Here is a 144179-nt window from a genome sequence, read left to right on the forward strand (position 1 = left end):
GTAAAGCCAGAAAATAACAGGCTGATTTGGAACTCCTTCACTATAACAAATCAGCACTCTAAAAGCTCCACTCTAGGAGACATACAGGAGTTCAAGCAGCATATTACTCTGTATAAACACCTTTTTACTACATTCTGACAGCTTTTGACAAATGTAACACCGAGCAAAATCATTTGCAATGGCTGCATCTGCCTTTTTAGAATCCATGATGAGAAACGCAAAGACCGGTTATTTATTTAAAAGTCAAGTCTATGTTCAGCAGATTTTGTGAAGTGTGAACAGTGAAATCACTTCAGTGCCATCTTTTTCGGTGTCTAAGTGGAATGCAAGGAGTTTCTAATTTCCTAACCTGTACGTTTGGTATTTTAGCTTATTCTTGAAGAATATTTAGCAAGTAACTTTTGGTAACAAACCCTTGTGTATTAATTCACAGCATCCTGTCTGAAATGAGAATGTGCTGGCTTGTTTTGCCTGGGTAACGTTACATCCTGACGGTTTAACAGTGCTCAGGATCACTTCAATGGTTAACTACTTCAATCAATGCAAGTGTTTCAATATTTATTCTAAACTCACTATTTGACTGAACATTTCTTCCCATGATACCTCCAGACAGAACTTCTTAGGTTCTCCTGGCGCTGTAAAAAATATTTGCACTGGTTGACCAGCTCTAGGGGTCAATGTGTGAAATTACTGAGAGTCAGTTACAGGGAGAAAAACAACGGGTTCACTCTTCCAGGCTTTGACATAAAGCTAAGCATAGAGATGTCTCTGGTAAAGACAATGAGTCACATTTTCATGAACCACCTGTCTTTCTCTGTGTAATGTCTGAACTGATCAGTGTCTGACAAGCAACCATTACTAGAAATAAAAACTTCAGGCTCTTTGAAATCAGGTTGCTGAAAGATGGAAGTAACAGAGCTTTTATACAGGCTACAGTGTTTACCTAGTTCTTTTGCTTATTTCCCTTTTCCTATCATTTTCAAAATGTACCTTAAACTACAAGAAAGAAATCATATTATCTGATCTAATATCCTCAGTCAAGTTGCTTTTATCAATACAACAACAGAATTATCTCCGTTATTTGATAATTTAATCATATTGACCTCCTTTCCCTCTGCTTTGTGCCAAGGACTCTAGCATTTAAGAGTTTGCATGAATATATAGATGCCTGTGTCTCTTATGCGACATTTCCCAGCTTCAGGGGCTATACCTGTGTGAGAAGATTCCTTATTATCTTTCCCAGGAAACTATCATCTCCTTCACAGCCTTAAAATGTTTTGTGAGGCTGAATTCCTGAGCGTACTGCTGGCATCATCCCTTGCATTTCATACTGTCTGCAGGAAAAAAACCCCAAAACTATACCTCCTGGCAGGCAGAAAGACAAACCCTTATTCATTACTGACTGTTGGTGGATGAGAAATTCAACATGACCCTGAGATGTGTGCTTGCAGCCCAGAAAGCCAATCGCATCCTGGGCTGCATCAAAAGAATCATGGCCAGCACATTGAAGGAGGTGATTCTGCCCCTCTATTCCGCTCTTGTGAGAATCCACCTGGAGTACCATGTTCAGCTCTGGGGCCCCCAGTACAAGAAAGACATGGGCCTGTTGGAGCGTGTCCAGAGGAGGGCCACAAAGATGATCAGAGGGCTGGAGCACCTCTCCTATGAAGATAGACTGAGGGAGTCGGGATTGTTCAGCCTGGAGAAGAGAAGGCTCTGGGGATACCTTAGAGCAGCCTTCCAGTACTTAAAGAGGGCCTACAGGAAAGGTGGGGAGGGACTCTTTAGTGATAGGGCAAGGGGTAATGGTTTCACACAGAAAGAGGGGAGATTTAGATTGGACATAAGGAAGAAATTTTTTATGATGAGGGTGGTGAGACACTGGACAAAGTTGCTTGAAGAAGTTGCGGCTGCCCCCTCCCTAGCAGTGCTCAAAGCCAGGTTGGATGGGGCTTTGAGCAACCTGGTCTGGTGGGAGGTGTCCCTGCCCATGGCAGGAGGGGTTGGAACTAGATGATCCTTGAGTTCTCTTCCGACCCAAACCATTCTGTGATTCTATGATTATCTCCCAAGTCAGCATGTTTGCCTCTGCAGTCTGCTCTTCCATATCTTTCACAGCTCTAACTGCAGTGAATAGGAACTGTTTCTACTTTACCTGAGAGCAGAAAGTAGTATTTTACTGATTTGTTTCAACATTTTTTTTTTTACTTTCTTGAAAGGATGAAAGCCTTTCTAATCGCCTGGGTTTTGATCCTGTAGTAAAAATCACACATGTTACAGGACAGATAAGAAAAAGCCTTAAGTTTAATGTGGAGGAAAGAAAGCTGGCTAGTGGGTAGAACATGGGACTGGAAGGCAGGAGGTTTGGGACATATTCCTATCGTTACTATTTGTTTTTACATGATCATTGACAAAGTCATTTAACCTCTATGTCTCAAGATCCCCTATAAACTGAATTAAAAAATAACATTTCTCTATTCTAGGAGGATACTGCATGGAGTGAGGCCTAATTAAAGCTGGTTAAGTGTTTTGAGATCCTTGGATAAAAGGTGCTATAAAAAGTTTCAAATATTAATTGCTTCATGCTCCCTAGTAGATTTTAAGTCACACATCTCTTTGAATCTTCGATCTCTATTAAACAAAGATTGCTAACAGTGTGGAATCCTGCAGGTTTTGGCTTTTTAATTTCAGAGACAGATGTCTTGTGAGATTGAGCCATCCTTGCTTATGAACTAACCTAAAGTCTTAGCTAATATCTTCAGACTTCTAAAATAATGCAGGAAAACAACATACTGCTAACCCACTTTCTTTCATAATTTCCTGCATGTTCTTCTGGCTTTCTGTATTAAGTCCACCATCTTAGAATATATGCTTTTTCCCAGGAGACTTACATCTAATCTAACATAGGAGGGGTATTTTTTTGGTTTTGTTTCTGTTTTTCCCCCCTCATTCGAGTCAAAAGAATTGTCAGGAGGAGATGAAGGAGTGTGTACTGTGAAAATCTTCTACTTCTCAGCTTGCCAATCTATGGAATATGCTCCACAAAATGGTGGTACTTGAATCAGTACAGTCCTGCATGAATCCTGATCACTCAGGTAGTTTCTTCTAAGGTTACACAATCACCTCTTCTTTCGTTAGTTTTTCCTCCTATAGGGTTGCAATGGGCAAAACACTCAACAGACACTGATCCAAAAACTGCGTTATTTCCCTTCTCGTTAAAAGAATGCTCCCATTTCTTGCAACTCTAGCAAAACCTGGCTTATTTTATTTTTAAGAGAGCCAAGAAATCTACAGATTATCACCTTACCTTTAACTTCCTAGACTCTGTTGGAAGGTATTTGGTTAATCACTATATTGCTTTGAGGTGAACGAACTACTACTTTTCAAATACAATCCAAACACACCTTTAAAAAACCTGAACATTCTGGCATTGTGCCATATTCGCGTCGTCTTAGACTGACAACAGTAGGGATATTTTTAATACATAACACATGTCCAAGAACAGTTAGCTTCACTATCACTTGGCAAAAAATTTCCACTGAAATATGCAGAAGTCCAGTTTTCTTCAGGTTGAATTACAATTCTTTGATAAGCCAGGTTTGTGTGATTAAACATGAAGCTGGTAAAAAGCAGAAGGTACAAGAAACGTCTTTGAAAAATAGGTGGAACGATACTGATGCTTAGTTTTGAACCCAGCATTGATACTGTCAGCCCTCTTTGTTTTCCTGAACACAATTTATATTCACGTTTGTGCTGAAATATTCCACAGGGTCATGCAGTGTTGCTTTAACATGTATCTGTTATCTTCTCCACTAACCCAAACTAAAGAAATACAACTTGCACTTAGTGCAGGTATAAGGCAAGTGTAACACTTCACCAGTTGGCAAATGACGATGTGCAATGCCAAAGCCAGAAAGAGCTTCCCAGTTTCATCTAAACAGCTGCAATGGTACTGCAAGGGAGCAGCAAAGAGTCAAATTCCAAGCAAATTTTTGTGTAAAATGGACTTCTACAGGAGATTCTGGACTGGAGAAAGAGACTGTTCATCACCATATATCCATACGGCCACGTCAGAAAAACAGCAATGATGATGAATGTAACTTTTCTAAAATAAAACATGATTTTAAAACATTTTCAGGGATAAACTATACCTTACACAGCAGCAAAGGCAGGATTAATCACTTCCCCTTGACCTGGGGTCTGCTGTAAAATAGGAACCAGCTTGTAATATTAAGCATTGGTGAGAGCTCCCAGCCTCTTCCCTAGGTTGTTTTTACCTCTTTATTTATTGAAAATGGTCCAGCTGCGGCTAGAGTGTCTCTATTCAATATTTATTATTGTTTAACCCATAATGAAATGGGAATGCTTAAAGCATTTTTGATCAATGGAATCAGTCCTGAAAGGCTTTCAGGTATGGCTGACTGTGACTTCTGCAGCATGAATCTCTACTTTTAACTCCACTCTCCGATCCTTTGCAACTCAAGAAAATGTTTTCTGAAAGGATATTTGAATTTTTATTTTCTTTGACAGTACTACTGCTAGTTTGAGTCATCAGACAGTGAAAGACCAGAACATGATACATATGCAATCTTGGAACTGCCGTTAGCTAATGTAATGGTAATATTTTCAAGGCTAGCAGTCCTATTTCAGTGTTTTATTTCAAGCTGTTTCCAGTAATTACATAGTAGAGCACCTGTGCTGGATGAGCATCAGGGGTATTAAGGCCAGAAATTTCACAGACAAAAAGAACACTTATTTTTATCTTAAATTGATTTTTTTTTTTTTTATTTAAACATTCCAGCAGAACAGTCAACACTCAAATTTGTGAGTTTGTTATGGCATGAGAAGCAGAAAATTAAAAGGTGACTGTACAGCAGCAGTTCTAATTGGCATTATTCAAGCTGGTGAAGTACAGATAAAGAGCACAAAATGGAAAAGCTGGAGCTCAGTTCAAAAGAGCCCTTTTCAAAGAGGTTTCAGATTCTACTAGTTACACAGAAAAAGACTATTATAACTACTTATATTTCTATACAGTTGAGATATACAGAGAAATGTGTCATGACTTCTGCGTGCTCATGGACTTTTGAAAAGCCTTTCACACGGTCCCCCACAACAGCCTTCTCTCTAAGTTGGAGAGATATGGGTTCGATGGGTAGACTGTTCAGTGAGTAAGGAATTGGTTGGACGGTTGCATCCAGAGAATGGTGGTCAACGGTTCGATGTCCAGATGGAAAACGGTGACAAGTGGTGTCCCTCAGTGGTCCGTACTGGGACCAGTGTTGTTTAGTATCTTCATTAATGATATTGACAGTGGCATTGAGTGCACCCTCAGCAAGTTTGCTGATGACACCAAGCTGGGTGGTGCAGTTGGTATGCCAGAGGGATGGGATGCCATCCAGAGGGACCTGGACAGGCTGGAGAGGTGGGCCAGGTGAACCTCATAAGGTTCAACAAGGCCAAGTGCAGGGTCCTGCATCTGGGCAGGAGAAAGTGCTGGTATCAATACAGGCTGGGAGAAGACATGCTAGAGAGTAGCCTTGTGGAAAAAGAGTTGAGGGTACTGCTGGATGAAAAGCTGGACATGAGCCATCAATGCGTCATTGCAGCCCAGAAGGCCAATTGCATCCTGGGCTGTGTCAGAAGTGTGGTCAGCAGATTGAGAGAGGTGATTCTGCCCCTTTACTCTGCCCTGGTGAGACCCCACCTGCAGTACTGTCCAGAGGAGGGCCACAAAAATGATCAGAGGGCTGGAGCAGCTCCCCTATGAAGACAAGCTGAGAGAGTTGGGGTTGTTCAGGCTGGAGAAGATAAGGCTCCATGGGGACCTTAGAGTGCTTTCCAATACCTGAAAGGGGCCTATAAGAAGGCAGGGGAAGAACTATTCACAAGGATTTGTAGCGATAGGACAAGGGGTAATGATTTTAGATTTAGATTGGACATTAAGAAAAAGTTCTTTAATATGAGGGTGGTGCATCACTGGACAGGTTGCCCAGAGAGACAGTGGAAGCCCCATCCCTGGAGACATTCAAGGCTGGGCTTGATGCGGCTCTGAGCATCCTGATCTGATTAGAGATGTCCCTGACTATTGTAGGCAGGTTGAACTAGATGACCTTTAGAGGTCCCCTCCAACCCGATACATTCTATGATCTGTCAATTCATACACCTAACAGTGAGGCACATAAACAACATGACTATTTACCAAAGAGATTATGATTCCTAGTGTTTGGAAACAGAGCTACTACTTCTTGTAATTGATCTATCCAGTTCATAATAATTTTGTTTCTTGTATATCCCAAGCAATATCATGCCCACTCAGTACAGCTGCTGTGTATGTTCATCACAGCTATTTTGTGGTACATTCAGAAACCTTTGGATGCCCGGTATGGCAATGGTTTTCTGCTAAAAGCATCATTCTACAACCTAAATCGGTAGATATGGCTTTAAGCTACACCAGGGGAGGTCCAGGCTGGATATTAGGAAGAATTTCTTTACTGAAAGGGTTGTCAGGCATTGGAAGAGCCTACCCAGGGAGGTGATGGAGTCACCATGCCTGGAGGTGTTTAAGAGGCGGGTAGGTGTTGTACTTAGGGACATAGTTTAGTGGTGTTGATAGAGCTAGGACAAAGGTTGGACTAGATGATCTTGAAGGTCTCTTCCAACTGAAACAGTTCTATGATTCTATGATAAGTATGATAATGTACGGAATATAAAGGCTGTTGGTTTCAGATGGGGTATCTAAGCCACACCATTTTGAAATAAAGAAGGTAACCAGGTATTGTCTTTGTGTTTTCAACATATTAAGAGTGTAGTTTGAGACATCTTTATGATTACAAATGTCAGTCTCCTGCCAGGGATTCAGCTTCCACCGAATGTAAGTTGATACTGTTTACTCCTAATTTAGACAATACAGATTTTACCTGGGGCAAATTGCATTGATTGCCCTCTATAACGTACATTATAGAGGTGAGTCTATCTAGAGCCTCCCTTCCCCTACCCCCTTGTCTACACAACTGTTTCCTTTAAGAATAGCAATTTCACATCTGATAATTTGTGCTCCAGATCCAGGGGCAGCCAGAGATAAACAGGGCTGGGGGAGAGACCCCAGGTGACTTAATCCACACTTCTATCCCTATGAGGATGATTTATACATGGCAGAATTTTCTTCAACTTATACTGTAAGCCCTCCAGTGACTGTCTCCACAACACATCCAAGCAGTTTATTCCAGCACTTTGTTTTTCCAACCTGTCCAGGATTTCTGCTGCTACCTGCCTCGAATCAACTTCGGTTCAAATTCCCTACTGTTTGCTCTCTCCAGGATGATTACAGTGGAGAGAAGAAAGTATCTATTTATTTTTCTAACAGGTTACCATGTATTTGAAGCTCATCAAGCCCCTTTCACCGTAAACCATCTCAAGCATTTCCACCTTTCTTTTAGGTCTCACTCATGAACGTCTCACAGCTTATCATTTGTTTTTCCTCTGAAGTTTATGTCCAGCTGGTCCATAGCTCTCTTGAAATGTCCCAGGATGGACATATCCTGAGGTTGTACTGACACTAAGCAGAGAAGAGCAGAAGGATTATTTCACGTTTTGTAGGCTGTACTTCTATCCACACTGTAAAATGACATTTGTCATTTTTACAGAAACATAGCATTCTTCACTCGTATTCACCTGTGGTGTTTTATAATCCCCTCCTAGGGAGACTGGACACAGAGTTCCCTCTGTAAAATCAGTCACGATTCCCCAAGTGAGCTTAAGTTTTGCCCAGCATGTAAAAACCTGTGCCCTTCAGTGATCAAAGCAGTCAGTGATAACACAGACTTCTGAGAGCAAGTCATACTCTAAACCAAAAGCATTTAAAAGGAAATCTGAAAACCATAGGACAAATTATATGCACACCTATGGTATTAGGTACCTAATTATCTCCCACAGTTGGATCCTAACCTTACTAAAGAAATCCCTCTTCCTTTTTTCTGGCTCCCTTCTCTCAGGGTCTTTAGAGTTCAGTCAGTCTCATCCATTGGATATTAAACAATGTAATTTCTTTTGAAGATTATGTAAAGTAACTTGATGTGTGTACATCGTATGACAGTTTTCCAATCGTACATATCATCTAAGTACACAGACTCACAGACCATTAGAATAAGTTAGGTTGGAAGAGACCTCTGGATGTCTAGTCCAACCCTTGCTCAAAAGCAAGTTTAACTGGATGAGGTTGCTGTGGAACATGACCAGTTGAGTTTTGAACATTGTCTGTGGTAACAAAGGTCCTTCTGCCAAGTAAAGATTTTCATCTCTTCCTCCCGGTACATATCCAGGCAATATGTGAAACAGTGTAAATACATTTCCCAGACATTTTCTCTCTTCCTCATAAAGACTTAACAAAAAAAGACCCATTTGCTTTAACTAGTGACATTTCAAAGTAGCAAGTATTTCAGCCACTGTGGCTAACAGCAAATAAAATGTCCTTTGTGTTTCATCAGTCTCTAGAGCTTGTACCTCTTTATACAGCAATCTGGCAAGCGAAATCTGGTGATTTCACCCGGGTTTCTTTACTTCAAATCCATAAATCTTTGCCTCATTGTCAGATACACACTCCCGAACAACCTGTCAAGTGCAGATTTTACACCCTGATGATGGAAGTAGCAATCAGCAGCGAGGACGGTATTGGAAATGCAAGAGTTAAAGCAACTCCATTAGAAACCAAGTTATATTTTATATTATTTCATTTTTGTTAAGTTTTTTGGAAGAAATAAGTCTTATCAGGCTTAATGGGTTTTAGTCATTCTTAACAGCTACCTAATGAGCTCTCCAATTATGTAAAGAAGAGTAATTCAATTCATACATTACTGTATCTCCTCACAGAAACACAGTTGCTCCTCTTCAGAAACGACCCACTCAAGGTCACACAAAAAACCAGAGGTACTAATAGGACTAGAGCTCAGGTGTTCCTGGCTATTGACCTTATAACTATTCTTTTAAATGGCGTGTGATTTTCTTGATACTCTCTATTTAAACACTTTTGATATCTGACATACATTAGTCAGCTACAAATAAAAACTGCAGTGATGCTTGTAGCCCCACAAGCACACTTTAGCATCAACAACAATCCAAAACCATGACACAGTGACTACAACCAGAACACTCCAAAAAATAAAAACCAGAAAAAGGGTGAAAAAAATGGAAAGAAGCTTTCTGACTCCTGCACGAGCCTATGAAACTGAACTTATTGTATTTCTTATGAAGGAGCACCTATAGATAAAACAGCCTACAAGTCCTCATGATACACAATGGCACAAACAGAAACTGAAAATATTCCTCTCAAGGGAGGGCAGAAACATAATATAGCAACACTGAGGTTAACTGGTAAAGATAAATATTTAAAATAGCCTTTATATTTAGTAAACATCCAAAGGAACATCACATAAACCTTCCTTTGCATAGCTTGACACAAAATCTTGCAAAAGAGAAGAAAGAATATACAAACGGCTTACCAGCAAGGCTATTTGCTAGGTGGATATTTCTTCCAATACTTGTACGATATACTGACTCCAACAGAATCCATATACTATTACCAGGGTCCTATAAAATGATAAGGACAAAAAAAGTGATAATTCTTTGAGGAATATTGTAAATAAGAAATACAAATACAGTATCGTTAAGAAATACTGTATGTTACCAAATTTCATATCTTGTCTACTAGAAGAGTGTAGCTATTATTATCACAAGGTTTTTTAACTAAGATTGCTATTGGGAGAAATGACATTTGAAAATAACACAAGAAGTTACTGACAGGTGGGTAGATTTCGCTTCATCAAAAAACATTAATTAATCTTTATTATAGAAAAAGCATATTCATTATATGAAGTGGATAAAAACTATGTTGTGTCCATCTACTTGAATGTAGAGGTTTTCATGGTGCTGCTCGAAAATCCTATGGCAATCTCACTAGAAAACTCAAAATTATTTAGAAAAAAAACCCAAACCATTATAATCTGTGTTTTTGTGTTGCTCTGCTTTACCTCCTTAAAGCTTAGTCTAAGCTAGTAATTAGAGCCTACTCTGAAGCTGGTGGAGAGAGAGAAGCACCTCTGAGAGCAAACCACGTTGCCTGTGGGGACGCTTCTCTCTTCACACAGGTTGTTTAGGTGGTCGGTTCAGACTGTACTGCCAGCTGGTTAACTTAGACAATATGAATCCCACCCAGGAAGTGTAGGGAAACAAGAAGAACAAACAAATACAAATTAAATTGTCCAATTTTATTTCAACTGTGTTTAGCTGTCTCCCATTTCTGCAATCTGTGACGTGGCAGTGATTCAGGAGGTGAACTCCTCCATGGTTGTGAAGTTCTGCTCTCAGATGAGAGTTCAGGCTTTAAAACAATTAACTCTCCCTGAATGGAAACATGGCTTTAGGATCAGAAAAGTGCTGCAGCTTAGACTTCACACGGCTTTCTCAAGATCTCCACTGAGATGATGAGAGAAGTAAATGGACCAACTTTACGGCTGCTGTTTCAGACTGAAGGATCAGAGTGCACAAACCCCTATCCAAGACTGCTATTTGAATACATTTTTCATTTCTTAAGCATTAGTAGGACACAGAAAGCTCAATGTTTACAAAGAAACTGCAGTATATGCAGGGTACAGCATAAATATTTTACAAGCACGCAGAACCTGCTAAAAAAGATCTCTTGCTTTTACTAATACCTCCTTCGTACCAATAACAACCTTAGCACATGTAACCACTTTATGTAAAAGGAATAATCTTGCCAAATATGAGATGGTTGCTGAGATACAGCCTGATCTGCCCAGAGAAGAACAAATATTACATTTCAATCTGCTTTTAGTGAGTCCCGGAGCATCCTCAGCCTAAACGCTCTTTAAGAATATTCTGCCTCTTAACACACCAATTAAAAGTAGGAAAAGCAGATGGCCAAAATAAATTAGACACACCATACCAGCCCTGCCTCAGATCATCACCATTGGCAGATCTAAGCAGCAGCACCAACCAGTCAGTAGTTAGGAAGAGAAGAATGTGTATTTTTTTCCCTCCATCTCTTTCTGGAACAAAATTAGAGAGGCATTGCAACTGGAGGAGCACGCAGTTTACAGAGCTGAAGAAAGCAGAAATCTGGCCAGGGATACATAAAGTACAAAAAACTTGCAGATAGCGTTTTGATTCCTTGATACTGCAAAAGCTATGAACACTGCAAACTTCCAGTGAAGAAAAGGGCATTCATTCCATGCACTAATTATGGCTGCATGGTATAAAGGCCTTACACATGTGTTTTCCCCATATACATTGCTGAAAAGATCCAGCTATCACCAGGCACTAGAAGATCGAAAGTTGCCAGGTTTTTTAGGTCCGCTAAAGGTAAGCAGAACACCTTGTACAGTTGCTAGGAAGAAATTTGTGTAATGACTTGTGGGAAATCAGAAACAACTGTGCAGCAAGATCATCTGCTACACAAGACCTTATTGCCACAATAGGATCAGAGTAGTCATAGGTTATAATTGCCCATTTCTGAACACCCTGTGTCAGGTAGACTGGCAACCTAGCTTTCAGCATTTGCATTGATGTTTAACATGACATCTGTGCTACTTTTCAAAATGACTCCTAACAATGGTAATTTGGGGGTTTGTTTGTTTGGTTTGGGTTTTGTTGGGGTTTTGTTTATGTGTTTGTTTCTTATGGTGATGGCTCCAGCTCCTCCATGGTGCTGCCATTAATGGGCAGTAATCCTAGACTGAATCACAACATCATGGACTGCACACCTGGGGACACTAGGTCACAGGAGTTGGGTGGGTAACAGCAGACAGGCAAAATTTCTGCTACAAGAGGAATAAAAGACTCAAATACTAAAATGACACTCAATCCCAATAAATCCTCTACAGCATTATCTCACCAAAATGAGGGAACCTGCTTGGAGGAAGCTGGAACTAGCAGAGCAAACCAGTATTTGAAGTCACATTCAAGAAAACTAGTTCAGGACCTTTGAACCAAGGAGTAGAGTAGTATTCAAGTCTTGCCCAGGACTGAATTAAAATGAATGCCTAGAGGGATGTAATCTTTAAAACTACATATTGATCCAGCTTCATGAGCTGAGTAAATAGTTCAGTTCTGCCTTCCCTGAGATACTGCCTCTATTACACCTTAGACATGATCCTTACTCCCTTACCTAAGAAAATGTGAGAGATTATACAGAATAAATTGTGAGAACTAATAAATTTGAGGAATTTCTTTCAGATGAAAAAAAAAGTGCCCTCCTATACTGGCTGGAAAGTGTAAAAAGTCTTACAATCCTTGCATTAAATAGGTGTGCCTCACTTCAGCCATAAGAGCTTGATGAAGCATGTACACAGATGGGAATGTGGAAGATAAAAAAGAAAGGAAGGAAAAGAGTTACAACTGTGAGTGATGGAGCAGACTCACTGCAATGGCGCACGCTGAATTGTTGTCTATGTTCAAGCCAAAAAGGATTTCATTAAGGCAAGAAGTAATTGCAGTCAGCTTTGGATGGAGGAGAAGAAAAGAAGATAAAAAGAAAACAAACTAAGACAGATTTCAAAGTGATGAGGATAGCTCTTTCCTCTCTCCTCCCTGGGACCGTAGGGTAAGGTGTGCATCAAGCACAAACCCAATGGAGTAAGACACACTAAGGCCTTTTCGGGATGTGCTTTTATTAGGTACTCTGTGACATGAATTATGGAATAAAATGGGACGTTAGGGATATGCCACATCCTTTACATTAGAACATTTGAAGCTTTGCTGAGGCAGCTGAACTAACTGACCTGCCTCTATATTTCCAGAAATTAATCACAACAAGCACAGATTTCAGCAACCCAAAATTATTTATTGAAAGCTTTTAGTTTTTCTGGTGTGAAAGCAAGAGTTTGAACTAAGATGTAAATGTACGGTTTCATTGCTGGACCAAAATAAAAGATCCACATCTGCCAAGCTCCAAATGTTATGATTTGCTATATACTTTTAAAAATGAGTTAAGCAAGCTATGAAGAGTACTAAGTCATCTGAACACTGAGTGATCTCTGTCATTGCAGAGCAGTTAAACGTGCAAGTATGCTGGTAAGGTTTTGATTTGTTTTTCATTCTACCTTTTAAATTGAAGCAAATTGCAGGCCACAAATGCACACAAGTTTTCTACCACTGGTTTACATTGTCAGACAGACAGTATTTTATTGCGGCTGGATTTTTTTTTCCCCACTCATACTACTAAAAAGTATAGATACTATATGCTGCATCTAATTCACACAGCTGGATTTCAAATTTAAAAAGTCAGGTATTTTGCAGTTCAGAATTAAGTATCTAACATGTCATGAGCATTATAAGATACCATTTTCAACCTGAATTGCATAATTGGGTAACCCAGTCCTTGCACAACTAGTGGCTATTGTGCTTTGACAGGTCATCTTGAATGTCTTTTATTTGTGATAAATATTCTTGTCAGTGTTTCCATTGTTGCTGGAAAGTTTCCTACCTCATTATATTCTACTTTTCTTGCCAGTCTTACAGCTTTATTCAAAAGAATTAACTTCTGTATATATTATTTTCGTCCCTTGCATTGATGACTGTATTTTCTGGTTGGTCTAGTCTTAACATAGATGGGTTTTTACTTGGGATAAAAATATGTCAAAAACATGTTTGCCAGAGCTTTGGGAAAGTCTTGTATGTGGGAACCTGTGCCACATAGCACAAAAGTATAGATTCATGCAATTCAAGCATTCCCAGATATCCACTTCGGTTAGAAATAACTTTTTATAACATTTGAGCTTTTTCAGGCTTGATCAAATCTAGGGATTACAGAACTGTGGAAATATCATATCATTGCATATAACACCATTTGAATTAGAGTCCTGCTGTGTTAGACATTGCACACAAATTACATCCAGATTGCCCTTTAGCCCTAATTGCTCTCAGTTGTTATTTATAGGTTTAAAAGAAGAGACAATCAGCCATACCAAGTTCTAGTCTTCCTTAATAATTACTTACAGATACATCCCACTGAGAACAAAACCAGCTGCCATTTTCCATTATCTATGACAATCATTCACAAAAGAATAGAAAGCCACCCTCAAAATAGTATCTCTGACCTTCAGAGGAGGTGAAGTTGTGCACCAACAGCTTAAAGTACAAACTAATGTAGCCGACTGGAGTCCAAGAAGGGGAGTTGCTACTAAGCAATAAAACCTCAACTTTTGCTGCGAATTTCAATAGTTACAGCAACATAACTACAAGTAATCTCAAGATTCAGAAACTTTTGCAAGAGGTTAATTGGTTATTTTGCACTGAATTCCCTGGACTTACAGACAGACCTCTACTGAAGATGTCTTGTTTTGTCGTGTGGACAAGAATAGAAGGTAGAGCAGGGTCAAGAAGGTGGACAGATAAGTCTGCATCATGATGTCACTGCTAAAAGAAACATTCTCTATGTCAAGTCACTGCTTGGAAATAAGATTTTGACTGGAACTCAGTTTAGAGTTAGGTAATGTAAATTCCATGGAGATTTTTCTTAAATGAAAAAGTCAACATGTCTCTTCAGAGGGTCTAAAAGGCAGTTCAGTTTACTGGCCAGTAAAGAGTCAGCCCAGTTGCCTTATCATACTACTCCTCTATCTTTAAAGACATAATAGGGTGATCTACCTGGCTTTCAGCTGCTGTTGCTAGAGTATGTCTCTCAGAAATCCTGCATCCTATCTCCCAACATCATGTAAATGGCCTGGATGCACCTGCAGTACCTCTAGAATGGCAGTACACTCCGTTTTTCAGGTCTCTATATCATGCCCTAAATGTCTGTTCTAGGGAGAGCTGAAGAGTTGTTTAGAATCACACAACTGTATTGATTAGAGGTAGGATCCAGATGCTCAGCCGTAGGTAGATATGAGGTGTCCAAGCACATTCAGCTTGGCTTCCAGATGTTGTTCTAGAAGGCTGTAGGCCTTCTGAGCATGTCTTGGATACAGTTAGGTGAGTCGAATGATGCTAGAATATTGGATTCAGGAAACTGAACTGAACTATTGATCTTCTTTGTGTTGGGAGATTAGACATACAGCTCACAAGTAGGCACATGTTTCAGATATATACATATCTAACCATGAAATTAAATCCCACGTGGAGAGCTTGACTCAAGTTTTCCTTAGTAAAACCCCCTAGAGTCAACTGAGAGATTTTAGAGTATCTAATAAACCTACAGATGTGGCAGATACAATATGGGACCTATAGGAAAACATGCTTTTGGCAAGGCAGCTGAGGGCCAAGACATCTCACACAGTCGAGACGTCCTTAGACAACTACATTAAACTTTCATATCTACATCAAAGATGCACCTTAAACCAAAAGAGATGATTTGCACTCTTTGAAAAGTCTTAATTGAAAACAAACAAACAAACAAACCTGAGCTGAAAAAACAAAGAGAAACAGCATATTTACTTTCCCACCAGGAGTCCATAATGACATTTGCTGAAAAGGTACTCTTTTTTGGCAGATTTTAAGCATTTGTAAAACAGAGATTGTCCTGCCTTTCATGATAATGGACAGACTGTATTTCTTCTTCCTGAACCAAGCAAAAAAAATGAAATAAAACCCAAAAAATTGCTGGAACAAATTGAATAAGATGTTGAAGACGCTGCATGTCAAAGAAGTAAGATGACGCAGATCAGAAATCTAGTGCCTCAATGTATGGCGAAACTCCTGATTATGCTGATCTTGCAACTTGGTGAAAGGCTTTCACAGAGAGCCTTAATTTGAAGGAGCATGCTGGATTTGCTGCCTGTCCTGTCTTTGACACCTGGACTGTAATTTATCATCAGTTTTAAAGACATAACAGACATTTATAGTTTTCATCTAGGATGGGGTTACCAATCTCGGGTGTAAAGATGAGTCAGGATATACAGGTGCTGTTGCAATGTATAACACTTTCAAATATTCACAGTGAATAATTAGAGAAGTACAATTTGAAATCAGAAAAATACTCTAAGCACGACAGAGCGAGGCAAAATGTGTGGTCACTGCTCCCCAGTGAGCTGGAACAATCTCTTCTATGACAAAAGCCGAGCTAATGTAGCTTTGAGTAACATTGGAGATACAGCTGATACTTGATAAATCAGGCCTGCTTGCAGAAGATGTCAGTTCTCATTTTCCATTCTGTAACCTTTACATAAAAATAAGTGACATTCTGACTTGTACCAGAATCTCTGATGAAACTGAAAGGCTGTTGAAATAATTACCTGGCAAATCAACATGCGTATATATATAGATAGATCATTCTCCTGCGCCTGCTCACTTAGGCATCTAATTTCTCCTACCCATTTTGTTATTAAATTACACACACGGAAGAGGAAGAAAACAAAGATAGACTAGGAGCACAGCATGAAAACTGTTAGAGCTTTAAAGTGGATGTAATAAAATGAAAACCTGGCCTTGAATTCCCTTCTTCTGCACAACTATCTGTTGTCATTCACATTACTCTAGGGACCCTGGTCACCCGCACTTTGATTCCTCTTCAGATTTTATGGCTAACAAAGGAAATATTAGAATTCTGTGTACTTCAAAATGATTTTATATTTACATCCATTTTGCCTATGTATTACATTAAGTGTGATATGAAGGAGCAGCCACTGTTTAAGGACTCTAACAATAGGTATTTACACGTATTACTTCGATATATCTCACAGAGGGATATTCACAAAGGCTAAGTTAAGACTTGGACAAATAATTTCCCCAGGCTTCTATTACAGTCAGTTCAGGGGAGGGATCCTCCAGAGAGTGATTCAGATTAGGAGACTAACTTTTGTTAGCTTTTCTAACTGTCCCCCATAGAGTATCATTTTATGACTAATTGACATCCTCAGTCAATTCTCTTGCAAACAAACACCTACCTCAAACATACTGACCACATAAAATTGGTCTCTTGCTGGCATTCTCAGTGCTCGTTCACAGTAGCATCCATTCCTTTCAAGTTATTACAATTATATTGCAAAAAAAACACTTTAACACCAGGGTTGCTGTATTAAGCATCACTCAGTGCTTGAATCATCACTGGATCACTCTTCAGCATCACTACATTGAAATGTCAAACCTACTTGTCTAGGGGGCCCACATTTAGAGATCTCTACATCTGATCACAGGCCAGGTTAAGGATGATGCTTCTTGAGCTAACACTACATGGAAGACAAGATCTTAAAAAAAGCTATAGAAAAAAACGGGACTGGACAACTCTAAAAAATAAGCATTTACTTGAATTCACACATCCACGTGGAGATCCACAGAAGTGAGATCCTTGGAAGGGTAAAGAACAACGTATCTGTACTCTGCAAAACCCCTTCACTGTGTTGTTGCTGTTTCTTTATGTGAAAAATAAGTTTTCCTCCTGGAGTTTCTTACAGTGTAGTAAAATGCTCACGAAGACACCTCTGCTAAGACAGCTCAAAGCCTGTTATCTAGTAATGTGAAGAATCATGTATTCATTTCCAGGATTCATCTGTGCTTTAAACAGACAGTCTTGAGCTCCTTGTCAGCAGCTCAGATCTTCTGTACACTGTATAGATTTTATGGGAAAAGCGGGACTGACAAGCTGCATGTGTTGATGTGTCTGGTCACTGTTAATGATTCAGTTATGTGTTACTAACTGGCACTGCTAGTGTCAGTTAACACCACTCTGTTAATGAAAAGTATTTACTGGCTAGTTTCTGATTTACAATAGTTAGAAACCTGTCTCTCATGCAAAGAGAAGGAAAGCCAGCTTCTTATCTTACGTGCTATGTATTTACAAAATGAAATCCAAATTCCTACATTTCTGAAGTTCATACTCATGTCTTTTTTGTCGTTTTGTGTATTGTTTTCCTCTAAATAGACTAAAGCTATGCAGTTTATGTTTGCATCAAAATTAGTCCAAGAGGCCAAATTTAAACTTGGAAGAAATGGCAACATAAAGATTTTAAAGTATTTGAAAATATTAGTAGAAGGAGGAGAATGCCTATGAACACAGTGGAAACTGAACTGAAGCTTTTTGTGATTTGAGAAAATGTTGGCAATTTTATATTTGTCTCTTGGCATCTTTGTATTTTTTAGCATCTCAAAGGCTGAACATGGGAAAAGAACAGAAGAGTGTTATTACAAAATGAGATTATATCCAGCTCATGAAAAAGCGCTTGGGATCCCTGAGCAGGGCAACAGTCAAAAGTCTACAGCAGTGTGGTTTCCAGCTCAAAGGTTCTTTAATCACTGCTCACAAATGCTTGAAATGGCAAAAGTTTTATAATGGTTTAAAACCATAAAGATACCAGGCTTCCTAAAAAGCTTATTTCTAAAAGTTTTCAATCTGAAGATGGATAATTTCTACAGTTAACAAGGAGGGACAGCAGAGACCCTAGAGAGAGATTCATCACACCTAAGTTAGACATCTGCATCTGAGCTAGTCACCCTAGGCTCCCTTTCCAGTCAAGAAGAGTGAACAGCACTGTTACAGAAAGAGACATCTGTCTCTTTTAGGCCCCTTCTTTAAGATGACATGTTTTTCACCCTAAAATCCACTGTTTCTCTTCTTTGATTATAACTGGAGTCCTGTTAACTTGTTCAGATAGTTGATGTTTAAAATCGGATATGGAAATCCTACCTCTGCTCCGTCCAAACCCTTCCACGGTGTCTATGGCGTGCATGTGTACATGGGCTACATTCCTCAGCGTCAGCTGCCACGCTGAGCATACAGTAATATATCACTGAGGTCGAACTTTCTCACAACATTTAAGAAAATGAGTTGAGTTCATTGCAACTGAGTGCTTAATAATAATACTTACCTAAATAAATTAAGTTCATTTTTCTTGTCGTATTTACCTACGGTTCTGATGAATAGACACTTACTGTTAAGTAGCAGGTATATGTCAACATTTATTCCTCAGTGACTACCTTCACATCTATAACTCACAGTGGGGAGATTTTCCCCCTCCCTGTTTTGCATGACCTTGGTCGTTCAGCCCTTTTGAACACATGTGAGTTCTTAAAATGTGTCTTCTTATTATCTCCTGTGCATACTGTTATTCTCCATCTAGACTGCTCACAGTTATATTTATTTTTAAGAAATGCTTTTACATCCAAACTTACATAAGACAAAAAAGATTGTGACTTCTGTACATACCTTCAAGAAATAAGAAAAATGCTCCTTGAAGAAGAATTTGGGAAAAGCATCTTTTGTGATTTACTAGATAGTGACTAAACTAAACAGATTCAGGATATCCCCTCAGCAGAAGATGGCTAGAGGATGGAAAAGTATTTGGTGGAAGCATCAAATATGCATGTTCAGTTCATCCTTTTCTCCTGCACTCTGCTTGCAGCCTCTGCTGGAGAAGGGGCACTGTGTTAGGTGGGCCCAAGTTCTCCAGCTCAGTGCTTCTTAACATAAATTAAAAAGTTGATGATGTACTATGTGAAATGGTGACCAGATAACACATAACAGTCTTGTCAGCTCTAATCAAACTCAGTTCCACAGCTGGAAAACATTAGTGTTATTCGTTGCTCTCTAACATTGCATCAAATGTTCTTCAGGTACATACTTAAACAGCAATTAAACAAAAATAATGGAAGTTCTATACTTTTCTACATAGCCCAGTTCAGACCTGACCTTTTTTAAAATGTTTGTGACTCCACTAAGTGGAATCAATAACCCTAATTAACATTCAATTGTTAAGAAAGTCTAAGTCCTTGCATATTTTATATAGCATCTCTAAAAATTGAGTTAAACTTATCAATTCCCGCATCTACAAAATGGACCTAAAGCAGATTGCTTGTTTCCACCTCCAGGTGAGTATCTAAACTCTCCGTCCTTTCTGAGAGAACTCAGGAGCAAGTAAATTAAGGGAACAGAATGTTTGCATATCAATTGAGCTAAACTAAAAAATGTTATACTCTATTCTTAAACGGAAAGGTTAGGATGGATTCTGGTGGATATTCCTGTAGGAAGAAAAGACCTACTATCTCTTTTACTCTTTCACCGAGACACTGAAAATAAAAAGCGAGTAAAGCTTCTAATTTCTAGTTCCATTGATTCAGTCTTCAGTCTGATAATGTGTATTCATGCAGCATTTTCAACACTAACTTCATTAGTCTTTTTTTTTTTTTTAAAAGATAAGATAGATTAGGAAAAAAGGATGAAGAAAAAAATACAGACTTACTGATCCTGGCCTTGTAATAAAAATCTCAATCATTACTTTCTGCATTAAATCTACGGTTTCCAATTATATCTTTTTTTCCTCAACTGGAAAAAAAGGAAAACATGGCAGGGATTACAATTGAAGACATAACAAAAGTGTCCAGAGCTAAATTCAATTCAGCAATGACTGAAATGGCAGCAGGAAATGAATGTTGATGGTTTCTTCCCTTCATCCTCTGTATTATGAAGGTTTGTATATCTCTCTCACACTCTGGAGAGTCGTTACAAGAACAAACTTAATTCTAGAGTTCCAGATAACTGACGTGAAACCTGTGTTAGAAAGCAAGCTCAGGAGGATAGAAATGTGTCACCTCTTTTGTCTGGTATACTTTGTCTTACACCGGTGATCTTATACTAAACTGTTATTGCAACTTCATTATGTGCAAAAATCTGGGGAGTTTCTGAATAACATACAGGAATGTATTTGACATTTGCCTATTCTTTATAGACTCAAAGTCAAAACAGACCATTAAAATACCTGTCTGATCTCCGGGCAAGCACATGACAAAGAACTTCACTCACTAATTCCTATATCAAATTTATGGCTTCTTTTTGAACTATCACAAACTTAATTGAAGGCTATCCAGTCTCAACTTTTAGACTTCAGGTGGTGAGAAATCCACCATATACCTAGGAAAGATTTTCCATTGCATAATTAACTTTACTCAGTATACGTACCTTGTCTCTGGGTTTATCTAGCATCAGCCTCTACCCACTGAAACTCATTATGACTTTCCAGTAAATTAAAAAGCCATTACCATCAAATGGCTTTCCTCACTTAAGTGCTGGTAGACTATGATGAAATCACCTCTTAAACTCCATTATAAAATAAATTGATTGAGAATTTTTACTATATCTACTTAAAATACATTAACTGCTTGTTGAAGTTATTAGGTAGCAAATATACCGATATGTTCTCTAAAGACTTTCATAAGCTCTCTAGTGCATCATAAACCCAGTATTCACAAATGGTAGTTCTTTCTTGAAACACTGGGTAACACAGAGTGAAAACAGAAATGTGCACTGAAATACTTTCTCACACACCTTGTCACTGTACACAGGGACTTTCTCAGCCTGCAGTACATTTCAGACAAGAGAGGCATGATTTTACGTTCTTCAGCTATAAAATTCTTCCTTTCTTTCTGCCTCCCAAGCTTAAGGGGTTGTTTTCCAAAAGCTCCCAAATGCACCCGTTCTTGGTTTTTTTTTTGAGAATAGAAGCAGTTAAGCTCTTTCAAAGAGTTTTGAAAATCCTGTTCAGGAAATCCATCCTGTGACTCCCTTCCAGCTAGTAATGTTCAATTTTCTGTTAACAAGGGAATTTTCTCTTCTAGTTTATAGATAGGAAACATATCGTGTAAATACTAAAGGTTTGACACATCTATATGTGAAAAGTATGCAACACCCTCACTCTGAAAATTGTTATCCTCTCTTGTTATCCAAAGCAAGACAGATATATAAACCTTTCCAGTTCTTTTCTCTTATGACCTTCAGCAGAATCTCAGTGTTCAACAATTAGCTAAGAGCTACAGTTAGCTTCAAGAAGCCCTATAGACTCCTTCAGCTCTCTCTCAATCCATAAATTGTCGTAAAACTTGTTACTCTGGAATGTCTCCTCCAGCAAGAACATGCTTTAAGAATGAAAAATAGTTGTCACTAGTTTTGAGATCAATTCATGGCAGAAACAACATATTCCAGCTTTGAACGGTATTCAGCTAAGGCTACCCCTTGCTTCCAAAGCCTGCTACTAAAAGTGTTTGCTATACATCTGATTTGGATCAATATGGCTTGGACTGTAAAATTTTTTTATATATCTTTTTATATATCTATAGCAGTATTTTGTGCTACTTTTCGTAAGAAATGAGGGGATCGATATCTCTTTCTCCTTTGTGATGGTATAGCACAATGACGGCTAGCTGACAACAGTCATGGTTTGACTGCTGTTAGCTGTTGCTGAAGATTATAAACCTATAACTCTACAGTTAAAGTTGTACATCTGGACAAGAAATTAATTCTGGGCAATTCTGCCTAACTTCTATGGGTGGGGTTGAGAATGTCAGGTCTGAAAAAAAGGAAAAAAATCTATAATCTGGAATCACTTTAGCACTTTATTATTTTTCAATATGTTTTAAGATGTCTCTGAGATACGAAGCCAGAGTTGCATTAGCCTCTGCCTTGGTTCCAGAGTGAAGGTGGCACAGGGCAGATTTCAGACTGGTGCAGCCATCTCAGGATATGAGGTATCTAGGTCCACAGGTAGACAATAACCTGCTTTTCAATGTGTCGTGCTGTCTTGGCATTTTGATATACATGTAGTTCCTATTCCGTAGGTTTGGATATGTAATAGCTTCAATTCCTCCTTCACATTTCATGGAGATTTCAAAAGTTATACTATGATGTCACAGCTTGACAACATTTCACAGCTAAATGGAGTGAATTACATACAATATACGGGTATATGTGTATCCAAATATTCAGTATGTTCATCTTGTTCCTTATCCTTGCTTTAGATTGGTTTGCTAGGTTATGATGTGAGGAATACATCTATTCATGCAGACATGAGAAGGGTAACACAAATAGTTACTTGTGCTGATTTGACTTGACAATCTCTCTTGCTTCCTTTTTTTTTCAGTGGTTTTTTTTGTTTTTTTTTTTTTTTTTGACTATTTCTCTTGACACAGCTCCAGCTACTTCTCTCAGCTTCTAAGTCCCAAAGCTACCATCTGGCCTGGATCTTGGAAAAGCTGTTCTCAGTGTAGAATCTCCCTTATTTGACACTCCTGCTAAGACTTCTTATACTCTCTACTCCCACTATCCTAGGCACGCTAATAAAAACCAGTAACTATTACTAAATGAAACTGAAGTCAAACTTTTATGGCAGACAAATAATTCACGCCAATGATGCTGAGCAAATTCAAATTCACTTCAAATACTAACAATCTGCTTACTTGGAATAAAACCCCAAAGTTTTTTTTAAAAAAAAAACAGAAACAAACACCAAATCTCACCTCATGTGATTCTGTAGCAGATACTACGGGAAGAAACACCCACTCCTTCATGACACTAAAATACTTGAGCCGAAGTCCTACTTCCTGCTGTTATACTACTAGAGAGAATGACAAAATGACCAACCACTGTTTCCATTTCTTACATGAAACAATAAACCTTATAAATGTTTCTTTCGAATGTTTGTATTTTCATTGTAGCATATCAAAATATCACCCTAGCTTAATTTTTACCATTATTTTAAGAATAGTGAAAGAATCATTACTAAGAATGTAACATACTATACTAGCTGTACCAATTTCCCTGAGGTAAATGCTTTCCAAATCTGATTTGCAATACTCGTGGCCTCATCTTTGATATGTCAAGAGCTAACTGCACGACAGTACAATAGCAAGTAGGGGCAGAGAGCAAGTCACACTAATTCAATTGTGACAGACTGGTTGTAGTATTTTGAAAAAAAGACTCACAAATTGAAACTTCATGGTGAAAATAAGTTTCACAGAATTCTGCAAGAAGAAACCAAATCTAAACACTAACGGTAGCTTGAGGAAACGAATGAGACTCGAATACTTTTTTTTCTCTAGCATTCAATGTCTATTTGTTTCGTTTGATTTTACTCCCCAGTGGTATTCTTTCTATGGCAGAAAATCTACTTTTTTGTTGGAGTTTTTCCATGTTGCTCATCTCTTCTAAATCTCTGTTTCTGCAATATTCAGTATGAGAATAGTGGTCTACTCTACATTTAGAATGGGATAGGACTGGTACATAGAATGGCATAATCTATACCATGCTGCTGCCCATTCCTTTCCTTCTTCATTAAAAAATCTTTTGCTTTTTAACAGCCGCTGCACCTTAAGCAAAAAGTGCTATGCATACATATGCTACGCATAAATACAATATATTAAGCCTGAATTTCTAAATGTAGAGACTTTCATTAGAGATAACAGGCAATAAGGGGAAGAAAAAAAGATCTCAGTTGTGAGGTCCATCTGTTACCTACGGGAATATTAACATTACTTTCCTGTGAAATAATTCCTGGCTGAGATACAGTGTGCAAAACTACAGCATAATCTCTGCTAACTGAGGGTTCATTCTGCTTAGTGTGAAGATGTTTGAAGAAAATCTGACTTTGAATGCTTGGGTGTTAGTGGTCATCTTTTTTCCAGGCTAGACGGGAAGTGTTATTCTGTGGCTATTCTGTCCTTGTCTCCAGTATGTTAATTTCTCATAGACTACAATTCTTATCTTTCTATTAATCTTATTAGGAATAAATTTAATGATAAAAGGGCAGGGTATAAGTCCTAATGTCTAACTGGGATTTCCAAGAGACTGAGTCCTGATCAACACCAACTAACAAATTTGGTTTTTGTGAGATCCTTAGGGCTGGTCACATCTCCAGATAGAACATGGATGTTACGTGGCCTATATTGCACAGAGTTTGACACCCCAACAACTCTATCAATTGAATCAAATCACATTTGTCTTAATGGTTTGTGCTCTGCAGTTCATATATTTGCATGAAAGAGTTTTTGGGAGACTGTTACATAAAACAATCACATTTGCTTGACCACAAGCTTGGAATTACAGCTACCTTTGCTGGGTTAATAACCAGAGGGAAAGTATTCTTGTTGGACCCCTTCTGCAAGCTCCACAACATGTAAGGTTCACCTAATCAAAGGATGCAATGCAAATATCCAGAAACTAGAGCCACCTGAGCATCTGTGCCTATGTGGCATGACGCGATGTGAAGAGGGTCCAGCTGAGTTTTCAAAGTGGGATTACTGTGCTGGTTTTGGCTGGGGTAGAGTTAATTTTCTTCATAGTAGCTAATGTGGGGCTATGGTTTGGATTTGGGACCGAAACAATGTTGATAACACAGAGATGTTTTTGTTTCTGCTGAGCAGTGCTTGCACAGAGCCAAGGCCTTCTCTGCTCCTCACACCACCCCACCAGCGAGTGGGCTGGGGGTGCACAAGGAGTTGGGAGGGGACAGAGCCGGGACAGCTGACCCCAACTGACCAAAGGGGTATCCCATACCATATGACATCATGCTCAGCATATAAAGCTGGGGAAGAAGAAGGAATGGAGTGATGGCATGGAGCCCTGCTTTCCTGGGTATGCTGAACACCTGCCTGCTGATGGGAAGTGGTGAATGAATTCCTTGTTTTGCTTTGCTTGAGTGCATGGCTTTTACTTTACCTATTAAACTGTCTTTATCTCAGCCCAGGCGTCTTCTCACTTTTACCCTTCTGATTCTCTCCCCCTTCCCACCAGGGGGGAGTGAGTGAGCAGCTGTGTGAGGTTTAGTTGCCAGCTGGGGTTAAACCACAACACATACTCAGCCCACTGCTATATCAGAGAAAATAAAATCTTTTGAGAACAGAAGGCATGAAGCCCTGTTATCTTGGTCCCCTCTGAAACTGCTCCTGGGTTAGAAAAATAAGGCTAAAATTGTTCAGCAGATCTTTTTTGAAGATCAGAGTCTCTAGCTGTGAATTTTATATATTTAAATGTATATGTATGTATGCAAAATTAATTAATGTTTCTTAAATTCATTTTTTCTACAGATTACACAAAATAGTACACGATTGTTTTGCATGAGGGCACAATATTACATAGGCTGCAATTTAACAGAGAGACACTATCAGTACGATGTCATATTTCTTTGACAAGCACATACTTTTGCAATGTATTAAAGCAAGGTCAACTCAAACTTTACGTTGCTTTTCCTAGAAAATGCCAAGAGGCAAGAAAGCATAACAAAACATCTCTGTTGATTTTATATCCAGGCTCTCATAAAACAAGAAAAAAAGAGTCTTGCAGATGATTAGAAAGAGAAAAAAATGAAGTTGAGAAGAAAAAAAGAAAGAACTCAGCAATGTGTTGAAAACATTAGCGAAAGGCCAATCAAGTGAAAGACTACTTTGGTGAGGGGGGAATTAAAATTGAACATCAAAAGAAAGAGAAGAAACAAGTAAGTGGTGGCAGATCATAGTAAGAAAACTGAACATATTGCACTTAAGAATTGAGTATAAAAAGTGGGATTCAGAGAAGAGCTTTTGTCCTAAATAATAGTTCATATATACATTCATAGAGGAAACAGTTTTTAATGAGAAATTCCTTTGACTCCTTTCATTAGGAAATGACAGGTTTCATTACAGGAATATTTGGTGATATTTTTTCTTCTCTCCCTCTCTCTGGTAATTCAGCCCAACTCATGTCACATTCCATTTCTGTCTTTGGTGAATTTTCCCACTTATCATAAAAGGAGCAAGACATCAGGTCTTGCTAACAGAAGTAAGTCAACAGGATGGAAGCTGAGAAAAAGGAAGAACATTGCTAATATGGAGGGAAGGAGCACGAAAGAGTTAAGGAAACCACTCAAAAGAAGAAAGAGGAAACCTAACATGCTCAAGGGTTAACAAGCAAGAATTCTGCTCAATTGGGGTTGCTTTGTTTTGTTTTGCTGCAAAGGTTTCTGTTTGCAGAGGACGTGTATGTTAAAATGTATTTCTGTAAAATGTCATTGTTTGATATTTTTACAGAGAAAATGTAAAAGAACTGAAAATATAATTTTTGAGCTGGAAAGAGCCACTGGGGTCAGTGATCAGAGAGTGTAGATATGATAATATAGCAAATAATCTAAGAAGTCAGAGCCAGACTACTATTACTTCTGCATTAAAGACTCAGATATCTGGCAAGCGACATATATATCAAACCAGTACATTGAAATCAATACAGGCTGCTGTACGTGATGAGATCTGGGGTAGTTTTGTTTTGTATTTTTTTTTAATTTTGCTTTGCTATTTTCTTTTTTTTTCCCCTTCTATTCTCTGCACAGGCTTTATCTCACACATTTCCAGGTACAAAAGAGAAAGGTTACCCACAGAGGACCCCATAAAAAAGCTAGCTGATGCTGGCATGGGCACAGGGACTCTGATCACACTGAAGATTTCAACAGAGCAGCTACTGTAAAGGTTAGAAGAATAAGATAGTAGCACTAGTCTGAGGGGTGGGAGGGCTTGTATAAAATTAAAATCACCGTGTATATGGCATTTTGATTTAATCTTTATAAACTGAGTACAGAAAGAAATTTCCAGGCTGAAAGAAAAAGGGAAACTCTACAAGCACTGAAGGAAAAAGACACTAAGAGTGATTCGCAGTGATGTTAATCTGTTTATGATTTTTAATTGAAATATTATTTATAAGGCAATAATAGCTAATGACCACATTTTTTTTCTGTGGAACATGTTGAACTACACAAGACAAAAAGAGTGCCTGCTTTGTCAGCCAGATGCAAATTTGGATGATTTCTCTGTTCCTGATGTAATCCTGATCAATAATAGCTCACTGAATTGCTACAGCATCTACATAGGAAAAAGTGAAAATATCAGGACTACCACTGTGTCTTATGAGGAAAAATAACTAGTTAAGCAATCATTGCAACTGATATTTTACATTGTTTAGTCAATTATAAACCCCATGTCTTATATTTCACAAGTTGGGATTAAAAAGGAAAAAAAGAAAGAAAGAAAGAAAGAAAGAAAAAAAAGTCGCAATACTTAAGTGAATATCCAATAATTTAAAAAAGCATTATCAGAGCTATCTTTCAACCTTTCCCAACTCTTCATCTACCCGCTGGAACGGCAACAGCCCTAACTGGTTAAGTGGCATATCTTTCGCTAAAATAGCAGCGTTTGAACAGTGTTTCAAAAAAGGCTACACAGCTTTTTGGGGGAAACAAATGAATTATGCATCTTAAATATCAACAAATATTTATACAGCTAACAATCTGCAGCTTAAGTGGTCTCTAGAAATTTAAAGAAAGGGCATATTGTAGTACTCCATGATAAACTCAATAATAATTAGAATTCCTACCAGGCTGTTAACTAATGCAGACTTATTAAAGCATATTTTTAGCTGAGCTTATTATGTTCTAATAAAATTTAAAGAAGCATAGCTGAAGGGTAAGAAGTAGCAGCATCTGGTCTATTACCAGTTCTGCATTGTGCTGTGCCATTTAGACTCTGCCCGTGTGTATATTTTTGAAATGCTGAAATGAAGTCCTAGATTGATCCGCTATTACTGCTTTACAGATAGTCTGTGTATAAGCCTCTGCTTTTAAATTCCATGACACAGCTTTTCTGGAGGGACGCAGTCCCAAAAGCAGTAGCCTAAATTATGGACCCAGCTCAATGGAAGTAATGGCACCTAACCCTTGTGGCACCCTGCTCAGAAACCAGCTTCCATCGTGCGTATCCCTGAACATAGCTGTGGCCCTCTCTTTAATGTCCAGGCTCATTACAAGCAGATTTATTTATTTATTTATTTAGTTAGTTAGTTAGTTATTTTACAATTTATTATTTTTTTTTTTTTACATATAACCTTTAAATTCTGGATGACTGATGTCCATTTCATGGCTGGGGATGTCCACTTCTAAATGGAGACGGCACAAACGTTAAATGGAAGATGACTAGTTTTTCAGTTATTGATGTTTATTAAGTGGTATTGGTTGCTCTGAAGGTCAACAAATTTCAAGGCAAAGAAGGATCTGGGCCTTTACATATAATTTGGGGGAATTATTGTTGCAGAAAACCAGTTCTTGAACTCTTTGCAAACATATAAGTCATTTGCATGCTTTCACCTCTCCCTTTACATCTGCTTGCAGGCTGATAGTGTCAGGGAGTCTTGTCAATAGCATATCTAAATTATGATGGGCTTATTCTCATCTCTCTGGGCATCACTGGTGCTTGACAAGGTGTGAGATCTGAGTGCACATCGGCAGTGTGGAGCAGGTTGAGCGCCTCGGACAGTGTCATTCAGACACCTTGAGGAATATCTCCCATGGGTTATTTTGCAGAAATGGTGTTATAATCTGAGAAGTTGTTCCACCAGATTTGATTTCCCTTAGGAATCAGGATGAAACAGAATTTAGTTGACTTCAGGCAACAGCGCAAAAATCTTCAAAGAGTTTTCATGTCAGGATGGCAGAAAGGAACAGCAGTCCTAGTCCTATTTACTGACTATTGCTTGGTTTAGGAAGCAAGGTAACATGAGAAGGAGTCTAGTTACTTTTGGGAAGGCACATGCACGAGAATTGGTTTAATGATTTATGAAGTATTAAAAATAAATAATTTCATTTTTTTCCTTTTATAATGTCAATTCTATTTAATCTATGACACAGCTCTGTTAATGCAGCCCTTTTTCCTGCAATATATTCTCTAGGGATTTCAGTACATGAGCATCCTTTATTACTATGACATTTGCATACAAGAGCAAAAGCGATGGGAAGGGAAGGGAAGGGAAGGGAAGGGAAGGGAAGGGAAGGGAAGGGAAGGGAAGGGAAGGGAAGGGAAGGGAAGGGAAGGGAAGGGAAGGGAAGGGAAGGGAAGGGAAGGGAAGGGAAGGGAAGGGAAGGGAAGGGAAGGGAAGGGAAGGGAAGGGAAGGGAAGGGAAGGGAAGGGAAGGGAAGGGAAGGGAAGGGAAGGGAAGGGAAGGGAAGGGAAGGGAAGGACAGATGAACCAGTCCAACAATCTTCTAAGAAGTTACAACCAGGGATTGAACAGGACATCTCTGAAATGAAGCTGGGAATCCCATTAGTTATGAGAATGACTGCCCATTACAGACTGTTCATAGGGACATAAAACAAGCGGAGAGCCATTTGTCAGTGCAGGGTTAGGATAAAACTTGTTAATCTCTCTTTGTAAGACTGTTTTGAAAGCCTGACCAAGCAGAGCAGCCTAAATAATCATTAATACGTATAAATAAGACCATAGCGTGAACGTGATTCGTATTGTAATGCAACTAATGGGTTCCTATAGACAAGACAATATTTAAGTCAGAAAAAAAAAAATGAGAAGATTATTGATGACTGCCTTTTCTCCAGAGAAATAATTTTCAATGTCTTTTAGTTTTCAGCACCTTGCTCATTCTTCCAGCAGGGATATGGGTCGCCTTATAGTAAAGTTAAGTCTAGTGCCAGTGGGCTTGCTTTTTAATTGCCTTTCACAGGGACTTAAGTAGGAGTGCAAAGATCCCAGGAGACCCCCAAGAGCACAGGATGAAGAGCACTGAGGTAGCGCTGTATGCCCACAGATGATATTAAGAGACCAAACATCTCATATAAGCAATGCAAGAAAGTTTACACGATATCTAGAGTTTCTTAATACCATTACACTGCTACTCAGTGCAAGAAAGTAATTCCACAACCGTTAGCTCTTAAGGGAGAGTACCTCTCCCATGGAGCTCTAGCTTCCCTTTGCTCTTCCTCCTCCTTTGCTGATTTCTCCCCATGCCCACTACTCACTTTCAGTGGTGCATTTTTTCTCAGCAAGCATAGCTGCTAACTGCATAAAACAAGAAACAACTAAATTTTTTTTATTATTTTTAATGTTTATATATTAATGAACAAAATTATTATATTTGTCTTTTTTGTTTTGTGGAAAAGTTGATCTCCGTTTCTATGCGACTACACAAAGCAACAAGTAAAATATATGTGTAATAAATTATTTTGTATTTCTCAAACAAATGTTTATACAGGGTATTTAAAGATTACAGTGTGCTTTATAAATAAGTTCACTGTTAACACTCATATTTTTTATCTATTCTAGGTATTTACTCAACTTCTATAATACCTCAGGGCTGCAAAACCCTTTGAAATACTTATCTTGGCAAGTCTGGAGAAGAAAATAATAATGCTATTATACTTAGCTAACAAAGGAGGATCAGAAACCAAAGATCCTCTGATGTGGATATCTACATCTTCAGTTGCAATTCTGTGCATCTACACCTGTAAGGATGTAGAAGAGTATGTGGGTGTTGATGTTTTCAGGGTATCTGAACATCAGACTATGCATCTCTGAGCTTGAAGGAATTTTCAGAAACTACTGCACTGGTTTAAATGGGTGATGACCATCGATTTCAGAGACCAGAGCTGCTTAAAAAATGCCCACCAAGACTTTCTCTGTAGCTCTGATTTCCTAACAACTTTAGGAAAATCAAGCCCTTTTTGGCTTTTTTAAAGGCTGTTGCAGAAATCTTAGGTTGGACAGTTAACACTGGATTTCTGCTTTCTAGATTACTGGACTGTACCTCCTAGTACAATATTCACTATTGTTTGAATGTGCTTATTTTTCTTTGTCTGAGAGAATTTTAACCAGACTCAGAACTTCAGAGATTCAAAGAACATAATTTCCCCCTGAATGCTAATTAGCTTGATAACTTTGTTTATTTAAAGCTTATTAAGGAACCTGGTAAATTAATACGTAGCATCATAGTATATCTTTCAGGTTTCCTGCAGCTGATTACTTGGAAGGTTGTTTAACAGAGCAGCCGTGGCTGACAGAATGATAGTCTTGTGGGATTTGCAAATTACTGAAAGAGCAGGGGTTTTGCACGAGTTGTATCTGTGGCTCACTGAATTGTGTTAGAAGTAAGGTGTTAATTGTGTCAATAAACATAACCATAGTGCCTTTCACAGGCCCCACGATAGCCACTTTTGCCTCAGCTGGGGTTCTTAAAATGTTCTTAAACTGTGTTTTTCCACAGTTGACTTGTACCACACAGCTAGTACTTCTCCCTGAGTCATGCACCAAGAAAATTGGAACTGCTGGTGAAACATCCACAAGGCCTGCTCTCCACCAGGCATATAAGGAGACTCAAAAGAAAACCAATAAATTATTCCCACAGACCACCAATCAGTAATAAAATGGCATTTTCATCAGTAATAACATGACAGTTTTGCATTCATACAAAACCCAGCTTCACTGGAAATTCATTTGGCTCTATTATTTCTTGTTAAAATATTTTTAAAATTGTAAAACTGGATTCAAATTTACACAGCCTCAGATTTATGATCGGAGGGAAAAGGTAAAGGGATACAGGCAGTTCTCCATGTATGTGAGGTTTTATGAGGAGTTCCTCTTGAAACGAACTCTGAAATACTCTGTGTTTTGCATTATGCTTTTTAGCACTCCATTACAGTTTCAACCACTTCCAAGAAACCCCATAATTAGTTGTATTGAATCAAGGATACATTTCAGAAGAGCTTAGCTTTATATCTTAAGTTTTAGGGAAAGCACTCTAGTAAGTGGAATCTGAATGAAAATACTGTTGGTTGTTGTAGAGAACACTAAATACTTTAAAAGGTCATTTTTCAGTTTCTTATTACACAGCAAGTAACACAAAGTTGGAACAGATTCTATGCAACACACCTCATCATTTTATAGCTGGTTAGATGACACTGACTTGAAACACCTACATAACAACAAGGTTTATAAGCCATTATGCAGAAAAAAATATAATCATTATTAATGGAGTGCTGAATAAGAGCTAAATTCTTCTCAGTCACCAATATGATGCAGGTATCAGATGAAGCAGTCACTGCAATCCTTTCTATTACCTACAGATTCAGTAGTTATTTCTTTTTTTTTTTTTTTTTCCTTTCCTTTTTTTTCCCCCTACTTTAAAAAAGTGTATTGATACTTAGTGTAACTTGGTAATTGTAATTCACAAGAGCTTTTAATTTTATCATTTTTAATTGATGTTTAATCAGCCAGAGTACAGAAGGTAATGTGACCGTCCTGGAGCCCAAAATACTTGCCCATGTCTAATTGGCATGCTTAAGCAAAGCCCTGGCTGCCCCGGTCTAGTGATGACCATGGTCCTTTCTGAGCCTGGAGCTGGCTTCCACAGGTCCCTTCCAACTGTCCCTCCTATGATCCCGGGATGCTGTGACAGGAGTGGAGATGACCCACATTTAAAATCCTGGGGGTTTATGCAGCTGTTTTTGCACTGATTTATGTGTTTTATTTATTTTATAATCCCTCTTCTGTCTATTTGCTGATACTACCCATCAGTAATCACCTACCAGAGAACCCTGTGTCAGTCCTCTCAGCGTGTAAATGCAATAGCTTTTCTGCATGGTTTCTCCCATATCAGAACAAAAAGCAATTAATCTGTTAAAAATACAGTCAACTGAAAAGCAGGTTGGCTATTTTGAGTTCAGCATTATCTTTTTTCCTAATGCTACACAAGTCAGAGTAGGAGTCATGGTTTAATTCTTTCTGGATTACAGTCCAATCAGGACTTGTTTAAATTGCTCCCATGTGGAACAATAATCCATAAACAAAGAGAGAGAGAAGTTGAGCCTGCATTTCAAGGACAACCACCCCTACTTTGAAAACCAAGGTAAAAAAAAAAAAAAAAAAGCTGTTTTCCTTTTATCAGTAGGAAAGCTTGCAACATATGTAAGCAATGCACAACTTGGAGAAAGTTTGCTCAAATGGCGTTACGAATACTACACCGAACCAAAAAGAGAACTGTGGTGGGGTTTTTTCACCTCCTGCTCCCCCTTCTACTGTAAGGAAGGTTTGCAATATATGGTATAATGAAGAACTTAGAAAAAGTCTATTCAAATGGTATTATGCACTAATAGAGAATCCACTTTCTATGCTTACACAGAAATAAACCAGCTGCCTTCACTAGAAATGGATGGGGATTATTGTTATTCTATCTTGATTCAGAAAATCATGACATTTCCCTTATGGTAGATTTTCAAATATATATACTGGAAAAAAAAAAAAGAAAAAAAGAAAAAAACTTTTTTTATTTTTTTTAAAAAAAACGTACACAAAGAAAGTAGAAATTCCCTCGCTTTTCTTCCAAAACCTGTTCCTCAAAGACAGTTATAAAACTGACTCCTCAGTGCAGCCCTGGACACCTGATGATATTTAATATAACAGAAAACATTTGCGTTCTGCTCAAAAAGAGAAGCCATCTCCATGTGGGTTTGAAGACAAATACCAATCAACACACGACAGGCAGAAACAAACACATACTATGCTGTATGCTAATGTGTCCTAATTCCTTCTTCATCTAAAATGATGGATATTCACAAAATCAAAGAAATCTATACTGTTTTTTGATTATGAACATAGGTCTCAGGTTATCGAGAAGTGTGCACCTCAGTGACTTGTGCATTCAGTAAACGGATAGAAAATTAAACGATGAATTTTAAGTTGCTCAGACTATATCCAGTTTGTTCCATTTTATATAATGCTGTAAGTTTACTGCATGTAATAAGCAGCGTATACTGCTCAGTAGTTATTATTTTTCCCTTCAACTGAGTGTCTATGATACTAATTAGCAATTTCTGTGTATTTACATTCTAGCATCCGCTTCAGGTATCAGCGTACAAAATTAGCTCAGAAAAATAAAATAAACCCATCTATAAACTATATGCACCCTGGAAAAACCCGCAGAGGCTGCAAAACTAGATATTATGAGGCATTTAGGTACAACATAATGGAAACTAACACTGCAATTCTGCTCCTGATGAACACTATGGGCATTCTGTCAATGACTTTTGTAAGAATAGGACTTTGCATAAGAAAGACACTATTGTGTGGTCACCCACTACAATCTGCATAAACACACCATAGAAATCAATCTAGTAATGTCTTCATTGAGTTACTTCTCGTTATACTGGAGTATAACCTTTAAATCCAATTTGGGCATAACATTGTTAGAATAATAAATTCAATTCCATGTTAAATATATTTTATTTATTTCTACTTTGAGTTTGCGTACTTTCAACTTCCAGGCACTTGATCCACCTGTAATACTCTTCTGCCGTGAGAAACCTTCCACAGTCTTACATCACAATTATTGTCTTTTAATATGCTCTAGAATACATTTGCTAAAGGGAGATGACTTGGTGTAAATCAGCTCATTTTCCACCTTAAGGCTGATTTTTGATGGCATTATATCTCCCTTTCAACAGCTGGGCAACACAAAGGGATTTTAAGGATAATGACTATCCTTATGGTCTCCCCTACCCAAAGAATATGTTTATTATTTACATAAACTTAGAGAAAATTAACAAGAAATACTGTTTTTCCGTGTTAATTAAACTCTTAGTGGATTTCAGTAGGTAAGCTCGCCCTTCCATCTCCAATATGCCAGAGACTCATTCCCAAGCTAAGGACATCCAGAAAATTAACACTACATGTAGTCATAGGTCTTGGTATAACCCATTCTGTGAAACACCTCACCTAACGTGAGGTATGTGCAGTGGATATAGCTGCATTTGAGCCAGTAACCGCAGACTGCCTTTCCCATCAGCGAGAAAACCAGATCCTGCGAAAGTGCAATTCATCTCTCCTAAAATAGGCATCTGAACTCAGTCAGATGAATTGTGCCCTAAAAGCACCTCCGTTGACTATAAATGGAAGCCGGGGCAATAATCTCAGATGGAGACATCTATAGAGGGGATGAATAGAATTATGTCAGATGAATTCCACCCTCACTGCTTTTGAAGACAAAGATTGGTTTAGGAAAAAAAAATAGCAAAACCCTGGATGCATTTCTTGTGTGGAGAACAGGGATGTTTAATCAAAAGTCCCAGCTACTTGTGGAAACAAATGAAACTCCTGGTTACTCAACAGATCTTGGGAGCGAACTGGACATCTCAGTGTTTGGACAGGGAATTTGTAATGAATGACAGATACAGAAGTGAACTAATAAATAAACTGTTAAAAACCCACAATCCCAAACAAACAACTAATTGACATGTTTTGCAGAAAATAGGTTTTGTCATCATACTTAGATGTTGGTTTTGATGAGGTTAATTGATAGAGAAATATTGCTAATGTGATATATTGGACTTCTACAAGTCATTTGACCTGGTATCATGAGACACCCTGTTTAATAAATTTGAATGACGAAAACTCTGAAAACAATAAAAAACTCGTGACCTATAATATGCTCATTATGTTAAAAACTGCTTAAATTTTAAGTCTGAAAACTTCATTACTAATATGGAATTGTATATGAGTATCTGTATTTCCCCTGGGTTCAACAAAGGAACTTCTTGCTCTGTTATTTGGAATTTTTAAGAATGACTGGGAAAATTATATTCTCACTGAGAAAAAAACTGTTGGTGACATGAGAGGAGAGAGAGAGCGGTTAATGGGAAACAATATAGAGAGTTTGGTTTCAGTGAAACAATATCTATTTCAATATGGCCAAGGGCCATGTATATAAGAATAGAGAATGTAATCTGCAGTAATGGTATGGGTTTGCTAACCTGGGAAATAGTGACTCTAAAAAGTACTTAGGGCCATGGTGGATAATCAACTAATAATGAGATCCCAGGTGACACTGCAGTCAAAAGGAATAATGGATAAAAATACGGAATAGTGGCTAGGAGTTGTGAGATTATAATACATCTGCCTTTGACAATAATGAAACCATTCCTGGAATAATTTGTCTATTTCTGGTACTAGTGAATTAAGAAAGATGATAAAAACCTGGAAAGGATTGAGAGGGGAACATGGGTAGTGACTAAAACCTGGACAGAAATGTGGCATCCTGGAGGCGAGAAGTATTCCATCTTTTCAAGGAGAAAGCTACAGGGTGACATGATGGTGTCTCTAAATATCCCTGTGGACCATAAAAATTGAATCAAGTCCTTTCAATTTAGAATACTAAGGCAAAACAAAACCATTGTTGGAAAGCCAAGGTAACAAATTCAGCAGTAAAAAGGCAAAATTAACAATGAAGAAGATCAATCTATGGAATCACTTTTTAACTTTCATGGTGAAGTTTCCATCATTAGCAACTGTAAAGCCAGGACTGGATGTTTGTATCCTAAGACGCCATACACTTTACTTCCACTCTGGCTATTGTAGTTTAGGTAGGAATTAGTCCATGCTGCTCCTATGATTTGAACTTGTCATAAAATAAGTATGTTCCCTTAAGTCCACCAAAATTTATGACTGGTGTTTATTGATACAGAAGAAAATTAGCTGGCACTTCCAGATTTAATTTGTAAGATTGACTCTCATTGTGAGCAGAAAAATCCTTTGAACTTTTATTATTAAAGACTCCAGTTTACAGCTTATAGATGCTTAAATTAAGATATTATGATTACCTAGAGGTCAGGGTCTCTCAGCTGCAGGCAGTAGATCTCAGGCACGACTTGAACTTATAGACGCTGCTCATATGGAAGACCACATCAAACTGACAACATGGTAGATCCATATATGCTCTTAGCTTGAAGGGCACAAAATTTGAGCAGCTCTGTTTCTGATGCCCTATATTCACACTGAGATGAAACTCTGCCTAGGACTTTTTAAACAAGAATATTAACGTGGAAACTGCTGCGTGGTATTGCCAATGGGCTAGGTTTTGGCACAAACCTCGACAGTCTAGGAAGACACTGAAGCTGGTGACTTTCCTCAGAAAACTGTTATCTCGTTCCCCTTGCTGTACAGATATACCAAGTATCTGTACTTTTAACTAGGACAAACTTGAATGTCTTCTGCTCTTGCCAACTGTGGTGCAGAATCTGTCCCCTTTGTAGGAGTCCACAGTCCACAATGAAGAAAATGACAGCTAATGTAGCTTTGAAGGAGAACACTGCTTCCTTAAGCCACAGCCATTCAGAAAGACCAGGCTGATTTCACAAGATATTTTACTTCTTGCTTGCCACACCAGTGGTTTGTTTCCAATGCCTTCCCCCAGGAGGCTGAGCCTGAATTGCATTCCAGGGGCAATTCAGAAACTAGAAGGCAAGCTGGATCATATTTTTAAAAACTAACATTTAACTTCAATTGTTTCGTCCCACACTACTTTGGAAATTACTCCTCTGTGCAAACTGAATGAGAATGGAAAAGGTTACATTCAGTTGTATATATTAAAAAACCTTGAACTTTAGTTCTAGTTTACCACCTTGTCTTCATCTTAAAAATAGCAATAAAACCAAAACAAACCTTGTCTGCATGCCTGGTTTACATTAGAACCTTACAAGGAAAGTTATAATGTTGTCTGTTGCTCTGCTGAAAAGAAAAATAACCAATTTACTCTTATGTGATTCAGGGGAAAATAGCCTTGAGAAAATGTTATTGATGTAGTGTATTTATGTAGGGTCGCAAGACAAATTATGCCATCAGCAAATAAGGTCAGAGTAGCAGAGTGAATTACTGGCAAAAATAGGTTGCTTGCAAAGGACAAAGGTTGTTTTAACTGCATATAAACCTTGAAGCCAGATGAGAAGAAGTAATAACAGACTCCGTGTGGAGTATAACATTTATTTCAAAGCTCCCCAAAATTCCAAATGATTTTTTGTGCACGACTTCTACCTTTTTAGGAAGGATGAAGAGGGCTGCATGATGGAATATCTGTCTCTGATTATGGGGAGCCAGTTTAAGGGCCTCTTGTGAAGTATGGTGTAGCTGCTTCAGTGAGCAGACTTTGGGCCCTGCTTTCAGAGAGAGGGAAATATTGCACTTAGGGACCTGCTCCTAATGCTTTCTCATACAGTCCTAAAGAAGTTAATGTAGTTTTCTACTACAGGGAAGAAGGAACACATCAATAGATGCTGAACAACCTACTTAACCACAAGTATACACAGGAGTACACTGTATAGAAGAGCACACTATTTAGTTTTTAATGAAGCAGAACTCTGTCTTACGTTCTGGGTACTTTGTGCAATTCCTCATCTGTCTGAAACACGTTTTAACACAGGTTCTGTTTTATCCAGGACTGACAATGACTGCCAGAAACTGGTAATTTATTCCTAGTACACTTTGAGTTTTTCAGTCGCTCATAAAAATGAGTTTTGAAGGTTTATTTCTGGACTGGTTCTGGGCTAGAGAAACTATAGCATCAGTTCTTAAAAAAAAAAAAAAAATCATAGTTATATAGGTTTGATAAATAATCTTTAAATAAAGCAGCATTAAGTCTGTCCACAGTTGTAATTTGCATTACTTGCATTTTTTCAAAGAGCAAGAACATGGCTAGATACATCCTGGGTATTAGCTGCTCTCATGCTATGAATTTCACACTCGTTGGTGTCGATGCAACTTTTTGGAAAACAGAGTGGAGATCATCCCTTTTTTAGGGGTGCCCTAAATGCTGGTATAGAGCAACACACAGGATGAATACACAGCTACAGCCAAAGCCAGGGCTGTATTTGCACCACTGATACTGCCTCAAGACCATCTGCCTGTGGTGAGCATCACCTTGAGAGGACTTATCCTGAAGAAGGTGATTTGGAGTGGCCAAAAGCTGAACTTGGGAATGAGTTATCGTCATCCTTGCAGGTGGTGAAGGACCCCTGGTCAAACTCACTCCTAAACCCATCCCTGACTGGCAGCAAACCCTGTGACTGCATGTGTACAGCTCTTCCACCACACCCAGGCTTGAATCTGGGTGTGCAAAACGCTCTTCTCTTCTCTTCTCAGCATGGTCCCCATGAAATCTTCCCAGGCAACAACCGGGCATTGCTCATGGTCAAGTACAGTCCAAGGACCATTCCTGACAGGCAGTTTGGGTATCAACAGCTGATTTTTAGAGCTGAGGAGACTTGTCTGGACATCACTGGGCTGTGTTTGAAACTGACTGGGGGCAATGGGATGAGCCCTGGCTGGTGACATCGTGATCCATTGTGCCTGAGTGTATCCCTGTGTCTTCTGGCCCCCAGGAGCAACCAACCCTCTTGCCCTCAACTCCTACTGTGGCCATAGGCTCAGTAAGCAGTTTGGAAACATAAACAGCTAACAACTATTCTTTCCAAATAAGAATTTTCCCCTTTGAAATCTTATATATCACTGCTAAAGTAACCTATCATGACAGTAAATACTACAGTATGGTCACTGATGTTAAACAGCTGCTTTCTTGTTCTTTACACTGCTTGTTTTTAGCTTTCCAAAACTTTACTTTACAATATCACCTCTTACTTCCTGGGCATATACAAAATGTCATCACTGTGCTTCTGTGTTCCCAAATGTTACTTGCTGAATAATATGAAAGAACATTGTGTCCTTCGGTTGGTGGTTTAAGGGAAAAAACCTCTGAAATAGATTTCTACAACAAGGAAGTAGAAAAGGACTTTAAACAGTGTGATTGAGAAGAAATTATCTTTTTTACACAGGAGGTAGAGTGCTTAGGTATATATATTTCATAATTATAATACAGGAAATAGACCTGGAGAGTTCTGTTGTGGATCAGCGGTTAAAGTAATAGCTTGCGAGACTGGGTTCCTTGATTGTAATCCTGATCTATCAGCACCTTCTAGGTTAGCAGCACGTAAGCTCTTTTTGGGCCCCATTCCAACATCTTTTAAAGGTGCTTTACGCTGATGTAACTCAATTGATTCTAATGGAGTCACTTTCACTTTATGTCAATGAAAGTGAAATCGGGATATGATTACAGTCTCAGTTAACTCACCTACCAAGCAGACTATCGATCAGGGCTAATGGAGAGTTTAGAGCTGGAATTTTTATTTTCTTTTTATAAAAATACAGCTTTTTGTAATTAAAAAATTGGTAGGAGATATGACATTTCTATTCCTTGAAAGGACATGACTTAAAAAGGAATGTGTTGGACTCTTGGACTGAAAATATGCAACATTTTGATTCCATGGGTCTTCAAACTGCAATCCATGTAATTGCCTACCCTTATTTTGGGTCCATTTTGCTATCAGCCTGGTAGGTTGGACTGATTACACCTCAAACACAGAGCTAAGTGGTGTCAGGCCACTCGGCGCTGTCCTCCATCGCACTGCGTACAGAGGAGCGCTGGAACACGTTCAGTATCTGCTATGTTAATCTTGCGTGGAAGACAGAGTCAACAGGTAACTCAAATTAAAATGCAAATGCAGCTGAAATTAAACACTTTGGGTCAGTTAAACAGAAATTTAATGTTTCAATTCAGTAATGCCAAGCTGTGGCCTTTCAATATGAATTTAATTCTGCAGATCGCAGAAGACAGTAGAAAACAAACCATTTACAGGACACAGAACAAAGTGTCATTTTCTAGAGATCTGTTTCTTAAATCCGCTGCCTAAAAACCAAATCCTTAACACTTTCTTCACTCCATAATTTCCTCAAAAACACACAATCTCACCTTCCACCTGTGATTGCTAGTTTAATGTCTATGTTGTAAAATGCCATCACTTTTGAAAGAGGCGCATGTTGCCTGGCCAGTGAGGACCAGCACCTGATTAACCAGGGGATGCCAAAGACACAGATGACTGCTGAGTTCATGCTGCTTCTCACCAGTATATTAATTGAAATACTTTCTGTAAATCTGAATTAAACTTATAGCGAGTTAAAGTTTCTGAAATCTTTGGCTCTATTAGCCAAAGGATTCAAAACTGCTTTGAGGAGGAGGAAGGAAAGGTGGATGGAGGTGCAGACTGATTTTCTCACTGCACAAGACTTTTCTTCTGAAAACAGGCAAGGAAAAGTGGCAGGAAATCACACATTTACAAACTGCGATTTTTTGAAACTTTCTGTTCCTCGAGAATTCTTTTTGTTTGTTTCAGCCTGCATTTTGAGATGAGAACAATTTTCCTCAAGGCAAAATTTTTAATTTTATTTCCATCTCTAGTGCTTATTTACTTTACAGAAGTCTTTGCAGGCTCAATTTATGTCTAAAAAAAAAAAAAAAAACAACGAAAAAGCTTCAAAAGAGTTAAGCTTGTATTTTATTACAATCTCCACTAAATGTCACTTACCCACATTCACCCTTCTAGCTTTCTTGTCTTCTCCTGGGACCTATTTCTAACATGTTTCTGTCCCCTTTAGGCTGCATGCTTGCTTCAGAAGTGTTACATGTGTTGTGACGGGGAATCTGGTTTTTGTGGAGCAAAAGGCAGGCGAGGTAGGAGGTGGACTTGAACCTTTCAGCCCAGCAGTGGCTGTGCCTCTCCTGCAGCAAGTTGCTATCATGGCTTTGTGTCTGCCCCAGCCTCCAGCATGCTGCAGGGCAGCAGCCTGGCCATGCCAGGGAGAGCCCATCATTGCTGCATAGTGGAGAAACACACTCCCATCAAGGGATATTTCTGCAGGGAATACAAGTTAATAGAGCAGGAAAACCTTCTGCAACATGTGCTGCATTTGACTAGTTTGCAGATCACTGAAATAAAAAGCTGCAATTTTGTCCCTGGACTTAATTGTGTTGATTTTTATCCTTTTAAGTTCTCTAAGCAAGGTGTAGATATTTACATCTCCACCCCAGCTCTAGGAAGAGTTGGAAGCAGTTCAGGTTTCTTTCTTAATGCTAAAGAAGAAAGGACTAACCTACCTATCTTGATGTGAAAAGGGCTCTCTCATTTGCATTCTTAGTTATAAGAACTTGTCATTGTGGTATATAAAAGCACTATTTAATATATTTACTCTCCAGGGAAGCAGATAAGTACTTTATCCCTGTTTTACAGATGGCAAAGGAAAACCAGACAGACTGTAAGCTAGATAGTTAGAAATTTGAATGGCTGATTTTCAGAAAACCGAGCTCAGGTGTCTGCTAAAATTAGCTTTGTTTAGGTTTATTATTATTATCATTATCATTATTATGATGATAATGACTGGACACCTGCTCAAACAGCAGGTTAAATTGTATTAGTCAGTGTCTAAATACACACAAAAAAGAAAATCTCCTTCTGACTACAATGCTTATCACCTCAGGACGAAACAAGAAACCAAAGAGATAGGGACAGTCTGAGGAGCTACAGAGGAATGAGACCCAGAACTACACAATGTTTCCAGCTCAGCATCCTCAACAGGCATCACAGAAATTTTATGAGCTATTTGTGCAATCGATCTGAGATTCCTATTGTATTAAATATATTTATAACTTTATAGATGGATGAATACAAACATAAAGACATACATTATACAATTTCAGAGGTTTGCAAGAAGCTTTTTCCACCCACGAAAAACTCCAGATGAAAAGCACAAAGGTGTGTTTTTGAAACTATGGCACATGACTCATGAGGGTGGACATTTTTAGCTGGTAAATAATAGATGGTGGGCAGATGATAGGTCATGAAGATCCATGAATCTGAAGACTGACAGCTTTGTTTAATGCTATGCAGGAGCAAATGAAGGACGGTCTACAAGGGAAATGAGACTACTAATAAAAAAAACCTTCCAGGAGAAGTCTAAGGGAAGCAACATCCTTAACAAAAGCAGAAGTTATCAGATTGTACCTCAGAACACCAAAAAGGTGGCTATCAAATAATTGAGCTGTGGCATGATGACAGCAGGCAGATTCAACTGACGTGATTGCAAAATGCTGAAAAAGGCCTAGGGGTTGTTGTGGTCACCAGGCTGAGCATGAGTCAGTGTATTTGCGTCAGGAATACAGCAAAACTGCATAATGGACTCCATTAGGGCAGCAAATTAAAAGAAATTAGTATATTCCTTTACTTAGTCCCAGTGGGGCCACACCTGGAATAATGGGTCCAGTTTTGTACTTCCCTAATTCAAGGAGAGAAATCGGGGCAGATGCTGGGAAGATTATTAGTGGCCAGGGCAAGTGACTTATGAGAAGAGTTTGAGAGAACTGGACTTGTTTAGTCTGACAGAGAAGAGATAAAAGAGAGATTCATTAGCAGCCTATAGCTTTTCAAAAGGGATAGGGAAAAAAAAGTAGTTACCCAGGGTGGATATGGAAACCCAATCCTTGGTGGTTTTCTAGATTTGCCTAAAGTCATGGCTGACCTGGTCTGGCATTGATGTCAGTCCCAGTCTGGGTTGGAAGATCAACCAATGACCTCCAGAGGTCTCCTTCGACCAGCACTTCTAGGAAGACAAAGCAGTAGTTGTGTTGCTGCCCGTAGCTCATCTTTTCCAGGGAGCCAGAGAAAGCTGTTTGACCTGGACATCTACATGTATGAACAGTTCTGATCAAGGGCTAAAAATTATGAAAATCATAGGACTGATTTTTATTAAAAGATGCTAAAACATCACTTAATCACATAGCATTCATGTATTGAAAGGATATGTTACTGCTGTGCCACGAAGTCCTGAAGTAATATTACTGTTGAATTGCCTGTCAGGTACAGGTCAAGTCAACAGAGAAAGTGCATGGGCTTTTAAGGAAATGGTACCTACCTAATTACTAAGAATTCCTGACCAGTTCTGTTAGGACCACTATCTATCAATAGAATGTAAAGAGAAGACCATATGTGTTCTGGCACAAGTTTAAAATACTGGAGATTCGCAAAACACCAGTGCAAGGAATTTGGATTTGCATTGAATCAAAGTGGAAGTTTGGGAGATTGAGTAATCATAAGAGCAAACAATGAAGAAGCCTGTTCTTTATATCTGGGAGTTTTAAAACATGATTGAACAGCTTTGTGGGAGATCATATTAATGAAACACTCTGTTAGTGACATATTTACAAGAGAAAATGGACAGGAGGGGCATACAGGAGGACGTCTTGTAGGGTGCGATGATTCCTTCAGGGCTTACGTGTGTGCAAAACCATTAAGGACATGCCTGATAAAACGTACAGCATCAGTTAGCCAGGCAGCCCAATTCAAGATCTCGCTGCTATCTTAGAAGTCCCACTCAGTCACAAAAAATACACAAAGAAAGTGAAAAAGTGGAGCACAGGACTTGAAAATGAAACCTCAAAAATGTGAGAACAATCCTCTGACATAAAGCTGAGATTTGGCTTCCTGCATTACCCAAGTAACATGATGGCCTGTCAGAGATCTCTTTCCCCAGAGACACAGGTTTCAATTTGCACCAAGCTTCCAGAAACAATTCTGTAAAATATTACAAAGTTACTAAATCCTCTGGGGCTGAACCAGGCCCCAGTTTAATTCCCATTGGGTACGGGGCGAAAGAAAGTGATAATTAAAAGAGAATGTGGGAAAGCAATGGACAACTCTTTGAAATGTTGCTTGGTGTTAAGAAAAAAAAGCTGTCTTAATGGCCAAGAAATATATGAAATAATACCAATGATAATACCAGTCTTCACCAGGAGGTACTCTTAAAGGACAGCTCTCATCCAGAATTAAATGGAATGATTTACCTCTAATACCAATTGCCAATGTTAATTAGCACAGTCCTTAAAAATGTGTTCCTTGAAGAACTCCTTTAGATGATGTAACGTGCCAATGTGGTTCAAAGCCCTTATATTTTCATGCTGCAGATTTTTAAAAATGCCGCCCTCTGTTCAGTGCTGGCATTGCTGGGAAGAGTAGGAGCACCGATTTATGCAGGTGCAGTCTCTCTGTAGTGACTAATCAAAGGTTGGTAAGAGGGTAAGGAACAGCCTTTTCAAATAATAATGATAACAGTAATAATAACCGTGGTGGTGATGAGATATGTACTAAGCTACAGAAAGAAGTTCAAGTAATGAAATCTGCCAAAGCAATAATAAAGAAAGTGAAGAAAACTATAGGAACTAGTTGAGGTGTCAAAAACATTTAGGTAACAAACTACTTTTTGCCAAATTTAGGCTCCATGAACAGCTTCTCAATCTTGAACCATTTCTTCATGCAGACAACTGCTGGCTTCAGGAATGTTTATGTATCCATGTGGACATCTATAGACGCTGTATTTATGTGCAGAGGAGTGATGGTAATTTTTGGTAAATTTGATGGTTTTGGGATGAGTCAGTTTTACAGTACTTGTGGTAATGAACTGTGCAAACAGGCAAAAATTTCTCCCACACTTCTTGGATGTGGCAAACTGACTTTGCTAAAGCCTGCACAGTAAGTGGGATGCCACCAGGAAGCACCACACTTGGAATGTGCACACAAACTACACGGTGGATCTCTACATAGTAAGAGCAGATAAAGTTTTAGCTGTCTGGCAGCCTAGCCAGACACCTGCAGTGGATTGCCAGACACCTGCAAAGCCTCAACACATGTAAAAAATGTGATGTTCTTTCAAGTTTGAAATTCATCTCAGTGACAGAAGAGGACTTGCTCATTGACACATGAATGATTGCAGTCTCTATTTGGTTTTTCAGCCCTTGACTTCTGCCCATTTTGTTATTTAAAAATAAAACCAGGAATATTACATAGCAGCCAATTACTGTAAGGCTGCGAGTGCTCAGATACTAGTAGCCTACGGGTACAGAAGCAACTGCAGAGGTACATAATAGTAGGTTTAGTGGCTGAACTCTTATGTATCCCCAAAGGTAGACACAGGTGCAGAGAAAAGCAAGACAGATAGCCAGAGAACAGAGAACCTATTTTATGAGAAGGGACTAAAATGGTTTATTTGCTTAACAAGATGAAGGTAGATATGGGATATGAATGTTCCATACACAAAATATCCTTTCCCCTTCTTGTTCTTTATAATTATTCAGGCAAAATACAATCCTAACACAAATAAACTGGTCACCAACTTCTTTGGAATGGATGCTAGTCAGATATTTATTGGTTCGGGAGCAAGGTGACATAATAGCACTCCAATAAAAAGACTGACGAAGGGAACAGAGTCTAGCCAGGAACTAAGATCTCTAGGAGTAACCATACTGCAAAATCCAAGGCAGCTTTAGGATACAACTTAACCATTGTGGCAGGACATTCTCTTCTGTATTCTGCCAAAATATTTTTAAATCCTGAGATCTCCAAGGAATTACCTTTTCTGGCTTGACATATTCTGGTTCAAGGTTGAGCTAGAGCAGGGAGAGGATCTAGTTTTAAACATAACACCAGAAAGTAGCAAATAGACTATGGGGACCTGCAGAAGGTAGGTAGGCTTAGCTCTGCTGTTGTGTTTTCTTCTATCCCTTCGACCGCTGTCAGATGACCTTACTGGTCTTCTTTCCAAGCCAGTGCCATTTCAAAGTGACTTCATAGCTCTTCATAAGCTCTCCTAGTTCATTCAGAAAATATTTTTTCCAAGTGGCAATGATTATTACTCAACTTTCCAAGTACTTCCCCTTTGGTCTCTTTTGCTTCTGCTGCCTTTTTCTCATTTTTAACATGACACCCAGAACCTCACACTTTCAGGACTTGTTTTTTAGATAAACTTCATTTAGCAGTGCCTAAAGCCTGGAAGCTCTTCAGATCTCACCAGCTGAGATTTCTCTTGGCATTACAACATCCCTTGCTGGCATGCAGTCAATGAACCCTGCTAATATACCATCGATCCTGTCTGGCCCTGGAGAAAGGAGAGTGCCGGGACTTGGCCAGAATACTACTGTGTTTGGCTTATTCCCAACTGGAGCTGTTTAAAACAGTCCCCAGGCTGCTTTAACGTATGCCAAAGACAGCTTGAGAATCAGTGAGCTTACTCCCTGAGCCACCCCATTTCCTGCACCTTCTGTGCCCGATGGTCTCTGGGCACATCAGGCAACAGGGGCCAGGCAGCTCCTCTGATCCACTGCCACTGACAAACTTCAGTACCACCAAAGCTTCCCAGCATACCTATCGCTTTGTCGAGTGGCTAAGCATTACTGCACACATGAGTAGACTGAATTCTACAGGAACTATGACAGAACCTGAGTTGAAACTTTCAGATATACAAACTACCGTCTCTGTACCATTACGCTTTAGAGTGCGGTGAAATAAAACTATACCCTGAACTCTACACACTGTTGGTGCATGTGTATATGAACCATAAACTCCTCTTTCTTCAAATGCATTAATTGTCACTCAGTAATTTCTCTCTTCCTGTGACGAAACAGCGGTATGTGCATTTGTAGAAACATCACCTATTACCTTCTGTAAGTTCCCTGGCTGTTTTTCCAAGTATGAGTTGCTGTGGAATCAGTGGACTAATTCAGCCTGTGGAGTTTAAACCTTGCTCCTTGTTACCTTGGCCCTGTAGATATATCTTAAAAAGGTGCAAAACGAGTGTAAAAAGCTGTTGTTACTGTCTGTGAGCATTTTACACTCCCTGTGCTCTCTCTGCATGGATGTAAGCAATGGCATAAAGCAACAAGGTGTCTTGGCTGAGACTTAACAAGAAGAATCCTTAACAGAATATATTCTAAAGTCATTCACTCCCCTCCACTAAACTTAGGTGATTTATTCCTTAGACCTGCTGAAATCAATATGAAAAGGCTAACTTTAAAATGGAAAAAGTTCTTTTTTCAGACAGTGAGCCATCACCATGACAGTGTCCATTTTCCATGCTCAGCTGAGTCCATACATGCCTGCCTGGCAGCTTCACCGACTTAGCATGGGCAGGGAACGTGCACTTAGCATTGCTGGGAATGTTTATTCTGAACATCATTGCAGGCTATTTTTGCCAAAGAACACAGGAGGGCTTGTTTTTCCTGAAATTCAACCTGCCTCTCTGAACTCAGGGATTAACCTTATTTTGCCAGTGGATTTTGGCAGCCGTGGCTGGTAATTCTGTAGCTTTTGTGGTTTGGGGTTTGTTGGTTTTTTGGTTTTTGTTTTGCTTTGTTTTTAAATAAAACACAACAGTATCTGTCTTGTTACTGTAATTCAGACCTTATCTTATGAAAAAGTCTATTTAAAGGTAGCACCATTGTGTGCTAGAAAATAGTGCTGGAGTCTTGAGAGCTGTCTGGATCTGTGATGTGTTCTCTGTACTCTACAGACTCAGAGTCCAAAAATTCTTCAGGGTATGGACCTTGTCCTCTCCTATTTGATTTTTCGAATACTGTACACACCTATAATGTTAGGAATAAACAATGTCTTTGGGCAAATACCATTCAATATTCAACAAAGACTTTAACTCAAATATCCAGCAACATATCCAAATCTTCTTCTACCAGCCTAATCACCATTAAAGTATCAAACCCCTTGAATAAGCTATTTGTATTATCCATTGAAACAGCAGTAGTATTTTTTAAAACTATTTTTAAAAATTATTTATCAAATTCTGTTTTATTACATATCTATATCAAATTCTGATTTATTACATATCTATGCCTTTATTATGGTTATGTCTTTTTTCTATTAACCTGCTTTTGTTTTTTCCTCATTTCATTCCTCCACCTGTAAGAAACACTTTTGAGCTCTAATCACGGTTTACTTTTGAATCCTTGGGTCAAACATTTGCCTTGCACACACCTTCAACAAAAGTATGCATTGAATGCTCTACATAGTAGCACTTTCCAGAAGGATAAATAAGCTATTGAACAAAAAAAAATAATTACAGAGGTTTAATCAAACACATGAGCATTTGCTTCTTAATGACCTAAGTCCTAATTCAGTGTTGGTTTACATACCACAATCTGCACAAAAAGATTCAAAATAGTTTTACAACGAACAGTCACCTGAAATGGAGGTGTGCAAGCATTTGGGGGTGAGTGCAACACTTTAAAGCCAATTACTAAATAAAATAACGAAGGAGAACATCAACAGAAAACTCTTCCTCTTGTTTGCAGTGAGTGAGCAGCACAGGATAAACTTTTAAGCCAGAACATAAGCAGGCTGCTGAGACTTGACTAGATTCCCCAGCGATTTGAGCCTGTGGTCCTGAAAAGTTTATAACAGGCATTAGAGGACTTGTCAGTTGTCGTTTACTTTCTGTGACAAACAGAAGCCTAACTTAGATCGTGAAAGACACAAATAAAGATAGGAAATTAGTCTGGGAGGAGTCTCGTACTGGCTATTAATCTACATACCATAGAATCATAGAATGGTTTGGGATGGAGAGGACCTTAAAAGCCATCTCGTTCCAACCCCCATGGCACGGGCAGGGACACCTTCCACTACACCAGGTTGCTCCTAGCCCCATCCAACCTGGCCTTGAGCACTGCCAGGGAGGGGGCAGCCACAGCTTCTCTGGGAAACCTGTGCCAGTGCCTCACTACCCTCACAGTAACAAATTTCATCCTAATATCTAATCTAAATCTCCCCTCTTTCAGTTTGAATCTATCACCCCTCATCCCATCACCTCACTCCTTAATACAGTCCCTCCCCATCTTTCCTGTAGGTCCCCTTTAAGTATTGGACTCTCTTTTTGTTATCTGTGCCATCCTTAAATTCCTCGTGAGAGGAGCCACAAGTCAGGATAAGCCTGGCTGTACACATACCTTAACAGACACAGTGCAAACAAAGTCAGGATCTGCGGGGTGAGCAAGAGGAATAATTATGAAATCATACATAAATACATCACTTTTGGTACAAAGGAGTTTCTGCTCTGGGTCAGACCAGTGACTCATTATATCCAGAATGCAGTCTCTGGCAATAGCAGACACACACTGCTTTTGAGGAAAATATAACAAGTCTGTGATAGCAGACTCCCTTTATTCTAACAGCTAAGGCATAAGCTTATGCCTTAAAGCAGAAGTTTTTTATCCAAAAAAAAGGGAGATGTGCACACAACTCAGTCTCGTCCCAGTACACATTCAGAAGGTGGCTAAGGCATGCACCCAGCCTGGGAGGCAAGATTTATATCCAGTCCCAAAGATGTTTTCCTAGCAATGTGTTTCACAGGCTACATATGCTCCTTGTACCACATGCTTTCTTCTGCCTTTTCATTTCATAGTTTGCTTCCTTATTTCTTTTTTTATGTGATAAGATACTTTGAAATGTGTTTTACCTTCCCTGTGCCATTCATTGTTTTATGCTTGCAGCCTGTATTGTACATCTCTGAAAACATATCCTACCAAGCCTTGCCATTTCATGAGTCTTATCTTTTTCACATCCAAGTAAAATTAAAATTTGCTCATACTGTAGTTTTAAATCACAAGCCAGGTGAGGTGGGTGGAAGCTTCCAAGCAGCATAGGAAATAATAAAAAATCGCCTCTTGCAAATAATTAAACATAGCCATGCAATGTGGCTGTGCTTCTTTTCAAATAAAAAGTCCATAGAGAAACGTGCGTTTGTGGGAGTCAGAGTCACTCAATCTATGCCTGGCATTTGATGGATTATCTATTATGCTTATTTGAGTAAAAATGATAAACCATGTATACGAAATCCTTCCAAAACTACTTCTACTTGAACTAGGTAGCAACCAAAAGCTGAAACTGTTCTGTTTTGGCAGCCGTGAAGCCAGAAGACTTGTGAGCAAAAGCCAAGGGACAAGGAACATAAACCATGGAAAGACAGCCATCATCTTACAAAGCCGCTGTTGTGCGCAGGAATACCTTGTGTGGTGAACTGCAGACTGCACAAGCAGCAGTGCCCTGAGTGCCGCAGGCAGGCGTGTGGGCAAGACACAGGCAGCGGTGTGGAATATCGTATTGGGAAAAATAAATGCAGTCTTCAAGTCTTGTGAGGGAGACAGAAGGAATGATTCAGAAGAAAACCCAAATACATACCTTTGTATTTGTCAGGGTCTTTTAAAACAAATAAATAAATACATATAGAATTAAAATGTATAGAAGGAAGCTGGACAAGATAAAGCAGGCTCTCTGCTTCAACTGCTTTATCACACACAACATGCATGTGAGTAAATCAGCAACTGAAAGCTTGGACAAAGATGTGGTTCATATTATAAGAAGCAAAGCACTTCTATTTCAAAAGCCTTACAAAGACAGGCTACGAGGAAGTTATCCTTGGAGGAATGCAGGCTAAAGCTGATTTTCTTTCAAATACTGCATTTTGGGTTTTGGTTATGGCTCCTAAGCTCATTGCTCTTGGCAACTGGGGTCCTCCAAAGGCTTTTGGTACTGGTTTTTAGCCCATCAGAGCCGGATCCCTCAGTCCTCTTTCTGAGCTCCCTGCTGGGAACATCGGTTGTCACCCTCCTTGTTCTCCAATGAAGCTTCAGAGTGGTGGTCTCTGGGACCCTTCCTGAGTCTCTTGCACCACCGCCTCCATGATCAAAATGTTTAGTGCTCACCAGTGACACAAAACAAGACTGCAAGGAGGGTCTCAATCACTTGCATTTTGAGAAGAGGCAAAGGTAAAATAGGTCTTAAAAAAATAAGCCTTATCAGAACACAGTGATTGCTTTCTGGATAGCTACCATGTAGTTTTAAGGACAGTAGCAATGAAAGTACCATCAAGTGCCTCAGAGCCAGGGATTGCTAACTACCAAGGGTTTGGACATAATGAAGTGAATATAAGGCCCTTTTAGACCAGAAACATCATCTCTGTCTGCTGCCAGATAGCCTATCGCCCTTGCAGACTGGGCAGTTACAACAACAATAACACATGCTTTAGATGAGATGCATCACATGTAAGTCCTAAGAATAACACCAATGTGCTCTCTAGATCAGATATTCTTTCACATCAAAATAATAATAGCCTACATTTCATGTGACACATATTGCCATTTCCCTTTTACTAAATTTTAATGTCTCTCCTGAATTGCACTTTCCTTACGACCAAGTCCTAAATTCCTGCCTGAATCTATATGGTTTGTTACTTCACTTCTATAGATTTTCTGCCAGCTTGCTTTTTTTCATTTTACATGATATTCATTTGATGAGTTTCCCATGTTTTAGCCAGTATCAGCAAGCCAGGAACATCAAAACCCACCTCAATTCTTTGCAATATAACAGAACCTTCAACAGATAATGATGAAATATCTCCAAGTAAAACAGAGAGGGAAAGAAGTAAAAATCCCCTTATTTATTCAGAAGCCTCTGGGCCACCCTATCCAAACAGAATTGCTGGCCAAAGCTCACAAGGAGAGAAAGAGCTAAGAAATCTCTCAAGCATTTTCCAAGGTGGACAGGATTCAGGCAGTTTCCTTGAGGGTCTGGGATTCATATGTTTTTCTGAAGGGCTGGTCAAGGCCTCTGCAGGAATTGTCCCTGCCTGTTGCTGATTGTGTCCCTAGATGATTAAATCACTCTGCTGCTTCAGTTGCCTGGGCAGTTTTATAGATGCAGCTGTCAACCCCGATACAGGAAAGGTACCAGCACGCTCAAGCCAAACAATAAGTATACGCTACGGGCCCCGAGGTGCTGAAAAGCACACTCGAACACCATCCTGCAGATGCTCAGCGGATGGCTGAAGAGCTCATTCCCGTGGTCAGAGAGTTCAGCTGAGGCTTTACGAGCAAGAAGCAGGCAGGGTGAGGGGTACCGTCGGTGGAAGGCTCACCTCATCCATCTCCTGCGACAGTGCGCTTCTTTTTTCTTCAAAAAGAAAAGCAAGGTCAAGTTGCAGGGAGTCCTTACGTCACCCTGCTTTTTGGGCTAGCCTTCGCTGGGGTGCACAAGTGGGCTCTGTTTCTGTTGCTCCCGTTCAGACTGCGGGGAAAGACACCCATGCTAGCATCTTTTACATACCGGTACATATTAACGCACAGCACTGTAGCTAAAGTTTTTTTCTGTGCCAAATTGACATGCAAGACTGTATTAGCAGTCAGGGGCAGCAGACAGCTTCCAGATAGTTATTGTTACTTGTTTCTCTCTGCTCAGTGAGATTCTCATGCCAGTGGTCTCTCTGCAGCCTCAGATGTTGCCTGGTTTTCCAGGAACAAGGCATTTTTCATCCTGAATTTCCCTTATCACTGCTGCTCATTCAGCTGCATAATCCTCTCCTGTTTTGCCTTGTACTCTGAACCAGCAACCGACAATCTGCAGCTGGTCCCGGACTAAGCCTTTCTCAAGTATTATCAGGATATTTCTTCTGGCAGCTTGTAAGCATAGGGAAGGGAGAACATGTAGCTTTGCAAATGCTGTGTAACACAGCATCTCAGGCCCAAACCCAGCGCCAATGCTGCAGCAGTGCTCCCCGTCGCTGCTCGCTGGCGGCAGAAGGAGTGAGGGAAGTTTCATGTGATCACAAAGAATCAAATACACTAAATATATATATATAAAAACCGTTATGTTGACAGGTACATAGTAAGCTGGGGAAATTTGTGGTGAAATAGCTTCCTGATAATGGGAGAAAGTCCAAGAAAGATGACGATCTGAGCACTGGCAGGGGGAGTAAGTCATATAAAATTAAATTGGAGCCTCCCGGGATTGAAAGAAGATGCCTATGGTGCATCCAACATTGTTCGTAATGAAATGTCTCAAAAGACACTGGCATAACAACTCTTTTTTTTCTCCTCTCCCTTTCACCTGTTGAAATATTTTGTAAGAAATATTGGCATGTGTTACGCTGATGACAACTGAACAGTGGTCCACTGCTGCAACTGTGGCTGCCACACCGCAATTTGGTACCATAGGAGTATTTGTGCCTGTTTTTATGATGTTTTAGTAGTATATTATGAATAAAGTAAGTTATCCCTATTCCACAGGCGTTGATACATGTGAGAGTTAATAAACAAGACAACAGTATCTCTGGAGTAACAGATTGCCTGTAGTGTAGTTCACAAAAGATTCTCCACCGCTCAGACCCTCCCCGTGGTTTGTACTGCCAAGATTCACCTTCACATGCAGACATTTTAAACTTTGTCTCGTAGGGACGAAAGAAACCCATACTGGGCACAAATGCCAATTTGCTAGAAACCAGATGGTGCCTTTGCACGCTGCTACTGGTAGCCTTAATCCTTAGCAACACATTCTCTCTCTCATAGAGAGGTCAAAAGACGTACACAAGTTCTATGTCTCCACCTTCTTCTGTGAATGCTGGCCAGAGAGCAACCCTGGAGCCAATGAAAATGACAGTGGAAATGTTAGACATTTTGCAAGTTATCCATAACACAAAGACCTTTTCTTGCAGTGAAGTGTCAAAAGCTTAGGGTCTTCGTTTTAAATCCTATCCAAAAGATAAGGAAACATCTTCCCAGAGCAAAGTAGTGCAGATCAGAGATTCAGGGATGAGAAGAAAACTGAAAAAACTGAGACATGATTCTGTATTTTTCATATCACTTGAATTTCAGTTTCTTCCCATTTCTATGCTCTCTTGTTTTGTACAAGTTTGTGCACTGATTTTTTGTTCTTTTCTACTCTACCTATCTTCCTTCCCTTTCAACAAGTAGAGTTAATCACTAAGACTTACAGTTTTATGAGTTTATGACTCCCTGGCAGAGGGGAAGCCATGCAGCAATAAATTCCACAAAAAAAGCCCTAACATGGCTAGTCTTGGTTTTCAGTTGGAAACTGGTCACCACTTTATGAAACCTTTACTTAGCCATCCCACATAGATTACTCCTTTTCCTACTTTCCCTGTACCCAGTTAACGCAGCTTGACCTGCATACAGAGCTTCTTCACAGTATTTATTCCTCTCTTCAGATGTTTCATCTTTGCCTTTCCTGATCACCGACAATTTCTAAACAAGCATTCATTTTCCTCTAGAAATACCTCCCTGGTAAACCCTTCCTCTCTTAGCACAGGAAAAGGAGAGGGCTTTTATCTCTTGACTCCTTAAGCAACCACACATGATGCTTCTTACCTCTGGGAAAGTGCAAAAGCCAAGGTTTGGGGGACCACACTGAAGAAGGTGGTTTGAGCACATCTCAGGGGAGGTGACACACAAGGAAGCTCTTCCAAGTGCTTCTGGCTGTGTGCTAGCCATCAAGGCACAGCAAGGATATCCATTAAGGGGTTTAATGCAGAAGAAACCTTGAGTCCGGTAACAGCTGAAGTGCTTCACACCATTGTATTGCACACATACACACACCCCCCTCCCCAAAACAGTAAGGAAGACATTTCATCTCACTGTTCTGAATAAATGCAAAGAAAAAAAAAAACAGTTTTTTTTTTTTTTTTAATGTAAACACCGACAACAGGACTAGCAATGACTTCTGCATCTAGGATCATCCACTGGGTGGCACAGAGCATTTTGGGAGGTGGAAACAAACATTTGCTTGTAAATTAGCCAGCAGTTGGTGCCCACACGGTCTCAGAGATTTAATGGAAACATATTACAAATATTCCAAAAGGGGTTAATTAACCATTTTATTCAAGGATTACAGAGCTCGAACAAAATACAAACCAGGCTTTAAGTGTGCACAGAACTTCATGGAAATCAGATTTAATTTACTATGGGTTTAGTTTCCTTGCCAGATTAAAAAAAAAAAACAAAACAAAACAAAACCCACAAAGAAAAAAAGCTGAAAAATTCAAGTCAGAAACAGCCTGTTTACAGGCAATAGAGGTAATTACATGGTGTGAATGTAGCCATCCGTATTACAGTGAGAGTAAAACAGACACACAGAACTTTTAAGAAAGAAAACCCTTGAAGTTTTCAACTCAGCCTCCCGAACCTAAGGCAGACAATTTGTCTCCTGGGATGCACATTCTGCTTAAACTCTGTGGGGATCTGAGTGTTAAAATAGCTAGAAATAGGAGAGGGAAAAATTTTCACCATGTAAAAAGACATACGAAGTACCAGAACATATTAAAATCATAAAACAGTCACATACTTAGGGGCTTGAGTGATTCAAACTAATAATTTCATCATTTGTATCCACAGCTCTACGGAAATGTAAGCTATAATCTGTTATTTTGATCCTTCAATATTAATTATAAAAGCTGTTCACAAAAGGAAACAGCAATGCATTATGTATTTTTTTTATGTTGAGATTAAATATTCACATTATTAACCATGTGATGTTATGGTCAATTATATACATGGGGGCAAGGAAAGTAGGGAGAAATCTTAGCACTTGTTCTGTTGTAAAACTCGTTAAGCCAGAAGGTTTGGTACTGTTCCTTTTCACTAATTTGACTTGATCTGCCATGGTGACACTATTCTATTATGTAAATTCTGCACGGGATAATTAACTGTGTACTTTTTTAATAAGGTAGGATACACTTTTCTAAATCATGCTTTAAGTTGCTAGGAGATTTAGAAAGTCGTTTGTTTTTAAACAAAGGTTGAGCAAGGGAATACCATAAGTTCTAGGACTTACAGGCTGTTTGCATAGTGTTGTTATTGTACTGTATATATTGCAGCTCCTATACTGCTGTCTGCATGTAAGAGTATAAAAGAGGAAAACTGCCAGCTATTGCACACATACCCCGCAAGCATTCTGTTTCAAAATCACCCTGTTAATTCACTAAATGAAAACAAATTAAACTTATTATGGAAACTTCTAAGGAAATTTGTTTCTTTCTGGATTCTTCCAACAATAAACAGAAGAAATAAAAATGTATGAAAATTCATGAAATAAACCAACGATATTTACTGAAAATCCCTAGGTAGACGTTTCAGATTGAAAATGTTTTTGAGAGCTGAAAAAACCTATTTTGTTTGTTGCTTGCTTTCCATCACGAAACGTTCTTATTTGCTTGTTTGCTGGTTTATAGAGGGTGTATGTAATCGTTTTGTTGGATTTAGTTTATGTCAGCTGAAGCAAAAAGATTTTTTACTCAGGAACATCCCTGAGTTGTTGTTGTCAAAAATGGTAGTTTTGATACATATAAATGCAATTGTTATATTTTTATCTATGGTTTACCCAAGGATTTCAAGAAGACTTTACATGTATCTCTTAATTAAGCCTTGCAGTGAGTGCTCTTGGGTGACCAGGCAGGCACTATCAGAGGAGTTTTGTGTATGAGGAGCCCGAAGCAGAAGGAAGATAAATCAGACGTGTTCTCCATGGCACAGGCAAGATGACAATCAGGTCTAGTGACCAGCTATCCTGTGGCTTGAAGGCACAGCAGCCTTTTCTAAGTATTTCATTTAGGGAGAGTTGTTTTCCTGACATAGCAAAGCTAGAGAAACCACTGGAGTTCCCAGGCCATTTCTTGCAAAGCCTGTGTTTTAATTAACATTTAGCTAAGGGAACTTGTGCAAGTATTTTTATGGGCATAACTAAAATCCTCCTGCCTGATGACTGATGATATTGCATCCCTCTTCGGCAGATGGATTAAATGGGAGGTATATTGGGATTCAAATGACGATCTTGGCTTCAGAGTGTTAACTGTTTCATACCTAAAACTAAGACTATATCGCTTCATTTCCCACTGTCTTTATTGCAGATAGTAATAGGTGGATATACAGGTTGTTTGTTTGTTTTTTTTTTTGTGGGGAAGTTCTTTAAATGAGTATATAGTGAGAAGAGGTACAACCAAAAACATTGATCCTGTTACATCTGTCTGCTGCAGCCTGTACATCTGAATATAGGATGGATAGTGCTACAGGGACTGGCTTATATTCAAAATTTAATACCAACTCCTCCAAGACTATAATGCTGTTAAGGGATTAAAGCCTAAAAGCTATCTACAAAAGTGGCAGGAAATATTTTTTGTCTGAAGTGTGCAGATTCAGGTTGGTTAGAACGTTTCCAAATTTACTTACCCATTTCTGTAAAAACCTAACAACCTAACTTCATCCAATCTAAAAAGGTCTAAAAAAGCATACATTTTTTTTTTTGCATGCTGTTTTTCAGCATTAAAACAATATGTTTTTACTTTCCAGTGCCAAAAGCTGTTTCATGCCAAAATTCAGTTCAATTTTTTTAAAAAGAGTTTAAAAAAGGGTTAAGAAAGCTTGACATGAAAGGTGATGGGACAGGTCAAACAAAAAGATTTTTTTTTTTTTTTTCTGCCTGAGATGCTTTTTTCTCAAGTTGCTGGAACCACCAATGAACCAAATCCACATTTTTTATACCGAAATCTACTCTACAAAACACATAGTCTGTAAGTATCAAAGGACTGATTCTGGCAAGTTACAGAAGGCATGTAATAGCCCATTGACTTCAGTGGGATTTGACAGCATCCCGTGTCCCACTGGAGGACAGAAGGAGTGAGAGAAAGTTCTCGGGGAGGGGGTCACACATAGACTGGGGTTTATTTTTTTTTTTAACTGACCTAAGGGAAAACTTAATTTTCTGAGAAATCGCTCAGACTGTGACCTTTTAAAATGTACAAAGGATTGTAAAAATATAATATAGGAATCAGTCCTGCAGTAGGAGTTCATGAGGATGAAATAAAAGACTTTTTTAGCTTTGCTTTCTAAACCACTGTATACCATATACAAATTAAATAAAGCATTCACTTCCATCCTATTTCTGTAGTTGTTCCTATCACCGTAAAATTGAGCATCGTCCAGGAATACAACAATAATGAGACTGGCATCTTAATTTTGTCACGACGTTAAATAAAAATTCTGGGATTCATGTCATCTATGTAAGACATGTGTCTCTAGGCTAGTGATCCTAAAGTCAGTAAAAGGAGTTAGCACATTCATGAGACTATTCTTTTAATCAGATGTAGAAATCCTATTAAATGCATCTTTTATTCTGTTAACTGCATTGATGTGATTTACTCAGGTGAAGTCAATGTGAAGCATCACTTATTAATACGTGTCAACTGTAGGAATGTTTTGCCAAGTCAATAAAATTATTGTATTGACGATCAAATCATTCCAACTATGTTTAATCAACAGTATTGTACTCCACGCTGATAAAATAAAATTGTCTGCCTCTGGATAAATAAAGTATACCAGGAGAAGGTTACTCTTGCCAGCAAAACCTGTGGCTGCTGCTGGTGCTTCTGGCACTGCAGTTGTGTCAGTCAGGGATTGAACACCTGTACATCCTTGTCTGACACAACTACGCTGATAGAAATCTGCAGCTCACCACTGACTTGCAATGTAGAAATAACTGCATTAGACGCGCGGTTGCCCCAGGCAGAAGCTGTATCTATTGGTGGATAATTCCCATTGCTGTCTAACGTGGCCTGCTGACCCCAAGTGCTTAGGATCCTGGAGAATTGCCCTGGTTTCTCTGCCCTAAACCCAGGTCCACAACATGGCATTAATAAATACAGACTATTCCTCTACAAAGATGATCACAGTAGTCCCTTTAAATCTACTCAGCTATAAACTTGTTGTACCTGTGCCAAACCCTGCTGTTTAAGGAGATGTAAAAAAAGCACAACTAAAATAATGTAATTGAATTAAATATAGGAAAGAATTAGGTTGAATACATGGGAAAAATTCCTAGCGGTGAGAAGCTGCACATGGGTGTAGAGTTTGAGGCACTGGAGAACTGGGTCCTCAGGTAGAGGAAAATGGAAGAGGGCAAAATAAAGTCAAGTCTAATTAGCTTACAGTGTCACATGGGAAGCAGCCATATGGGTCTGTGCAGCTACAGCTCTTTGAAGTGAATTAATTGCTTTGACCTGGTGCTGATTACAGCTTGTAGAGAAGGTAAGATAAGTCTGTTTTTTGGGGAAGAGGCTTAAGGGAAGAAAATGCTGAACCCTGAAAAACAGGGTGACCACAGGAGTCCTGGGGCAGAGAGGGGCTTGAAATGCAACACATCCTTAAATCCTTAGTTCAAAACATCTTTAATAATTCAGTAATTAGTCTGGACGGTGACATATCATTATCCATTTTCCTACCTCAGTTATCTAACCAACGTTCAGCCATAGCATCCCAATTCAGAACGATGCTATAACTGCTGTGTCATTGAGGACTTAGCTATACACTAGTCTTTACAAACTTCTCACTAAAACAAGCCTTCGTACACCTTTGTAACTCTCTATTTGCTTAAAATAAGTAGACATTGCCTCAGTAACAAAGACTGCCTTGCTTTTATGTAGCGAGGTTTAGCTTATGATATTATTATTACTCTCAGCTCTGCCCAAGATCAATTTGATCAAGCTTCTATCTCTAGGAGGTTCTTCTAAATGAGATGCATATCTTATTTTCCCCAGTGGCAAAATAAATAGGCTTCTCTCAAGTGAAGTTTGGAACAAAGCATCTTGATTGTTTTTGTGAAGTAGGGGAAACCCTGGTGAGTTGGGCCTATCGTACATGCTCTGCTTTGCAACGAAGTGTATTAGCTTCACGACATGAAACCTAATGCTCCCCAGAGGCAGCTGGCTTGGTCACCTGGGGAAATGTAAACATCATTTTATCCCTGTCATTATAACTCTCTTGTTCTTTAAGCAAAATGGAAACGCTCATTGATACTGTTACATTATGTTACCACCAGTTCTTTCTCCAACTTCCCTGGCCAGGCTGAGAATTATGTTAGCTGGGGGGAAAAAACAGAAAAAATCCCTACCCAACAGTTTTCTCACCAAATTTACTCCTTCTCAGTTGGAGTTGTTCTACTGTTGTATCAAGCAGACTCGGGAGTGGATCATACATTGATTGAAACAAGAATTATTATTTAAAAATATGAACAAAACACTGGCAAATTCACTACTGCATCAGAGTATCTGAAACTAGCTTAGTGATTTCCTTTAGAAACTATAAGGAATGTAATGATTCCTATTAGCAGCTGATCAAGGTGAAAAAGCAATTACGAAGAGTTTTCATGGATGTTTTTACAAGGTGCCTGTTTTTTGTCCAGTGAATGAACCCCACTATAAAAGGGTAGATTCACATCAACTTATTGCAAAAGTACGTCTGAGGAGGGAAAAATCTACAATTGAAAAGCTTAAGTTAACACTTGCATATGCTTTCACGCATATTTAAGGCCCAAATTAATTTGAGCACAGCCTAATTCTGTGGCTATTTTTGGTGGATTATAATACAATTTCTCGAAGGGATTGATTGTCCACCTCAAGTGATAAGACTTAGCGTCTCTGTAGTGTTACAGGACTGCCAAAACCTGCTTCTCAGATCCTATTGTCCCCTGATTTCAGCTTAGTTTGGGATCATCCGGCTCAGGAGAGGTTTCTCAATCCAGCTGTGGACCTCTGCTAGTGCAGTTTCATAAAAGTACCTTATTAATAGGTGAGTTTTTGAGGATACCGCTGCAAACAAAGTGTACTTCTCAGTTTACCGTTTCTAGAAAATCATTTACTCAGACACACAAGTTAATAAAAATATCAGCTCAAACTGAATTAAGTTAACCTTCCTTCTCTCCTATATTTTTTCCCTCTTATCTATTTCTACCTTCAGCTCCATGGTGCAGCAAGGCTGTATTCCCCTACTAAGATGCCCAGTGAAGTGAGGTCTGAAATTCAGCGGGGTCCCCAATACTGCTGGCTTAAAAATCCGTGTGTAATTAGTAAACTACAGGCCCAGAGAGGTGAGGGGGCCACTTTCTGCCATGACTGGGAAGTCAGATTTGTTCCACAGTGAAAGCAGAGTGGGCTCACAGGACATGATTCCTGTAGCTGCAGTTAATTAATTCATGTACCCATGTTCCTTAAATCATATTTGTTCCTCTGTTGTAGGCAGGATAATAAAATCTCAAATCAGGATGAGAATGTTTAACAGTTCTCATGGTTTCTTTTATTACTATATGTTGTTGTTGTATTTGTTTTGTTTGGAATTTTTTTACCAGCAATGCTCTATTAAGAATGTCACTTCTGTAAAAGAAAAAAAAAAAGAAAAGCAAAAAAAAAAAAAAGAAAAGCAGAAACTAGAAATGTGTTTGCTTTGGATAAAGGTGGGTTTTTTTGACATTCAAAGAGAATATCTAAATCTTCCATTTGGAGTTAGGTAAAGCAGAAGACGAGACAGCAGTTCATGATTTACAGGCAAGGCAGAGACTTGACATATCCCAGCGCACATGTACCTTCAAAACCTACCTCAAATTTCATGTTCCTATTGTGCGAAAGGTTTATAAACACTGTATTATTTTTTTTTGCCACTAATCTGCCTGCTCCTTGTCCTCTTGAGACTATACTACGCTGTGACATTTTTGAGTTAATTCCCACAGTGTATATTTCTATCACAAAAAACAAAAAAAAAAAAAAAAAAATTTACTTGTTTCTTACTTTTCCAGAAAGGAATAGAATTCTAAGGTTTGGTTTCCAATCCTATAATTCCCATGACTGCTTTTATTTCATCCCCACCTCCTTTTGACAGATCATCCAGAGCTGTTTCCACAGACCTGTTAAGATATATGGAAGACATATTTGAAAATGTTGCGAGTCTCATAGTGAAAATATAGCGCATATTGAAGGCCACGCAATTATAACAGATAAGAGCAACCAACGCCTAAACCAAGCAAGGACTTGGGCCTGCGGAGATACTCTTCAGGACTCAGCTGGTTCCAGCCTTCATCAGGACAAAGTTTGCTGCAATCAATAATGGTGCTGGGAGAGAAAGGGTTGCACAGGATAGGAACTTCATGGCACATCTAGGAGAAGGATGTGGCATCTGTTATCTGGATACTTGTCTGTGCTCTTTCTTAATGGCCGGTTTGGTGTTTGTCAAATCGCTGCAGTGACCGCGGCTACCGTAATGAAGTGGGAACTGCCAGAAAGAAGGACCTGACTTCTTGGGTTGCAAGTCTACGTTTGTGTGGTTGTTATAATCAAATCATAAAGGGGCAATTTATGCAACTCCATGATGTAGCTACCAGCATAGGACTTGAGTTTACAGCTTGTGCGGGTAAACCATCATTGTTACTGACCTGGTTTGACTAACGTATATTCACATTGTCATTCTACTGTTTAATTATGTGTTTTCTGTTGAAATAACACATGTAAACTAGGAAGATATTTCAATGTTATATATAAGGGCACTGTAGAGGGCAAAGACAACTGCAAAATTACAAGTAACCAACCTCACTGAACACTTGCAAGGGGACTGTAGAAGAAGGCCCTCTTATAAATTGCTAAGTAAGAGTTGGAGGTAGCTATTTGTTCCTGCTAAGCACTGTAAAAAAAAAAATGAAGCTTGATTAAACATAGCATAAATGGGGGAAAAAAAGACCTCACTGAGACACACCACCCCAGACATGAATATATCAGTCTTCTCCCTAGGGAAGAAAGCCAATGCTTAAACTTAATGTTCTGCTAGTAATTTAATGGAAAACCACAAAAAAAAGAAAAAAAGAAAAAAAGAAAAAAAAAAAAAAAAGAAAATCCTTTGTGCTATTTAGGGCAAAGAGCCAAGATTTTCTTTAAAAGGAAATATATAACAATTGTAATTCACAAGAAGCTGTTTTTATATACTTGTTCAACACAATGCCTAAAGCAGCCTTCAGTTAAAAATAAAATAAAATAAAATAAATTAAAAGCATCATTAACTGTTTTTAGAGCTTGTTTTCTTCTTTTTTTCTTTTTCTCTGAGAAGGAGCTGCTTCTAACCCTGCAGAAGGGACCTAATCCAGAAACCTCTGATAGAGTGAGAGCCTTCCCACTGACTTCCATTAGGCATCAGGAGGTGGATCAGGTCCTCAAGTCAGTGAATCCAAGAGCATAATCCAGCCATAGCAGCCACCACACAATGAATCCAATCCTGTCAGCTTGGCACCTGTATTTGCTTTTTAAAGCAAATGCATCATAATTAGCAAGAAATTTTCCACTAAACACTAAGGCATACATCAAAACCTCTCTCGGACTTCTGCTGGAATGGATATATTATGTGAAAAAGCCAGCCACCAGTCTGGGTTTAGTGGCATGCAACCTGCTTGATTTGGAAGGAATAATCCAAGCCTTCCATGAAAAAATACTACATAGATTGGAATACTTAATCTGTCTTCCCCTACTCCAATATCTAATAAACAAGGTAACTGATGACCCAAAACTTGAACCTTGGAAGTTACCCTGAACAAAGGAACCTGTTTTTTTCAAACGCCAGCAAAACCATTAAACACTGAGCAGCTTTCAAAGACCATCTCTTTCAACATCCCTTTCTTTAACTGTGTAATTTAAACACAGCGAAAAGCAAAGATGCGGTTGGCTGTTTCTACCAAGTATAGGCAGACAGCTTGTGCAGCACTTTCTTACCTTCCTGGTGGATTCCCACCTGCAACGATAGGGTCTGGCTTCATTAAATTGGAGTGCCAAAGCAAAAAGGACAGAATTCACATAATGAAAAAAACCCTGCACTTCCGTTGGTGAGTGATTTGGACTATCCTTGTTCTCCCTGACACAAATGGAAGAAGAAAATCTCAGATTCAGTGAGAGTAAACAAAACAGCCTTTGTGAAATCTCTGCATCATCAGTCAGCTGCTGTAGTCCATCTCTGTCGGATTTATGTCTGTTATCCACCCTGTGTTCAGAACTGTTATCTCCTTCCCTTTTGGCAAAATTCCAGAGCACAGCAGAGAAAATGCCTTAACAGACAGAGAAAAAAAGATACCCCCTCATCTGTAGGAAGCATTTTTTCTCACTGATAGCACAGAGCTAAGAAAGGGAAACTTTTGTGGAATAAAGCACAAGATTTAGTGGTGAAGGATGAGGAAGAATAAAACCTACTGAGACGACTAGTTTCTTAGTGAGATTTTGTTGAGGTTTTGCTCTTTATTGTTGGTACACACAACTTCTTGTGTTACAAAAGACACAATCCACAGGTACAAATGATTTATGCTGTATACTTAACGGATGAATGGAGCTTTTTATGTATGGACTTTACAGCAATTAATAAAACAACTGTTAGTTAGTTAATGAGCTTTAGTAGCCTCAGACAGTTAACACTCTATGTCCAACATTATTAGATTTGGTTAAGCCTTGATTTTTGCAGTGAAACACAAAAGTGTCTACAAAGAGTACACTCTAGCTTAAATCACAGTGGCTCTAAGATTTTGGAGACTTCAGAAAGCTTTATTTACCATGCAGTTTATTAAACCTGAAGACCAGTTTTATGCCTTCAAGTTTTAAAGTTATGGTTTTGGGTAACCGCAGCAAGCACCTCTTCCTGCCTGCCAGAAGTAGGCAACCCTCACCTCAACCCTCACCTGCTGTGATGGCGTATAGGTTCATGGCACTTGCTTTACTTCTCAGCAGCAGCTAGTTCACACCATGCCCAGAGGAACTGTGGAGTAGAGACCCTGCTGTTTGCCCCATTTCATATTTGTTCTTCAAACTACCTAAACCTTATTGGTGGAGAACAAGTCTTTAAGCCGTCTTCTCCAACCAAAGCCAAAAAAGACTGGTTTTGTTATTATCTAGACACATCACGCTAGGTAAATATCACTAGCCATAAACAGATAATGCATGGTCAAAGGCTCTTTTCACTTACTACAACAGTGAGGGAGATTTGGTTCAACATTAACCAGAGGAGACTTGCTGGCTTCAGGTGTTTCAGCAGGTTGGTGTTTTCTTCAAGTTCTTTGAGATCTGCCCTGATATCTTTGTCTTTCTCACCCTTCCCAGACATTACCCCATTAGTGAAGAGGGATTTTCAGACTCAAGCTCTAGGCTTTAATTTATCAAACTAGAAAAGAGAAAACTTATCCCAAAATATTCCACATTAACCTTTGTGCAACTGGGCAATCAAATGAACCAAGAAGCGGGTTAATTATTATTTTTATTTTTTTTTTCATTTCCTCTCCAGATTGATCTCAGGTTAGAGGTCTGTACCAGGACAGAAAGGGAGAAGACACAGGGCATGGAAAGAACAAGGTTGCACGTGCAATTTTTCTCTGTTTTAACATGATTATGAATCTATAACACACCACTGGAATGACCTACTTGAGTGACTACAGGATCAAATCACACATGTAGGCCATTCAGCAAAACATGTCGTTCTTGCAAGAAAGACAGTAGCTTCAGAATGGACACCTCTTCTGAAGGCTGAAGATGTCACCAAACAGTACTTGCTGGTGCTGTAAAATCCAAACAGAATCTCCTTTTCCTTGCTCCTTTTTCCTGCCACCCATTTGTATCTTGATCCTGAGTATTTGTCTTGGTTATTAATTTTTATAATTTTGTATCATCAGGCTGGGTCTTTTATTTTCTTTTTCATTATGTACATGAACAACTCTGTCAGTTGCTGTGGATGTCTCACAGTATATATTAAAGCCTATTGCAAGGACAGAAAATAACCCCGAAATTTGAGCAGATGTCTGAGAGACTCACCGCTTTTATTGGTAGCTTGAAATAAGACTACAGTTTTTCTTCTTTCTTATTATATATGAATCTACAAAAAAAAAAGCCAATACAACTTTCAGGATGTATGGAAGACAGACTGAGCTCTTCAATTAAAAAACACGGCATGCACTTAGCCATTTTTTAAGTTTCTTGGGGTTTTGCTATGCTGTTTGAAAGCTGCTTTTCAGTTCAGACTGGCAACGACACAGGACCTGGTTATACACTGCCTTGCATTCTCCATAGGTTGCAGGAAACGTTAAATCTCAGATGGCCCACATATGTCTTCAACTCTGCATTTTATGGGTTTAGTAGTTGTTACTGTTGCATTCCCTAGAGTTGCAGCAATAGTTCTGCTCAGTTGGACTCTCAAACCCATGGCTATGCTTTAAATTTAGAGCACTGGGCTGTTGGATGTTGAAGGCAGGATTAGGCAAAGTCCTGAATGAATGTTCCTTTTGCTTTTCACTGAGGCACTCTGCCGTTATTCTTTTGTATTAAAAATGGTCAAACAGTTTTTCTTTGGTGTTTTTGGCCCATGAAACACCAGAACCAGGAATTACAGAGTTATGCAGCCATCCATGAACATGTTTTCTGAGTGTACTAATTTGAGCTGCAAATCACACAAAATTATTCCTCTGCATTTAAAATATTCCTCATATTTAAAAACAATACATTTGGAGGAAAATAAACAAGGCTTTCTTTACTGACTGTGTAAGTAAGTAATTATGAGATAGAAAATATTCTGTGAGGTGAAAGGAAGATGCATCATTTGACATATTTAAGCCTGTTTCAGAGAAAAAGCTAAATACATAGTGTTGCAAAAAAGGCTTTCATCAGAAGTACTAGAGTCTGTATAACAAAGCTTGCTGTTATCTTGTGAGCCTTTATACATAGGTACGATGTGATTCTGATTATTTATTTAGGGCTTCTAGATGCCTTTGTGACAAATAATGATAATAGTAGTCTTGGTCATGCACTATTGAAGCTAATGGTACAGATCCCATTACTGTTAATAGCAAAAAAAGCAGGCTCTCTACTATTTCTATTGCAAAAGTATAAAGAAACCCCTAACTACACAACAGAGTACGTATATCTAAAATTACTTTTAGGAAGAGGTTGGCATGTGATATTTCAAAATCAGTATTTACCATATCATAATTTCTATATTATTCAAGTTTATCTAATTTCAAATGAGTTCATGCTTTACATGTACTTCTGTCCCTAAATAGAAATACTTCTATTTTCTTCCTTGATGATGGATCCAATATAAACATATTTGTCCCAAACAAAAGAAGAAAATTTCTATACAGTCTTAGAAGTCAGTTTTTTCTTCTAGTCTCAAAAAATGTGATCATCAACATTCATTTTATTTGTTCTGAATAAATTATTCAGATCTTATTTACCATATTATTAAATTTTAATTGTTCCATTGCATTTTCTCAAATGTAAACAAACCGGTGTGAGTACAAAACACTGCTTAATTATGGCAGCTTCAATTGCTCAACAAAAGAGACATTTCAGAGAGGAATTTTTATATTGTTTAATTCTTCCCTAAAGGCAAGCTCAGCTTTCTCAAAGATATTGCCTACCAGTTTTATTACTTATCCACAAAGGTAAATTTTCTAAAAAAGATCTTACAAAAGAGAGCCTTTAAACTCTTGATTTTTTTTTCAGTGAAGATAATGGCGTATTAGTAGAATTATCCTTTGTTTAGCACTGCCCAGAAACTTCTATTAAAAGCGATGAGACATCCATGTGAGTCTGTATCAAAAAGAAAGAACACAAAAACCCACAAATGCTGGAACAGGCTAGCTTGCACTGGCTGATGTGGATTTTGACTGGTGTCTCCACTTGTCTCCAAGTGACTCCAGTCACTCCACTGTCTGGGGGTAGAAAACTATGGCTTGCAAATCTCTCTACTTGTTTACAGTGACTGCTGTGGAATAGTCCAGCAGTGTGGGAATAGAAATGATCACCAGGCTTGCAGAGAGACAGAAAATAGCTGTGCTTCGGGTCTAAAAACATGTGCAGACCTCATATGCTCCCTGGTATGAAAACTGAAGTCACAGCACAGTAAGGACTGGCTATAAGACTGGCACTGTACTATAATCCACTCCTGTGCTGGAACAAAGCACAAGCCTCGCAGAAGTTATACTTACAGAGCTTGTTGGAAAGCAAAGCCTTACACAGGTAGCCCCCACCCAGCAAACCAAGCCCACATTTCATCTTAACTCACATAACACACGGTTGTGTGCTTTCCCAGGAGCTTCAGGCAAGCAAGATGGTGCATGGAAGTGGTTTTGCAGATCTGTAAGATGAAGCAATGTTCATTTATTTATTTTTGCATTGCCTCCAGTAACAAAACTCTAATGACTGAGGAGTGAAAGCTGGTCCCAGCTATAAGTCTGTAAAGGAAATCTCTGGCTGCCTCAGTGGGGTCAATCACGTTAGCATGGCACTCTGTAATGGTGGAATGTGAGCCAGCAGAAGTCTGGGTTTGTCTTAGGTGTGTAATTACAGCATGTGCTTTGACAGGTAAGTCCTCTGAAAGCATTAAAACAACAACGAGACCACAGTGGGACTAATTAGTGAGTCATAGACCTAAGTCCGTGTGTTCAAAAAGTTCCTGGACTGCCTTGGACCACAGGAGGAACTGTCACGCAGTTGTCAGTCCTCAGCTCTTGCTGATGTGCCTGTAGAAGTCCTACTTGCATGGACTACCACGACTTAAGGCCCTGGGGTGTCAACAGGTGAGTTGGAATTTTTTTGGTATAAATGTTGGGAAACATGGGGAAAACAGATGAATACTTTGGAGACAGAGCAGGAAAGTTGTTATATACGGAGAAAATGAGCCACATGCTACCGGAACACAGACTCCAAACCCTCTAGTGTGGGTTTTTTGCTTTGTGAGTTATACTTTCATTTCATATGCCACAAATTATGGACAATGAAGCAATGTTTAGCAATATCTAGCAATGATTGTAGAAGGAAGAAAAAAAAGCCAGAAACGCTGTCAGCAAAATCCAGCTGTAATCTTGCAATCACAGCTTCTCAGAAATTGTCTTGCACTATCAGAAAATACATGTGTGGTCTGATCATAGGCAGAATGTTTGTCTGGAATTTCTCTGCTGTTCTCATCTATGGCTAATGTTTATGCCTGCTTTTGCACAGCCTTGGGGGCCCTCTGTCCTACCAAGTGTGCCTTTTTCATGGTAAACTAAAGGACCCTAGCTGTAACCAAGCGGTCTGGTATTCCACTTTACTATTGCTGTGAAATATATTTCTGATACAGAAAATAGACCTGATGTTCAGCAAAAGTTTGTATTCCCTAAATTTGTTGAAGAAATAGCAGAAGACAGCAGATAGGTCTGCTCAACACTCAGACCTCAGTGAATAGGTGCCTGCAATTTTGTGTCATTCTGCTCTGCCTTTGTAACTGTTTGTGCCAGGATCAAACAATAGGAGGTCTGGCCTAGTTTGTCATTTTTGCTTGGACATCTAAGGCCTAGGGGAAGTAAAGTGAGGAATTTAGAAAGCAGGGACCTATGACCATCAGTGGTGTCACTCCTAAAAAAAGGATTGAAGAATGTCCCTGCCCTTTGGCCAGTTCATGATGCTCTACTGATATGCTTAAGTCCCTGGTCCATAAGGGGTGAATATAACTGTAGAAAAGGTTAGTTCAAACACTGGGGAAAAAAAAAAGTCTCCTTTTGCTAGCCAGTGTACCAGAGCTAAACAAGAGGTCTGTACTCTCATTTGAACTTTGAAGCTTCCATATGGTCCTGGGCAATTCAAATTTTTAATGGCAACTTCACAGCTAATAAACGGCTAACAAGCAGAGCTGCCATGTCAGTTGGAAGAGATGAAGACCTCCACTTTTTTTTACAGCTCTAATTACAAGATGTCCAGTACTTTAAAACCCAGATAAGAAATACTAATTTCATCACCACTACCAGTCTGAAGTAATCTAAATAGCTGCTCTGTGTCTGTTGTATTTGCAAATCTGAACATACTGCACGAGGCCATGGGGTTTGAATTGCATCTGAAGAGGAACCCAAACCTGACCTCAGAACTTAACCCCTTTTGTAATTTTATTTTGGAGTCAGGAACAATTCCAAATGCAAATGACATTTCCCTGAAACTTTTCCCAGTCATTTCAATAAGAATGGCCCTAAAATTCAAGTAATAAACATAGCTGCATGACTGCTGCATTTCTGAGGCTCAGTCATTGAAAGAAATCAAAAAGCTAAGATGAAAATAGAGCTTAAAGAATATTGCTTTCCATATATATTTTCCCCCCAAGTATTTTGCTTGGTTTTGGGTAAACTTCATATATTTCATTTCTAATTCAGGTGGAATGGTCTCTTTCATTGCCATAATATTTATTAATTAACATTTTAATGTATCTTTCTTTTTTCAGCATAGATTTTTTTAAAGAAATTTGTGAATATCTAGAAAAAAAATTCCTAATAACTTCCTTCCAAACTTCTCTTTTCAAAGAAATCTCATAGTTGTCAAAAATATTCCCCTGAGCTGCCCACGTGCACCTGCCAGACTGACATTTTTATTTTAAAGCACGCACTTTTAATCCCATGTGCTTGATAGCACTGACCTCAGACCATAATTTATGTTGCTAATAATGCGCTCCTGTAAAAAAAAAAAAAACAAGGTGAGGCTGAAGGGAAGATTTGCTTGTCAGATGCCACGGCAGTGAGCAGAGTTTGACAACAGGGAGCACGGGGTGAAGAGAAAAGAGCTGGCTGTTATTATGTATTATGTTCCTCCATCAAAGGGGGAAAACCAACCAACTCCTGCAGTTTCAACTATTTCCCCTCTAGCCAGGGTGCTTCTCCTTGAACTGTGACACCGAGCTGAGGAGGAATGACATTATTTTGCAGACTGGAAGCTCAACAGGGCAGGGACTGTCTCTTAATTTGTGCTCTTCCAGCACTCAGCACAACGGAGGCTTGATGGAGACTGCAGCCTCGGGACGGTGCAAACAACCATATCGATAACTCTGCAAACTCAGAAAAGCCTGGCTGGAAAGTTTGATTGCTGTGACAGTACCAACCTCTGCTCTGGTAAAAGCCTACTTAAATTCCAACACCACTTCAGCCATCTGGGACAATCCTCCTTGTACGTTGTTATCCAAAGTGTATTTTACGTGACCAAAAAAACCCCACCCCTGCTGTCAAGTATTTCAGCTTTACCACTACCCAACATTTTTATTCTAAACACGCATTTTTAAGAGCAGCTGGGGCTAAGTGACCAGCAAATCTGATTACCATGAGCGTACAATGCCTGACATCCTTTATGCACTTGATTCTTGACTCAACACAGTGGGGGCTAATGGGAGTTGCGAGGCTAATGCCCTGTGTAGCAGGTTGTCGTGGTTTAACCCGGCAGTCAGCTGAGCACCACACAGCCGTTGGCTCACACCCCCCCTGCCCAATGGGAAGGGAGAGGGAGTCGGGAAAAAAAAGGAAAATTTGTGGGTTGAGATAAAGACAGTTTAACAGGACAGAAAAGGAAGTGAAACATCATCATCATCATCATAATGATGAAAGAATTAGAATTTACAAAAAAGGCAATGCACAATGCAATTGCTCACCCAGTGATCAATACCCAGCCAGTCCCTGAGCAGCGGTCCCCTAGCCAGGTTTCCCCCTAATTTATATACTGAGCATGACATCGTATGGTATGGAATATCCTTTGGCCAGTTTGGCTCAGCTGTCCTCTCTGTGTCCTCTCCCAACTTCTTATGCCCTCCCCTGCCCCCCCTCCCCCCCGCCCAGCCTACTTGCTGGCAGGGCAGCGTGAGAAGGTGAAAAATCCTAGACTGAGTATAAGCACTGTTCAGCAACAACTAAAACATCAGTGTGTTATCAACATTATTCTCATCCTAAATCCAAAACACAGTACTGTACCAGACAGATACCAAGAAGATAATTAACTCCACCCCAGCTGAAACCAAGACACAGATTGAGAACGTGGCTCTTAAAATTAACATGGGACACTTTTCGTCTTCGTCAGGCTGCTTTGCTGGCAATGACAGTGATGAGTGGTATGTAATTTCACGAAAGATCAGACCATGGCACAGGTAGAAATCCTGTGACACCAATATAGTCATTCTTAAGGACCTCAGCTGTTGGGGAGAGGACTTGAAGTCTGACTACTTTCTCTGGAAATAAAATGAACATTATCTTAAAAAATTACACTGATTAAGACTAGAGGTGACAGAGAATTACAATAACAAAAGAACTTTTTCCTTTTATTTATCACAAAAAGGATGGCTGTGGGGGTAAAACAATACACTGGGAGCTAGAGGATTTATTCTCTGGGTTTTCCACAGATTATTTTCATAATCTTAAGGATAGCCACACCCTATTGCAGGATCCAGTTAAATTCTTCAGGGAAGGGGTGATCCCTTGTTATGTGTCTGGTACAGTGGCATCCTGGCCCACGAACATATGCTCATATTTTTAATAGCTCCACTGTGAGATCTGTTGTAAGAATGACTCGGTGAGAACATAATGCTTGCACTGTGTGGGAGGTCAGACTAGATAATTTTAATAGGCCCTCCTGAACGTGAAACATATTATCAAACAAAAACAATGATACAGGCAGCAATTATTTTTGTAATGAGAACTGATGGCTGTGTGGACAGCATTGGGCAAAAGCAAATGAGAGCTGGAGACTGGTAGCAGGCTTCTCTAACACTAAGATGAACAAATATTCCTGTAAACAGAATTACTATTGCTAATACTTCAAATTCATGCAGTGTTTTGCAGAGCTGTTACCTCCATTTTGCAGAAGGAACAAGCAGGGAACAGAGGTAAAGTGGTTGCCCAAGACCACACACCAATGCACTGGGTAAAGGCTGCTGGACCACCTCTGTCAAACTGTCTTCCCCCCCTCAGACCTCTTGCAGGTCTGGAATTGCCAAAGTACGTGGCACTGATGAGGTGCCCCCCTCCTGACTCAGTGCTCCCACTCTCTCGACCCTGGGTGACACTCTGGGTACCTCTGACAGTCACTTTCACTCCCATCAGTGCAAACTGGCAGCGAGTCCCTCCGGCTCTGCTGGCCCCATTCCAGGTGTGGGATCTTCTCAGGGCAGGTTGGAGAAAGGGAACTTCACACCACACATGTGATGACCTTTACCTGCAGCTCCACCTCATCTCTGAATGCACTCCTTTGACAAACCCTCTCTCAAAAATTACCAACACTGTACACATTTGGGGGGTGTGAGGGTGTGACTGTGCATGTTTACATGTGAAGAGATAAGAGAATGACTCAAAAATACTTTTTTATTGCCCTAATAGTTTTCTTGCTCTTTCTTCGATCACCTTAATTGAGTTTACACTGCCTTCTTTTGCTTGGAAAGCTTGTTGCTTCTGTGATTTTGGATTATTATTTTTTGCCTTTCATTGGTAGACACACACATCCTCACTGGGTAGTTTTTCACTTACTCTTACTGGCTGCATGAGACCAATTTGCAGATGCTGTGTATGGTGTCTATAAGGCCAAGTGCCAAGTTCCCAGCAGACGTAAATAAAGAGCTGTACCAATTTACATCAGCATATTATCTACAATGACACTAAATTTCTTCTTCCTCCTGTCCCTGATACAGGACGCTCTGTCTACCACATACAGTAACAGTAAAATGCTGGTAAGATTAAAGGCCCATTCTAGTAACCTTTTACAATCTGATTTACTAATTGGGCCATGGGACTCACAAAGCAGTGTGATTCTACCTCAACTACTAATTATCTGGCACTCAAATCCCAAATTAAAGACCTTATGCAGATGATTGGAGTCTTAGGGGGATGTGATTCTCTACTGTCATTCTCAGGAAACAGACTCTTTCATACACTGTATGTACAAAAATGGGAAGAAGATGACAGGAGCAATTTTGCTTCCTTGCTATTAACATTCATGACACCCATGCTATCTGGGAAAAAAAGAAAAGAAAAGAAAAGAAAAAAGTATTATACTACAATAGCGATGTTTTGGCAGTCTGTGAAAAACTGCACTTATAAAGGGCTATTAATAGATTAAGATCATGTCTACTGTACTCCCAACAGTTACCTAAGGATCTTGAAGTGTACTCATAATAATAACAATGCTCAGTAGACAGAGAGTTTTACATCTCCAAAGTACTGTACAAACATTAACTTATTGATCATCAGTGCCACACTGATCTGTCAACATTAATCCAAAACATCTTTTGAAAAAAGACCAACCCTGTATTTCATTTGTTCGGGTGGCAGATCTATGTTGTAAATGGCCTTACACTTTAGAGGTCGACGTCCTTTGTGCTGCAAAATTAAGCTTTACAAGGACCGCCTGTCCTGAATGTTCTGTTTTCTCATTTTGACCTCATGGGAAGAAATATTAGAAAGCAGAACATTTCCTCGGTGGAGTTTTTTGTATTGCGTATGAAGGTATTATTTGTATTTTTTAAATAGAAGAATTCACAGAAATCTGTAGTAAAGACAACTCTGACAAAAATTTATACACTATTTTTTGATAATTCTTGCTTTGCAGATGAACATTCTTCAGCTGTATCCTTAGATGATTGCATTATACAAACAGAACAAAGTTCTTCACTATTTGGTGCCTTTACACCTGCAAAATTAGTTCCCTTTGATTGTGAAAATGAAGTAGATGGAGATAGAAACGTAGAAACATAGAATCATTAGGTTGGAAGAGACGTCTAAGATCATCAATTCCAGCCATCAGCCTGACACCGTCATGCCCACTAAACCATGTCCCAAAGTGCTACATCAACAGTTTTTGAATGTCTCCAGGGATGGTGACTCCACCACTTCCCCAGGTAGGCTTTTCCAATGCCTAACTACTCTTTCAGTAAAGAAATTTTTCCTAATATCTAGTCTAAACCTCCCCTGGCACAACGTGAGGTGGTTTCTTTTCATCCTGTCACTAGTTACTTGGAAAAAGAGACCAACCCCCACCTCACTACAACCTCCTCTCAGGTAGTTGCAGAGAGTGATAAGGTCTCCCCTCAACCTCCTCTTCTCCAGGCTAAACAACCCCAGTTCCTTCAGCTGCTCCTCACCAGACCTGTTCTCCAGACCCTTCACCAGCTTCGTTGCCCTTCTCTGGACACGCTCCAGCACCTCAATGTCCTTCTTGCAGTGAGGGGCCCAAAACCGCACACAGGATTCAAGATGCGGCCTCTCCGGTGCCAAGCACAGGGGCACGATCACCTCCCTACTCCTGCTGGCCACACTATTCAGGCTGTTGGCCTTCTTGGCCACCTGGGCACACTGCTGGCTCATGTTCAGCCGGCTGTTGACCAGCACCCCCAGGTCCTTTTCTGCCGGGCAGGTTTCCAGCCCCTCATCCCCAAGCCTGTAGCGCTGTGTGGGGTTGTTGTGACCCAAGTGCAGGACCCGGTAATTGGCCTTGTTGAACCTCATACAATTGGCCTCAGCCCATCAATCCAGCCTGTCCAGGTCTTCTGCAGAGCCTTCCTACCCTTGAGCGGATCAACACTCCCACCCAATTTAGTGTCATCTGCAAACATGCTAAGGATGCATTCAGTCCCCTCATCCAGATCATTGGCAAAGATATTAAACAAGGCTGGAAAATAGAAAATATATGTTCCTTCTTTTTTTTATGTTTGATGCATCATAATGTCACTTCACTGAGATACCAGAGGGAGACAATTCTCAGTTTGCCTTGTGTCGTTTCTAACATTTAAGTGGTTGTGGAGGTGCCTTTTTAGCACAAGACCAAGCTGTTGTGTTTGTCTCCCCATACCAAAGCTTATGTAAAGGACCACCACAGGAACCATTTGCAGTTGTTGAAAAAGCCTTTTTATCCTAAATAACACAGGAAACAAGCTACAAAGTTTTAGGTACTATTTATGAATGCTGAACTTAGTAACTACTTGTAATACACATACACACGCAATCACATGCAGAGACAGCTATCCCTCCTCTGCAGCCCAAGCTCCACTGAAAGAACAGTATTAACAGAAGGTCAAGCTCTCCAGAGAATTTTAGTTGCTTGTGTCCCTTTAAATAAATATGCATATACAGGTCTTTAATTATGTGACCACATAGTATTTTTCTGAACGACCTGGTCTCACTTGGTCCAGAAATGTGGTGATACAGTGTATTGTTTTCTCTTTCTTGTGCAGTATGTGGCTTTTGTTTTGTTTTGTTTGACTTTATGGTTTGTTTTTTTCCTGAACGCTATCTAGCCAAACTTTTCTGTTCATTTCCATATGGGACTTTCTGTCATTCTAAGTGCTTCAAAATATTAATGAACTGCAGCTGTATTCCAGTGCAGGGTGGAGGGTGAGAAAAGAATAAGATGATTTAAGGTTTCTTGTGCATTTAACTATTGCATGCCTGATTTTGGAAACCTTATTATACTTATGTTTTTAAAGACAATTTTATTATATAGTTTACTAGATTTTCAAGAATGAAATTAGTAAAACCCAAAATCTCATTCCTTGGTGTAGAATTAAAACCTACATGATTCATTGGTAGGATTGGAAACTTTAGTTCCACTTCACTAAGGGATAAGCGCAATAACAGAAAAGCTCATCTTAAGGGGTGGTTGGCACACATTTTGCAAGCCCCATGAAGCTCTGTGCTGCAGATGCGGCTTGCAGAGTTCCCACTGGTGGGATGTGAAAAAGAAGGAGCAACACGTTATTAAACCAACTGCTGATGAGTGTGCAGACTTGGGCTGATAGTACCAAGCACTGACTGATTCCCCATTCAGACACCAGCACTAGTATGAGTGGGTTGGCTGCATGACCAAAAATACCTGCCTTTCTAAACTGCTCTTCATTTTTCCCTGACTATTATAACTCTGTCAATGCAAAGTTATTATTCCAGTCTTTCCTATGCTGCTCCCAGACCTCAAGCCCAGAGTCTCTTTCCTCCCTCCTATTTTCAGGCTTCCAATTTCCTCCTTTCTTATTCAATTTCAATATCTCCTCTTGAATCCTCTTTTTTCCCTCAAGAACTCCAGACTTGCTTTCACGCATTTTTCATTAATGCTAATCCCATACAAATTTTGCTCTCCCAGTCCACCTTATTCCCTCTTGTTTGTTATCCAACCTCAGTTTCCTCACCAACCCCTGGTCCCACAGTGTTGTTATAGCTTTCTCCCGCGTCTCAGCCTCTGCAATGCACAGGGAGTACCAGCCTCCCCTACCTCTCTGTAACACTCTCTATTCTCTCAGTCTACGACTTCCAGGGCTCAGTAGCCTCTTTCTTTGTGCTTTAATTTCCTAAACGATCCTCTTTCCAATCTGTTTTTGAATCAAGTACATACCTCTTCCTTACAGCTTGGCTATCAGTAGAGACAGAGGAAAAGTTCTTCACTTGATTGCAGAGCCTGGATCATAGCAGATTAGGAAAAGATGGAGATGTCCTTAGAGGACTATGTAGTTTACACCTCAAGGGCTGTGGAAATTCAGAGTAAGCTTGCTCTTTGTTATGGGCATGATGAAGAACTCCTCAGACTGAGTCTAGAACTGAAAGCAGTATGGCAGCATCAGCAAGGTGCTGATATGGAAGGTCACTGCCTTGAGCCCCTGCATTGTCTTCATAAGACCACTCTTTCCAACACTCTTTTTCTCCACACCTAACTCAGAACTTGCTTAGATTTCCCCAACACATCACTGAATCACCATGCTCAGATGTGCCCTCGTTGTTCAGAGGAGGATGAGCTACATTACAACAGACCAAGGAATGGTGCTTGGCTCTTGAAAAAATCATATAACTTTTAAAATATTTATTTTAAGTTACATGTAACTTTCAAGCACGTGTTTTGACCACATCTTGCGATGTACTTGCATACTGATGCCACAAAGACAGAAAGGGTGCCCAAAGACTTGGAGTCAGTAAGAATTATTAGGCATCTGATGAAGGCCTTGCTTACCATGTATCCAAATAATCAGCGATATTCAGATAGGCTTCCAAGAGCTCAGCCTCTCCTGTGGAGCACATCTAAACCTCCCAAGTCCGCAGAAATCTCAGGAGAAAGTGAAATTCCCGACAGTCATGTGAATCCCAGCTTCAAGAAATACAAGATGATCTATTTTTTCTAACTCCAGATGGAATCTAAGAGTGAAATGAAATGAAATACTTTCTATTGGAGACTAGGGGTGGCTGTAAGTTTCAAACATCTTGAGAGAGGCTATATTTTATTTAAATATGTATTGTGCCAGTCTGTTGGGAACCTCACTTGCAAACTCTGCTTTGATTCTATGAACTCTCTATATATTTCTACCTTTGTGCTATCTTTTGGTGTATTTGTTAGATGAAATCATACCAAGTCTGTAGCTGAAGGGGAAAATTAATACAGATCTTCTGAAGCCCAGGTCAGATCTCTTTCCATCAGACAGCCTCTTCACACGGTGCCAGTAAAAGCGGATTATTTCTTGAAGTGAAGTCAAAATACAGGTCACTTCAATGAAGCAAAACTAAAACTTTACAGTTTTAGCTTTGAAATCTCTCAGCATTCATAAATGAAATGTATATTATGAAACTATTTTGTTTACAATACCATGCGATCAAAAACAGTTTAGTGAATTTTCACAGAGAACATGCAGCTTCTTTCCTCTTTGTTTTGACTGAGTGCAAAATGCAACAGAAGCACCTTTTTATTTAATGTAGTCTAATGACTGGCTAACGTCAGATTCTGGGATTAAAAAAACTGAAACATCCAAAAACCTGTAGAGAAACAAGTATTTTCCTAGGAAATAGGCTTCCTGCCAGACAGATATTTCTATGCACATAACTGTTGGGTTTAGGGGAAATAAATTCTAGGACATAAAGAAAAAAACACTCTAAGTTTGGATTTTTTTCCTCTGGAAAGCATCTTTCTTTCTCTAAGTACTTAGTATACTCAGTTTTCCAAATTCTTTCAACTAATCCTTCCTTCCTTCCTTCCTTCCTTCCTTCCTTCCTTCCTTCCTTCCTTCCTTGCTTCCATTTGATACACATTTCCCATGGGCAGGTGATTGTAAAGAGCAAATTAGACACAAGTTTGCAGTGGCAGCACAAAATAACCTGGTTAATTTCTGAAAAGTTTACCTTCAGCCTCTAAAGCAGCAGCATTGTGATGCTGAAAATTGCCACACATAAATTCCTATTTGATCTCTACAGCTAATGCAGACACAGGAGCAAATGTATTTTGAATGAGGTTACTTCCAAGCTGCTATAATGGATATTTTATCATGGTTTCCATTGTAGAAAATGCTGAGAATGGAGCACAAGGATGGGACTGGCAGTGCAGAACTGTGTTGTTTATACCCTGTTAAGGAGGGGTGCAAGTTGGCTTTTGTACTGATTTCCTTGAGACTCAAGGCAGGAAACAGATTTCCTTTTTTTGCCTTAATTATTTTTATTTGTAAAATGAGAATGAAAATATTTTTCTGCTTTAAGAGGACAGTTATGAGGGTTAAAACTGAAGATTAAAGACTGAAAAGCTGAGACTGAAGATATGGAAACAAGGAATACCACTACCCTGTCTCAAGCATCTTATTCCACTCTTTACATGTTTGCAAATTACCTTTGATCATTTCAAAGTGCTTATCAACACAGGCTGCACTTTGCACGATGCAATCTTAAGAGATGCTGAGATTTGAAGGCACAGTTCATGGTTGGACTTCCATTGACCACAAGGAGCAACTCTCAGACCTCAGGATCCCACCAAGATCTTTTCCAGTGAACCCAACTGCATGCTCTTTCTGGAATGTGTTTGAAGAGCGCAGCTCTGGTGAACACCAGTTCTGCTAATCTTCTGTGAGGGACTCTGCTGACTTCAACATAAAAACCACTGTGGCTCCTTGTAAAATGTTTGCTATGTTTCAGCTGTTATAGTAACTAAGTAAATCAAATCTCTGTTCTTGGATGCTTTCCCTCTCTCTATCCCAAACTACTCTTTCAACTCGCTATCCCTCAAGGATCCTATTTCAGTGTTAATATTTTATGCATTTAACTATGATAAATAAAGAATATAAACATGGAACACGAATGCATTCCTGAAGGATAAAATAGCACCACGAAACCCCAATTTTGCTTTGATTTTGACAAATAATTTCTTAAGAGAATAAAAGGTGTACCTAAGGAAATGCCTGCCAGTCAAAAGTTTAAATGAAAAACAGAACAAGAAAACAAGCAAAGCTTTAAAGTTCCAACTAACTTTGTAAAAAAGATGCCTTGGGGAAGTGAAAGTAAGACTGGTATGTGTCCATTAAAAGCTGCACATGTAACCTTTGATTTCTTTTTTGCAGAGGACTTCAAGATGATAGGAAGAAGATGTTAAGAAAATGGGATTACATCAGCCATACAGGGACTGGGGGAGAAGTCAGTCACTGGAAACACTTGTCTCATTTTTTTGTGCAAGATGTTTCAAGTGCTCTGAATCTAGTAAATCTGATGCATTAAAAAATCACAAAGTAGTATCCACTGACATATCTGAAAATGTTATTCTGGATGCAAGAGGGTATCCCGTCAGTGTCACATTTCTTGGCAGAGAGATTCTGGAACTATAAAAAAAAAATAAATTGAGAAAAATAAAAGCTGTAGAAAACATCCAAAACACTTTACATACTGGATGGGAAGGAGGGAAGAGACAAATGGTGCAGAAAGGTCTCTGTAGCCTGGTCTCTTTGTTCTCTGTGACCTGACAAAAGCTCTTGGCTGTTTGGTAGAAAACTTCCAGTTCTTTGGAGGCATGATAGAGCCAGACTTTTAATCCAGGTCTAGTGTCAGTGTGAGAAATTAATGCCATCTGATGCTTCACTCTGCCTAGTGCTTGTCTTCCCTCCATCATTTCACTGATGTTCAAGTCTGCTATTTGTCCTCCTGAAGAACGTGAGCAGTGAGTAGTAACAACCAAGCCCCTATTCCAGAGTACGGTGTCATTTCTAGCTTGCCTTAGACCTATTTTAGCAAGGGAGGAAAAAAATCCTGACCCTGAGATATGACTTTTCAATAATAAAGTCCCACCTAGGACTCTGTAACTAATACTAAAGCCGGATGGAGACCTTGCATTTTACATTCTAAATTGGCACAAATGATGCCACTTATAGCACTATGGCAGCCTTCAGCAGGAGGCTTACAAATGCCACTTGTAATTAATAAAAACTCCAATCTCAAATACATTTCACAGTTTGTTCCTGGGGAGAAGTACTTCGCACTTTTTGAACTTCCAGGCTGATGGGCTGAGCACACAATTGGTGCAGTTTCTTTTCAAGGGGATAATCCAGTACACGGCTGAACAAATGACAAACCAGATGCAGAATGAAAGGTACCCCTCGGGGCTCAGAGAACTGGAGAAACAATGGAATCCGCAGGACATTTCTAGTGAATCAGACCCTTGTTCTCCTCCACAAAGGAGAAGGAAAAAAAACATGGTGACACATAAAACATGTGGCAACAAATTGATGGCAACATCTACAAAATGGGAACATGAACTACATGGCATGTGGATAAAAGAGAATGCATCTGCAAAACATGTGAGGAAAATTGTGAATATAATTCTAGCAATTATGATTATAGTGTTGTATACGCTACTGCACTTAATTGCAATTCTCTGTTCTTTTCATGCTATGGAAATGGACTAAATGGACTACAAAATATATCTCAAAAGACAAGCAATCTGTGGCATGAATAGGAACCTCCTTTATCTTAATACAATGAAGCCTACATTTCACAAACATGGCAGCATCTCTGTGATAATTCTTCAGAGCAGAATTTTGATTACAAAATGAACATTGTGAAAAAAATTAGCAGCCTTTATTATTTCATCTGAGAACATGAATAGGATTATTAGGGGTATTAAGAAGAGTGGGGTGTGTGTTTTTTAAAAAGTAGTTTACTTTAGGAGTTACATTAAAATGGTAATCTTTCCTTTTTTAAAAAATCCAACTAAAAGGGAAAGAGGGATGATTTTTAAAAAAACCCCTTCATTTGCATGCCTAGTGCTTTCCTCACTTTTCTTTATTGGAATAAGAAGGTGCTTTTTGTAGTAAACACATACTCAGTTAAAAGTTAAAACAACAGTCATAATCATTAATCTTAAACTGTGAACCAGAACAGTTTGTCTGTGTAGATCTGTGAAATATTTTAATGAATTCTGTTTAGGGACATTGGTCTAGAAGGGACCCCTCGGGGAACTGAATTAATTTGCTGGGGTGTTTTTTTGTATGCCTTTAAAAATGTACACTCATGTTTTGAGTGTTGCTTTCAGGCAGTTCAGATGCTCCACTGAATTAAATGAGCCAGTGCAGTTTTACAAGACCTGAAGAACTAAGCTGTTATACCTATCGATAGGGGGAGTTATATGAAAGCATGGTGTTGGACAGCATAAGGTTTTCAGTGGCACGGATTTGGGACAATGACGTACTTGGAAATAGCAAAGCTATGAGTTACATGATTCTCTGTAAAGACACACTGATAAAGCTCAGCAGTTCATTGCCCCATCATGTATACTGCAAGTCTCATTAATTTTAAAGATTTTTTTTTTTTGGAGTGCTTAAGAGTGCAATGAGTTGCATAACTTCTTTCTAAATAACTTAGGAATCCTGGTTGTGTGTTTGGAGACAAAGACTTTGCAGCTTGGGAAAGCTGCTGGAGGCTGTCAGGGCTGTGCCGTGTGTCTCCAGGGTCAGGAAAAAAGGTGAGCCTGGATGACTCTCATTTGGGTGAGTGAGGGCTGAAGGAGAAAGAGGCTGAATTTGAACCCTGAAACTTGAGCAATGGCAGAATAAACTACAATATTGGTATGACTCTTGGCAAATACAAAGGCTGTGAAAGTAAGTGTGTGTTTGGGGAACGGGAGGAACCAGAAGATGCAAAACTATAAGGTGAGAAGGAAGAAGGCACCAGGAAGTGTCAAAGTTTGGACAGTTTGTTTTATCTAAGGGTCATACCAACCTACTTGACCATACTGGCCATTCTCAGACCTACTACCCAGGAACACTCAAGAGAATAAAGAAACTGCGATGGAGATATGCATATAAATGTGCTTATTATGTCATCTAATCTTAGATTATTTTTTTTTTTTTTCTGCTCAGAAAGGCTTATGAAGGCTGGAGGGAGAATTATTAGTTATCAAGCAAACTTTTCTTCAGGATTCATTGTGAAGCCTTCTACAAAAAGCAGCTTAAACTAGTGGGACTTCACTGAGTTCTGTAGAAGTCTTGTGGGACATTGACAACTGGGATCATGCTCTTTGAAGTACAACATGTAACGGTACCAAAACCAGCAAGGAACAGACAGTGTCCTAACTCTGCTGGAGTATGCTAGGCTTGTGAGCACACATGTTTAGTGATCTACCATTTACAGAATCATAGAACAGTTTCAGATGGAAGAGACTTTCAAGATCATTGAGTCCAACATTTGCCCTAGCTCTACCAACACCACTAAACCATGTCCCTAAGTACAACATTTACCCATCTCTTAAACACCTCCAAGGATGGTGACTCCACCACCTCCCTGGGCAGGCTGTTCCAATGCCTGACAACCCTTTCAGTAAAGAAATTCTTCCCAATATCCAGTCTGAATCTCCCCCGGTGCAGCCTAAGGTCATTTCCCCTTGTTAATAGGGAGAACAGACTGACCCCCGCCTCGCTACAACTTGCTTTCAAGTACTTGTAGAAAGCAATAAGGTCTCCCCTCAGCCTTCTCTTCTCCAGGCTAAACAGCCCCAGATCCCTCAGCCATTCCTCATACGAGACATGCTCCAAATCCTTTACTAGAGCCCACCTCTGTACCCTCTCCACCTCAGTGTCTTTCCTGTAACAAGAGGCCCAAAACTGGACACAGTACTCGAGGTGTGGCCTCAACAAAGCCGAGTACAGGGGAAAGATCACCTCCCTGCTCCTGCTGACAACATTATTCCTGGTACAGGCCTGGATGCCATTGGCCTTCTTGGCCACCTGAGCACACTGCTGGCTCATGTTCAACACATCTGGACAGCTATTCAGTGCCCGTTCAGCAAAAGCTCTGTGTAGGCAGTGTTTGAGTTGGTAAAAATCAGGCTGAAATTATTTCTTAAAAACTTTTCATTATAAATTCAAATTCCAGATTGTCTATAGCTTTCAGCTGGACTTCTCATGATTTACATCATCTACCATAATTCATTGGCAAAATTGGTACTTCTGTATATGACATATGGTAGGAGGAAATTGACCCTTCTGGTTGAATTCAGGCTAATTTAGTCCATTGCAAATGTCCAACATTTACACTGAAGTACTAATTAATATTCAGACTTCCCACATGCCACTTGCTGTTTATTTATTAGCACTTTCTTTAGTTTTTATTTTCCAATGATCTCACCTGTGAGCAAACTGGTCCCTATTGCTGCAGTTCATACAAAAACAAACATCCTTGCTTGAGGTCATCTAGCCCAGCATCTCTTTTACCCCCTACTGCCTTCCACAGAGGCTTTGTCTAGACTTAGAAACACAAGCTAACTGAGATTGATTTATCCTAGTCTGAACAAGCTGTACAGCTCTCAATCTCAAATTTGATCTCTTCCTGTCTGTATTTTCTTGGACTCATCATAAACCTCCCTCTATAATCAAGATACTCGTGTTTCAGTACTGAATATTAGGAATCCAGAACCTACCACACCTTTTCACTGTTTGATTAAATGTGTGTTTCACCAACAATCTGGGAAGGACTTCTCTCCAGAGGCTTTTTCTTTTTGTGCATTTTGTTAATATTTTTTTGGGGGAAGAGAAAATTCTTCCTCTGCAGTACTTGTTCCTTGATAATAAACAGAAGACAGTGTCTTTTTTTTTGTCGTGGACAGTCACATCTAGGAAAAAGCTGACTCCTAAAAAGTTACTTTGAACATATATAATCAGATTACAATAATTTAATTAAAGTCCATTTAGAAACCTAATGTTTATTATTAGCTTGTGTACTTCCTAATTATTTTATAGGCTTTTATTTTTTATGGCAAGGATCCAGTCATTACAAATCTGTGGAACCTGATACATATACAAGCAAAGAAATGCATTTGCAAACTTTGTTTAAAGAGAGCATAACATTTCACAAAAGAGAAAGAATAACTTTGCTTTTAATGATGTAGTGTCTCTCTTCCTTGTTAATACATTAAAAACTACATTACCAATTTTGTAGGGCAAAAGGGGAGAGGGGACTGCACTTAGAAAACGTAGGGCTGTGTAATGTCATCAACGCCAAGAGATTAAGAAATAAAATCAATACATTAGTGTTCACCCAATACACTGTCTTTTCCAATTTTCCTCCTGGACACCAGAAATAGATTTCGATCTCAACCAAACCCTGATCTTGGAAGCGCTATCTTTACCCACAAAGAAAACTAATTTAATTGATTTTGAATGAATCGCAGTTTATAAAACAGGACTCCTGCATGTTAATATTTTTCTAAAGACTTTCTGAGACTACTCTGTGTACTTGATTAGGTAGTATCCTTATGTCTGAATTAAGTTAATTACATAGAATCCTTACAGATACAGTAATGTCAACTAAAAAGGAATCAACCCTGTCAATACAAAACGTTAATTCCATTAGTTCTTATTTTTTAAGAGCTCCTGGTAATTTGATGCCATCCTTGTTCCCTCAGAAATCAGTGGAATTCTTGCAACGATTTTAAGAGACATGAAATGTCAGAAATAAACCTCTTCCACTGTTTTCTGGTTAGGAATTAAAAACAAGTGTAACACATATATAGCTTATATAGCTTTAAATGAGGCTTTTCTAGTCTGAAAGTCAAACACAGGTACCATAAAAATAATGATACTATAGTTACCTGGGGAATTAAACCCAAGGGGTATCAATTTTATTGTAAAGATCATGCTTTTAATCCACCTTTACCTGAGTGCCAGATGGTCAAACCAAAGAATCAATACACTGAGCAGATGGACTTGGTATCTGATTCCCAGTCACTAGAGTTGCTTTAGGTGGAAGGTTACTTCTACATATCAAAGAAACTTATTTGTCCCCAGATGGTGGTAAAATATTGCTTACTCTGCTCTTTCAATGTTAAAGGTTCCCACTTATCTTTCAAAGTTAGGCAGTAGCATTAAGGACTTGATCCGAGGCTCATGGAAGGTAGCCGTTGAGGTTGGTCAGTTTTGGATCAAGCCTTAAAGGTGGGCAATAAAACTTAGGGACAAGAAGTCGTTAAGGTATGCAAGCCAGGTGATTAGGTTCTGCATTGGACATGACACAAGAAACCACAGGACATGACAAAATCCAGTGTGAGAAGTCAGTCAAAGCTTGCAGTGGTGGATGGATTTCATGGTGGTTAAAGAAGAGTTAGGTGAGAGGCAGTCAAACCCCACAAATGCATGGGCAGGGGTGCTGAGGGCTTTTTGGGAAGCAGAGTCTTGTGAGGGCTACCCGGAGTGCTCACATAGCAGCAGTAGTAATTGCAGATAGGGCTGAGATTACATGAATAATCATACCAGAAATATGATATTTGGGTTCAGTGGGGCCAACACAGAGAAACAATTAGATGTGGATTCTTTATTTGCAGAGAGATAAGGGCAGAGAAAAGGTGAATGGAGGAAAAACCAGCACAGAGCAATGGAGAAGCAATGGGATACGAAATGGGGACAAGCTTGAAGCTTGACCGTCTAAAGAGAGGAAAGGACAGGATGGGGCTATCTGTGCTATTGAAGTCCATGTGACATTTTACTGCTTTGGTTTCTGCAGGTGTTGGTCAAGGTATCAAACCCTGTTTGTGTTGATCTGAATGACCAGCTGTGTTCATACCCAATGCGTACATTGGGATTACGCATTCAGCCCCTCTTACAGCTGGACCCCAAAATGGGAAAAGCAGCAGCTTCACATCCAGCAGTCCAGGAGAGGAGGAATCCACAGGTCTCAAAGACCAGCAGATGTGTCTTTCCTTTAACAAAAGTGTCAAAAGTATTTAAAATAATCTTAGTAGATAATATAGGACAATAGAGCTGAAAACAATAGAGCTCTATGAAAAGCAATAAAGCTCCATTAAACCTTGTCCGGGCTTCTACAGACAACCATGCATTAGTTACCAGCTGTACATAACTATTTAGTCAAAGCATCTATTTTAGTGACAATTCCCCATCAAAGGGATAAATGGAAGTATTGTCGTGATGGATTCAACAAGTTTCTCTGTAGATTTCTGTGCATCCAGAGGTTAGAAATGGGTATTGTTCTGAACATAACTCATGCGTTCCCAAAGCTGACACAATCGAACCGGATTCCCAAGTCCCTTCCCCCACCTCATGTGCTCATGTCATTTGCATTAACATACAGTCTAGAAACGAGAGACTATTTGTCTTGATACATAGACAAAAATAAATAAATAAATTAGTAAATATTATCTTTTATATGTATATATATATATATATATAATCTTTATATATATATATTATCTTTTTTATATATATAGCGTGTGTGTGTATGTATATATATATATATATATATATATATATATATACAAACTGGTTTTGGTCAAACCAAAATGCACAGTTTCTTGTCAAGTAGAACATATTTCCTTTGAAAATAACATACAGGCCAACAGAAAACTTTTGATTTAACTGAAAATCATGCTGTTCATTTTAACGCTGTTCGTCCATTTCAAATACTGTCACTATTTTGAAATTGTTAATTTCTAAAACAGATTTCCAATTATGAAAAAAGAATGAAAATATTTGTAATGAATATCAGTCTTTGCAGCTTTTAAAGGTTTTTCTCCTCCTATTTTTGACTATGGTTATGCCCTCAAATTGTGAATCTTGTGAATATAGTCTCAGTCCCTTGCAAATTATCTCTCCCCACTCCCAAATCTCTCCCTAACCTCAGAAAACCACCCTCTGTACCTCCTGTTTGTCTGCAGTTGTCTGCAGGGGAACAAAGAGGAAAGCTACCACGACTGTTGGAGAGTACAGATCATTTGACATCAGGCAGACACTATACGCTGTGCATCACGCTTCGGGGTTTTTATATATAGCAATGAAATTTTACTCCCCAATCCAACTGCTAAACTTGGTCCATGTAATAATTTTGAGTGGGAAGGTTTTGGTAGCAGGAGGGTTACAGGATTGGCTTCTCTGAGAAGCTGCTAGAAGTTTCCCTATGTCCAATATAGCCAATGCCAGCCGACTTGAAGACGGATGCGCCACTGCCCAAGGCCGAGCCCATCAGCGACAGTGGTTTGCGCCTCTGTGATAATGTATTTAAGAAAGAGAAAAAGTTATTGAGCAGCAGTAATTGCAGCAAGTGAGAGGAGTGAGAATATATGAGAGAAACATCCTGCAGACACCCAGGTCAGTGAAGAAGGAGGGGGAGGAGATGCTCCAGGCGCTGGAGCAGCGATTCCCGTGCGGCCTGTGGGGAAGACCACGGTGAGGCAGGCTGTACCTCTGCAGCCCATGGGCGGTGGAGCAGGTGACTGTCTACACCCCGTGGAGGGCCCTCACGCCAGAATAGGTGGATACCTGAAGGAAGCTGTGACCCCGTGGGAAGCCTGCACCGGAGCAGGCTCCTGGCAGGACCTGTGGCCCGTGGAGAGAGAGAAGCCCACGCTGGAGCAGGTTTGCTGCTGGTGACCCCGTGAGGGGGCTCACACTGGAGCAGTCGGTTCCTGAAGGACTGCACCCCATGAAGGAGACCCAGTCTGTTCATGAAGAACTGTGGCCTGTGGGAAAGACGCTGCAGAAGACAGGGAGGACTGCCTGCTGTGAGAGGGACCCCACATTGGAGCAGGGGAAGCGTGTGAGGAGTCCTCCCTTGAGGAGGAAGGAGCAGCAGAGACAGCGTGTGATGAACTGACCCCAACCCCCATTCTCTGTCCCCTTGCGCCACTCAGGGGGAGGAGGGAAAGAATCGGGAACAAAGTTAAGCCCCGGAAAGAAAGGAGGGGGGTGGGGAAGGTGTTTTAAGGTTTGGTTTTATTTCTCATTACTCCTCTCAGTTAATAGGTAATAAATTATATTTTTTCTCAAGTTGAGTCTGTTTTGCCCATGATGGTAAATGCTGACTGATCTCCCTGTCCTCATCTCGACCCATGAGCCTGTCATTGCATTTTTCTCTCCCCTGTCCAGTTGAGGAAGGGGAGTGATAGAGTGCCTTTGGTGGGCACCTGGAATCCAGCCAGGGTCAAACCACCACAGTCCAGCTGTAATTAAATCCAACCTTTTGTTGTTAAAACAGGTCAGGTTTCTGAACTACATCAGCTTCATGGACTGATATTTCTGTTCACTGACCAGGTGTAGACAGGCAGGAACCGCTGTTTCTCTTCATCCTAAGGGACTACTTCAGTTTCATGCAAATATGGCTAGTGAAAGTAAAGGATAAAATAACCTTTTTGACAGAAAAGACTGGAGAAAGTCAATTCTCCTTTGTAAATAAAGGGTAAAGACCAGGTTATCTAGTTCTTTCGAGTGACAGTTTGCATCTATTTCAGGTACATCTGCCAGCAGAGATAATTTTAAATGTGAGCACTTTGCAACTTTGACAGTCATATTAGTTATAAAATACTGGAACAAAACCACAAGAATAGATTGGAAAATCTGAAAGGAAATTGCATCGATCGAGAATGGAAGAAAAATATTTCTTTATTGCAGATGTGTATTTTCTTTGGCTAAATATCCTGTTGAAATTGTCTTAGCTCAGTTGCCAGTGCCCCTTTGTATTAAAAGAGAGGCAATACAGAATTTAAATAGTAAAGATAACTTAATTCTTTTCTAAATGTAAACTACTTTAAAACAGAAATAATGAAGACTTTTCTTCCAAAGAATAGTTGTCTGGGTAGGCAGGGAAGGGACAGGGCAATGTTACAGCTGCATCACTGAGTCGCATCACCTTGCAGATTTACTGCACCACATCATAAGCAGATAGAGGAGAAATGCAAATGGCTTTTTAGGTAAGCAGGTGAGACATGACATTGACCAGACACTTTAAAGATAGTTTACAAAAAGAAAGACGATTAGTATGACCTTCTCCTGACTCTCACGTTATTTATTCTATGACAACAGGTTAATGATTCTCTATGACAACCGCCCCAGATTGGTTCATGACTCCCTTGAAACAACCCCTCTTTCTATGTAATCATTCACTGCATCTCAGATTGGTGTAAGTCCATGAGGCAGGCTTTAGAATAAATATTATAGAAAATTCATTGCTGGTATCTTTATTCCCAGGCAGACCTGACTTCTTGGGATACAGGAGAAGCAGCCATGGGAAGGCGAAGGAGATCAAGAGATGACAGGCAGAGGAAGCAGAGGCAGGGAGGAGAAACAGTGGAGTGACAAATGGAGATATTTATGGTGGCTCTACGGCCTTCTGCTTCAAGGGGTAATTTTCTCTGTGGGTCTGCAAAGTGTCTTTGATGAGACCCAGAGTCAGCCAGGGCTTGGATCTGGGTCTGTCTGCACCTCCTCCTTAGAGAGACGTCGCCCAAAACCACCAAGAAGGCTTGACAAACCTAGAGCTAAGTTTTATAAGGATATAAAGAAGATCCTCGAACTTTGTAAAACAGAGAAGCCACAGCACTTGTTTAATAAAGAAGTAAAAGGTTTCGAAACAAATCCTTTCTCCATCCAGTCTCTCTCATAAGAGAGGCCCCTTTCTTCCCACCTGCCCTCTGCAAGCTCTTAGTTAAGAGACTTCTTGTTCTTTCCATCACTCTGACCCGTGGTTGGTTGTTTGCCCCACTGGTTCCCACTGCTTGCAGCAATCCGTCTCTCTCCCCTTTTGCCTCATTCTGCCCTGCTGCTTTCATGGAAGAAACAGCCTAGCCCTGGTTTAGAAAGCAGCATCCTCCTATCCTGCTTCTCAGCCACTTTTAGTGAAAGGATGTAAAAGACATTAAACACTGACCCCAACGTCCTCTGCTCCTGCCCCCTGGGCTGCAGGGATTCCCAGTAGGGTGCTGGGCAGGTAATGCCTAGGGAGGCATACATATAATCACACGGAAGATATGACACAGGAAACCCCAACCCTTATAGATCAGGGGCTGGAGTCCAGCTGGATACGTTACACAGATAACCTATCGCCAGACACCTATATCCAGGTAACTAAATCCTACCCTTCTGTCTATGATGAAGTAATATGAGTACAGCATTTTCTTTCCCTGCATTTGCTCTAACCAGTTCATTACAGTTGGATAAAAAGAGTTTCAGTACGTGGATTTTATTTTCTTGGTGCTTTGCATATGTTTTTCTGCAGTGTTAACGCATTTTGAGAAACTGTTGTTGCAGAACATTCCCAGAGGTGTGATCATCTCTATGTACTTTAATGTAATAGTTTGCAAGGCAGGAAGGACTTCTCCAATTCTATACCTCCATACTTGTCCATGTGATTTGCAGAGAAGGAACTGTATATATAAATATATTTTAGAAGTAATCTATTAAAAATGGAAGTGGAAATATTAAGTGCAAATAATTTACAAGAGTACACGCATATAAAATCAAATAAGGATTAGAAATCTTTCCTATCATGTCCTGCATCATCTCACACAGTGGAACAAAAGGAAAAGTTTAAAATTTTCACTTTCTGCCGTGAGGTACTAGGCAGTGCTGACTCTCCAGCACCAAGAAGTTTCTTATCACAGGAGCAAAGCCTATTCAGCACCGAATCATGAGAGACAGTTTGATTGTTTGTTCCAATTTGAATACAAACTAAGATCATCATAAAAGATTTTCATCCCTTCCCACACATGGAAAATAACATCCATGGACCAATTTAAACCATTCACTGCTTTGAATATGCCCCAGCCAGAAGGAATTGCTAAATTCATTGTTACGAGGCCAGATTTCCTATCTATCACAGGCTGCAAAATGTCGGAGAATCACAGAGTCACAGAATGTCAGGGGTTGGAAGGGACCTCAAAAGATCATCTAGTCCAACCCCCCTGCCAAAGCAGGACCACCTCGAGTAGATCACACATGTAGAGTAGATCACACATGTCACCTAATGCACTTCTAGATTGTTCTTCTGGTCAGTCAACAAGTAATCAGCATGTTGTTTGGGGCAAATACGATCCAGATACAACCCATTGCATACGAGGAGGGAAGGACACATTTTTCTCCCTCGTCCCTAGCTGAGGTCCAAAGCATGTGATAATACTCTTGCAATGCTGCAAGTACTATAAAACTGGTAAGGAGAGAATTTCCTGGTTTAACCCCCACTCTTAAAGGAAGGTAATCACTGAGGTTGCTCTGAAAGCCTACATTTCTCTGCACACAGTACCATATAAATATGAAAAACCTTAAATGCCCCTCTCAGAACCTCTGTACATGAACAGTCGGCTCTAAGACAAGGACAAAAGTGAGAGTGAACTTTGTGTAACAGGTAAAGCATGACTACAAGTTGCTCGTATGGTGGTACAAAATCCTTATCAGATTTTTGTTTATTTTTTTCATTTCAAGCCTTTCCTCGAAAGAAAAGACACCAGTAACAACACCCAGTTTCACATCACATGAATGAACTGTGTAAAAATAGTTAGAAAGCCATCAGTTCATTTCATATTCATGGGGTGTGCTCTAAGCTTTGAAACAGCTTGGAGGTAGACAGAGGGACTGTAGCTGCCCAGGGTTCAGGGCTTGTGTATAAATATTGAGATTATTATGTTTTAGAGATTCTTCTTCCCACCTTCTCTAAATATGTGCTTCTCATCATTCAGTTCATAAATTTTTTTGTTGATAAGGATGTTGTTACAGTGCTAGATTGGAAAGAGGGGAAAGGATTCAATTGCCTAAATACTGAAGGGGTGTTTTAGACGTGATAGGGTATCCAAAACATCACCATGGAGCTGGTAGATACAACCAGGCATCTTCTGGAACAGCAACCCGAGACCAAATGCGATATCCCAGGGAATTTTCGATAATATTAGACAACGGAGTTTAAGCAACTGAATCCCATCCTGTGGGACATGGGTGAGAAAGGTGCAAAATGTTTTATTGGACACGCCTCAAACACTGCATCGGCTTTCACTAACTGCAAAACTCTCTTTAGCACAAAAAGTAACTTAAATTTTTTGGAAGATATTTGATACTGAAAATAGTTGTTTTTTTTTTTTTTTTCTTTTATTGTCGATAGTCATGTCTGGAAAATGTAGACCGAAATACATTCTTTGTGGAAGGAGACACTCTCCTCCAGGAGGTGAGTCAGTACCTTTAAGATTTAATTTGTCCTCTGAAGGGAGTCAAGGGTGACAATATTACCAAATGAAATGCTGCAGGCAATGCCAACAATGTAGCTGCGTGAATTCAAGACTTAATATTTCACCAAAGGTCATTAAAAAAATAGGATTGGATTTAGCAGGCTAACGCATGCATTTCTTCATCTCAGAGTGAAGATAATTTGAGAGAAAGAAGATAATGTTAGTGCAGGGCTGGAGCACTGTATTCACTGTTGCTTTTGTGCATTTCAGACAAGGTTGCCATATTTCTTCACTTTCAGTTGAAGGAGTTAATTTTGGCCATTGTCTCCTCCCTCCGTTCTTTAAATGTGCCCTGGGAATACCTCAGTAATACCACCAAAGGTACTGGCAGGGCAGGAAGTTCAGTGTACTTTTCTTTCCCCTTCTAATTCTTTTTCTCAGTGGCAAATCTAAAAAAGATATGAGTTTAAAAGAAACTGCTAAATGTCTGGGAATAAAGTACCAGGTACGGCATACAAATGCTTCTCAGAACGGGCATCTGTTTGGCACTTTTACTGAGGTTTTACTTTAATCTTTTTTTAATGTTATTTAACACCTAAGAAAAACTAAATAACTTCTTACATAGTTTTGGATTAACTTCGTAACAGGGATCAAGCCTGTTTATGACACTAGGAGGCAATGTGTTCAGATTTCCCAAACGGTCCTTTTTCAAATAAAAATTCCATTCAGTCTGGCTGCCCCGTGAAAAGGTCATTGTGCACCAGTTTATCAATTTTGTTTTTCAACACACATAATGGCCCAAGTGTCAATGTTACAGCAGAATTACTGCATAGGTACTGTGCAACTGACCTGTATATGCACAGAAAATCCACTGTTACCTTGTTATGTCAGATGGTATTTTCCCATTTTTCCCAGACACAAGATATGATCCTTTCTAAGAGCGGTCTGCAGATATAGTGTACAGATTTAACATGTACTGTTTCTTAGAGACTTATCTTCTGTAGCCCACATGGCATAGTGCAAGGTGCAGCCACAAGCTACTGCATGAGATTTTAATTTGCAGGCAGAAGGGAACAGTGGCATGTGAAGATTAGCAAGTAGTCTCATCATCAATGTGTTGGTAGTTTGGATACAGGGCCATTAAGAACTGAATAACGATGGTGAACCATTTCATTTTAGTCTGTGGTTAGTAACAGCTCACCCGTGTTAAGCGAAGTTTGCATAGACGACTCTGCAGCATGAGATTTTTTTTTGGTTTATCCTGAAACCATCCTGATCAGTAACTGGAAACATTTCCTTGTTCATATTTTCGTTCCCATTGCAGAAATACTAAATGCCCATCTGCAACTTTCCCACAGTATAAACTCACTTAATTACTTCTGAGTAAGAAATCACTATCCTTGGATCTTAATGAGATGTTTTACAGACCACAATTGCAGGGTGTTCATTTCTATAAGGAAGAAAGAAAGCACTGTAAAAAAAGTATAAAATTAGACTTCAAGCATTCTGAACAGTTCGATTTGGGTGATTGAAGATGAAAGACTGAGACTGCTGTCCTCTGTGTATCCATCTGGGGTGCGTCTGCACCTTAGCTGGGCACTGAAGCTCCCTTTTTTGTCACTGGAGAGAGATATTTCTGTGCTGTGATTCACACGACCTTTATTGGCTGTCTGTGATGAGACAAACTGAACCCTCGGAGTGTCCATATGCTGTGAAATGAGCCTAATGTGACCAGTGCAGGTGCAGACACCCACACTCTGAGTGTCTGTATTAGTCATGTGAATCCTTCCCTTTGCAACAACTTAATTCGCTGGTGGCCCTGTTCTTAAATCTGCTATGGGGTCTCTAGTGTCCCAGCTGACCTGACAGTACCATAACAGCTAGATTTGTCTGGGGATAAAGAAGACCAGGTCTTCTCTTTTTTTCTCTTCCTGATCATTTAGTGGCAGATTTGCAATCTCAGTTTTTGCCCTTTATTTTCTCTGGTGCCTTCAGAGGCAGGGACTGTCCCTCCTATTGTTGTCACCTGACAACAAAATTGAGCTGAAGATTTTAAAAATACATTTAGTAAATAAATCCCTAGATTTTTTTTGAATTTTCACTTTCCTGAGGGTAAAGCTCTGGATTCAGAGTCAGGAAATGTGGATTTGTATCCCTCAGGCTTTCTTTTGCCCAACGGGTATTTCATCATAGTGGAAGGAGATGCCCCTGTTTCACTCAGTTCTGCAGTAAGCACATGACAAGTAAAATTAAAGGCTGAAGCCTGAATGCAATGCTGCTTGAATACTGCAATCTGTCTAGGTTCAGATCTTAAAATCAACGCTCAAATCCCTTCTAAATGGTTAGAGACATTGTAAGTTGTCCCAAGAATGCTAGTGATGGCAGAATGACAGTAAAAAGAAAGAATTTTATCCTTTAATTAATTTTATTCTGATTTATAAACTACGTGGCTTAAAAATTCTTATCTTTTATTTTAATTGGAAGTTATTTTGTTATATAAATTTCTGGCAAACAAAAATCAGAAAAAGTAAGGAAAAAAGATAATTTCTTTTAAGGAATTACATAGAAAAATTAAGTTCCTAAACTTTCTCAAAATGGATTTTTTTTTTTTTGTTGAAAACTGGGAATTTTCTGTCTTTAGTTTTTTCATCACAAAATAGCTTTTTGGCATTTTGGTCTTTACACACAGACTGGAATTTTCAGTGGAAACACCTCTGACTACATCTATGCTTAAGATTGTTTGGCATGGCTTTTCATGGTACCAAGTGACAACTGTCGCTTCTGGAAGGCTCAGGGTTCATCTCCACAGCAAAAATCAGGAAAACATCCAAATTACATAACTACGTGGTTGTAAAGTGATTTAAAATAAGCTAAATTATATCCATAAATTATGATTTCCTAATAATATGTGTTTACATTGCTTTGTCAAATCATTAAAAATTAATTCGGAATTAATTTCCCGCATTCTCCTGTGCAAGCAAATTCTTACAGAAAGAGGTGATTGCTCCTCTTTGGGTTGGCATGTACCTAATCTACCTGCCTAGATATTTAGCAGGCACTCATTCGTGACAGATTCAAAACTTTAAAAAGATAGGTGGACAAAAGCAGTGGAGATATGAGATTTGTCTGCCTGTGCTCTGCATAAAAGTAATATCCCAGTGCCCGTCAGAGTACAGTCAGTACTTGCTAAGTCCTACGGAGAGGTAGCATGGTCGTGGGTCACTTCTGCCCATTCTCTAGGCTGCAAAGCATGTAAATGTCATCTAGAGGAACTGGTCCAGGGTCTGTCCTACACTAAGTTTGATCAGACTTTTCACTATTCTCAGTAAGGTCAAAACACATTATAGCCTTAAAACAGTTCACTTTCCCATAGACAATGGGTGGAGGCGTTTATTCCTGTCTGAACCTAGCAGCAGACGCACTATATTAATTCTAACTGGGAGACATATCCACTGGGCCATGCAGGTTTTGTTCTGCCTGTAAACAAGCAGTGCATGTTTGCCTCTGCACTCGGTGTGCTGTAAAACACACACAAGTGAGGGATTTAAGCAAGGGAGAACTGCAGCTAAACGGCAAATAGCCCACAGGTCACAGACAAAGCAGACTTGCTCAGAGAGTGGAAAGGAGGACAAGGAACTGGTGTAAATTCAGCCATAGGCATGGTACAAGAGAAGGCAGAAGGCCAGTGAAAAGGGAAATGCAAGAGCTGAAGTAAGAGATGATGAAAATCTGTACAACCCTGCTGATGTTTTAAAGCAGGTCTGAACAATGCTTTGGGCTTGCACATTTAATAGGACAGTCAATGCTAAAAGAAGTCAAATGAAAGGCACCTTTTTTCAAATGAAACCCACCTTTCCTTCCTTCCTGCTTTCCTGCCTTCCTGCCTTCTATCTTTCCTGCTGTTCTACAGGAAAATTTCACATCTAGGACTCAACCTCTATTAAAACCATAGAAAGGAATATAAGCAGAGGAAAAGACCTGACTCTGCTGATGCACCTTTTTTCCTATGACCACTCCTTTGCAAATTAATAAATACTGGAGGTGACACTGGAAAACAGCATCTGTACTGTTGCACCTGGGAAAGTATAATAATATCTTGCATTTCCTTTTTCTTCCCAGAAGAGACATCTGCCCGCAGAAGGCAGGGCAACATTGCCCTGTTTCTCTAAACAGCCGTGCCTCGCAAGCTGTGAGAGCAACTCAGCGTTTCATGGAGGCTGGTGCAAGCAGTATTTTAACTACTTGTCTTGTGTTCACTGAATGGAGGATGATCGTGTTGGTAAACTGCCTTCTGTGCTACCATTTGTGCTTGCTGAAGGGAGAGACAGTCTTGGTGTTTCTGAGGGCAAGCAGCAAGAACCAGTTTCTCCTGTGTCATAGTTTCTCAGGCAATGTGCAATACACTTTTTTTGGTCATAATAAGTTATACACTTTCCTCACTGTTGAGAAGAAAGAAATCATCGATGGATTGCTTTTCCAGGATTGCCTTTGCAAAGATATATGTAAGTATTGATTTGGAACATCCCAGAGCAGAACGAGGTATACCGTCATCAGGAACGTCTCTTGATTTTCGAGATCCTTGTGTCTATGGCACAAGTGACTGGAGTGCAAGTACATCTGACAGTCTGTCATCACCAGCAAATATCAAGCCAGACCAGCTGGTGAGTAGGGTGAAGTGGTCATGAGCCAGTGGTGTGTGTGTGTAACTGGGAGTGGACAGCTGGAGGACTTAGCTACTGGAGGGACTAGGGGTCCAGGCCAGCTTCTGAAGTGATTGTAGGGTTTGGGAGGTGGCTGAGATAACAACTTGTGTGTGTCTAAAGGGGGCAAGTGGGAAACTGGTGATCCTGGGGCAGCTACCAGGCAGACTGAGTCCACTTGTTGAAGGGATCCACATTGTACCTATCTATACATAAAGTTTTTTTTCTGACTAAAGGACTTTTCTCCTGCTAGAGAACAGAATGAGGCCATTGGTGCTGTTTGCATTCATGTGAATGCTGAGTCTGCCTCATTTCATATGGCCAGGCATGTGCCTATTGGGAACACATGCCCAGCCTCACCCCTGGCTGGACCTGGAGACATGGAGCTGCAGGTGCCTCACCTCTATCAGGCTATTGATTTCATCATCCCCTGACAATATGCACATAAAGTTGGATGAAACAGTCCTTTCAGAGTGCATTTTTCAGATGTTTCTGCCTTGTGATGGACAGGACAGAGTGAGTCTACTGCATTTTCTATGACTTTGACTGAAGCAGCGACGATGTTTCCTACGATGCCTCTCCCTCCTTACATACATGCACTTGCAGGCAGCAGAGCAGAGAGGGAAAGCTAAATATTTTTCAAGCTTTCTGAAACTGGCTTGGGTGCCATGTTCAGTTCTTCTTGGCCTGCTATCCGTTTGCAGCACATCTGAAGATTTTTTACCCTTCATTGGCTTTAGTGATTCCCTGTTCCCTTTGTTCTCTTTCCATATATCATCCAAAGGACCTTCCTCACTCTGGATCAGCTCAGATCTACTGCTTAGTGTCTAATTTCCATTAGCCCACTTCCAGACATGCAAAAGACATTTTTGGAACCCCTATCACATAGCTTCTTTGGCTGATTTGAGCCCTCCAAAATCTTCCACAAAGCTCTACTTTCTTGCAAATCCCTTATGAAGTTCTTTGTCACTGAGCCTGCTGAGAAAAAAAAAAAAAACTCAAGGAATTGGCCATTGCTTATCAGACTGACCAAGAAAGAATATCTTTCCTTGTGTTGTCCTGTCTCTTTGCATGAGACTGTTTCCTCTTGCCTTACACTTTACATACAAGCTCTCGGAGACAGAGACTGTCATTTTAATCTGTATTTTTCAGTGCTTAGCACAATAGTTCATGACGAGTCCTCTAGGCATTACAGTAATATAAACAGCGATAACAAAATAAATACGATGGCTATTCCTAAGGCGTGGCTTGAAAAATACTACCTGGTCATTTCACTTGTCCAGACCTTTGTCCATTCGAGGTCAAACAGGTGAAAGAGCAGAACTTTTCCAGCAAAATCTGTCAACCTTTCCTAACCTAAGTAATTTCTGCAAGTTCTTTTTATTGTTACTTGTCACATTACAGTTCCGCTCAGTTAAAAAATATCGTAGAAGCTACAGTTATTATAGTTATTAACATTTTATGGCCTTGTTATTCATACCTTAAGCTCCTTAAAATGAAGTGGTGCATTTTAAGAGAGCAGCATGTATTTAATTGATTCCACTGTAAAAAGGTTGCCCTACTTCAGTGGTTTCTAATCTTTTTTCCTTGGGTTTTCATTCTATTAATGATGACAATATCAATTTTATCTCTTTAAGAGAAGTGATACAATGCACTTCAAATTCTCTTACTGTGCTGTATATCTGTGCTTGGTTTGGATATTTTTCCATCTTTCATAATCAAACACTGTGGAAATATTTTCAGTGTTCTGAGGTGCCTGTTCAGGCACTTATTTTCCTCCACTTCAGAGCACAACATCATGGGATCATTGGCAGTATAAGTAATCTTGAATTATACACATTTGCTATGGTGTAAGTGCATATCCTTGGAGAGCCACCAGCAAATTGCTGATGTCCATGGGAGAAGTTTATCTCACCGACTTTAGATGCCTGTAGAGTTGATACTTATATCTGCATGGTGACTTCAGAATCTACTTCCAATCACTGTAGAGAAACGGGGCTGTTCACTTGAACAACATTAGTATTATATTGCACCATAAGATCAGTATTCCTCTAGACAGGCCCCTTTTTCTCCCTTGATTGTGTGGGAATCCTATCGTAAAATAGTTGAGGAGACAAGCCATGATCCCAGATAGCTCTTGTGTGGTGGTGGCAACTTCTTTGTTTGCCAAAGATTCTCCTTGTCAAATCTCAAACTCTAAATATTTCCCTTCTGTTTTGTACATCTTCTCTATCAAGAAATAGGGACAACCTTACTCTACGTGCTTATATAGATGCAAGCACAGGGATATTTGTTCACCACCAGGGATTATAATCATTGGAACATAAAATTAAACAATTCTGGTCACTCAGGAGTACTGAAAAACAGCTTCCTTATCTTTTCTGACTGAAAGAACTTCAGACACCTGCATTTGGACAATGTAAGCTTATATTTCTACGAGATCAGGAAGGTCAAAACCAAAGAGAATGAAAAAAACACAGGCAATTGAATTACAGAGCAGTGATAAAGTCAAAGTAGTGTATGTTCACATTATCTTTCCCAGACTGCATGAGTCATTACAATTTTGATACTTCAGTGTCCTGGCAAAGATTGATGGAATAGGAAATAGTCACTCATAAAATCATTGTCATAAAAGAGGGTAATGAGAAAGGAAAGCAGTACAAATGTAAACCACACTCTTCTCTACATCACATACCCATACACCTGGCACATTTCTGCTCCTTTGGCAGCTTCTGCTCTGGAGAGCGCCAGGAGCTGAATGTGGTATGGCTGTTGCCAAACACACTGAACAAGACAGAGGTGTATTGTAACTTACATAGCACAGGCAGCATGCCAGGTCTGTCTGGAAGCTCATGTAACATCTGCCTGTGTGTTTCAGTTAATCTGAAACGCCAAAACAGGCTTAAAGTGTATATATACATATATAAATATTTATTTTTCTATTTTTAAGATTTAAAAAAGGAAAAGTGGAAACAGTTCAAAATTCAGTAATTAATTGTGATGGCACCATAATAAAATAATATACAAGTCTTGCTAGACCACTAATCTGAAAAATCTTAAAGTATTTTCAAATACAGATGAATTATGTTTGCAAGTAGGTGGATTTTTTTTTCTCCTTATTTTATGAACACAGACACGAAAGAAAACAGAGCAAAAAAACCTGCTGTGCCTGAGTTGTGTTACATTTCTAGGCCTGAGATGGGTAACCTGTTGACCTTACTTGCTCAACCCAAGCCAGAGAAAGATCCTTTCGTTCAGTGTGAATAAAACTTACCTAAGTACTATTCTCCTGAGTTTCCTAATCTAGTGAGTAGTCAAAAAAAAACCCAAAAAAACCCCAAAAAACACGAGGGAGGTTATGAAGAACCTAGAGTATTTAGATCACAGAATGATAGAAAAGTTTGGGTTGGAAGGGGCCTTTGAATGCTATCTAGTCCAACACCCCTGCAGTGAGCAGGGGCATCTTTAGCTACATCAGGTTGCTCAAAGCCCCGTCCAACCTGACCTTGAATGTTTCCAGGGATGGGTAACATCCAAGATCTTGTAGCTGTTCTTCTTTTATTATCTCTGCTTATGAAATGAAGCATCTCTATTCTGATATGGTCTTAGTATTGCTGCCTACATGAGATGGCAATGAGAGATTCACAACTGAATGCACTGAGAAGTGTGTGAGAGACACATGCTGACTGTAATTTTTGGCCTCTCTTTGCACCACCTTCTTGGTTATTGCCTGGTGCCTGCAGGTGCAATTCCCGTCAGGTGCGGAGCTCAGCCCTTGGCCAGTGATCGCTGCCAATGCTACTGAACCATCAATAATACGTTTACTCATATTCCCAAAGAAGCCCAGAGGCTCAGGCAGATAGAATCATTAAGGTTGGAAAAGACCTCTAAGATCATCAAGTCCAACCACCAACCCAACACATTATGACCACTAAATAGATAGAACAGATCCAGAATCATAGAATCATAGAATCGTTTATGTTGGAAAAGGCCTTTAAGATTGTTAATCTAGCGTTGTCAAGTCCACCACTAAACTGTAAGCAAATCACAAGTAAATCAGTTGGCAGCTAGAAGCTAGCAGTGGAAGAAGGCCTTCTGAGTGTTCGGTCCTCCATGCTACCTCTCCACCACAGCAAAATTGGTGTCCTTAAAATATTCGTTTTGATGCTGCTGTCCCAAATTCACCGTGAGTGTTGTGTACACCACAGATTGCAGTGCTGCAAAACTGGTGGTAGCTGTTGTGGTAGGAAATCATGAACCCGATTTTATCCAATCAAAAGTCAGGCTTCTATTCCCACCTTGTTGTCTGGGTCCTTTGCTAAAGGTAGTATCTCCCTCTGTGTTACTACTGGCATTAATTCTGGAGATAATCCCTTCCTAATAATGAAATTATTACCACTGCAGTTCTTTCTGCCTGTTTTGGGCTAGCATGAATAGACCTGATTTCTTGCACAGATTATTGAAGGAAAATAGAAGACTAGCTAAGGAATGGCTTGGATTACCAAAGGTAAATAAACTGAAGTCATCTCTGAGAGGTGTCAGTGTTCAGGAGTGTCTTTCCCTCAGCTTAAATGAGAATGTAACCCTATTAATCTTTCCCCATAAAGTGTTCCCCCTGGCTCTCGCATTTCTTCATCTGTTCTTCTTTGCTGTTCTTGATTTGCTCTTTCTCTATGTGAAAAAGTGAATATGGAAGGCCACACTTTTTACTAATATTTGCAAGAAAATTATTTTTTTTTTTTTTTTGCAAATGCTATAGTATAGAACATCATAAGATTGAAACCACAGAATTTTTCTGTACTTTAGTATTTTCTCATGCTCCTTTCTTCCACTGGACTGTGTCCTATACATAAATTACTTTACCGCTCCAAAAACGTGAATCTCCTTTTTTGCTGGTTTCTGCCTATGCTTCTAACACCTGTTGGTCCTTTTTTTCTTTCTACTTCTTTGTTGTAGTTTTCACATTTTTCTACAATACCTGTGAATTTAATCTCTGTTTATCATAATTACTGAAAATATTCATTAAAATGCTGACACACTTTTTGAGAAGCTTGTTTGACACCTGTGCTGTATCCAGTACGTAGTTACTGACTTTGATGTTGACAAATGCAATATTTTTACAATAGTTAATACATTGTATTATTCATACACTTCCAGTTTTTACAGGAAAAGTTAAATAATTTAATATTAGTTTACCATTTGTGCTTTTTCCCTCAAAATAAACAAAATTAAATTATTAACTTCAAATTAAATATTATTATGCGTTCCTTGTTCTTCTGCAAGGGTATTGCATAAGCACATGGGGGTCAAAGAAGAGAGTTGCTAGAAAGAAAAGAAGTGTCTGCCAAATATCGTTGAGCAATGTATTAACATTATTTAAATTCCTTTTAAAGAGCAGTCCTTCCCCCCACAGTTTCTTCTTGACAGGTGTCAGTTGATGAAGAGATGAGTGCGGGGGTGGGTGTTCTTATCTAAAAGGATTTTAAATAATGTTACTGACATTATTTGAATCAAAATTACTGCCTAAGTAATGTTATAAGGAGTTTTGTCTTTTAAAGGGTTTTCAATTATGTTACATTTCTCAGTAGCCCTACGTTTCAAACTCCCTTCCTCCCCGTGTGGGACTTAAGTGTTTGCATTTTCCTGAGGTATAAGACGCCATAATGGCACATGATCGGTCACAGTTATTAACTGAATATTTCACAAATATTGGTATAATGAGACACAAGTGAGCTTCAAGGGTTTGAAGTTCTGACTCAGTTTGCTGTGAACCTCGGGCCGTTCAGCAATTCTGCAGCACTGGAATGACAGGGGTCCTGAGGTGCTGGGTATGAGTGATTGGGTATGCACTGTGCTTTAAGTATAGCTGAAAAACAGCAGAGGAGTTCTAGAAGATAATTAAGCAAACTTAAGAGCACTGTAGTTCTGCTTTGTGCCCTTTCTCCCCCTGTTTTTCTTTCTGATCAATCTAAAAAGAAAAAATAGTGGTTTTCAGCATTTTGGGGTGAATGGCCCTCTTTGAAGTAAAACTAATAGAATGTTTTTTTCCTTAAACTTGCTCTAAAAGTAGGAATAATAAATCCATGATGAATCCATTGAACTTATTTGTGCATATCCTTTGAGATGTCAGCAAAGAGGCTGGCATAGTTTTAGTGGTAGCTGATGTGTTTGAGGAAAAGTTTACATTCGAATAACTGTGCCCAAAACTGGCTGCTGTTGTTGATAAACATGAGAATTGTGCTCTCCTCAATATATTACAAGGAATACTTAACAGGTGAGATGCAGAAACTAAGAATAAGATTTCTGTTAATTCTATGGTCTTGCTCTGCTTATAATTCATTAAAGAGTAGCTCATTGTAGAATAGATAAGGTCTTGTTCCCATAACCTCTGTGAACTGATGTAGCAGTGTTACAGGTGCTTGGAGGAAGATCTCAAGGTAAGTTTAAAACACCTCTTCTAATAAGAGTTTCCAAAATTTCAAATGCTAAGGAATTGCGAGTCTTTCTCAGAAATTATTCATGTCCTGTGTATAGAGGGGAAAACAAGCATTAAATAGTCCTAAACGGAAAAAAATATCAACAGAGTATAGGGTTATCAAATAATACCTATAAACTAACATGCAAAACATGTAGTCATATAACTGTACTGGTTCATCACAGAAAATGGTTAGATGAACATTTGAGAAATATTGGTACACGTAGATGAAACTCCACAAACCAAAACAAAAGCTGAGTAAAATTCTTCCTCAATAATATAAATTCAGAGAACAATAGAAAATGTAGGATAGTTAAAAAGAAAAGTATCCCTAGTAAAGTCTCATCTTCATATAAGTTGGCTCCCTATGGTCAATTTCCTAGATATGTAGAAGAATCCTCAAACCCCTCAAAAAGGAATTCTATTCATGACATAGTTCTTCGTCCTATTTCAAATGAATCAAGGAAGAAAAACAGTCTATTGGTACACTTTCCCTTCCATAAGCTGGATTTCAGGGGGGCTTAGAGATTCTGTTCAGCCTGATTATGTTGTTTGCAGCATCCTGTCTGACTCTATAAACAAATCAAAAATTATTTCTACATGTTTTGCATGACTTAGAGATTTCATTTTTAATACATATGTAAATATTTATCATATAAATGTGGGGAAAAAATGTTCCTAGAGCTGCTGTGATTTTCTATTAGACAACTAACCACCTAGGCAGATAAATACGCTATGATGTGGCCAAGTAAGTAAGGCAGAAAACAAAGCACTAAGCAGATTCTGGCACTTGGGATTTGAAAGGAGCAGACGTAATGCCCATTTTTCTCCTGGTTCTCCAGAAAGGCCCATAAAAGATAAATGTTTCTGGATGATTGAGAATGGTGAGCTGATCACAGTGTGCTCTAAAATGTAGAATTATTCTGGAGAATTTTACTTAACCTATTCAACGTCACTAATAACTATCTACATAGCAACTCATGTTTGTAAGGTTCAGAAATGATGAAAAAGACATGATGTCTGGCTCAAAGCAGAGAAACAAGAATCCTAACAAGAGATGAAGGAAAGTGGGTGGGAGAAAGAAGGTTTATAACAAGTAAGGGTAATTGGGTGGTAATTGCATAAAGATTTCAGCCTTTAAATACCTTTAAACTTGGAATCAGGACAGAAAGAAAAAGAAGAGTAGCTTGAGTTGAGTGCTAAAAAATTACAGCTCTAGAGAAGGCATTTGAAAGCAGGGAGAGTAACCCCCAGCTTAATAGAAAAGACTGAGATACAAAAATGTATATGGAAAAAAGTGGAAAACTTGGGATTGTGAGTTTCTAATGGTCTGCACAGCTCAGTAGGCCAGAAAATTGTCAAAAGACTGCGGTAGAAGATAGGACTTAAGATCTTTAAGTCCTTTCCTTATATCTTTAAGTCCTTCCCTCAAGTCTTTCCCTTGAGGTTGTTCAGCCTGGAGAAGAGAAGGCACTGGGGAGACCTTATTGGAGCCTTTCAGTACTTAAAGGGGACCTATAAGAAAGATGGGGGCAATATTTTTAGCAGAACCTGTTGCAATAGGACAAGGAGGAATGGTTTTGAACTAAAAGAGGGTAGATTTAGACTAGGTATAAGGAAGAACTTTTTTACAATGAGGATGGTGAGACATTAGCACAGGTTGCCAGAGAGGTGGTAGGTGCCTCATCCCTGGAAACCTTCCAGGACAGGTTGGACAGGGCTCTAAGCAAGCTGATCTAGCTAAAGATGTCCCTGCTCACTGCAGGGGGTGGGACTAGATGACCTTTAAAGGTCCCTTCCAACCCAAAATCTTCCACGATTCTATGATTTTCCTCCATTCCACTGCTTATGTTTACGTGTCTTGCTTGGTATCTAACACCTGGAAACGTAAAAGATAGACAGCAAGACAGACAGTGTCTAAGCTGTGAGGCTATGATAACTTACATATTTTTGACCCCAAAGAGTACCTGGAAGCAAAATGCTCTTCTCTGAAATCTGTCACACACATGAGGTTTCCATACCAACCTGTCCTCCACACTGTCTTCCTGCAGAGAAAGTTGATAGCAAGAGATCAGCTGAAATGTTAGGCTTTCATTGAGTGTCAAGTTGGAAGAAAAGTTTAGGAATGCATAACAGAGAGGAATCTCTTTGGTCAGTGCATCCAGCCCTCTGCACACTCTATCTCACAGGATTCCTTTGTGAATATAAGCTGCATCTTGCAATTAGATGAGATTAATTGACCCTTACAGTTTTGGCTCTAGATTTGCTCTAGCGTTCAGATTTTCTTCATAGCTCCTAATTAATACACATTTATGACCAGTTTATGACCCATTGGACTTTGTGGCTCTAGTTCTTTTTCTTCTTCTCTGATACTTTCCCATCCAGTAGATTTATAAAGAGCAATCACAAACTGGTCTCTTGCCTTAACAAAAGCTTCTCATTTCCCAGGCTTTCAAAGTAGACCTCTTGTGCACCAGAATATGCACATGCCCCTGCTCAACTTGGTATTTGCAGGTAAGGTCTTTTAAACACTTTTTATGTAGAACAAACACTTTCTTATCATTGCAACACATACTTTTCTCTAAGTACCGTATTATTCATCCTATCTTCTTGCACTTCCAGTACCTGAGAATCTTTTCCTCACTCTCCCACAGAAGAATCTAGTTATGGTGGCATGTGCATTTTTCACCTCTGCACTGCACTGCTGTTTTTCATTGCATATATTGCTGAATGGAATAAAATAATGTACAGTCTCAGCTGGTTACTGACCTCCCCCATGTATCAAGATGAGCCATAAACATATCTGTTGCTCCCTTGGCTGTTGGTGAACTCTGCTCATCAAAGCAATTCATAAATACGGCTGCAAATACCTTAGAGATTCTCTTCTAGGTGCCTCAGCAACTGCTGGAATAATTTTTAACTATTTAAGTGTGTCATTTAGCAGGCAGAAAAAAAATTGCTTCATTGGAGATGTACACGTCTACTAAGCTTCCAGAAAAAAACACTGGATCGAACCACTTGTTGACTGCATCAAGAGATTTCCCTGTTTGATCAAAATTTTCCATAATAAAAAGAATGATCTTATCTGGAATAGAACTTTGCAAGTCTATTATCCCTTAAACAGTCAGATATTCTAATGACGGTAACCAAAACAAATACCACAGAGGTATAATATAGACTCTATTCACTAGAGTATTAGTCATAGTATTTCTCCTTTTCAGATCAGTACATTTTATTTCACAAGGAGAAAGAATATGAATATTATTGTAGTGCATGACATTTGCAGGGGTGCCCAAAATGGATATTTATTAAAATCAAAATAAAGCTTCTCTGGAGTCCAGTTGGTGTTTATTAAGTTCTTCCTTTAATAAAATTACTTGGACCTTTTCTTGTGTTTGCAATATGAAAAAAAAATGAAGATACATAGCCAAGCAGGAAGCAAATAGAAAAGCAATTCCAGAATCCTTGTATTAAAAAAATATGGTTTTTTTAAAGATTTTTTCCCTTTTGATTAAACCAAGAAATTTTCTGTAAACTGAGGTCTCAGAGGGTGAAATTTGGAGTGAATTTCAAGGAATTTTTAAGAAAGTGTTGCCTATCTTCCTTTGATTATACTTAACAAAAGATGAAAAGGTAAATAACTTATCAGTAATGATCACGTGGAGCTCACTGCTACAAAATAGCCCGGGTAAGCACCTAGCAGAATTTCCAAGGACTTGCGCTGCGCTGCAACACACAGTGATGGAAGAGTCAACGACTGTGCACATATGTTTGCAAGAATGGGCAGTAAAGTGGATCGTGCTGCCGACAACCTAACGAAATAATCAAAAGATAAAGGTAATAGTGTTCCTTTCGTACCTTGCAGTGCAGAGGCAGCAAGGAGAGATCCACACTTGATGCGTGCAGCTACCAATGCCCACCAGTGGGGATTAGGGGACTGTAAGTACTGGTGTGGCTATCCACAGGGGTGCAGCCATCACATCTCCAACAGAAGGGGTGTGACAATGGGGGGAAACAGCTCTGAGAACGAGGGATGTGTACTTGTAACCCCCGGGTCCCAGAGGGAGTTGTGTGCACTCAACTCTCTGTCTGCGTGGGTGCGTGGGGGCACGATTACAACTTCTGGGGATTAGTTATGGGAGGATGTCTCAAAATGCGTAGGTGTTCGTTAGCATTTTGCAAGTGTCTAATGTTGTGGTTTATTTATTTTGGTGCTGAATTGATCCTGACTGTATAGCTCGCTGATTGCAAGATAATGATGTGTCGTTAATGAATCGACATACCTCCTTGATACTGATTTGATTTAAATCACATGAATTGAGCAGTTGTTTTTTTTTTCCCCTGCAACACTTAGGAATGGAGGCGCTGGTTTTAAGGCACAGTCATAAGCTGGTCTTGGGCCAAAAATCAAATCTAAAGGCAACTTTTCAGGGGGTATTTGTAAAAAATATCAGATATGTTTTTTAAATTATAATTTATAGTCATTGCACTAATTTTCAAAGTAATTCTACATGACAGGATGCTTCCAGACCTTTTCAGCTGAACTAAAACAGAAAGCCTCTCAGAACTGGCTTTCCCAGGACTTTTCTAGATCAGTATCATAGAGACAACTCCAGATTTCTAAGGCCTCAGGTAAGCTTCTGCATTTCTTGTTCGGTAAGTCACCCTGGCCTCCTAGCTTGAGAAATTCAGACCAGATTTTGGATCAATACTCCCATTTCATGACTTTATTTCAAGTTGAACTTCAGAAGTATATATATCAAGAAGGATTATTAGTAGAGATCAACAAAAAGATAGACACTGATAAATGTGAACAAAATCTTCTGCGATGATGTTTTTCTGTACATAAACAAAGTAAATTAAGGTGGCAAGCTGTGAGATACCCACAAAATAGACTACCCAGTAAGTAGCAGAATGAAAAGAACAGCCAGAGGTGGTGGTGCTCTCAGGGGACAGCTGTAGGAAAGACATAAGCAAAAGTACATAAATATATATGTTGGAAAAAGAGAGAGTAAAAGAAGCTGATAATTCAGTACACCAGAACACCCACCGAGTTTGTTTTGAACTAATGCAATTCATTTTTATTTTTATTTTATTTTATTCTTTTGGTCTGAAAACTACAACCACTGATTCTTTCCTGCTGGTCTCTATGTCTCTTTTAGCTACTTTTAAGAAAAATATCAAATAATTACCGCACAGCACCATCTATGGTTGCTAAAACTCCTCAGAACCACAGCATTAGAGGCACCAGGCTCTGCTCAGAAGAAAATGGGCTTTTATTCAAAAATATATCAAAGAGCTGAAGCAGCAGCAGTGGGGTACGGGGTGTGTGTGTGTTTTGTAAAATTTGGGTTACAACATTATTCTCTGATGTTATTGAGTCCACGTTCCAGAAAGGTGAGATAGACCGTCACAAAAAGTGTGACCCTGTACAGTTTATTTAAAGAAAAGGAGGAGGAAAATATTTCACTGACACAAGGAAGAAGTGAACGCAACAGTGGTATGAGCAGTCTGGTAGCTACAACGGACGATCAGGAGGCAAGATTTCATTTCACTGCATCACCTTAAAAAAGACCACCTTCAGCAAGCCTTGCAATCTCTGCTATGAGCAGAGATCCTCTATTTTTGAAAGTTTCAGTAAGACCATTGATTTCTCAGAAGAAAGGCTATTAATATGCAATAAGCTCAGAAATGGTAAAAGCAAAGCACTAGCTTACCTAACTGAAAAATAAAATTAAAAAGCAACAGTTACTGAAACATGCAGCTAATATTCTTGGCCAGATCCTTTCTATGTGCCACACTTTTTTCCTTTTCTCCTTAACCCTTTCATTCATGTCTTTAAGAGGACGTATACATGACATGCCTGATATACCTGTTTCAGTATTCGTATGCTTTAAAAGAAGACCTAATTCTGGTCTTTCACAAAGAGTTATTTCTTGGTTCACTGAATTACACCTGCTTTGCTTCACTGTGAATGAAAGGAGTTTTAAACTGCTTCTCCAGATAACAATAACAAACTCCTGTAACGGGGTCTACATCAGACAGATGAGATGTCAATCCGTAGATTCTGGCAGAGGAGGTTGCCATGGAATCACAGATACTTCCTAGATGTGAAAAATGTTATTTTGATGTCTCTTGAACTGGATGAGGAAATATTTGTCAGTAAGACTGGGATTTACCTCATCAAGGTTTAGCTCTCTAATGTTAAGCATTATTCAGGTCCTGCCTATGGCCAGTAGGAAAACAGAGGCATCCTCAGGATATACAGGCATGCTCATTATCATGAATGCACAGGTTGGGATGGCTTTCTAAGTAGCATCTCTCTCTACTGAGTACAGGAGGAATGCCAGCTTAGCCTACGTACCTAATTTTTCACAGTCTAAGTTTCAGTGAAATGGATTTCATGTTTCACTGTACTTTAGAGGGGGAATTAATTAGTGTTGCAGGTACTTAACCTCTAAAGGCTGGAATACAGCAAAATGGACTTGTTTGGGTCCCAGATAACCTGTGTGCAGACAGAATCCACTCATTAGTGACAGGGTGGGAACTCCAGACTAAAACATCTCACGTAAGTAAAAATTAATAGCATCTCAAGATTAACGCAGGATTCTAAGAAACTGAACCTCCCCTCTCCGAGATGTGACAGGATTTGGGTAAAACATTCTGTTATGCTACTTTTAAAATTTTCCTTAAAGACAATTCACAAACATCTTAAAAAATTAGTCATTATCAGATATCAAACAGTAGAATGACAAAGTAACGTATTTTTCAATTTTGTGCTATATTAATAATATGCTTCAGCATCAAATCTCTTTTCGGCCAATTGGTTTACATTTAGCTCATCTCAGAGGCATTTGCTGTTGAAGTATTGTTTCAGTTTCAGGAGTGTGTAACCTCTGAGCATGACTGCTGTAGTTTCTCTGTGGGGAAAAATATTAGACTACGGTTGATCAGACTAAAAATGCAGAAAAATCCAGGGAAGGTGACAGCCTTGTTCATCAAACGAAGACACACAGTCTTCATTTCAGTTAACGATGCCAAGTAATGGCATGAAGAAGATAATTTCAGTGACACAGAAAGAAGAGAGAGAATACTTCTATTGTTAATTACAACAATTAATTTCTGATGGAGAGAACATTTAATGGAACAAAATAATTATAGGAGGATTGCCTAATTTAGTTATTTAATTATTCACAATTTTGAGAGAGAAGCTTTTCTGCTCCGCATGGTGCACAGTCCTGCTCCCATGGATTTCCAAGCTCTGCTAGTGAAGCTGAGCAGACTGGAGATTTGATTGTCCTAAGGTACTCAAGAAACAGGAAAACTCCTGAATCGGGACCTCATGGCTAGCTAAAATAAGAAAGGAAGGTACTTTTTGAGCTTCCCAGCTGTTACAAGATGGGAAATGCCCAATTCCAACAAACAGTGGGAGGATCCTTTGAGATTCAACAGCAAAAAGGGCTGTAGGAAGTGGCTGCCCAGTTATAGCTCATGTCTGAAAAAAGCGATTTAACAGGATTATTCTGTAGACAGTCTTCACATAAAGTAAGGAAAAAAAGAAAAATTAGTCTCTCACCAATAAGTATAGTCATCCCAACTAAAAAGAGACAAAGTCGAAAAAGTGTACTTTGCAAAAGTGATAGACATATTGTGTTTCTTTATCTAACTCTGAAGCTTTTAGGAGGCTAAGCCTGACATTATTAAAAAAAGAATAAAATCAAAAGAAACCAAGCAGCCAGAGTTTACATCAGGGAACAAAGTGAAATCTTTCTTGAACAAGCGGTTATCAAATTACAGACCTGTCACTACAGTTTCCTGCAAAGGGTCAGCACCTTCTCTTGTTCCTGACAGAAAAAGAAAGTGTGACAGGTTTGATCAATATTTCAGTTAACTAAACAGCTGGCTAATAACAGGACTTGCGACAAAGGTTTGTTTGAAGACAATAAAATAAATGTATTTTCAAAGATTTGTTTTAACTTCTGTCTTGTTTTCCTTTTCTTGTTTGTTGAATAGTTTTCATTAATCTGAATTTTCCTGCTTCAAGCTTGAGATTTGTGTGTTCAAAAACAAACTTACAAAGAGTCTTAGATGTGGAAAAAAAAGAACCGGAAGGCCATGTAAATGAAAACAAGAACATTTTCATTTATCCGTCAGCTGTAAAAGGACAACTATGTTGAAAAGGAGTGTTAGCACATTAAATGCATTTTCATGTCACTCTCATGTGATGAGTCCTCTCCTGTTTTCCCATTTGACTTACACCAAGGAAAGCCTGGGGGTTCCAGGACCAAGCAGGCAGATCTGTCTGGCAGAAGAGAAGACAATATCCATCACTATTTTCCTTGTTTTAGTACTGTCTCCATTCCAGTCGATAAAACTTGAGCAATTTTACAATACTTGCAGTGACTTTTTTTAACCTAGCAGCACCCTACTTTAGGAACCAAATGCCTTTTCCTTGGGTTTCCAGGAACTGCCGATGGGAGTGAATTTCAGTTCAAGGCAAAAGCGATAGAGTCTGACCACGCACCTTTCTCCTTTTGGAAGCAAAACATATTCATTGCAAGAGAGTAGGGGCACTTTGTTCTTTGTTCTTCAGTCGGTCACAGCCGGATTTAGAGGACAGCATCAGAGCTCCTGCCTATTCTGCCACGCATAAAGAATTCTGAAAAGGATTATGTTGCAGATTTCTCCTTCTGTATAGTCATAACATTTAAAATACCATTAAACTTTTGCTTTTGCTGCTCTGTGGGTTCCCGTACCCTACAGCTTACCACATTTCAGAGTCTGCAGGGGTTCATATTGTACTCCAAGCTTTGTGTAGTGTTGTAACGTTTCTATAAAGCTATTATGTGGAAGAATGTTGCAAGCTTGTTTCTTATTTTTCTACGGCAGTTTTGTGTGACACTTATTTATATACCTTATTATGTATTGTAGTCCCTAGTGATCATTTTTCATAGTGATCTAAGTTGTCTGTTATTTGTTCCCTAAAGGCCCTAAACACAGTGGCTCTATATAGTCTGAAGGTTTTAAAGCCAAGCTGTTCTGATGCTGCATTCAGCAGTTAAACTTTTCTACTTGAGCTATCATCTTTGTTTGCAGAGTGACAGCTGCATCTGGTGTGACGCAACATTTGGTGTGACAAAAGCTACACTTCTGGAAAGAAGGGACCACCTCAAAAGATACCTCTTGGCAACGGCACACATTGATCTGGCTGAACACATCAGGTCTGTGCAGGGGGATGTATCAACTTCCTTCCACCTCAGCTCCAACCTGCCAGGGATGAGCTACAGCCTTTGCCTTATCAGAGACTGCTGAACCTGAGTTACACTGGTGTGGCCAAAACCACGGTGTCCAAATAGATCTCCTGAAATATTTGTGCCCAAGCTCGCTACAAGTAGATGGAATATTAACAAGTTCTCCATCACAGAAACTTTCTTTCCAAGATGTCCAGCATATATTTCATCTTTTTTTTTACCATGCATTATGATGCTAAGCACCTCATGACAAACTGATTCTGGGGAGAAGGAAGAAAGCTGAGAGGGAAGGGAAAACTGCAGTTTACGTTTCAGTGGCTTCTGTTTGTGTTTATGTTCCCACCCCCCATGGACTTTACTTAATGCCTTTAAGAAACTTTTTATCAAGACAGAAGAACGCCAGCCCCAGCGGGTTATGGTAGGGCTTACGCTGCTTGATTCAGACTGTCATGCTGATTCAAATTACTTTCTATCACACATCAAAGAAACCTCCAAAATTTGGCATGTTCAAATTACTACACTATTTCTGCGTGTTGTTTATTACCATTAAATGCTCAAAGCCTCCAGACTCAATTAGCTGTTCCATTTTATAACAGCCTTTAGCATCCGTGTATTCATACATGAATCCATCCCTCCCTCCTCCTAGATTCTGAAGGCTATTTTCACTAAGGCTCCCTCTGAAGTTTGCAGCCTTCAGCAGCCCCAATGGACAGGGCTTTCTACGAGGCAAGTCCCTCCATGGAGGCTAAGATCTTCTGATAGTTGCTAGACCTCCCATAGCTGAGGAATCTCAGTCTCTCTTTGAAAGCCCATCTGCCTCAACTGCCATTTATTCTGCTTAACTTTGGTTATAAAGAATTTGGGCAGCTAACATAACCCAATTGCTTAAATTCCCTGTGAATGCAATAGAAAGAGGCAGGCATCAGTACGGAGCAGTTCATTTCTTTCAAGGGTAGATGCCTGCAATATGTAGGATGGATTGCCTGTGGAGGTACTACATTCTCCTCGTTGGCTGTAGATAATTACCTTTGATGACTGACTTTCATATGGATCAAATTAGATGATGTGACGATAGAATGACCTTACACATCAATAGCTCCCAGTACAGGAAATTTTTAAAGCTTATGAACAATTTAATATACAAATGCTGAGATATAAACAGGAGATGTTAGTAATAACAGTGGTATTTACATACTTCATATTTTTCAGACCTTTGAAAACAACTGTTGTTGAGGCTTTTGGTTTGGTTTGTTTTTTTGTGTGTGAGAGTTTTTTTGGGTGGTGTTTGTTTGTTTTTTTTTTTTAATGTTGAGCATGATGTAAAGCTCATTAGAAGAAACAGTCTGAATCCAACAGCTGCATCTCCAGGCCCACCTCACCCACATATGTGCATCTTTCCATATATTACATCTGAGACAAAAGACTGTTAAAGCACAGGATGACAAGACCTTGAGTCAGGCAAGGATCCTCTGAGAAGGATCTGCTACATATTTTCCTTAAAGTGAGTATTCAGAAAGTACCACAAAGTATTTGGTGCTCTAAAGTGATTGTGTTTAATTTGAAAAGCCTAGTAGGACAGTGAGGTTTAGAAACAGAGAAATTTAGACAATGTGTAAAAAAGAAATAGTTTGAATACAAGTCTCCTCCCTGATCACCGCGCTCTTTCCTCCCTTTCCCCTTGCTTATTATCAAACAGTATCTGTCTTTGTGGCATGTAATAACCTCCAGTAAACTCCACACAAACCCCTCAAGGCCAGAGGTCCGTAAGTGCTCCCTTGTCTTTGGGGGAGAGAGGAAGATGAAAAACCCATCTCAGGTTAAGTTTATGGAGCTCTTGCTGCTCCCCAGCTGGTTCCCAAAGTCTGACCCTTACCAGTCAGTGCTCCCAGCATTTCATCTCTTCTAGAGCACACAGCTAGCACTAAGGAAAAAAGACATCCAGTAAACCCCCTGTAAATTAATATTTTTGGAATACTATTGCCCTAATCTCACCTGGGAGTAGACATAGTTCAGAATTTGTTGAACATTTGTTAGATTTTTGAAGAAAACAAATACTGATTTCTTGTCTTCTGCTGCCAATGACTATCTAATTAAAAGAAAAATAACAGCAGTATAAAATACATGTATAATGGTTAAAAAAAAAAAAAAAGTCACAGTATGAGTACCTGGAAACCTTGTCTTTCCTGTCTAAAATGCACATTCAGAGACTCCAGGGAATCCCCCCAATGAGGAATTCCAGCAGAACTTAGGAGGAAAGTTAGAGTTTGTCCCAGAGTTAGATGAGCTATAAGCAAACTGTAAGGACAGAGTAAGTGAATGAAAAGGGGAAAGCATCCTCACGTCACCACAGGCACCAGGATTTTTCTGTCCTTTCACTAGTTGTGTTAAGTTTCCTCTGCATGAGTTCCACACCAAGAAACTTGTGAAGCCCCTGCCTGCTCCTGGATCACAAACCAATAACAGTGTCAAAGACTTCACTGTATTTCGTTGAGTTTGTTAGCCTGTATTTCCTGGCCCCAGTGCAAAGACACATATTTGGCTTTGTGATGAATTGGGATGATGTGAACTGCCTGGCATTTGATCTAAGACACAGTATGTGATGAATGCATGGGTATCAAATAGTCTATGACAGATGCGAAGCGTATGACAGGGAGAAAAAGATGTTCCATATCACAAGAGAAAGGAAGTTTCTGCAGAATTTTTCTTTTATGTTTTCATATCCCATCTTCTGAATCTCATGTTTCTTACTAGGTGTTTGATGCCATATTCAGGTACTAGCAATGGCAAGAAAGAAGAATCTCACTGATGAAGGGAATCTGATCTGAATACATAACTGGTGCTAGCAGGCAGCAGTGAGGAGTACGTTTGCTCAGTATCGAAGTGGGTTTTATGAATGACTGCAGAAAGCCAAGTAACCTCTCAGGGAAAAATAATATGAAATATTCCTCATAGAAAATTACAAGAGACACTTTCAGCTGGTGTGCAATGGCAGAGGAACCTTAGCACTGCTCCTAATATTTAGCAGCTTAAGCACTGCCCAAAGCATTGAAAGACTGTACACATTTGTGAGGTTTATTCTCCAAGGTTGAACTCCAGATTTCACTAAGACGTCATAAAATATGCACTTATTTACTCTCAGAAATAATACAATGGAGTGAATATTAAGAATATTAATATAATTGTTCCTATTTAAGATGAAAAAGTGCTTCACTCTTTTGGTCTTTTAAAGAGAATGTTTTTCTGTATTTACTTTAAGTACGATGTAAGCACAAACTTCAGTACCTGCTGTCCAGAGTCCCTAGTGTTAGGTGAGACAGACAAAAGGCCTGGTAAATGCCTCAGCTTTTCTGTGTTTCTATTTTTTCCCAACGTATAAAATGGAGCAACAGCAATTTCTTATCTTCTTAGTAGGATGCTGTGAGTAATGACTAACAAGTGCCTGCAAGGTTCTAAGAACTTTAATCCTATTTACCAGAGAGGTCAAACTCTTGTGCTTCCAAAAGAAAACAAAGATTTTATAATGTGAAAAAACAGAGTTTTGTTCCAGTGCATGCATTAGTCCTGAGGAGAGACAGATATCCTTCCAAGCTCATGGCAAAGAGCTGTAATGTGTGGCTCGATAACTCGATACATCTTTATATGAATTAAGATCATGCAGTTTTTGCTTCCAAACATTTATTATTCAAACCCCTGTTTTATTGCAAGGCTATGCATGTCTATATGTCTTCACTCCAAGACAACTCAATAGAATAAGCTCAGATATAAAGGTGCTTCTGCTCTCAGTGAGGTCTACTTTATTCCCTGGAGAAAGTCAACCTGGCGGAATGAACACAAAGGTATATATATTTTAAAAAAAAAAGTGCCATGCAGTCATGTTCGAGTCCTGTTATTTAGACTGTAGGTAAGTCTGGATGCGTTGAAGGCCTCTGTTTGAAGTTTAACATGGTGGTGTTATTCACACGCAGCCCATATTCATGCACATGATGACTTTAAACTTTGTGCTAGCAAGTTTTAGCTTTTTTAGGAGGGCATTAAAAAAAATGTCCCAGAGGGTCATGGGAGAGTGTATTGCTTATTAGCTCTGGGACAGAGACCAGCCCTCATGCCCAACCCTTTCTAATGGCAAAATAAAAAAAATGAGGTTTATGATGGAGGTAGGAATTACAAACGACTGACAACCTGACAGTAACATGCTTAGTAGTGATGGTGGTTGTCAATCAAGAGACTTTGAATGAAGAAAGTGTCCCAAGTCCTGCAACCTTTGCCCATATGCTCAAACTCAAGAAATTTCCTCCAAGTTAAAGTCCATAATGAGCTCAATGCACTCAAGGTACATGGGAGCTATATGCAACTTAATACAATAATTAGATTACACAAGTCTTACTTACAAAAGTAGTATTTAATGTGAGCTGCCTGAATACACATTGGTAAGATAGTGGACTGCATTATTTCTTAGATATTTCGAACAGTTGCTGTATACTGTCATCTCTTCACTTTGAGTTATTTTAGGCTGCATGCAGCCCATTGGAAATGAAGGGCAAAAACCTCATCTGAAAGCAGTGTATCCTTTTACATTGTTGTCATATTACATTGTGTCATTTCATTTGACATTAAGAGTTGTCACATCATATTATTCTGTAGGTCAAGTAAATAGTAATGTGATGGGACACACCAGATACAGATAGCAGGAGCCCAATGGGAATTCATTTGCATATCCTCATCGACTTCATTAGCTGGTTGGTATCTCAATATCATCACAGTAGTTTTCAGAAAAACAGAAATATTTTGTTTAAGTCCAAGTAAGACTACTGAGAAGTTCATGAACAAAGGGAGATTTAGGCTACATATTACAAAGATGTTAGTTTTACGTAAGTATATATAAATATATTATGCACGCACACACTTACACATAAAATGCTGAACCTTATGCTGTGGGAGAAATGTTGAAAATACTACTGGCTCTAAGATAGCTTTTCTTGTTTAGTGACTCTAAGGGCTTTTAGCTTAGGAAACACTTTTCCAGCAAAGAGTCTCATCAGTGGAATCCTATCAAACTAGATGTAAAAGACACTTATGGAAAGAGTAACCGTAAACACACTGAGATTTTCAAAGTCATCTGGCATATTTTAAGCCATTGACAAGCTGGATAACACATCTGTTGAGTTTTGGTTGGTAGTTGTTTTGTTTTTTACTGTTAGGGGATGGTACTCTTAATAAGCATGAAGTTTTTATGTGCTCATCCCAGGACTTTATTTCTCATACATACACCAGATTTTCTTAAACCAAAGTTGATTCCCTTCTATGGCTTAAATATTGAAGATAATCTTATGTCAAGAGAGTTTAAATCCATTCTTGACTCTGAGTTGACAGAAGATCTATAGAACACTTAAGCATGTGCTTAACTTCCAAAGAAAATAGGAGGCATGAGCTATTTTTTTTTTAAAGACTTCAGATAACTTGTAGCTTTAGATATGAGTCATCAGTAGAAATAATATCATAAAAAAAAAGAAGGGCCTAGTACATCTGATTAATATTTAAAATAATTTGTCTTACATATAATACTCTTTTCTGACTGTCAGTCTCAGTGAGAAAAGCATTAAAGGGTCCTCCATATCTGCTTACATTTCTGATTTCCTAAAGAATAGGAATTTAGTGAGTTGAGGATGTGTCATCCTTACCATGCCCTTTAAGCCATGTTGACTTATGCATTTTACAGAATGACTCTGCAATGTCTGTACAGTGAACACAATATTTCCAGGACCGGCTATGCCACTGTACGTGTGACATAATGTCACCGTTTCCCTTCAGAGATTTCTGGAGCAAAAAATATCCAGCAGCAAAGAATACTTGCCAGTCAGGTCTTCAGACAAAATTGATGGAAAGTCGGAGAAGACATTAAGGAAATCGAAAGGGGCTACAGAATATTCATCTAGGTGGAAAACATGTTAGAGATGGGCTTATTTATACAAGGTTTTTACACAGTCAGATTTAGGTTTCTTTAAGCACTGAGCCTTGAGATCTTCTTCCAACCAAACTAAAAATGTTTAATGTTTAGCCAAATTACAGTTTCAAATTTTAGTTTGAGGATACAGCAATGCATACAACCTTATACACGTAAAGCATCTGGCACCGTAGAGCCATAATTATAATTTAAATAAACAATAATAGTAATAGGAGAATACTGTAGTAGTTATCAAAACACAGTATTTATCTAATTTTAGTGTAATTTTAAGGCTAGTTTAATTATTGGTCTCTTGGAAAGTTACTTCAGATGCATAAGATCTTTGGCTGTCAAATTCAGCAGTTAATGATTCCCATAAATTTTTTTTTCACATCTGTCCTGTCATAACATAAATAAAGCAATTTTTTTTTTATTTATGTATAAAGATAGAAATCCTCTGAAAACAAGCTTCTCTCTGAAACTTTGTTTAGCTACTGCGTTACTTGGTATCATGACTTAAACTTGAGTGATTGTGGAAATTTAAGCATGTCATGAGCTTAGTTTATCCTGTAACCTGGAGAGCATTAATAATAGAGTTAAGCCTGGAGCAGAGCTCTTTTCAATACCTGTTAGTCCTGAGCAGCTTCTCTACTCTCATGTACGGTGGTGTTGACAATGTACCCCAGCATGATAAAATTGTGCCTTCCCCAACTTCCTTCCTGTGTGACTGGCATTCTGGCTCTATGGTTTTGCATTTATGATTGACTAAGGTCCAGTTTGAGCAGGAATGAAGCAGACTTCCCACACAAATTCAGCTGGCCACAACAGGCACCTGAAATTTAAACTCTTGTATGAATTCCTCCCATCTCAAGAAAAGTAGCGGACACAAGTCGCCAGCCTCCTGGATGACCCTTTCCCCTTCTAGCTTATTATGAGAAAAAAAAAAGTATTATTTCTGAATAAAAGCAACAACTGCTTGTTCTAAAGTTACTCCTGTTTCCATTTGGTTTAGCCACCTCTTCAGTGAGTTTTAGTGCCTCTCTGCCTCAACTCTGGTGCAAGGCTAGAGCGTAGAAGAGAGGTGACAAGCATAGGACTGAGCTGTGCTGTACCTGTGTGACGTATAGAGGTTGCTTACAGAGTTTGGTGTCTGTTGTAGGGCAGGCTTTCTTTTCTTTCTGGCTTTGTTAATTCTTTCTATGTGTGTAAATGTGTACTTAGGCCCCATTTTGGTGGCAAGTTTTGATTTCCACAGGAATCCCACAGAAATGAAAAGGTTTTCCTACCCTGTTGGAAGTCCTAGTTTTGCAAAACACTCAGATGCTAAAATTTCAGCACAAGATCGATTCTACTGACATAGGTGCTTACGCACATTCCTGCATCAACGCTGAGGTGGATCAGGTACTATAGCAAAACAAAACCACCCACTCCACCCCCAAAGCTGTGCTGAGGTGCCCAAAGCAGGATTGTTTTCCTTGTTGCTTCAACTGTCAGTAAAATGATTGACAAGAGGGTTTGTCATCTTTCTTGAGCAAGTTGATCAGTGACTAATGGTCCTCTTGATAATCACTGAAATACTGCACCAAAACAATTTAGGTGTTAATTTGTCAGAGCTGAGTATTTTTCTGACTCATAAGGCAAATGAATTTTATTTGAACATCAATTAATAAAACAAGAAGGAGGGAAAAGAGATTTAAGCTTGATAAAGTACCTCATTATTCTATACATACAACTGTAAATAGACATTTTTCTCCTTCTATTGTTTAAATTTGCTGTTATTATTATTATGGTGCCTTTTTAATGAGGGCATTTATATTAAAAAGCCCACCAAACACAACTTTTGTTATAGAAAAATTTTCTTTCTTTCCTTCCTTCTTTCTTCCTTTCTTCCTTTCTTTCCTTCCTTCTTTCTTCCTTTCTTTATTTCTTTCTATCTTCCTTCCTTCTTTCCTCTTTCTTTCTTTCTTTCTTTTCTTTCTTTCTTTCTTTCTTTCTTTCTTTCTTTCTTTCTTTCTTTCTTTCTTTCTTTCTTTCTTTCTTTCTTTCTTTCTTTCTTTCTTTCTTTCTTTCTTTCTTTCTTTCTTTCTTATCTTTCTTTTTTTTCTTTCTTTTTCTTTCTTTTTCTTTTTTTTTTTTTTCTTTCTTTTTCTTCATAAGCTATTCTCATGGAGTAGGGGTAGAAACTCTTAGGGGTCTTGGGTGCCATATCTGGCCTTGTTGAGGGACTACTGATGAAGACCTCTGTTCAGGAAAGCCAGCAGGAGTTGAAGGCACCCTACACTCTACAGGCAGTGTTAACCAGCAGCTTAGGAATGCTTCAATAAGCAGACATGTTGCTTGGCACGCTCTGTGTGGACTTATATAGCCAGCGCTCAAAATGACCTCACCACACTGAGCTCTGTTATTCCTCAGCAGCAGCAGCTCTACCCTGTGTCCTGCCACTTCTCTCTCACTGTGTATTCCAAGTGCACGTCTACGTGTGATGTTGGTAAATTAAAAAAAAACCCAAGAGGCTCCTAACTTGCCCTGTAAACATGCAATATCCAATATGGGCGTGCAACTCCTGGTTCTTAAGTTCTAGTAAAAGAGTTGCCTCTTAAAGGACCAGAGGAGAAGCGGATCTTGCAATAAGGGAGGGAGCTGTTATCTGTACTACGTATCTTAGACCCAATTAACTGCATGGCAAGCGCACCTTGCTTCGTCAGACATGTCTGTTCCTAATGCCCAAGAACTCTCAGAGATAATTGATTCTGGCACTTCTATTACTACCCAGAAACACAAGGGCATATTTTTTACAGCCGTTCAGGCAGCAGTTTGAGGAGAACAGTTTTCCTGCAGGATATTGCTTACACTACCTATTTGTGCCTTCACTGAGACTGTGTGGAGACTTGGCACTCTCATACTATGGTGATGAGTGAAACATAAAAGTAATAGATTCAGAATACCTTTTGTTGCAACTTTTTTATTGTTTATATGTCCGTCTGTGCTTTGTGTTCAGTCAATGAGACAGCCTTTAAATTAAAGAAATTCCTAATACTCCAGCATCTAGAAAAAAGGGATCTATTATCATCCGATATCTTCTTCCTTTTTTTTTCCTTCTGCACTTTTTTTGCTTGTAATTAAACACGGAATAGAAGTTGCTCTCCAGTTACAAAATGTCATAGCTTTTACAAAGAAATAAATACAATTACATATGTGCATTCATGAGTGGTTTCATCACAGAATCCTTGTGGCATGCAGAGATGCAAAATGTACACACAAAAACACATTTGGTATTATCATTCCCGGTTGCCATGTCCAGCTGTGTGCTTGTACACAGAGAAAAGATTATGCTGTGAGAATTCAAGAAAAGGGGAAGAATTGGAAGAAATGTACCTTTAGTGATTACATATAGGTAAGTATCCCAGCATGTACATAACTTTCTTTCCAATTCCTTAAGACACAGAACTTATGAATCATATATTCATTTTTTTATTAATATAAATTTTATCAGTGGAATTTCCGTGAAGTAGTGGAAAGAAGAAATAACAGCATTTTATTCGAACAATGCAAATGTAAATAAAAAAATAGCTTTCAAACCTGATAGGCCAAATATTCACAAAATGCCTTATTAAATTACAAATGAAAATCTATGCTCAGACAATGAGCTGCATGTGTGTCCACAAAAACTCACTTGTACTCAGTTTCTCCAATTAACTGTAGGCGTGAGCCTGTTTGCTCACAAATAATTGAATCTAGGTCAAATTTACTGCAGGAGGAATGTGACCATACTGATAGATTTGGTCCTTGCTGAGAGCTGCTGCCTTGTGCCTCTGTCTGAGCTTAGCACGGACTGCTCAGTCAATACTTCAACTTGGAGGGATGAGTTCAGACCTTTGCAACTCGGCTTTATTTGGGGCAGAGGACTGGGAAGTGTTTGGCTAGTGGAAACGGCTGCTGACTCCTCCTTTTTATCTGCCCAAACAGGCCCAAGTGATAACTACTTTTTGAAAACACATCTGGATGAAGTAAGGTCTTTTGGTGCTGCAAGAACATAAAAATCACAAGCTACTTGAAAATACTGGGCCATCTCAGAAAGAGGGGCTAAAGTAAGTTTCCTGGTGCTGTCAGAGGTCTTGCAGTGGAGCTGTTTGAAATGTGGGGTGAGTAAGATCAGAGGCATATGGAAGATACGATAAACCATTTGAGTAGGTGTTTTGCTGTCTTGGGCTAATTGTATGAACCTCACTGTTCCCCTACTATCTTAGCCTCACAGACTATTTCATCTCTACCTGTTGTCCCTCAGAGGGTACGGCAGAAAATGCTACATTAGCTTCAGTATTGCCAGGGAATGGGGCCATAAAGGGAGCAGTGCATGGGGAGCACGGGCAGGAACGCAATGCTGTGAGAAGCTTCCTCATCTTGTTTTTTCCTCCTTCCCACCATTCCTGAACTCTGACACCTACACACAAGCCTGTTGTTCAGGGATCAAAGGAACAAAATCTCTGCTAACAGTGAGACATGAGAAAATTATACATGCATAGCCACGTTCTTATTTTGTATAATTTTTTTTTTATATTGAGGGCATTAATGTCTGTTAATAATTAGAGATGTTTATGACATGCATTAACAGTAACACTCCACACCGCCTTTTTGGAAACATGTGACTTCATGTTAATGGCTTGAGTTTGCTAACAATTTACAGGCAGACACTTACCAATCTAATATGCCACTTACTCATTTGTTCTTTGTATTTTTAATTTTATATATATCCCTGCCTGAGCTCCAGAAATTACTTACTCCATCACCCATGCTGCTTCTCCTACTTAAAGATGTAAATGAGTCCCAATTGTACAAGATATTTAGCATATGCCTAAATTTAAGCATATGAATACTCCCACTGAGGTAAATGGGACTGCATGCTTAGAGTTAGGCTCACACTTAAATTGCTTATTCAGAGCTAAAAAAAAATCACATGCTTGGCTTGCCAATTCCTTCAAAGTTCAACTTTACCCCAGGACTTTGTTGTGCTTTGTGACTTAGTGGCATGTTTTGTGTAAATCCTTTGTTGAACAGTCATCCTACTAAACTCACTCCTCTCTTTCTTTGCTGAGGCATCAAACTTCTCATTTGCCTGCTTGCAAATGTTTTTTCTAACTCAGCTCTGAGTGGAGAATCATTCCCAGAGAGCACAGACTGGCACCCAGCTGCAGGAACATGACATTAGCTATTGTTACAGGTGTTATTCTCAATGTGCAATGCCCGTTTTTACACAGTGAAGGGCAACTATCAAAATGGTGCTTTTCTCTGCTTTTCACACTTTTTCCAACCCGTGGATGCTTTGGACGATGGTTTTAAGAAAAGTGAGGTCAGTAGTGCGGTCTGTGTATATCTTAAATGTTCTGCACACAAACACACCTGAGGCCTTCAAAAATGCAGTCAGACAGCACAGTCCTTATTTCGGGAAACTTGATCTCAAACTGCTTTCTAATTCACCAGAGACTTCGTCTTTAGGAAACCTGACTCTCTTCAGAGACCCAGAGAGAAAGAGCTCTCCTATTACCCTTAATGTTTGTTCTCTTTGGATCAAAGTGCTTGTACACCATCTTGTACAATCCTTGTAATATACAGAAAGATTTCTAAAAAAAACCTGGCCATTTATTCACAGCTTAAAATCCAAAATATAATCTGAATATTTGAAAGGTTATTTGTCTAACCCTTCTATTTTTTCTTTTATATTTTTTCATTCTATTCTCATTACATTTTTTGGAGCGGGGAATTCTCTTATTACATTTTTATATAGAACAGATAATAGGAATTCTCATTTAAACAGTAGCTCTCTACTTCCATCTACTATCATAATACGTGGGTTGTCTTAGCACAAACTGAAAACAATTACAGCTGCACATGCTTTTTATTTTTTTACGGCTTTTCACATGTGCTTCTAGAGTGCTATGCAGAAATAACTCTTACTATAACATCCACAAAATTATGCTTCTTAATGTACCTGTCTGTTAAAAAAGTCTCTGATACAAGCAAATGATTCAACATCTCTAAGGAAAAAAACATGAATTTTTAAATGTCCCAATATATTAAAACTAAATTTTCATTGAAAAAAAAAAAAAAAAAAAGACTTCTTGGAGGTAACATTATCAGATAAGGAGGAAGGATTATCAGGTAATATATTCATGTCTGAAAGCATCAGTTCTTGTTTTACTTCTGCAGATAATATTTTATAAGAAATAGTATTTCAGTAAGTTTACATTTTCTTTTAAATTGTTTTCCAGTAACCATTAAGAAAATATAGAAAAACCAGCATTTTTCAAACTACTCCATTTGTTGGATATGAATGGAAACAAAAGAGAAAAAAGACAGTTTTTTGCTCAATGGGAAACTGTACTCTTAAGGCACATTTTTTGAAAGGACAATCTAATTTAGAATAGTAGTCACCAATCCCTCCAAACTCTACACCGAGATACCACATCCCAAAGACATCCAGGCAAGCAGAGAAACAGGATAAATGGAGGGAACAAAACATGATTGAAAGAAAACCTTGTTTTTACAACTGATAATCATAGAATGGTTTAACCTTAAAACATGTATGGATTTCTTGAAGCTCTGTGGAAGTCGGTGGTGTCAAGCATATTTGAGGCTGATATTTTTGAAAGTCAAATCACTTACTGTCATCACACTTTAGTCTAAAAATCAATCTCTCTTCCACTTTATCAATTGACCACATTTCATTTTAAATATGTGCAGATGGACACAATTTAAAGTCACATTTAGACAAATTCTGTAATAACAATATGTTCAATATCTGGATAAATACCTATCTGATGTATGAAAATATCACCTAGTGTGTTGTCTGCAGGTTCAAATTTCAGCAGAAAGGCATAGATGTAAGTGTCAATAATATTGCTTTTTTACTTACGTATATACAAAGTGATTGTTCATTACAACAACAGAGAATATGCGTTATTCCTTAAGCACATATCTTCTCTGGAAACAATCGCCTTAGCTGGTGAAGAATTCAGTGTTTGTATTTACTGTTTGAGATATAGCCATTTATTTACAGCAAATGGATTCTGGGAAAATACCTCCTTAGGATTTAACTGCTGGCTATGGGTTACTCTGAGAAATAGAATGATGTATCTTTTTGAGTACTTCACCTGCCATAAACAACCTTCAGATCTGTAGATAAAACCAATTATCTTAGTGCATTTGATTTACAGAGCTATTAGAAGTGGTTCTGTATTTAGGAGGAGGCCTTCTTGCAGCACAGGAACCTGTTTCACCTGTTTGACATTGATCATAGGGAGCTAATGATGATCATAACACCAGTATAGTGACTAGGAGGATGGTTTTGTGGTCAAACCCTGGGAAGACGATTGGTTCATGATCTTCACTCTTTCATTCTCCTGCTCCTGTCAATGAAAATTATGTTCGAGTGAAGTATATGCCCCTTTTTACATAATAGGTGCTAAAGTGGAGATGAACTACAGTGGAATGATGATTAGCAGCTTGCAGCTCATTCATACAGCACACAAGCCATATTCTTCCTCCTGAGAAGAGGAATTTACGGCATCTGATTTATCCACGGGTTGAGGGTTGCAGCTGCAACAGGCACAGCCCACCCACTGAAATTGGTATGAACCTAACATATCAGGTTTACAAGAACAAGACCTATAAATTGGCTTTTATGGGTGATTCTTACTTGATTGTGCTCTCCTCATACACAACTGGCCGCAGCTTTAAAATAAATAATTGGACAGATAAAGACAAACACCCCCATTATAGCCATTGAAATAAATTGTTTGACTATCCATACTCACTGACAAAAGCTCTAATCAATTAATGGATTCTTATTCCAATTCTGTGTGTCACTATATCCCTTGGCAGTAGATCATTGGCCCAGCTGCAAGCCACATTGAACAGCTCTGTTGTGATCAGACACAACTGAACTCTAGCATTCATGGGATATGCAGTCAAATAAATTTCACAAATGAGAGATCTGTACTCAAAATATTTGTCTACTCAACTCCAGGAATGACTGAACACAGACTAAAATTTTGGAAAGTAGTGTATATCAAAAAGCAGAGACTAAAAACTATCAGAAAAATATTAGAATAATTTGTGCTAGAGAAGAAAAGATTTTGGGTGTGAAAAAGTGTGGTTTTCCAATACATTGATTCTGGTATTTTTTTTTTCTGTCTGTACATTTCTGTTTGCACTGCATGTAGAATAAGTGGTCAAATATTTACCAAAAATTAATGTTAAAATTGTATGCGGAACCATAGTGATAAGCACTCATGCAAATGTATTTCTGGTTGAATAGATTGTGCCTTTTCGCTGTCAACCACGAAAGAAAAACCATGTGACTGATTCAAAAAATCTCTGCTAGGCATCTAGCTGGAGTTTAACACAGTGAACACAGGATATTTGAAGCTTGCCTTTGTATACAGAGAGGAAAAAAGTCCTAACTATATGAGAAAAAGCATGAGTAAATTCCTCTATTGGAGGATACTATTATCTGAATGGAAAGAGAAGATAAATTTGTCAGATAAAATATTTATTAAGACTTTTTTAAAAAATGTTATTTTCAGCCTGACCAAAAGAGATCATAACTGAACTGTGTACAGCTGAGGTATAATGAAATGGCTTTTGTTAGATATCCAAAAGTTATACAAACTTATTTAATATTTTATAGTCCCAGTATGTCATTTCATGAGATCAGACTGACTGCCTTTGATAGTATCAAGCATACTGCAAGAACAAACACAGAGCAAGCAAAAAATGCACTAAGGAAAGCAGAAAAAGTTCTGAATGTAGAAAAGAAGACAAATATTTAAATTAAGATATCCACCAAAGTTAATCTTATTTCAAAGGAGGACAGTACCTGATCTTAGCAAAGATTGAAATAAATTTGCATATAATCTAAATCAGTTCATATCTTGATAACAGGAGTAAACACACCCAAAATAATAAAAAATATTCTCTACTCTATTTTAGCAGAATTTCATAATGTGTCTTTCAAAACGAAATAATAGCTGATTTTTCATTAACATGAAACTACAAAGCTCTAGGGTCTATTTCTCGTATTATCACACTGGCTACACATTATGAAGAATTTCTCAGTGCATAATGATGAACTCTGATTCAGGTGTGATCAAAACTCAACTGCTTATGTGGAATCATGGATCTTAAGAAGGTTTTAAAAATCGTTTTTATATACTTATATATAAAGGAGATTCTGATGAGAAAATAACAGAAACCACAATGCTTGGCTTCTTCTGCTTTAAGAAAGAAGAACATCAGTATTCTGCTAATAGATAAAATGTCACCAGAAAGTTCACCTTTCTTCATAATACTGTAATTAGTATTTCATATACTATAATTTTACTCTTGATGAGATAAGCACTTTCTGAGGAAATTTCAATATCTATATTGCTAGTGCTGGCAAAAAAGCAATTTAAAATGACAAATTTTAATACCTAATGGAGGTCCAAACCTTTTGATGTACTGGCATGAATATCAAATATTTTAGGTACCTTCAAGGTTTTAGTGACTTTATAGCACTGCAAACAGGCCATGCTCAGCCCTTCCTGATTTTCCCGTATTTTCACTATTTCTTTTTGTCAAAGTCATCTTTCTGCGTGGCTCAGCTTTGCAGAAAACCTTTATTTTCTCTGGCCTAGTCTGAAAGACTGAGTGTCAGTTTTATTTCGATCTAAAGAAATCTGAGAACGTCACTCAGAGATCCCTTTCATCAGCCGGTGTCAATTGAGCAGAAGGAAAATGCTACAAAAAACTTCAAAAATCCAGGGTGCATATTTGTGTAAGATGTTGCAGCCAGAGACAATATGTCATATTCCCTCTTTTCTTGTTGACATGCAGGGACTTGTGTCTGTAACTTCCAGACATGCTAATCTTGTTCCTAAATAAATGGCTGAACCATAACCCAAACTATTTTAAAGGACTTGGTTTACTTTGGTACTTTGCAAGGCCTAATTAAGTTATCATAAATTTAAAAAAAAAAAAAAAAAAAAAAAGGAAAAATATAAAAAAGAGAGAGACAAAGAACTATTAAAATATTTTTTTAAACGTATTGGAGATTAGAAAAATATTATTACTTCACCTTTGAAAAATTCCCTCAAGGCAGCCAGAAGCCATGCAAACTTCATGGGACTGGGTTCTGTTATGCATCAATGGAAAATCACCAAAAGGGAAAAAAAAAGCTCTGTAAATATTTCAGCTAAATCTGTTTTAGCTTTACCTGGGACAAGCTTCTGGGTTTTATGTCCAAAACAGGTGGAGCTGGCTGCTTTTTGACTGAGAGTATTATGAGTTTTGTCATTGGTTCAAAGCCAAAACCCAAAGTTAACAGGTGTTCACCTACATGACTCAAAGACAAAATACATTCTTGCTTTGTCACAATGAAGATAAATTCCCAAATTTTACGGTGCTGAAGTGCTAAATCTCAGATCTTTGCTCTTGTGAAACACAAAACAGAACGGGCACTTTCCTGCCATCTGGGCATATCAGCTGTATTTTCAATGGAAAAAGTGATCTTTCACTCTTCATTCACTCCAGCAACCGCTCCCACCCTCAGTGAGGGGCACTGACTGACAAAGGGCTTCTCTAAGTGGGTGCAATGGGGACAACTGTCCCATGTTTTGCTCTGAAAATAGGGCACCACTGCAGAACAAGCTCGCTTATTTTCCACGTGAGCCTTTGCAGGGATAGAGGTGGCCAGCAGTGGGGAGTGAGGGGGGCAATGCCTTAGGGGCAGGGGCTGATAATCTACCAAATTAGGCAAACCTGGGTTGTACAACATGAGTAAGAGGAGGGCTACAGTGACGACAGATCCCAAAAACTTTGTGCCAAAAATCTTGTTACTAGTCTAGCCAAGAGGAAGTTCGTCAGGTAGCTTCAGTGAAACCAACACATGCTACTTTGCCCAGTTCACTCAAAATATGTTACAGTAAAGATAATGAGGAGATGTAATGCTTCCTGCCACAACTTGTAAAACTCAGATAATAGTGTTATATAAAACATGAAAAAGTTTAGTGACAATTTGAGCTGACCTAAACTTCATAAACATCTTTATTTTTTTTTTTTAAGAAATTACATATGATAAGTGAATGAAACTGATATCAAGGACTATCAAAAATGCCCCTCTACAGATACGACTAATTTTAAAAATCACCAGTGTAACAGGCAGAAAATGAAGTGGAGACACATTTTTTTTTTACATATCAAACATCCCTGGAACTGTGTCCTTGCAACTGCTTAAGAAACAACTTCAAACCTAGAGCAGGAAATTAGTCACACTACTTGGATAAAACTGGCCCACATATTTTGTGAAAAATATTATTGAAAAAAATAGGTTTAGATCTATTTAAATTCTTTGTGAATTAATGAAATACTTTATGAATAGATATAGGTGATTAAAAGGTAGCCATTTCAGAAACATTTATTTTATTTTGGAATTAAAAAAGAAAGATAAGTTATATTTACTTTAAAAGAAAGAAAACATGCTTTAAAAAAAGGGTCCAGAATAGCCTTGTAATCCGCGATGCATATGGTCAGTCAGATAGGAAATTGCTGAGATCTTCTTCATTCATCAAAACGAAAAAATAACCATTCTCCAGACCTCAGTGATGATCATGGTAACAGGATTCCTCAAAATAATTTCTTAACAAATGGGAATAAAAATTAATAATTTAATGGCCTTTATACCCAGAGCTCTTCTATGACCATCTGTGTCACGGAGAGAAAAAATTCTGCTCTTAAGACATGTTAACTTGTGTCTATTAAAAAAACTAATGTAGACAAAGCATTTATAAGACCCTTAGGAGAATCAGAATTTTTCCAGAGGTTAGAAAATGTTAATTTGTGCAAATAAAAATGTTCAGTAAGAACGTGTCTATGTCTGCACAAATAGCTTCGTTCCGAGTTTATTTCCCCTAACTGCATAAATCCTCCAGCAATCACCTGGAAAAATCTATTGTAGCATAAACTCAAGTTATGTTGGTTCACTCCTTGTTTGAAATGTACCAGCAGGGTCCCACACTGGCTGGAAATGCTATTTAAGAGCATTTTTCCTGGGGTGCCAATTGGAGATGTGCTTGGAAAGATGGGAGCATGGGGAGGAATTGCTATTTAACAGCCATTTCACTGCGGTCACCTGTTGGTAGTAGATCAGCAGAGTCCAACATCAGAGGGCATGCTTTAAAAGCATTTGTAATCCCTCTCTGCAGAAACAGCAATAGCCATTGCTGATCTATTTCTAAAATATGGGTGGAGTGACAGTGTTTTTAAATAGGGTAATTTCTCAGCAGCTAAATTCATGGTCTGCACCAATATTTCAGACTAACTTTTTTAAAGAAAGTGTTGGTGTAAAATACTTTCTATATTTTTTACCTCTTCTGTATTTTAAAATCACTGGATAGAATCCATGTTCGAAATTTACTGAGATATATAGGTATATATAGCTGTACGGATATGTACTGAGATACACAATTGTAGATGTGGATAGGTCAATTAAGCGTATTAACTATTGTCTGCACAGCTTAATGAACACTAAAAAGCCAGAATTTGGCATAGATTTGGAGTTTTTCATCATGCACTGGTGTGATCATGTGGAGGCATGTGTGTGTTGAAGTCCTAGTGCTGACAGTTTGCTTGCCTCTTCTGGGTTTGGGGGTCTAGGGATCATTGTTCAAAGAAACAGAAAATTCCTTACTTATGGGAGTGCCTCAGCATTTTGGAAGCCTTGACATTGTCTAGGCAGGTCTAGTTTTAAATTGTTTATCAGTGAATACAGCCATGCACTGCTTGCTGGTTGCCTATTTGAAAAAGTTTTCTTCTTTAAATACACAGCTCCATGTATATACCATATTGTTCCGGCTGTATTTTACAGAGTTATATGAAGCAAAACAGTCGCCTAAGTGTGCACATAGTTGTTTGGGACTATATATCATTCTGTTTTCATGCTGACAGTAAAGGTGGTACAAAACAGCAGTGTAACTAGACAGAAAAAGGTTGTATCTTTTCACAGCCCTGCAAAGACTCTGTAAGAAAGATCTTTTTAAACACCTTTTAAATAGTAAGAGCATCCTGGGTTGTGAGCTAGGACAGTGTAAGGCAAGAAGGCTGGTAGGCTCGATTAGATAGTGTGTTCCTTGATGATTCTTCTTGAATGTTTCTGGGGATTAGAGGCTGGTGTTGCAGAAAGAGAGGGAGACTGTATCTTCAGGACTGTGAGGAGTTCCAGAGAGAAGAGATGGAGTGAAGGAAGAACACCAAATCCCAACCCAGCCCAGCCTGTACACCTCTCATCACAGCCTTGACATGGAAATAAGGATATATGTAGACCTATCTGAAGCAAACTCTTATCTTTCCTTGTCTTCCTTACATTGAAATTTAAGGTAAGAAGTAATTGTAAGGACTGTCGAGCTTAGGAGAAGCTACAAACACACAGCCCATACTCCAGATGCTAAGAGATACTCTAAGCCTGAAGTCAAGAAAAAAGAAGTCAAGGAAGGATAAAACTTCAATTTCACAATGAAAATTGTTTTTTATTGTTAATTTGTTTGTTTTCTTCATTGATGTAAACCCACCTATAATTGTGACTATACTATAGATACCTACGTGTAAGTACATGCCATATAGAAACACGTGGCATGCCAAGTACACAAAAATAGCATCCTATTACAACTGGAGAACTGCACAGCCCCTGCTTTGTGTGAATATTTTCTATGTATATGACATGCATAAACTTGCACTGTTACTTTTACATTAAAAAAACCCCCCACATAATAAGATGACAAAAAGAAAAATAAATTACGAAGCCATAATTTTAGTAACTTCTTGACAAGCACTTAATGTCTTCCAGTCAAGCAAGAACAGAAAATATGTTAGTTGCTTTTTAAACTATTATTCCAATAAAAAGTAATTATAGTGATTAATTGCATAATGATTACTGTAATCACAGCCTATTCTTAGTTGATTAAGAAAGACAGAAGCAGCTCACAGAAAGCTTTCCACTAAAAGTATCTGTGGTTATTTTATTTGTCCTTTACTTATTTTCTTATTGGAACCCATGAATGGCAATATTACAAAGACAACCATGCTAGTTGCTTTGAGACTAATCCACTGTCCATTGATAAAAAACCCCTTTAAGAGATTGACAAACGTGTTAAGCGCTGTTATGGAGGAAAGAAATTCTTTGACCCTAACCGTTGCTGGGGTTTTTTTTTTGTTGTTGGTATTACATTTTTTTCCCTGCTTTTTAATTAAGTACTTCAGCCTCACTAGAGGATTTTGAAAGAATTTGCATGTAATTTTAAATACATACAATTTTTAGCATAATGCGTATATCGAGAAGGTGTATGAACTCTCTGAAGAGACCACAGTGGAGTGATGATGTGGGATGTTATTTTGTGGGGGTAGAAAACTTGGATGATGAGGAAAGCCTTCACTTTTCAATCAGCTTGGATGGAGTTGTCATAAATGACATCATTCAAGACTCTGTCACGTTGCTCTTCCTCACAGCCCATTGGGACACTGGCTTTTGTTAATTTGGTGTGTAATTAGATCAAACACTACTATGACAGCATCACAAAACCCTAACTAGAGCATCTGAGTGATGGACAGAGATCTCAAAATATTATCTACTTTTGACTTTTATTGGGAAATTGGAAGAAGAAAGCAGCTAATAGGCCAGGCAGTCACTTTAGTTAAAACTTGTCAGCTGCAAGAAGACTCAATAATACCTAAGTCCCATCCATGAGCTTGGTATTGGAACACTCCTATGTTGATTGTACGTCAAATTTTTTGGACATGGAAGCACGGAGTGGGGATGTGTTCCAAGCATAAATGGATGAGGTGTCTGAAAACATTTATGACAATTATCTTTAAAAGGCTGGAGACGCAAAATAAACAGAGAAGAACATATGATAAAAAAGGACCATACTGCCTAGAAAGGAGCCAACTCATTCCTCAGTGCAGGTTAGCAACACGAACTTCACTCTGTGAATGCCCTGCTGAGCTGACGGTGCTGCTCTGATGCAGCACCAGCAACACAGCAAGAGCCTCTGTGAAACTGTCCAAAGATGCTCCCCTATGATCATTCAAGTCTGTAGCAAGTGCAAAGTGAACTCATCTCTCCTAAGTCTCATCTCAACCCTTCAACCAACAGTGTCAGATATCCTCTCCGTGATGACGCAGTTCAAGACAAGCTATCAGACTTTTGCCAACTTTTGGTATGCTGACTACGAGCAAGAATGCTGAAGTCTGTTCAGGTAAATGTCAAAACACATGATAGCTATTACAAAAGCAAAACACTTTCGTCTGTGTAAGTCCTCCACCTGGTGGTCAGGTCGGGGATTTGATTAGTCCAGGTACCGGACACGGGGCAGGCAAGGTTCCCATCTCAATCATACTTGCCCTTCTCGTTTAAGGTGCTGTTTGAAATTGGTTGGGCAGCCAGGTAAATCTCAAAAGATTATTACTCACCTGGGGGCCAGACTTTTTTGTTTCTGGAACCAGACAGGTATTCCCCATTTGGCCAGGCATGTGCTTTACTGATACAGAATATCATCTTCCAGAAATGCTTTATCTTTTGCTTTCCCTTCCCACCCCTGAAAATAATGATTTTCTTCAAAAGTGAAAGCATTTACAAAAAGGGACTGGTTGTGAAAAATATCACGTTTCAATTTTAATGAAAATGTATCATGGTTTGCAATTGTCAAAATGCCCTGTTTTGACATTTGAAAATGAAAATAAAAGAAACTTTGAAAGGTCACTATCAAAACAAAATGCTTACAAAATTTTAAGTGAATTCTTAACTTGATTTCTTCCAAGGATTCTTTTTTATTGTGGGTTTTTTTTTCCTCTTGTTTTTTTTTTTTTTTTCTGCTCCTTATTTCCCAGATATTCAGTATTGGAACATCTATAACACAGAGACATATTTAGACATCCTGTAGGCTTCAAATGTACCAGGATGCATAACTGCTTTCATATCTAATGAGAGCAAGGAGCTTCTTTACATCCTACATCTCTAAATCCTGAAAGTACTTGCAAAACGGAAGACGTGCTTCCCACCTGGCACTTGTGCATATATTCTATCACGCTATTTTATGGCCCTCTTGAGTTAAAAGACATGCAATTATCACAACTGCTTGTTATTATAAATTCATACACGCATTAGAGGTGCATTTCTCTCTGTCTCACTCTTTTTCCTTCAGCTGTAGCTTTTCAGTTTGTTCTCTATTACTTACAATTCCTCTGAATATATCCTTTGCAGCGAGGATATATTGAACCTGTCAAGTTTATTTAAAGAAAAGTTAAACTGGAAAAAAATCAGGAGTATGTTGCCTGGCCAGGGATGGTAAGGTATTCAAGACAAGGCCTTGCTCCACTTAGCAGACTACAAATCCTCCAGACGTTAAGGGAAGCACAGAAAAGCAGATGATGAATGGCAAGTGAGAAACTGTACATTGATAAATGAGACTGCAAAGGAAGAATACATCTCCAGCAAATCCTTCATTGTTGCTAGCAACTCTGTTGAATTGCAGAGTGCTATTTATATAATCAAACCTGCCAGTAATCAGTCAACAGGAGGCATGGTCCTACATTTGTATGACTCCAGAAAGTGAAATTGTAAGAGAGAGCGGGGAAAATGATCAGGTTGTTCCCATCCCCCAGCAGATGCACTTGTTCCTTGTCAGCTGTGGACTGAGTATCCTTTAGGGAAGGGACAGGAATGACAAACGTTGAGATGAGAACAGTCAAGGGGAAGGTGTTTTGAGGACTCTAGTACCAGATGCTTGTTATAATAATAAAATGTTATTAAAGAAATGAGTCAAAAGCTTTCCTTCCTCCATAATTATATACTTGTTAATACTTGATGTGTGGTCTATTGAATGAGGTGTTCATGTCATAGACGGGCTAAAGACAGCTTGCAAGGATTGGATTGTCTTACAGCAGCTTTAAATGAGCCTTCTCTGTTAATTTAGTCCTCAGATACAACCTCATTTGAGAGTTTAAGAGGAAGAGGTGGTAAGCAGAGAGGTGAACCGTGCCTTAAAGAAAATCAGTATGTTGTGTGGAATTTGCATACATTTTTTGAAAGACATCTGTTCTTTGGAACCAAATCTCAAGAGAACCGGAGATTCAGGCTTTGGACTGTACAAACACTTTAAATGGCCCAAAAGTCCATCTGAACAAAAATTTATAACTTCGGTTTCTTACATAGACACAGAAATCTGATCTCAGTTCATTTAAACATTGTTAGTTTGAGTATAACTTTATCGTTGATGAGTGTGATTTTTGACCGATAGATTGATGCAAACCTTGCAATAGGCAAGTCACGGAGCCACTGAAGTACTTTGTATTGGTGCATCTTACGTTCATTATAAGAAGGGGTCATTTTGGTACAGGCACATTTATACAAATATATCTTCACTTCCGTGACTGAAGGGCTTCAGCTATGTGGGACAGTTAAAGCAGTTCAATCAGGACACACAGACAGCTTTATTCTATTGTTTATAAATATCTCTGCCCACAGTCGTTCCATACTGAACGCATCCAACATAGAGACTCCTGGACCTTGCTGATAACTGTATGGGGATCACATGAGAATCTGAGGTGCAATAGGAACAAACCAAAAATATTAGTGAACATGAAGCCACAAAACCCAAGTGAGTGGAAAGATTTCAATGAGCTCCATTGCCACTGCTGGATAGCTGGATAGTAATTAAAAAGGAACAAGAAATAGACATCTCTTTTTCATCCACACATTTTCACAAGTCCTACTGATATTTATATAGATGTCCGAGACATGTTTCATAATATGGTACCTTGAGGTCCTAAAAATTGAATGATATGGTTCCTTGTTTGTAATCCAGCTGCTGAAAGAATCTCAATTTACCATACAGAACGTGCTTTCCTTCTTTTATAATTCAATTTTAAATACCTTCAGGAAGTTTACACTCACACATAATATGCACATCATAGGTACTCTGAAACATCACATTGATTTATATGTAATTGTTCCATTACTGGTGATAATGGAAGTTTCATGTCCATAAGTACTTACTCTTATTAGGTAGGAACTCCACAAAACAAGCTGACATTGCCTTGCTTTTGCCGCAGTTACTACAATGTGAATGGAAGATTCACAACACCCCAGCCATATTGTAAGATACTGAAAAGTATCTTGGAGATAGTGTTATTTCTCAAAGGTCTGTTTTAGGAAAACCCGCACCAAAATAACAAAAAACCCCACCTCATCTATTATTACTTCATGTCTATAATTCCAAATATAATAGTAGATATTAAAATACTAGTGATATGGTTCATGTCATGAAAATTCATACTTAATAGCAGCAAAACTATGGAAAATATTGATTGGGAGAAAAATTAGATATAATCTAGGTCTAACTAGTTCTGACAGTGCTGCCTACATTAATCTAGGACAAAATGATTCATGAAATGGATTTTTTTTGCGTTCTCTTTTGGTCTGTGGTCTCTCTTCCACCATTTTGCTACCCTTCATTTCCTTCAGTGACTGTAAGACTGTTTGATAATGTTGCAGATGGACAAAAATTAGGCAATGTATTTGGCACCCATTCTGGTGCCAAAGAAGTCAAGAAATAAGTGAAAAATTAGATCTGAAGAAACAGCAAAGATACACTTTTGACTTATGAAATTATTAACACAGATCAAGGGAAAATATTTTTACTTTAGTATCAGCAGTATACATGCTCAAGAGAAAGTAAAAACAAAGATACAATAGTTCAGAATGTCTTGTTTTGATTTGGTAAGTTTGAAGCTAAATTTTATTTTTAGGGTGTGTGAAACTCAATAGAAAACTTTTATTATGTTCACCTGATACTCGTATTCACAATATTTCTATTTGAGGGTAGGTAGATATGATTAAAGCCTAGATATCTTGGTTTCTGTATTCAGGTGCAATTTGACGATGAGTCTGACCTTTGGAGGTTAACCTCAGAACCACTCTGAATGCTGACTGAAAGACTGAGTCTGTTGATTTCTGTGTGTCTCAAAGATTCGTAGTTAATATTTGTACATAAGATGAAGATGTTATTTTCATAGAATCATAGAACAGAATCATTTATGTTGGAAAAGACCCTTTAAATCGAGTCCAACCATTAATCTAGCACTGCCAAGCCCACCACTAAACTGTGTCCCTAAGTGCCACGTCCACATGTCTTTTAAATACCTCCAGGGGTGGTGGTGCAACCACTTCCCTAGCAGCCTGTTCCAATGCTTGACAACTATTTCAGTGACAAAATTTTTCTTATTATCCAATCTAAACCTCTCCTGGTGCAACTTCAGGCCATTTCCTCTTGCCCTATCACTTCTTTCTTGGGAGAAGAGGCAGACCTCCACCTCGGTACAACCTCCTTTCAGGTAGTTGTAGAGAGCGATAAGGTCTCCCTTCAGCCTCCTCTTCTCCAGGCTGGACAATCCCAGTCCCTCAGCTGCTCCTCATCAGACCTGTTCTCCAGACCCTTCACCAGCTTCATTGCCCTTCTCTGGACATGCTCCAGCACCTCAGTGTCTTTCTTATAGTGAGGGGCCCAAAACTGCACACAGGATTTGAGGCGTGGCCTCACCAGTACTGAGTACAGGGGGAAAAATCACTTCCCTAGTCTGGCTGGCCATGCTATTTCTGATACAGGCCAGGAGGCTGTTGGCCTTCTTGGCCACCTGGGCACACTGCTGGCTCATGTTCAGCTGGCTGATGACCAGTACCCACAGGTCCTTTTCTGCTGGGCAGCTTTCCAGTCACTCATCCAAAAAGGATCCATGTGTGTAAAAAGTCATGTCTCCCATCCTGTGCCTCCACCCCCAAGATACTATCAGCTAGTCTAATAAAAGTTACTGTTTCTCACTAGAAGCCTCATCTCATAATCTTAGAACATCACAAACAGAACAACGGTGCCAATAAATTTGTTCACCTTCAGTATTGGTGACTCACATAGCTAATGGCGTGACCCACATTGCAGATAGGTTGCCCACGTTACTAAGGCAGATACGTTTGCGCTTGCGCCTTTCTGCGACAGACACTGCTTCAGGGATCCTGTTATTAAAGTGTGATCAAGCTGCTATGGAAGTTGGATTCCTCTTGCTTTGTTTTAGTTGTCTAAAAGTTAGGCAAGTTGTCTGTGCCTTCTAAATGGATTCTCCCTCTGTTCAATGAAGGAGGTTACTCATCCCATCCAAAACCAGGTAACTAAGGGAGGTTCAATGAATCTTGCTGAGGAGCTTAGACTAAATGCCTAGTTTCTGACAGCTACTGTTAGGTGCAATGAATTCCCTTTTCTTGTTAGTGTCTACTTTGTGCTTCACTGATACAGATACATACAAGGGATCTTGAACCACTGTCAATGGTTTAGAAACAATTTAACCATAGAGGAGTCTTACAGAAAGTCTGAATCTGCCCAAATCTTCTAATTTTGGAAGTGCTACCCTGAGAGCCACAGGAACACAGAGATGATGTTACCCAGGTTGAAGATATAAAATAAATGTGTGGGTGTGTATGTGTATATTTGTATGTAAATAAATATGTGTTTCTACTCTCTCGTTAGGTGTTCTTTTGATCAAAAAAATCTCTGTAATTAGAAAGTGTAAATCCTTAGCCAGGTAAACCATAATCACGTGCTAGAAACTCCTGTCAGACTTCTGTAACTAAGCTAATGACTCTTAGATATTACATACATTTTTGCTGGATTAATTTTTCACCAGGATCTTTCCTGTAAAGAAACCCCTGACTTATCTCATGGCTTGAATAAAACTCCTGCTCACAGAAAAGGAAAGAAACATCCCCAGTTTATGATGTAGAACAGGGTTTCCCTGGGTTACTTGTGCTCTGAATACATAACTCTAGTCTATCTATTTTCAATTCTTTATGAATTAACGATAGACTTTGCTGGGGGTTTTCTGCTGTAGTGTAACATCAGGCAATTTTTCTGTTGCTTTTTTTTTTTCCTTCTTTTGGAGAGTGGGGTCTCCAAAGGATATGATCCTCAACAGCTAATCTGAATAATTGAGAAAAGACAATTTCCCACATAACTTACAAGAGCACAGGAATTTTTTTTCAAATGTCCATGTGCTTCACACAACCTGCTATTTATTTTTGCCTTAGATAGTGGTAATTTGTTACAAATATATGTGATAAGAGAAATTAGTTTGCATAGAAGAGGCCTCTCAGAGTTACTCCTGCTTCTTGCTGCATTTGTTTGTGTTTATGTAAGCAAAAAATATGGCATGCATTATCTTTTTATGAGCCTTGCGATTTATTCTGTTTTGTTGTCAGACCTTTGGGAATGCATTCTATAAACTTTATTGAGACAAGATATCTAGAGACGTTTGCATATTTGTAAGCTCAGCACAATATTACTTTTTAATACACTTTTGACTTTGCATGGAGAAAATGGAGTAAGAAAATGTAAACCAGCAATATGTCAGGTGGCTTGTTTTTATTACCTGTTTTTTGTTTCCCTAGGTTAAAAACAAATAAAGACGCAATCATTTAAATGTAATAAACACGGAGATCTAGTAGTTTAACTTCTGACTATTTCTGTGGCTAAAAATTCAAATTAATAATCAAGGCCTTCATTCAAAAAGTTATTAAGGATACTGCTAGCTCGAGTATGAATTTAAGTATGAGGTTATACTGGCATGTTTCTTCATCTGGGCTTTATGACACATGTCTGTTCTCAATAAAATCTTGTACAGTTTTATTGTGGTTTTACTTCTCTATGTTCTACCTGGTATCTACCAAAATTGCAACGAGCACATCTACAGTACTCTCAGTTGTGCACAGATATTCACATACCAAAGCAAGTCTAGCAATAGACTATGAAGATGGTCCAGGGCCGGAGCATGTGTGATGTACAAGCAAGCGGAGGCTGAAAGAATTGGTTTTGGACAGCCTTAAAGAAAGAAAGTGAAGGGAAGGGACATCTTATTGTGGCCTTCAGTTACCCAACGGGAGGATTTAGAGAAGATGTAGCCGGGACCTTCTCAGAAGCATGCAGAAGGACAAGAGGAAGGTGCAGCAAGGGTAAATCTGATTAGATATAAGGCAAAATCTTTTCACTGGGAAGGTAGACAAACACTAGAAAAGGTGCCCAGAGTTGTGGGTTCTCAATCCCTGGGAATAAGGTCTTTAGCAATCTGATCTGGTTGACCCTGATCTGATCAGAAGGTTGGACTGCATGACCTCCAAAGGTCCCCTGTAACCTGAATTACTCTAAAAGTCTGTGACTACATACGTTTTTATTGACTTTCAGTAGCCTATAATTTACCCCTGTGCTTTTGACAGTTTCAGCCTTAAATATTGGCTAGAAATTTTGTAGAATCCACTTAAATTCATGTGTTGATTACAGCGAAGTTGAAGCAATCTATCATACTCTCGTAATTGATAGAATATTAAAAGTCTTTTTTAAAGTAGTTCTTAAATAATCTGTACTCAATTTATTTTAGATGCTTTATTTACATGAGTGGTTTATCACTGTCAGAAGAACAGGCCTGGACTGTCAAGTTTAGATACTAAGCATAATTAAACATGTATTTGTTTTATTTCCATTTTCTGCGCTTCAGTCTGTGCTGACATCTCAGTACCCTCCAAGGATGTCATGGGTTTAAACAAGGGAAGAATTTGCTCTTTCTGGTTTCTTTCAAAGGGCAATGTCAGGAAATGACAGTGGAGTTAAAGTCCCACTGTCTTCCTTCTTTCTCTTTCCCTTCACTTCATTTCTCTGTCATGATTTGAGCCATTTTTTACCTGAAATGTCCCTCAGTAAATTAGAACTCATGAGCCCTCTTAAAAAAAAAAAAAAAATCAGATTAGAGAGGACTTACTGAAAACATTCTTCTATCATACAGAAACACTTGTGATAGAAGCTGGAGAATGAAAAGTTACAGCTATTGTTTCCACTTTTGCTGGAAGGATTTCTGACTTGTTACATCTTCCTTCCTTGATGAATCACTTGATGTTGAAATAACATCTTCACTCACAATTTGGGTAAGTGACACAAAGCATCCTCTGTTCCTCACCATGTAGAGGTTTCTCTGAACAATTTCTAAAGAAATAAAGGGTTTTTCTTTGTTTTCTGTTCTAAAAGAACATAATGGCATTCCTGCTCTCTCCCTGGCAAAGAAGAGATATATTTGGCTGCAATGACCCTTCTTTTTCCTTAGTTTGTCAAAAAGGTTGACTTAACAGATGGGTGTTCCTGTAGCTGTGATATTGGACTATGTTGCGACACAAGATGTTCACCTGTCGTAAATTCATTTCATTATTCACAATGAGGAACATGTAAAAAAAAAAAGTAAATGAGCAGTTCCTCCACTTAGGCCCTACTTCAGCACTGCACTAAATACATACATCATCATCATTCAAGAAAACATGCAAAGAACATGCTGATGGATCTGCTTAGGGGTTATGTTGAATTAGGGATTTAATGATGAAAGACAAGCAGCAGAGGTGAACAGCTCATATCTGGAGAACCATATCCCCATGGACCTCAAATGTTAATGACAATTATATACTGACATAGGGGGAAAAAAAAAAGGAAAAAGATAAACAAATTTTTGAGGAAACTGCAATGTATGTTGTAGCTTTGCAAATGATCATAATCCCTAGAAGGGTTCAGACTTTGCTATGAATATTAAAATCCCTGGATTTTGTTGAGGGTAAAAACACATATGAGGGAAGCAACAACATTCTGGAGCTTGTTGCTAGAGGAGATTATGGAGACACAGAGTATCAGGAGGTTCAAAAAGGATTAGAGAAATTAGGCAGACAAATTAGACAAGACAAATTAGATACTAAATGAGCAAAGTCAATACTACACTATTGAGTGAATGACAAAGCAAATAAAAAATCCTTAGTCTAGAGGGATTTTGATGAACTATAAGGTGAGTGAGTAGAAACTTCATGGAGTTTGACAAGGAGAAGAGCAAAGTCTTGCACATGAGTAGAACAAAAGCATTTATCATTACAGCTGGTAACCAACAGGCTGAAAAAGAGTTCTGCTGAAAAGGACCTGGGCACAGTGGGAAGACACTGAGTTTTGCAGGAGCCAGGAGCACGCTCACTGTGAACAAGGCACATTCTGCATTTATGTACAGCAGGAGGTGCATGGCCAGAAGA

The sequence above is a fragment of the Leptosomus discolor genome, chromosome 1 (genome assembly GCF_034619465.1).
Source record: "Leptosomus discolor isolate bLepDis1 chromosome 1, bLepDis1.hap2, whole genome shotgun sequence".
NCBI lineage: Eukaryota > Metazoa > Chordata > Aves > Leptosomiformes > Leptosomidae > Leptosomus > Leptosomus discolor.